This window comes from Callithrix jacchus, chromosome 9 (assembly GCF_049354715.1).
Source record: "Callithrix jacchus isolate 240 chromosome 9, calJac240_pri, whole genome shotgun sequence".
Taxonomy (NCBI): domain Eukaryota; kingdom Metazoa; phylum Chordata; class Mammalia; order Primates; family Cebidae; genus Callithrix; species Callithrix jacchus.
The window spans coordinates 135,625,932-135,740,351 of NC_133510.1; the positions used below are offsets into that span (position 1 = coordinate 135,625,932).

The 114,420-nt window shown below is 62.4% G+C and overlaps 2 protein-coding genes across 21 annotated transcripts; one reads left to right on the forward strand and one right to left on the reverse strand.

The window, feature by feature from the left end:
- Positions 1–17,790: 17,790 nt before the first annotated feature.
- FBRSL1 (fibrosin like 1) lies at positions 17,791–104,933 on the reverse strand. Of its 20 annotated transcripts, none has more exons than XM_035290073.3 (20): positions 104,501–104,933; positions 87,988–88,185; positions 76,334–76,438; positions 74,217–74,252; positions 52,446–52,475; positions 35,209–35,254; positions 32,792–33,119; positions 32,226–32,443; positions 31,674–31,742; positions 31,286–31,503; positions 30,477–30,527; positions 30,181–30,276; positions 28,097–28,165; positions 27,922–27,951; positions 27,712–27,783; positions 25,257–25,389; positions 20,683–20,760; positions 20,385–20,468; positions 19,955–20,159; positions 17,791–18,991 (listed from the first exon to the last, which is right to left on the reverse strand). In XM_035290073.3, the coding sequence occupies exons 1-20, from the start codon at positions 104,789–104,791 to the stop codon at positions 18,232–18,234; spliced, it is 3,117 nt and encodes a 1,038-aa protein (XP_035145964.1). In that variant the 5' UTR covers positions 104,792–104,933; the 3' UTR covers positions 17,791–18,231. The 20 variants fall into 20 exon arrangements, with proteins under 20 accessions (XP_035145964.1, XP_035145963.1, XP_035145961.1 ...); XM_035290072.3 differs by having other exon boundaries at positions 25,257–25,386; positions 30,471–30,527; XM_035290070.3 differs by having other exon boundaries at positions 30,471–30,527.
- Positions 104,934–104,944: 11 nt separating this feature from the next.
- On the forward strand, positions 104,945–109,030 carry LOC144577823 (uncharacterized). The gene is made up of 3 exons (XM_078338170.1): positions 104,945–105,240; positions 105,298–106,184; positions 106,960–109,030. The coding sequence occupies exons 1-3, from the start codon at positions 104,945–104,947 to the stop codon at positions 106,977–106,979; spliced, it is 1,203 nt and encodes a 400-aa protein (XP_078194296.1). The 3' UTR covers positions 106,980–109,030.
- The last annotated feature ends 5,390 nt before the right edge of the window (positions 109,031–114,420 follow it).

A 114,420-nucleotide genomic window follows, 5' to 3' on the forward strand; every position in this document is an offset into this window, starting at 1 on the left:
CAGAAGTCACACCACCAGCAAGGTCCAGTTCCACTCCTGCCGAAATCCCAAATTCCCTGTTTCCCAGGGGACACAGTCCCCGCCCCTTCTCAGAAGGAGCCTCTTGAAGGAGAACCTGAGTGTTGAGGGGGTGCATTCTCTTTAAAATCCAGAATCTGCCACTCAATAGCCACCTGATGAATGAATGAGTGAGAGAATGAAGGAGCCATGGTGAAGGCTGGAGGCAGAGGAGGAGCTGCCCCTGCAGGAGGAGGCTAGGCTGTCCGTGCCAAATTGGTCCCAATCCATTCGTACACCCACCCACCCATCCAAACATCCACTCATCCACCATTCACCCAACCCTCAGCCAATCTAGGCATTCACCTATCCACCAACCCACCCATCCACCCATCCATTCATGCACCTTCCATCCACCCATCCAGCCATCCACCTGTTTACACACCCACCCACCCATCCAAACACCCAGCCACTCATCTACCCACCTGTTTATCCATCTAGCCATTCAGCCACACACCATTCACCCATCCACCCATCCAATAACCCACTCACCCACCCACCCATCCAATAACCCACTCACCCACCCACCCATCCACCCATGTAGCTATTCACCCATTCACCTCCCGCCCACCCACCATCTGTCCTTATTCACTGAGTGTCCACCGGGCACTTGCTGTGTGGCTGTTCTCCATCCTGGAACAGCTGCCCCCTCACAGGCAGCAAATCTGTGTTCTCATGGGGCTTGCATGTGGGTGGGGGTGGCCAGGGAGATGGCAGGTGTGTGGGGGGCTCTGTCAGCTGTGGGAGGGGCAGAAATCTGAGGAGAGCTGATGTCTGGCAAGGGTCCCATCCCCGGCTGCCCAGGTGGGGACCAAAGTCAGAGGCAGATTTTCCTGTCTGGCTGGGCAGCTGGGGCCTAAGAGGGTTGGAGAGGGCCTGATGTGCCCTTTATGCCTCACAGGCTGCCACCCACACCCCCGTCTCCACCTCTCCTGCCTGCGGGGGGTGGGCAGTGAGGAGCCAGGGCCACTGTGGGGTCGAGAGGAAGTCCATGCCGAGCACCGGTCGGCTCCGCCTCTCGGAGGTGGCAGGTTTGCTCATGTGTCTCATCTTTCACCCAGCGATCAATAACATGTAATTGATTTTAAAAGAGCACCACTCTGTTCTGCATACTGGGAACACACTTGGTGAACGCGGGAGGCATCTGCACTGCAGCCTCGGAGGCAGGAGGGAGGAGGGATGGGGAGGAGGGACTCGCAGGAGGCCCTGCCAGGCAGCAGAGGAGATGAGGGGACTGCCAGCATCCTCCTTCCCAGGAGCGTTTTCCTTCTCGGGCAAGAAAGGGAATTCTCCCTGAAGGAGGTGGCGCCTGGGAGGAATCGCAGCCAGAGACCAAGGTATCTGTGAGGTCAGGGAAGGCCCAGGAGCCGCAGGGCCGGGTGCACAGAGTGGAGTCCGCGGAGGGGCAGGTGGGGCCGGGTGCCGGCTGAGGGATCGGGCCCTGCGCTCACGGGGTGCACCAGGACCAGCAGCTAGACTCTGGGAAGGAGATGGGGCGGGAGGTGTGGAGGTGAGCAGCCAGAGGGGAGTATCTTTGGCCCAAGGGGGCCCCAAGTAGCAGCTGGAGCTGCTGTGGGGCCCAGGAGCCCTGGGGGGTGGTGAGGCCAGGGTTCCAGGAGGCGGCCAGGGAACCTGCTGGGTTCCAGGATCTCAGGGCGAGACCCAAGCAGGAGGCCCACCTCACAGAGCCCTTGGGGTGAACAAACAGCGTTTAAAGGCAACAGAACCCTCAGCTTGAGGGTGCCCGGCCCTGGTGTGGAGATGTGACCTTCGAGGCCCAGAAGACAAAGCTTTCCCAGGACCTTGAAAATGTTTTAGACCGAAGAACAAAAACCCTTGCTCCAACATACAAGAAAAGGAAAGTGTGTCTTGGAAGTGGGCGGGTGTTGGCGGGTGTTTAAAACCAGTGTCCCCGTATAGAAGAGGCCTCCAGGTCCTGGCACTTCCTGCCTGCCCAGCCCCCACCCCCGCCCCCACCGACCCCTCTGTGGAACCACTCTGGGTCCCACAGAACAACCTTGCCCTTGAGTTACCGCAGCTGCTGGGTGGAGAGGGTGGGGGTTGGGCTTCCTTCCCCTGAGGGAATGGGTGACTGGGTGCCACTGAACCCTGGGACATCGCCCTGGAGCCAGGGAGGGAGAGCACAGCCTGGGGAGTAGAGGGGACCTGGGGAAGCTCCCAGCCCACCATAGAGGCCAGTGGTGTCACCCAGAGACAGACACTGACTGCGGGAACTGCAGCCGCCGCTCCTGGGGGTCCCGTTCACTGGTATCACCCGTCAGGGCCCAGCAAGGATGCAGAAATCTGCCGTGCCAGTTCCCAGAAAGGGCTGAGGGATCAGGGAGAGCCACAGAGGAGGACCCAGAGCAGCAGGAACCTCCATCCCCTAGCCTTCAGGGGCCGGAGAGGCGGCCACGCAGGGACACACCAGGCCAACAGTGCTGGCGGATGGAGACACTGACCTCTCCGACCTCTCCTCTCCCGACCTCCGACCTCCTGCAGGTGCCACCAGAGCTGAATCTGACCCAGAAGCCAGTGGCCAGTGCCCAGGCACAGCACAGGTGGAGGGCAGCTCCCAGCCAGGGTCAGCCACCTGGGGTGGCTGCAGGTCAGGACATGGACAGGATGAGCCATGTCTCCCATCCAGGGAAAGACACTGGGGTCCATGGGCTCCTCCCTGGTGGGTCGTGAGGGGGCTGTCTCTGTGGGGGACAAAGCTGTGCCACAGGCCCCTGAATCACCCAAGAACTCTGCCATTCTGAGGTTCCAAACAGGGCCACACGCCCTGCCCTGCAGCCCCAGCAACCCCACTCTGCTCCAGCAAGGGGTACATCAGTGACCCAGGAGCACATGGCCACCCCCACCCCCACTGCCACCCCTACACCCACCCCCACCCTCACCCCACCCTCACCCCTACCCCTCACCCCACCCTCACTCCCACTCCACCCCTCCCCACGTCCACCCTCCATTCCCACCCCCCCACCCCCACCCCTCACCCCTCACCCCACCGACATCTCCTTCCCCCACCCCCACCCCACCCACCCCCACTCCCACCACCATCCCCTTCCCCCATCCCACCCCGCCCATCCCCACTCCCACCGCCATCCCCTTCCCCCACCCCACCCCACCCATCCCCACTCCCACCGCCATCCCCTTCCCCCACCCCACCCACCCACCCCTACCCCACCCCACCCCCGTGACTAAAACACCAAAAGCATTGGCAACAAAAGCCTAAATAGACAAATGGGACCTAATCAACCCCCAGAGCATCAGCACAGCAAAAGAAACAGTCATTACAGTGAATCAGCAGCCAACAGAATGGGAAAGAATTCCTGCGGTCTACCCATCCGACAAAGGGCGGGTAGCCAGAATCTACAAAGAACTGAAACAGATCGACAAGAAAAAAGCAAGCCCATTCAAAAGTGGGTGCCGCCACCACCCTATTCCCACAGCCAGGCCCCACCAGGAGTCCTGAGGACCCAGGAAGCCGCAGGGTCCCTTTCCCGGACTCCAGGCAGGAGCCCCGCACCCTCAACCCCCTCTGAGGACCTCCTGCTCCTGGCAGTTCTGCAATGAAAATGCTACCCTGTCACCACCTGGTAAACACCCTCCTTTGTCTCCCTCCCTGGCTTGTGCTAATCAGGGGCCGGTTCAGAGCTGCCAGGAGCAGGAGAGGCAGCTGCAGGAGCTGCAGCCAGTCCAAGATGCCTGCGTGGCCGGAGGACGACTTGGGTTCTGGTCGCCTCAAGAGGGAGGACGACTCGGGTCCCTGCCTCAGGAGGGGTGGCCTGTGGAGCTCCGCCAGGTCCCCCTGGGTGTGTGTGCAGAGGCAGAGGTGACACCAGGAGGTCCTGGGGGACAGGCAGCCCTGTTGTCCCCACCGAGGGCCCTCCCTCAGCTGCCCTGGCCTTGCCTGGGGGCTGCCCCCTGACTGCACCAGCTGGGGTCCTCACTCTCCCACTTCTCCTTGGGTCCAGCCTGTGGGAGTCACTGGCAGGATGGAGGGTGGGTGCTTCCCTGCCCGTGGCTTGGGGCTGTATCCCCTGCAGGAGCTCTGGTCCACTGAGGCCCTGTGTCCCCAGCCTTGGCTCTCCCTGGTTCCCAGAAACTCTATGTCCTCCCCTCTCCCTTCTGGGGTGGGCACACGTGAAGCTGGGGGCCTCCCAAGCCCCTCACTCTGACAGCAATGGCAAGTGGGGGTCTCCAGGACCATTGGCTAGGAGGGGACCCTCGGAGTTCCCTGGAATCTGTGGTTCTTTAGAGCGTGGTTCACTCTGAGGAAAGGGCACTTGGGTTGATGTGAGCCCAGGGAGGAGGCGCCGGGGCAGGGGCCTGGGGTCTTGAAGGGTGGCGCTCTTGCTGTCCCCTGTGGAGCTGCAGACAGCACTGAATCCTCCCGGAATCTCGTGAGACACGGATGCTGCCAGTGGGGGCTGACATGTGTCCTCCTCCAGCTTTCCCTGGGGCTTGAGGCACAGTCATGGCTGATGCGCTGGGGCAAGGCTCCCTCCCCACCCCCCCCACCCCCCCGGACTGTGGCTGCCCCTCCACCATCTCAAGCTGCACCGTGCCGTGTTCCCCACTCCCCACAACAAAGACACTTGCTGGGCTGGACACCGGAGGGCCTAGAGGCCACTTCACGGGTGGGGCATGGCCAGGCCTCTCTCTGATGGGGCCAGCTCTCCACTGGTGACTGGAAGCCGCCGAGGCTCCACGCTGCGTCCTGGTACCTCAACATCCCCAAGGGCACCCGCAACCCTCTCCGCGTCGGCCAGACCCCTTCTCTCCTGGGTCCCACGGCCCCTGTGACCCCACCTTCTCCCACCGGCTCCGGGACACACAGAGGCCCCGTGAAGCCGGCCTGGTGAGGGGTGCCTTGGGTCCAAAAACATTTGTGTCAGAACCTCAATTTTCCTTAATCACCACAGAGGAAGGGCACGGGAGGCAATTCGAGGTCCTGGGCGCAGACGCTCGGTCTCCTCTGTGAAGACGGGTAAAAACAGAGGAAGCCTGACCTTCCCTGAGCAGGAGCTTGTCACAGTCCTGCACACAACCCAGCAGCGGGCGGATGCCTCGGAAAACAGCGTGACGTTCCCCAAAGACTAAACGCAAGATGAACGCGAGGTCCAGGAGCCCACGTCCGGGCGGGTCCCCAAGGGAGTAGAGAGCAGCCGTCAGTGAGACATCTGTCCACCCACGTGTGAGGCAGCGTCACCCACGGGAGCCGTGAGGCAGAGGCAGCCGGGCAGACGCCCTGAGGGTGGGGAGCATCCCTGGGGCTTGAGGAGGGGTTGCCCCGACGCCGGCCGCAGCACGGTGACCCCTGGGGCCCTTCTGTGTGTGACACAAGCTGGGCACAAAGACAGTGGCTGACCGCGTCCACCCTGATGAGGGCCCCGGCAGCCAAACCCTCAGAGGCAGAAAGAAGCTGGGGCAGGCATCGGGCGTCATAGGGCAGGGTTTCCGCTGGGAAGATGGAAGGTTCTGGAAGCAGACGTGGCTCACAGCAGCATGAGCTTCACCACCGAGCTGTGCTCTCCGAACGCTCCCAGCGGTGGATTTCACATCCTGTGTATTGAAGCACTTTTTAAAGATGATGGTGATTTGAAGCAGATGGTGAAGACAGCAGGTGCTCGGGGCCTCACCTGGGAGGACACAGGGGCTGCTTCTCTGCCACAGTGGGGCTTCCAGGACCCAGTGCCAATTGGTGCCCGAGGCCCGGCCCGCACCCAGGGAGGGGTGAACAGACACAGATGGGCTGTTCCTGACAGCAGGCTTAGGTTCTGTGGACAGCAGAGGCAGCTTCGGGACCGGGGACTCCCTCCCCATGTGGCAGGGGTGAGCTGGGAGGCAAGTGGGGCTCCAGGCACGTCTAAGGCAGCCCCCACACAACCCCCAGGGCCCTGACTGGGCCTCACTCCTGCCCGGTCCTGGCCCCTGCAGGACCCTTTCGTCTGCTGCATCTCCCGCAAGCCCCTGATGCCAGCACCGGGAGCTGGGGAAGCTGCCGCCAGCCCCGAGGGAGGCGATGCCCTTTTCTGTTCAGAAGACAAAGCCGGGAATGAGGCAATGGCCTGCAGCCCCAGCGGGGATGACCTGGGGCCACCCCAGACCCCGCCCATCCCACCACCTCCAGCCCTGTGGGCCTGACCCAAGGCTCTGTTCCCCAGGGAGGTCCAGCCACATCCTACCTGAACCCAAGACCCCAAGAACAGTGAGACGCGAGGCCCTTACCAGGCCCAGGTGGCACGTGGCAGAATGACCCCCCGTGGAGACACCAAGGCCCCTCTACCTGGGGAGAAGAGAACACAGGCCCCTGACTGTCCCGGATAGAGGGGCCAGGGAGCCCAAAATCTCCCTCCCCCAACCCCCAAGCACCTTGACAGGTGGGGCCTCTAGCCCTGGGGGTAAGAGGCTGCCCACACAGCTAGGAACCCGGCTTTCCCAGCTAGCTTCAGAGCAGAGCCTGGAGGGGCCACAGACGCCCCCACATTCCCCGCAGGCAAATCAGGAGCAGCGTGCAGCCCCCATCTGTGGCTCCTGGAGAACCAGAAGAAACAGCCACCCCTTCTCGGGCACCACTCAGCTCCACCAAGAATGCCCGGCACCCAGAGGACCCTGGTTTTTGTTAAATGGGCGGGAATGGGACGGTGCAGACGCCAGGGCGGGAATGGGACGGTGCAGACGCCAGGGCGGGAATGGGACGGTGCAGACGCCAGGGCGGGAATGAGACGGTGCAGACTCGGGTCCACTGCCTGCTGCCACTCAGGATGTGCCCTGCCCAGCTCTGGGGCTGACCCCGCCGCGTCTGCCAAACCCCACCATCTGCGGTGGCAGCATCCGGCCTGCTCTCCTGTGCAAGGGGGCCCCACAGAGCAGCTCCCCAGGCCACAGGAGCGCAGGAGGGAAAATCAGCCCACCCGAGGCCCATCCAAGTTCGCCTCCCCATCTTCACTCAGCCCTCCCCCTCCCCTTCCTCCATCCCGTTCTACTTTCTCCTTTCCCCTCCCCCCTCCTTCCCCATCCCCTTCCACTTCCCCCTTCCACCTCTCCCCTCCCACTTCATCCTCCCCATCTTACCTCCCACTTCCCCTCTTCCACCCCCGTCACCTCCCCCCTCTCCATCCCCCTTCCCCCTCATCATCCCTTCTTCCCCCTCCCCCCTCCCATTTCTCACCTCCCACCTTCTCATCAGATGCCCAGGACCCATCATTCACCCCACAGATGCCGGGGACCCATCGTCCACTCCAGAGGCACCCGGGACCCATCGCCCACCCCACAGACACCCGGGACCCATCACCCACGCCACAGGCAGCCACGGCAGTTCTGAGACAGTGCGCTCAGTCAGGGTGTACCCTTCATTCCTGTGGCTCTGACAATGGACCCGCGGTGAAGTGACCGGCAAGGCCTGGCACCCGTCCCACTGATGCCGACGCGTGGCCACGGGCAGGCAGCTCAACCCAGTCGTCGGTCGTGTGGGGGTCGTTGCTCCAGCACAAGCCGCATGTGCACTAAGACGGCCCCAGCACCCCCCAGGGCACGCCTGCACCCCTGTCTGTGAGGGTCGGTGGGACAGTTACTCCCCTGTGGCTGGAGCCTGCACCCCTCCCGTGAGGGAGTCTCTCGACATGGCGTGGTCAGTGGGACGGTTACTCTCTCGGTCAGCCGCAGAGGCTCATAAGGGCCTCCTGAGCTCCCAGAACGGCCCGTGCTGTGAGGCCCTGGGCCAAGAGGGACGCTCAGAGCCTGCGGCTGCTGCAGCCATTTGGCCACGGATGATGTCCACCAGGCGAGGCCACCACAGGGTGAGGCAGGTTTCGTGGGCTTCGGGGACGTGGGTGCAGCAGGGCCAGTCCAGCTCCTTACAGCCCATGAGGCAGTAAGTGCCTTTTTGGCACTGGAGCCAGTTTGAGATTTTTTTCTGCTGCTGTTTGTAACCAAAGCATCTGAACCCCTCAGGCTCCATAGTAGAACCACAGGAGGGGAGTGAGAGAACCTCGGTGCCAGACAGACAGGACCCCCGTGGCCACCGGCCCCTCCCCATCAGCCACGTGCCGGAGGCCCCAGGGAGCCACAGGGAGACCCCATGTCCCCAGTAGAAACATTTGGGTCAGGAGCCAGGCCAGAGGCAGCCTCACAGGTTAAGAAAATACTCTCCACAGCTTGAGTAAAGATGGTTGCAGGGCCCAGAAGACAGCCCAGCCCAGAACCCCATCGGGCTCCATGCCTGGAGGCCAGAGCCCCCGTCGGGGGGTCCCAGCATGGAGCCTAGCACCCTTTGAAACAAGGGGAAACTGGGAAGGGGAGGGGGCGGAAATGGAGCCAGCTGTAAGAAATTGTCCCAATCCCAGATGAAGGTCCCGGGGATGGAGCCTCTCACCTGGCCTCTGCCCAGACATTTGCTTCCAGGAGGGCCGTGCCTCAGGCAGCTGAGACCTGCCAAGTGACAAGCAGCCCCTTGTCCAGAGGCACAGATCAACCGGCCCCAATGGCAGAACAAGTTCTGTGTGTCACGTCGTCACCACCCCAGGACCCCGGTGGAGGACAGTGAGGACAAAAGGGCCTCAGAGGCCCAGGCATGTCCACCCCTGAGAGACGCTGGTCACATCCACCCAGCTTTGTGGCCAGACCTGCCACAGGCCCCACAGTAGGTGAAATTCCTTCTGCATGCAGCGTGGGGAGAGGCAGAACAGGCAGTGAAGCCCACTAGGGCGGAGTGTCCCCGGGGACCCTAGGGAGCAGGCAGGGCCTGGGAGGCTCAGACCCCGGGTCCAGCCAAAACACCAGCACCACACAGTCTAGTGAGTACCAGCCGAGGGGTTCAGACCCTGTGTGCCTCGGTTTCCCCACCTGTGACCTGGGCCATGATAGCACCCCCCTCACAAGCATCCTGGGGGCCAGTGAGCTCAGAACACTGCTCAGAGCACGCCTGCTGCTGACATGTCCCGTCACGGGGTCTGTTGTTTTATGACACACACAGCCCCACCTGGTATGGAGCTCCGTTCTCTGCTGGGCCACCGGCCCTGGGGGTGGCCAGGCCAGTCAGGAGCCCCATGGAGGCCCCTCAATGAGCTCAGCGCAGGCCCGAGCACACCGCGTTCCCTGCCGTTCCCGGCGTCTCCACACAGGCAGCATTGGCCTCGCCCTAACCTGCCCAGCCCCGCTCTGCATCCCACCCTGCGTCCTGAGTCCCTGCTTCTGGTCCTGAGCCCTGCCTGCCCCTCTGGCCCCCTCGCATCTCTGAGCCTGAACCTCCTGCCCAGGGGTCACCGTAACCACCACAAATCCCTCCTGAGACCAAAGGCCAGCAGCCGGGGATGTTTGGGAGGGACTGGGAGCCAGTGGGGGCTCCGGGTGGGAGAGCTGGGGGGCGGGCCCCGGGGGATGGGGGCCTCAGGGCCAGCCCTGACCTGCCCCTCCTGCTGGGTCCTGGACACAGGGTCGCTCTCCCTGGGATTTGGGCGTCGGAGTCAGTGAGGACCTGTGCCCCCAAACCTCTGCGGAGCTGCAGAGCACAGAGAGCCACAGGAGCCCTGTCCACCCTGGTTTTCTGGGCCCTGGAGGGCAAAGGTCAGTTAGATGGAGGGAACTGGGGGCCCCCGCAGGAGTGTGGCCGCAACCCGGCAGCGCTGCCACCTGCCCGTCCGTCTCAGGGAGGGAACCCAGAGCTGCCACCGCCCCGGGTGAGGGCAGAGCATCACCACCTCGAGGCCTCCGTGACCACCACATACCTGCCTCTGCCGGGATCATTGCGCCTCTGGCTGCCTCGCTGGGGTCTGCAGGACAGGGAGCCGAGCAGGGTGGGCCTCGGACGCCTGCATGGTGCAAGGAACAAGGTCCAGCCATGAGTGCAGGAGGCGGGCGCTGGGCTGGGCACAGCCTCCAAGGGGACACCTAAGCGCCAGAGCGCCCCACCCATGCCGGGGTGAGAGGAGAGGACTGGCAGGTAACTGCCAACCAGAGGGGACGCCCACTGTGTGCACGCAGTGTGTGCATGTGGCGGGTTGTATGTTGGGGGCTGGGGAGGCACCCAAAGAGGGCCCGAGCGCAGTGTGGGAAATGGGGATCCCGGGTCAGCACAGCAGCCCGGGGCTGGGTGGGGGCGAGAGGTGCAGCCAGGGCCCCTCCTCACCCTCCCTGATGGGCTCCCTGGAATGAATCTTGCCCCACCGTCCCCAGCTCAGGGTGACAGAGGCCCAGCCCTCCATGTCCCAGCCGCCTTCACAGCCCCTCAGAGGCCACTGAACACAGCCGGTCCTGCAGACCAGGAGCTGGAAATAGAGGCGGAGGCCTGGGGGCCCCGGGAGAATCGGTCCCTCGCCTGGTCTGCCTTCGCCTTTGCCGGCGGCATCCTCCCTGCGAGCACGCCTGTCCAAGTCCCCGTCATCATCAGGACAGGGTCACGTTGGTCTGAAGCCGCTCCACACTGGAGCTCTGTCCCGGGGAGGCTGTGTGGAGGAACAGTGGCTACTGGCCTCCCGGACTGCAGGGCGGACCCCCTGGGGGCTTCAGAGGGGCTGACCCAGGCCTATCTGACCAGTTCAGGGAGCACTTCGGGCTGGGGGTGCAGAACTTTGTACTTTTCAGAGCTGTTGGGTGGTTCTAACATGTAACCAGGGTCTAGAACCTCCCCACACACACACACTCACACAAAGGCCCACGTGCACACACAGGCACACACACAGACACACACACAGGACCACACACATACATAGGCACACACACACATAGGCACACACACACACACAGGCACATACACAATCAAACACAACATGGCCCACACGCACACACAGGCACACACACACAGGACCACACACACACACACACACACAGGCACACACACAGACACACACACAGGACCACACACATACATAGGCACACACACACATAGGCACACACACACACAGGCACATACACAATCAAACACAACATGGCCCACACGCACACACAGGCACACACACACAGGACCACACACACACACACACACAGGCACACACACAGACACACACACAGGACCACACACATACATAGGCACACACACACATAGGCACACACACACACACAGGCACACACACAATCAAACACAACACAGCCCACACCCACACACAGGCACACACACACAGGACCACACACACACACACACACACAGGACCACACACATACATAGGCACACACACACACAGGCACAGGCACACACACAATCAAACAACATGGCCCACATGCACACACAGGCACACACACACAGGCACACACATACACACAGGCACACACACACTCAGGCCCCCACGCCCTACACACAGCCCTACACACAGGCACACACACACACACACACACACTCAGCAAATCAAGTGACTTCCCAGAACAAAGAGCATCCTCTTTAAGATAATTTGCTGCCTGGACAGTGAAGAGCCAGCATTTTCCAAAGGGCAGCTTCATTTAATTACAGACAGAATTAAAGTGCTGCCCCAAGGCCCTCTGTGCTGAGTGGAGGAGGGATGAGGACGCCAGGCTCTGCCCCAGCCGGTGCCCGACTGTGGGAAGCAGGAGGGATGCGGACGCCAGATTCTGCCCTGGCCGGTGCCCGACTGTGGGAAGCAGGAGGGATGAGGACGCCAGGCTCTGCCCCGGCCGGTGCCCGACTGTGGGAAGCAGGAGGGATGAGGACGCCAGGCTCTGCCCCGGCCGGTGCCCGACTGTGGGAAGCAGGAGGGATGAGGACGCCAGGCTCTGCCCCGGCCGGTGCCCGACTGTGGGAAGCAGGAGGGATGCGGACGCCAGGCTCTGCCCCGGCCGGTGCCCGACTGTGGGAAGCAGGAGGGATGAGGACGCCAGGCTCTGCCCCAGCCGGTGCCCGACTGTGGGAAGCAGGAGGGATGCGGACGCCAGATTCTGCCCTGGCCGTGCCAACTGTGGGAAGCAGCCAGCAGCTCAGAGGAACTGCCTCCTCTGACGGGGCTTGGCCAGTCCGCTCCACGGGCCAGGGGAGTCCAGCTGGGGTCACAGGGTCTGGGGGTGTCCGCCAAGAAGGCTGAAGTTGTGGGCAAGGGAGTCTGGGGGTGTGGCCAGAGGGTCTGGGGTTTCCAGCTGGGGAGTCTAGGGTTGTGGCCATGGGTTCTGAGGGTGTCTGGTTGTATCAGTCCAGGGGTGCGTGGGTGTCTGACTGGGGTCTGGGGTGTCAGTGGAATTCTGTGAGGGTCAGCTGGGGCCCTGGGGTGTCATCTGGGGGCCCGGGGTATCTGGCTGGGGGTCTGGGGGTGTTAGCCACTGTGGGCTGTCCTGCAGGGCTACCTGTATGTGTCAGTGGGCATCTGGGGGTGTCAGTGTGGGCCTGGGGTGTCAGTGGGGATCTGGGGTGTCAATGGGGGCCTGGGGTGTCAGTCAGAGCTTGGGGGTATCAGTGGGAATCTTGGGGTGTCAGTGGGAATCTGGGGTTCAGTGGGGGCCTGGGAATGTCAGTGGGGACCTGGGGGTATCAGTGGGGGCCTGGGGGTGTCAGTGGGAATCTGGGGTTCAGTGGGGGCCTGGGAATGTCAGTGGGGACCTGGGGGTATCAGTGGGGGCCTGGAGGTGTCATTGGGGGTCTGGGGGTGTCCATGGGGGCCTGGGGGTGTCTGTGGGGGCTGGGGGTTGTCAGTGGGGGTCTGGGGGTGTCAATGGGGCCTGGGGGTATCTGTGAGGGTCTGCGGAGTCGTGTTAGCCGCTGTGGACCGTCCTGCAGGGCTACCTGGGCTGTTTGAGGACATGGAGCTTCTAGAACCGCAGAAAGCTCGCAGACGACAAGCCAGGCTCCAGCACCAGGACCAGGCTTCTGGCCCAGAGACCACAGCCCTGTGTGTGCCGGGCTCTGAGGGCGCAGCAGAGCATCCTGGCAGTCTTCCTGCCAGTCCTGTGGGGTATCAGGAGGGGCTGCCCACCCACCTGTGCTGCCTCTGGAGGGTAGCCTAGCCCCTGCCCCACCCTGGCCCAGCCCCACTCTCCAGAACTGGCTGTGGTTGGGAGGGGGGTCCAGGGCCGCAGAGCACTGCTACCCTCTAGTGGGCATTTGGGGTCCTGCAGCTCGGAACCTGGCCCCCCGGCCCGCAGGAGTCCCTCTGCCTGCCCCACACACCTAGAGCGCCCCCCGCCAGTGTTCCCACCTCAGCTCCCAGGAAGACCTCAGGGTCTCCCCAACTAAAACGCCCCCCAAGTGCCCTCCCTCCAGCCCAGAGCCCGCCACACCGCCCCAGCTTCCTCCCGTGCTGAGACCTGAGTGGTTTGGGAGGATACAGGTGGGGTTTCTAGACTGTCCCTCAATCCGGGGCTCCTCCCATGACTGAAGCAGGGTGGAGGGTCTGGGTCCTCCGTCCAGGCTGCAGCAGTCCCTCCTCGGTCCAGGCTACAGTGGTCTGTAGGGCTGTTGGCCCCACAGGGTCGTGGGGTGTCCCTTAGGCTGTGCTGAGGTGCAGGATCCAAGAACTAAGGAGACAGCGCACTGAAGAACTGAAGAGCAGCTGGACTGGGGGGGGCTGCGCCACCTGTGAGTGGAGATCAGTGAGAGCCCCCAATGCCCAGAAGCGTCTGTATTTATTAGGTAAAGGGTCCTGAGTGAGGTCATCATCTATAGGCTTAGTAATAGGTCATACATAATCATGTGAGTCACAAGTGAGGGGGCCACCCCATTACGTCACCTGGGCAGAGAGGTGGGCTGTGCACAGTAGGGGGCCGTGCCGTGCGCAGTAGCAGAGGGTCGTGTACAGAAAAGGGGTCCACCCCCATTAGGTCACCGAGGCAAGGAGGTGGGCTGTGTGCAACAGGTGTCAGGCATGACACTTCTTATCTGAGGGCTGGAGACCTAACGGATTTCTAATAGAAGGATACTGTAAGCCAGTGCAGTGGGAGCTGACAGACTTGTGCTCTCCTCTTAAGATATTTATGGGATGATTCTTTGAGCTAGCACAGAAGTGAGAAAAGACTGACAGGGTGAACAGCCGCTGTGACTGGCCACATCAGGGGGGTTCTTCTCCCTCGGTTACTTCCGGGATCTCAGGCCTGAGGCCGACTTGCCACAGGAACTGGATGCAGGTGCTACAGCTCCTCTATCAGGAGGAGAGGCTCTTGCTCCAAGCCTGCCATACAGCGTTGCCCTTTCAGGCAGGGACGCCACCGCCTGGGGCTTTGGTTCTCGTCCTGGTCTGGCTGTTTTCCCATGTGCTGCTTCTGTTCTGTGACTGCTCTGGGCATTCCTCCTACTACAGACTGCTATATGGTTCTATGGAAGGATCGTATAAATCACACTAAATGTGTCGGTACAGCTCTGACCACAAAACCTAGATGATTATATAGAAAGATTATCTAGAACTGAGTGTGAGATGTAAGTACTAAGTATGACTATATAAGCTGGATATATGTGAGCAGTCAGTTACACGTCAGGCACTAATTCTATAAACTACCATGATTATATATGAAAGATTATATAAAGGAAATAGCTGAGTAATAACACTATAAACTCAGATATTCTTCAGGCACTAGTTACACCTGGGTTCTGGACAGTTCTCCTTCCTCAGTGCCCATTGGGGGGGTTACCCAAGGGTGGGGGTGATGCCCATGTCATGGCCAGGGGTGCACCGGGAGCTCTCCCCACCGTCACTCATGGCAGGTGGGCCTGGCACTGACACACTGGAGAGTGGGGGCTGCCACCTCTGCACCTGGTTCCTGCCCTCTCCTGTTCACCCAGGCATAGCCAGGGCAAGACCAATCCCACAGGGACACAAGTCCATGTCCAGCCGGAACTTTCTGGCACAAGGGCATGAAGAAAGAGCACCTTCTATGCAGAGCCCAGTGGACCTGAAGGGGAGAGGGGGCGCTGGGGGGGGAGAGGAGGCATGGGCGGTAGGTGGCGCTGGGGGGAGAGGGGGCACTGGGGGGAGAGAGGAGGCATGGGCGGTAGGTGGCGCTGGGGGGAGAGGGGGCACTGGGGGGAGAGAGGAGGCATGGGCGGTAGGTGGCGCTGGGGGGAGAGGGGGCGCTGGGGGGAGAGAGGAGGCATGGGCGGTAGGTGGCGCTGGGGGGGAGAGGAGGCATGGGCGGTAGGTGGCGCTGGGGGGAGAGGAGGCATGGGCGGTAGGTGGCGCTGGGGGGAGAGGGGCACTGGGGGGAGAGAGGAGGCATGGGCGGTAGGTGGCGCTGGGGGGGGAGAGGAGGCATGGGCGGTAGGTGGCGCTGGGGGGAGAGGAGGCATGGGCGGTAGGTGGCGCTGGGGGGAGAGGGGCCACTGGGGGGAGAGAGGAGGCATGGGCGGTAGGTGGCGCTGGGGGGAGAGGGGGCACTGGGGGGAGAGAGGAGGCATGGGCGGTAGGTGGCGCTGGGGGGAGAGGGGGCACTGGGGGGAGAGAGGAGGCATGGGCGGTAGGTGGCGCTGGGGGGAGAGGAGGCATGGGCGGTAGGTGGCGCTGGGGGGAGAGGGGCCACTGGGGGGAGAGAGGAGGCATGGGCGGTAGGTGGCGCTGGGGGGAGAGGGGCCACTGGGGGGAGAGAGGAGGCATGGGCGGTAGGTGGCGCTGGGGGTAGAGAGGAGGCATGGGCGGTAGGTGGCGCTGGGGGGAGAGGGGGCACTGGGGGGAGAGAGGAGGCATGGGCGGTAGGTGGCGCTGGGGGGAGAGGGGGCACTGGGGGGAGAGAGGAGGCATGGGCGGTAGGTGGCGCTGGGGGGAGAGGGGGACGCTGGGGGGAGAGAGGAGGCATGGGCGGTAGGTGGCGCTGGGGGGGGAGAGGAGGCATGGGCGGTAGGTGGCGCTGGGGGGAGAGGAGGCATGGGCGGTAGGTGGCGCTGGGGGGAGAGGGGGCACTGGGGGGAGAGAGGAGGCATGGGCGGTAGGTGGCGCTGGGGGGGGAGAGGAGGCATGGGCGGTAGGTGGCGCTGGGGGGAGAGGAGGCATGGGCGGTAGGTGGCGCTGGGGGGAGAGGGGCCACTGGGGGGAGAGAGGAGGCATGGGCGGTAGGTGGCGCTGGGGGGAGAGGGGGCACTGGGGGGAGAGAGGAGGCATGGGCGGTAGGTGGCGCTGGGGGGAGAGGGGGCACTGGGGGGAGAGAGGAGGCATGGGCGGTAGGTGGCGCTGGGGGGAGAGGAGGCATGGGCGGTAGGTGGCGCTGGGGGGAGAGGGGCCACTGGGGGGAGAGAGGAGGCATGGGCGGTAGGTGGCGCTGGGGGGAGAGGGGCCACTGGGGGGAGAGAGGAGGCATGGGCGGTAGGTGGCGCTGGGGGGAGAGGGGGCACTGGGGGGAGAGAGGAGGCATGGGCGGTAGGTGGCGCTGGGGGGAGAGGGGGACGCTGGGGGGAGAGAGGAGGCATGGGCGGTAGGTGGCGCTGGGGGGAGAGGGGCCACTGGGGGGAGGGGGACGCTGGGGGGAGAGAGGAGGCATGGGCGGTAGGTGGCGCTGGGGGGAGAGGGTGCACTGGGGGGAGGTGGACGCTGGGGGGGAAGGGGAAAGCTGGGGGGAAAGAGGAAGCACGGGGGAAAGGGGGTGCTGGGAGGAGGTGGCACTGGGGGAAAGAGATGGTGCTGGAGTGGAGAGGGGGCACGGGGAGAGAAGGGGTACTGGGGGAGAGGGGGCATTGGGGGGAGGTGGTGCTGACGGGGGAGAGGGGGCACTGGGGGGAGAGGTTGCATTGGTGGGGAGGGGGTGCTGGGGGAAGAGGTGGCGCTGGGGGGAGGGGCCTCGGCAGATCTGGGGTGGCAGTGGGGCCAGGAAGCCAGGACCTGCTGTGCTTCACTTCCGGGGTGACAGCACCCAACAGCATGGGGCCACCGAGGTGCCTGGCATTCCAAGGCATCCGCAGGAGGAACCTACGGCTGTAGGGGTCAGCCTGGGCGAGCCCAGCCCCCCAACGCCACACAGAACACACGACCACAGTTTCATCCAAATCAAGGCTGTATTTATAGTCACTGATCGACACGGGGACAGAATAAAACAAGCGGGGTCCACTGTGGAAACGTGGCTGAAACAGAACTGAACAAAGCAAGTGGCCTAGAGGCTGACCCGGGGTGCTGGGAACCCCAGCAGGGAACACAGAAGGCCTCGGGGAAGGCAGGACATGGGGGGCTCATGTGGGGAGGGCAAAACCCAAGGGCCTGGGAGGCAGGAACCATGCTGAGGCAACGCCTCAGATGGGAGAACACAACAGCGGTGTTTTTTTTTGGTTTTTTTTTTGTAATCAGCCTTCAGACTCTTGCACTTCTAAAAGTCCACCAGTCTGGTCTACAGATTTTGAGAACACTGCACCATCCACACAAAGGTCCACAGAATCGCCCTTGCGGCTGGAGCCAGCCAGTCCTGAAGCCCACAGCACACGAGCCACCCAGGAGTGCTGCTCTCCTGGCCCAGGGGCCTTGCTGGGGGGACCCAACCCCTCCACGGACCCAGGGGCTGGGAAGTCGCAGGAGGAAGATTCCTCCGCCACCAACAGAGCCACCCGCCTGCCGAGGAGCACTTGCATAGTTGACGGAAAGCTGCTGCCGGTTCGTTTCCGAGAACGTTTACAACTGGCAGCGCCTGGGTTTCTGTGACCCTGTTTGCTAGATAAACAGGCAGAGGGGTTTCTGGAAACCGTTTTTATAAAGTCTATCCAGGTTAAGAATTTAATGACGTCATATATTTCTATCAACAGACTATTTACACGTTTCGTTTGCTTTTTAAAAAAAACAAACCAAAATATCCTCACACTTCTGCATCATAGAATAAGGCAAAACACAAAGGTTTGTACATTATTATTATTTTAATATAGATCTGTAACTTCGGTTCCAAGTACCAAGGGGGCCAGGGCTGGCCTGAGTGGGGCCTCACAGTGCGCTGGACAAAGTGACCGGTTTTTCTCCATAAATAAGACAAAGAAACCCTGGGGATCTGGAGAAGGATCTGAGGCCATCAAACTGCAAATCCCAACCGAAAACGAAGAAGCCAAAGTTTCCTTTTTGGTTCTTTTAAATGTCTAAAGAGCATAAAATTAAGAAAAATACATTAAAAAAATTCCATTAAAAACCCTTCTCATCTGTCGGGGAAAAAGTACAAACACGATTTTTTCTGCCAAGAGGCGAATCCCAAACTCGGAAACCAAAACCTCACCCTCGGAAAGGCCGACCCCGGGAGGGCGGCGGGGCTGGCGGGGGCTGTGCTTGAGTTCTCGGGTAGGGCCCGGGACTACCGCGCCTCCACCTCCGGGGGGTTGCGGGATGGCGAGTAGTCGCGCGCCTCGCCCGGCCCGAGGCCCCCCAGCGGGGTAGTCCGGCTCCGCGGCGGCCCGGGGGGCGTGGGGGGCCCGGCCGTGGTCACCAGTGGGGGCGGTGCGCCGAGCGCGGCGGCGGCAGGTGGGGTCCGCGCCAGGAGCCCGTTGTGCAGCGCGGCGGGCGCGAGGCGTGGGAAGTGCAGGGCGCCCAGCGGGGGCAGCAGCGCGGCGTCCAGGGCGGGGGCGGGGGCGGGGGGCGGCGCCCGCAGGCGATCCGGGCTGAAGTCGTGGGGCTCGCGGTCGCGGTAGGGGCGCTCCGGGGGCTCGAACAGGGCGACAGGGCCCGGAGCGGCGGAAGCGGCGGGGAAGGCCCGGCGGGGCAGCTCCAGGCCGCGGAAGGGCTCGCGCAGCGGCTCCCACGCGAAGCCCGCGCCCAGGCCCAGCTGCAGGGGTGCGGGGTGCAAGGCGCCCCCCGCGGGCTCAGGCGCCTCCTCCTCCCCGCGCTCCTCCTTGACCTTCACGTCGCTGTGGGGCGAGGCGCGCGTGGCCGTCTTGGCGCCGTCCTCCTTGGCGGGCGAGCGGCTCTCCTTGACCCGGGGCTCGGCCTCGCGCTCCGCAGGGACCCCAGCCCGGCACAGCTCGCCCTGGCCGCGGAGCAGGAGGCCGCTGACGGGGTGGCCTGTGGGGGTCGCCGGCGAGGCCCGGCTCAGCAGGCGCGTCTTCTCCAGCCGGTCCCTGGGGCGGCGAGGCGGGACCGGGTCACTCCCGAGACCCACCACCTGGCGGCGGCCCCTCAGCACCCAGGGCTCCCCAGACCCGCGCACCCCTCCCGACCCCGCGCCGGGCAGCTGAGACAGAAACAGGATGAGTGGCCTGCAGCGACCTGGGACCCCCTCGGCCCCTCCCCTGTTCCCCTAAAGGAGGGACCTCCTGCAGAGGCGCTGCAGAACTCCTCCATCACACACTGTGCGTGCGTGGGACCGCAGCTACCTGGAGGTCCCCTGACAGCAGGTGTGGGCTGCCTGTGGGGGGGTCTTTTACCCTCCTCACCCTTCCCCAGGGCCTGGCCTTCACTCCCCACCCCAGGGAGGAGACGCAGGAGCAGAGCTTTGGCTGTGTCTACCAGGCTCAGCACTCAGCTGGACAGGGGGTGGGTGGGGAGAGAGCTGACGAGGTGGGGGAGAGGGAACTGGGGAGGGGAGGAGAACTGGGGGAGAGGGAACTGGGGAGGGGAGGGGAACTGGGGGGGAGAGGGAACTGGGGAGGGGAGGATAATGGAGGGCAGAGGGAACTGGGGAGGGGAGCGTAACTGGGGGAGAGGGAACTGGGGAGGGGAGGGGAACTGGGGGGGAGAGGGAACTGGGGAGGGGAGCGTAACTGGGGGAGAGGGAACTGGGGAGGGGAGGGGAACTGGGGGAGAGGGAACTGGGGAGGGGAGGATAATGGAGGGCAAAGGGAACTGGGGAGGGGAGGATAATGGAGGGCAAAGGGAACTGGGGAGGGGAGGGTAACTGGGGGAGAGGGAACTGGGGAAGAGAGGGGAACTGGGGGAGAGGGAACTGGGGAGGAGAGGGGAACTGGGGGAGAGAGGGGAACTGGGGGGGAGAGGGAACTGGGGAGGGGAGGATAATGGAGGAGAGAGGGAACTGGTGGGGGGAGAAGGAACTGGGGAGGGGAGGGTTACTGAGGGGCACTCACCGTTCCTGCTCCTCCTTGCCGTTGTCCATCTCTCGGTCATGGTTGGTCAGGGCTGACACCCGCTCAGCATCCACAGACTTGGGCCACGGGGGTGGTGCAGGGAAGGAAGGCGGTGCCCGGTGCAGCCGGTTCCAGGCGTCATGGGAGCTGGGCAGGCCATGCACAGAGGAGCCCTCCTTAGGGGCAAAGATGCTGCCGCCGGGAGCTGGGAACAGAGGCCAGGGAGCATGAGGTCAGGTCTGTCCCCTCCCAAGAAGAATCCAGTAGGGGTTTCAGATGGGCTGACACTGAGAAGGGGGTACCCCAAGGAGGCCCAGCCCAGAGAGGAGGGAGGTCAGCCAGGCACTGGGGTTCCTGCAGAGGACACAGGTGTGGGGTAGGGGTGCGGGCATTGGGGGAGGGGGAGGAGGGCACGGGCCAGGTCACTCACCCAGTGCGTGGCTGCCCAGTCCCCCAAAGGCGTGGCTGCTCAGGCTCCCGAGGCCCCCGAAGGTACTTGGTCTGCTGAAAGGGTCTGTGGGGGTAACCGAGGACTCAGGTCTGTGAGGCGTGGGCTGTGGCTTCCACCTGGCTGGGTGGGGCTGCTGCAGAGGCTTTGGGGCTGGTGGGTGCTGCCCACAAGACCCAAGGGGCTCCCCGGGGCTGGGGGCCACCTTTCCTCCCACCTACTTTCCCCACCCCAAGGTCACTGAGGAACCAGCCAGGCTTCGTTGGCATGAGGCACCCACCTGTCAGGGGGCCAGTGGGCAGGAAGCTGCTGGGATGGGCTGAGGGTCCAAATGGGCTGGAGACAGGATGGGTGGCACCTAGGGGTGGCAGCCAGATTTCAGGGGCCAGAAGAGAGCACCAGGGCCTCCCATGTACAGCTCTGCTCACGGGAGAACCCCAATTTCCTCTGTGAACCTCCACCCCCCATTTTCTCACATGCCCTGAGGGGTGAAATGTGTCCAGTCAGTCAGGAGGTGGAATCTACCCCACGATCCGGAGGTTTGACTTGGGGCTGCAGCAGCAGCCATCCTGGGACCTCGAGGGGGGAAGGGAGGGAGGCACTGAGTGCAGTGCAGCCCTCAGAGCAGAGGAGCCCCAACGTGGGCAGAGACAAAGTCCACAGGTAGGATGCACCTGGATCGGACCAATCCTGAAGCTCTTATCCCAGAGTTTTCACCTGGGAGCTGATAAAGGGTCCTCACTTCTTATTGTGGTGCTGGGCCTCAGGCCCAGATGGACATGATTCTGTCTTGGGTGCTGCACATGGGAGCCCCTCGTGGCATTCTTAGGCACTGGCCCAGCCCACAGCGCCATGACGACATTGGCCCTGGCCCCCCAACAACCCTCTGAGACCCCTGGCCCTGGGAGGAGACTCAATGCTGTTGGGTCAGGGACTGCCCTGCACCTGGGGGCGGGCCTCCCTCACTGCACAGGGCAGGTTTCTGGTAAAGACCACGAGGGCGTCATCTCTAGGTTACTGCAGCTCCCTCCCAGCCCTGATCCTGGGGACCCCACAGCGGGGTGCTCACAGCTCCCACGTGGGATGCTGCAGGTTGTCCACAGCTTCTGGTCGCCACTGAGCTCCGGCATGAAAGCTAATGGCACTGATCTAAACTAGCAAAGACCGGCCTGCCCCATGCTATGGAAACAGATGTCGAAGCGGAGCAGGCGGTGGAGGAAATCGAATTGCCTCAAATGCCGGCGCTGTGCGAAGCTCAAGAATTAATGTTCTCAACCTCCGGATCAAGCTAGAAAAGGCCAGGAAAGTGAGCAACACACAGGAGAACACACAGAGAGGGCAGCAGGAACAAAGCTGCCCCTTTAAATACGGGGGAAACTGGCCAGGCGCCGTGGCTCTCGCCTGTAATCCCAGCACTTTGGGAGGCTGAGGTGGATCACCTGAGGTCAGGAGTTTGAGACCAGCCTGGCCAACATAGTGAAACCCCATCTCTACCAAAAATACAAAAATTAGCTGGGCGTTGTGGCGCGTGCCTGTTAATCCCAGCTACTTGGGAGGCTGAGGCAGGAGAATGGCTGGAACCCAGGAGGTGGAGGTTGCGGTGAGCTGAGATCGCACCACCGCACCCCAGCCTGGGTGACAGAGTGATACTCTATCTCAAAAATAAATAAAATAAAATAATGGTGAAACAGACAAACTGCTGGTGAGATTAGTGAAGGGAAAAAGAGAGACAGCACAGCCAAGCAATATTAAGAATGACTCGGCCCGCGGCGTTCCGGCGTGACCCATGAACACCGACAGCTATGGGGCCGGCACAAAATCAACTTCCTAGAAACACTCAGGTTACGAAAACGGACTCAGGAAGAAACAGAGAGCTTGAGGAGTACCATACCCGAGGGGAAGAAAATCAGCACTTTGGACTTGAAATGTGAGCCTGCCAAGCCTTCGAAGCGGTGAGGACGGGATCTCACAAGAGCTCTTCCAGAGAACAGAAGAGCGGAAACTCCTGGACTCACTGAAGAAGGCTAACGCGGCCTCCGTGGCAGTTCGGGAAAGGAAACTCCCTGACAAAGCACTCGGGAGCGACTCCAGCCACCTGGCAAGTTTAGACAGGGAGCAAACAGTCTGCCCCTACACAGGGCTGTCTACACAGGAAGTGGGAAGGCACTGACAGATTTCCTTGCATTGCTAAGAATGTAGCAAGACTGCCAGTCTCAAAATCAAGAGGTGGCACCCACGCGTGCAAAACAGATACGCCCTATTCTCTAGGGACAGCTTCAGCAATGCACTGAAAAATCCCGATCACAGTATTAGTAAAACGAATGGCTCTACTAAGGCCCAAATAAATGAGCTGTGGATGTTCAGGAATAGGGAAGTGATAGAGAGAGACACAAATTCCTGTCAGGTTCACGTATATACCTTTAACTCAATTCCAGCAAAAGCTGGAACCTAACAGGCCGATTTGAAGTTTATACGGAAGAGAAAAAAGAGCACCAAGGAATTATCCTGCCTCCCATCAGACATCAAGACCTGTGCCCACACGCACATGGAGAAAGACGTAGCACTGGAGGACAGAGGAGGCCCCACGTTGCAGGACACCGAGGGACAGCCACCAGGGGTCCAGAGGAGGGCAGGGAGGCAGGGAAGGAGCAGGTATCCTGGGGGCTTGAGCCAGACTGCAGACAGCCAGAAACTGCAGCCTCGACGTCTGCCTTCCGAGAAACCCAGACTAGTGGGATGCCACTACTGTCTACACTAGTGTGTACACGTGGGTGCTGGGGAAGGTTCCGGCAGGACAGGCAGCACAAAGCCCACGTGCACCCGTGTGTGTGTGTGTGCATGCAGCTGACCTTGAACAACACGGGTTTGAACTGTGCGGTCCCACCTGGACATGGATTTTCCCCATCCCTGCTGCCTGCGACAGCAAGACCAGCCCTTCCTCCCCCTCAGCCCCCTCAGTGTGAGGATGAGGATAAATGTCTTTATCCTCTTCCATACAATGGGTGGCAGATCTATTTTCTCTTCTCTATGAGATTTTGTTTTTGAGACAGGGTCTTGCTCTGTTGCTGAGGCTGGAGGGCCCACTGCAACCATCATGGCCCCCTGCAACCTTGGCCTCCTGGGCTCCAGCGAGCCTCCCGCCTCACCTCCTGAGTAGCTGGGACCTTGGGTGAGCACCACCATGCCTGCTCATGCTGCTTTGTGAGGTTCTCTTTTCTCTACTTTACTTTGTTGTAAGAATACAGTCCATGGCCGGGCGCGGTGGCTCACGCCTGTAATCCCAGCACTTTGGGAGGCCGAGGCGGGTGGATCACGAGGTCTAGAGATCGAGACCATCCTGGTCAACATGGTGAAACGCTGTCTCTACTAAAAATACAAAAAATTAGCTGGGCACGGTGGCGCGTGCCTGTAATCCCAGCTACTCAGGAGGCTGAGGCAGGAGAATTGCCTGAACCCAGGAGGCGGAGGTTGCGGTGAGCCGAGATCGCACCATTGCACTCCAGCCTGGGTAACAAGAGCGAAATTCCATCTCAAAAAAAAAAAAGAATACAGTTCATTGTACGTGAAACACACAATTGGTGTCATCAACTGCTTACACCATCAGTAAGGCTTCCTGTCAACAGTAGCCTGAAGTAAGGTTTTGGGGAGTCAAAGTTATACTTGGATTTTCAACTGCGTGGTGGGGAGTGCCCCAGCCTCTGTGCGGTTCAAGTCAACTGCATATGGATGGGCATGCTTCACATGTGCACACCCATGCACGTATGTGTGTAGCCATGCCTGCATGTGGATGCCTCGTGTGTGCACACGTGTGTAGCCATGTCTGCATGTGGATGCTTCACATGCGCACACGTGTGCATATGTAACCATGTCTGCACGTGGATGTGGATGCCTCACGTGTGCACACCTGTGTATGTAGCCATGTCTGCATGTGGATGCTTCACGTGTGCACGTGTGCATATGTAGCCATGTCTGCACGTGGATGTGGATGCCTCACGTGTGTGCACACATGTAACCATGTCTGCACGTGGATGTGGATGCCTCACGCGTGTGCACACATGTAACCATGTCTGCATGTGGATGTGGATGCCTCACGTCTGTGCACACCTGTGTATGTAGCCATGTCTGCACGTGGATGGGGATGCCTCACATGTGCACGTGTGTGTTAGCCATGTCTGCATGTGGATGGGAATACTTCATGGGTGTGCACACACAGGTGTATATGTAGCTGCATCTGTATGTGGATGCTTCATGTGTACACACACGTGTTATGTATGCGGCTGTCAGGTGACACTCATGTCACATGCGCTGCTGGGGGGCTGGGGGACTCTGAAGGGCAGGGAAGCCCTCACTACTCCCCACAGACCCCACCCCAGCCGTGCCACAGAGGACAGCACACGCCAAGTTCTGGGACTCTTCCCAGGAAATCATCACAGTCAGACCAGTCGTGAGACCCCCGGAGCAGCCGTGCACGTGAGAAAGGTGCACTGGGGGGTGGGCCCAGCCATGGGAGCAGCTTCCTGCTGTTCAGCAAGAGGCCAGACTCCTCCTGGGAAAGCTAGGCTGGGAGATGGAAGAGGGCAGCCTGGCGTGGGCCTGGCCCTGCCACCCACTCCTTTGCCTCTGGTGCAGCCAGGGGGGTCAGAACATGGAGCTGCAGAGAGGGGCACCCAGGACCAGCCACCTCAGAGCCACGTGAAGTGGGCTGAAGGCCTGCCGGGACACACTGGGTGGGACATGGTGGCAGGAGCACCAGCCCCATGTACCCATGCACTCTGGGGAGGCTGGTGGCAGAGGTGGGGGGCAAAGGGAGGTTTCTGTCCCCCTCCCCCACTTGGCTCCCGACTCCAGTCTCACCTGTGCTGGGGAAGAGGGGCCGAGCCAGGTCCTGCGGGTAGTGGAACCCAGCAAACACGCCTGGGGCAGGGGGTCTGCCAAACAGGTCCAGCTTTGCACCCACCTCCAGCTTGTGGGGGTCCAGCTGCATCTGCTGGGAAGAAAGGGCATGTCAAGGCTGCCTGCCTGGGACCAGCCTTGACTACAGGGCCCAGGCCTGGGAGTGCCGCAGCCACAGTCCAGAGGGAAACCAGGTGGGATTCATTTCAAGGATGTTTTCTAACTCAGGTTGACCGAAATGTTACACATGATCAGCAAAAAGGGTTAATCTCACACCCTCTCATTAAGTCTCTGAACACATCTCAAGGTGGATGCCGCACTGCCATGGAAAATAACTTCCTTTTTCTGGCCGGGAGCAGCAGCTCACACCTGTAATCCCAGCCCTTTGGGAGGCTGAGGCAGGTAGGTCCTGAGGTCAGGAGTTTGAGACCTGCCTGGCCAAGACGGTGAAACTCCGTCTCTACTAAAAATACAAAAATTAGCTGAGCATGGCAGTGCGCGCCTGTAGTCCCAGCTACTCGGGAGGCTGAGGCAGGAGAATTGCTTGAACCCGGGAGGTGGAGGTTGCGGTGAGCCGATATGACGCCATTGCACTCCAGCCTGGTGACAGAGTCATCGAAAGAGAAAAAAAGCTGAAAAGGCTGAAAAAGCTGAAAAGGCCGAAAAAGCATACTCACACACATACTCACATACATACATACATACATACTCATACATACATACTCATACATAGTCATACATACATACTCATACATACATATACATACATACATACATACTCACATACATACATATACATACATACTCACATACATACTCATACATACTCTCACATATATACATACTTACATACATACATACTCACATACATACATATACATACATACATACTCACTCACATACATGCTCACATACATACATATACATACATACTCATACATACATACTCACATATACTCCCATACATACATAATACATACATACATAGTCACATGCATACTCATACATAATCACATACATGCATGTACATACATACATACACATACATACTCACACACATATACATACCTACATACTCACATACATACATACATGCTCATACATACATACATACATACTCACATACTCACATACCCGAGTTGTTTCAAATATGCTTAAGAGTTTCTCAAGGACAGAATTTGGTTTGAGTTTTCAAACTTAAATTTGTTAAAATTACACAAAACTAAAATGTGTGCCCCTCACTTGCACTGGCCACACGTCAGGAGCCCCGTGGCTACCAGGCTGTGGTCACTGCCCTGGCTGGGACAGCTCTGGCAGCTGTGGGAGGCAGGGCCAGGCTTGGGGGCAGACCAGGGCCACCTGTGCCCTCCTCTGGGAGCAGAGGAGCCCAGAGCCAGGAGGGGCGTGGCCAGGCAAGACCCCATTGTGTCCTGGTGACTCTGCTGCCTGCACCTGTCCTGCCTCTGACCCGCACTCAAGCCAGCCTGGCCCCGGTAGCATACTCTAGCACTGCGGTGCTTTTGCTGACCGTGATGATGCTGGGGTGCTCTGGCCCTATGTGGGGGCAGGATGGAGGGCGAGGCCGACCATGTGTGTCCTCTCCCTGGACCTCTCACAGGATCTGACCTCCGTCGAGGAACAACTACACCCCAAGTTCCCGAGGACACAGCAGGTGTGGTGAGGTCTCCCAGCAGTGCTGCGGGCAGCCCCCCGAAGAGCACCTGAGTCCTCTGCTTCGTCCTCCAGAGGGCCCACCCCGACAGGCAGTTATAAAGATAGAAGAGTTCTCGGTGACATCTGCTAAGGCCTCTCCCAAAAGGCACTGAGGATGTAACGGTTCTTAGGAGTTGCATGCAGAGCTAACGTGAGTCATCACAACAGTGCAAGCCCCACGGGGCTGAGGCCACAGTCCCACTGTCCTGGCCTCCCAAGACCCTCTCCCGCCTGAAGCTCCCAGCCTGGTGGGGCCTTCACCAAGCTGCCCAAGGGGCCACCTCCTTCCTCAGCCTTCCCAGGAGCACAGCAGTTGTGAGCGCCCAGGGTCTACCGGGTCACGGCTAAAGACCCAGGAACACAGCAGGCACTCAACCACTGTAGGGAGGAGGAGGGGGCAGGGCAGAGGACCCTGGTGCGGCATCCCCATGCCCCTGCTCTGCTCCCCGCAGCCCAGCTGGCACCCCTCAATAAGGGAAGGGCCTGCGGCACCTGGGCACCCACACTGCCCTGTGGCCTCACTGACTCGTGCAGAGCAGAGTCCAGTGCCCAGAGGAAGGGCCAGGCATCTGATCACACCCATGCACCCGTGTGAAGACACAGAGCCTCACACCTGGCCTTCTAGGCACCAACCAGGCTGGCGAGGGGTCCACACAGGTCCATACACGTGCTCTACCAGCCCAGGGGTGCCCTCGGGCCTCACCTTCATCTTCTGCTGGTGGCGGTAGATCTGCCAGGCGATCTGCACGTGCACGGCGCACCACCTCCCGGGCTTCTGCAATAGGACGGCACGGTCAGCGGGCACTTGCCACCCCCGCCCACGTCTTCCCAGACTCCTGCCCTCACAGGGCCCCGAGGCCACCCCGGAGCACCAGGGTCCGCCCCTGCCACAGGCCTTCCCGACCGCACTCACCCTGACCACCGCCCGGTACGGGTCAGACACCTGTGGAGACAGGAGAGGAGTGTTAGGTGCAGGCCCCCCGGGAGGCCGAGTCCTGGGGGTACAGGGGACACAGCCCCTCTGCTCTGGCCACCAGTCCACAGGGCTGGGTCAGAGCATGACATCGCCTGGGATGAGGGACACCTACCCCAGGCGCTTTTTGCAAGAGTGTGTGAACTGCACCAGCCCGGCCGGCCAGCTCAATGGGGCTTGAAGTCTGAGGGGAGAAAGAGAAAAGAGAGCTTGTGTGCGTGTGAGGCTGCCCCCATGCTGTCACCCAGGACCACCACACCCTCAGCCCGCCAGCTTCTGCCACGGTGAGAAGGTGCTCCTGCCAGGGAGAATGGGCAACCTTCCCTGGGAAGCCACTTGCTGCCAGGGGTCGAGTAGGGTGAACCCCATCTCCAGCCCAGAAGGAGCTGCTGTGAGCCTGGATGGACTAAGGGGAGATGAGCCACATTTCCCACTAGGGACTCCAGGGAAAGGGAGGTCCCACAGCAAAGACTGGCTGCCACGCCTCGCACCTCTCCTGCTCGGACCGGCTCATCTGCCCCTTCCCTCTGGGCACCGCCTTCCCCAGGAGCAGCTGTGCTGGGGCGCGGCCGGGATGCCCCCTCCCAGACTCAGGGCCTCAGCATCCTGGCTTCCCAGGCTCAGGGTAGTGCCCCTGAGAGTCCCAGTTTGGGGACCCCTGCTTGACACCTGCAGATGAACCACATGCGTCCCGTCTCCATTCATCCTCTCAATTCCTCAACCACGGCAGCCTGGGGGCCCCAGCCCCTCTGGTGTCCAGGGGTGCCTAGTCCTCGGAAGCCCTATCTGCTCATCCATGACATGGGCGTTCCAGGTGAGCCCAGGTGTGTATGCTGGGTTCTTCAGGGCAGCTATGGGCAGTGACTGGGAGGCTGCAGGGTCCTGTGAGGTCAAGGGATTGGCAGGCACTGGGGATGGCCCAGGCCCTGTCTTCAGAACCCAAGGCCCACAGGTGAGGGTGCTTCAGGACTGAGGGCTTGCACCCCTCCATGGGGGGGGTTACAACACAAGGCCGGGAACAATGATGAGGACCACAGGGTTCCTTCTCTCCTGGTGGAGGTGGCACATGACCTCCTGCTGCTCGGGTTCCCTGCAGTGTGGATGGCCCTGTAAGACCTCGGTCCCCTGCGGTGTGGACGGCCCTGTAACATCAGGGTCCCCTGCAGTGTGGATGGCCCTGTAAGGCCCGGGTTTCCTGCGGTGTGGATGGCCCTGTAAGGCCCGGGTTTCCTGCGGTGTGGATGGCCCTGTAAGGCCCGGGTTTCCTGCAGTATGGATGGCCCTGTAAGACCTGGGTCCCCTGCGGTGTGGATGGCCCTGTAAGGCCCGGGTTTCCTACAGTGTGGATGGCCCTGTAAGACCCGGGTCCCCTGCAGTGTGGATGGCCCTGTAAGATCAGGGTCCCCTGCGGTGTGGATGGCCCTGTAACATCAGGGTCCCCTGCGGTGTGGACGGCCCTGTAAGGCCCGGGTTTCCTGCGGTGTGGATGGCCCTGGGTCTCCTGTACATGCGAAGCATAAAAGATCCAGGACCGGCTGGGCACAGTGGCTCACGCCTGTAATCCCAGCACTTTGGGAGACTGATGGAGTCGGATCATGAGGGTCAGGAGATCGAGACCATCCTGGCCAACATGGTGAAACCCCGTCTCTACTAAAAATACAAAAAATTAGCCAGGTGTGGTAGCTCGAGCCTGTGGTCCCAACTACTTGGGAGGCTGAGACGGGAGAATTGTTGGAACCCAGGAGACAGAGATAACAGTGAGCCGAGATCATGCCACTACACTCCAGCCTGGCGACAGAGCAAGACTGTCTCAAAAGAAAAAAAAAAAAAGAAAATCCAAGACCTTTGCAGTCTGGATGTCCCTATAAGAACCAGGTCCCTTGCAGTGTGGACGGCTGGTGAGGCTGCTGTCCACACTGGGGCCTCCTGCCGAGGACTGGTGTCTTCTGCATGGAGATTGAAGCCCCTCGTGGGCAACCACCTCCTGGGGCTGCTCCCAGTCTGGACCCCCTGCCCCTCCCATGGTGGCCACATAGAGAACAGAGCCCCCCACCCCAGCAGGGGCTACTCTTGCCAGTGCTCAGATTACAACGGGTACAGGGAGGGTGGTTGTGGGCAGAGTTTGGTGAGGTTGTCGTGCACTCCCCCAAAATCCCACCCACCTGCTGTGCCCGCCCCACCTGCCAAGGGCAGCGGTACCTTGGGCTGAAAAGCGCCCTGCAGGGACCCAAAGGGGCCGGGGTGTGGGAGCAGGGTGGGCAGTCCCGGGATGGCAGGAGGGAAGGACGGGAAGAACTGTAAGAGAAGGAGAGCAGATGGAGGGGCTGGCCCCATCACCAGGGTGGTGGCCCAGATCCCCAAATCACCCTCTGCCTGTAACCAGGAGGTGGCACCATGCGGCACGGACCAGGCCAGGCCAGGCCAGGAGCAGCCCCACCCTCTGTGGCAGGGCCTGTGTGTACAGCGATGGACCTCTCAGGGACACTCACACTCACGCTGGAATGTCGGAAGTAGGGGCTGTCCAGCTTGGGCGCATACTTGTCAAACTGGAAGGGAAGGAGGGGAGGGTGAGGCCCCACACACGACACCCTCGCTGGGCCCCAGCCCCCGCCCACCTGGCCGGGCTGGGCAGTGACCAGGATGGCATTGTGTTTCCCGAGACGGCGGCCAGCTGTCCCCGGCTCCTCTAGAGCGCCAGCCCTACAGCTCTGAACTCAAGTCTTGGACCAGGGTCCTCCCCCATTCTAAGGGTCCCCTTGCAGGGGATGTGAGCTTGGCCCACCTGCATGGGCTCTGCGTGCGCTCTGCGTGCCCAGCTGAGGCCGGAGGCATGAAGCCTGGGCTGCTGGGTCAGGCTGGGGACACAACAGGTCACTGACAAACTGTCCAGTTTCCAAACGAAACCCAAGAGTGGAGGAGACCTAAGCCCCCAGAAGCTCCCTCCTGAGACCCGCCTCCAGGGCGGGGGATGTGGGAGGCACCCTGACTCCTGGTCCCTGTGCCCCTCAGGCCAGTGTGGGCCTCCAGTGCTGGCACTGGGGACCGAGTACAGGTGTAAGGGTGTCCCATGCACGTGGGCACGGGGTGCCTGCCTAAGCCCAGGACCACAGCCCAGGGTGGGACCTCGTGGCATGGCTTGGGGTGGGAATGCCAGAGGGTGTAATGGGGATCGGACGGACAGAGAGGTGCTGCCGGCCCCTGCCTTCTCCGGGGCTGGTGTGCGTGCGAGCGTGTCTGCGTGTGCCTGCTGCGTGTGCCCGCCCCACACCCACCCCGCCCCCTGCCAGCACGCGGGCCTACGCACCGGCGGGGGTGCGGCGGGCGGCGTCGGGGGCAGCCCCGCGGGGAACGGGGCGAATGTGTGTTGGTGCTGGTGTGTGTGTTGGTGCGTGTGCTCGTGTGTGTGCTGGTGCTGATGGAACTCCGCCCGCAGCAGAGCCCCCGGGCCCAGGGAGGCGCCAGGCCGCTCGGCGCTCTGCACCAGAAACCGCGTGTTCAGCTCTTGCCTGAGCAGCTCGTGATCTACAAGAGAAAAAGAGAGAGAGACAGAGAGGCACGTCGGCCGCGGGCTCCCGGTGGGGCGAGGCGGATAGTCACCTGGCACTCCCGGGGTCGGCAGGCCAAGCCGGGGTGGCCGCTCGCCACGTGCGGGCCCAGGGGTGCAGGTAAGAGAGGAGCCTGTGACCAAGTACCAATCAGAATCCCCGAATGAGGCTGGCAATACATGATTGGCTGGCTGAATGAGACCGACAGGCTGGCATCTAGAGGCAAGAGAGAACACGGTGAGCCCCTCCCCGGGAGCCAGGGTCCAGCCACCCCCAGGCCAGCGTTCTGGTCCCATCCCGGGACACGGGGCTGTCCCCAGCCTGGGCAGGGCTGACTTGGAGCCTGAGGAAGCGCCTGGGGCTGAGAAGGAAGCCTTCGCGGTAGGGGTTCCATTGAGATGGCGCCTGCTTGCCGTGCGCCCCCTCCTCCCCCACCAGAGCCGCCTGGGCACGCACATCTCATCGTGAACTCGCGTCTGTCCGTGTGTGCGCGCACCTGTGTCCTGCCCGTCCCTGCACTCATACGGCCCGTGGACCAGCGGGGACCCCTGGGGAAAAGCCCACTGGTGGGGCCAAAGAGGCGCCCAGGGTTCGCCAAGACCGCAGTAGGTGGAGGGCCAAGCTGTGTGCCCCTCCCCAGTGGCCGCGTCCCCGCATCCCCATCTCTGCCCCGGGCGAGATCGCGGCCGAGACACCTACCGGCCGGGTGTCCTGGGAGGACCAGGCTGCTGGCCGGCAGCGCCGGGGGCGGGGGCAGTGTCGGGGGCGCGGCGAACATGGCCGCGTGGTGCTGGTGCTGCCCCTGGGACCGGAGCGCCAGGTGTGAGGTAGACAGGTGGGGGCCCGGCCCGTGTGGTGACAGCGACACGTGCTTCCCCAGGCCCAGATGGGCGTTGCTGCCCACGCTGCTGCTCCTGCTGCGGGACACGGGGCTCAGTGCCTGCCGGCCCGACCCTACAGAGCCCCCCAACCTAAGGCTTTGCAGGCCCCTTCCCCGTAGGCCCCGCCCCCACGAGGACCCCACCCGAGGCTGCCCACAAGGACTCCACTGGAAACCGTGCTAGCCCCTCCCCCATGGGCCCCGCCCCTCTAGGTCCTGCCTCCCCGCGGCGGTCCCACCTGAGGCCACACAGGCCCCGCCCCACACAGGGGCCCCACCCCAGGCTGCGCAGCCCCTCCCTCGTAGGCCCCGCCTCTCGAGGACCCCACCAGAGGCTGCACAGGTCCCTCCCCCATAGGTCCCGCCTCCCGTGGGGACCCCCCACCTGAAGCTGTGCAGGCCGCTGGCAGCCGCCTGGCCGAGGCCGTGGCCCGCGAAGGCGCCCAGGGACGCAGGCACGTGTGTCGGGAGCGGACCACGGGGCTGCGGGGGCGCGGGCAGCGGCTGCGGGGTGTGGCGGGGAGGGGCGGGGGGCTCCTTCTTCACCAGGGGGCTGGCGCGGGCGCCGGGAGGGGGCCCTGGGCAGGGCGCGGCAGGGGGCGCGGGGCTGGCCGCGGGCAGGAAGCACTCGGCGCTGAGCTCACGGCTGCGCTCCAGGCCAGACACCTTGGGCACCGCCCCGGCCTTGGCCTCCGACTTCTCAAGCGCTGGGGCTGCGGAGACATGGCGGCTGCGTTCAGGTCCGCAGGGCCTCGTCCCTGACCCTCCTGCGGTCCAAAGAGCTCCGGAAGGTGCCCAGGCAACGTCTGGGTTCCTGCTGTGCCCCCACTTATGATGCGGAGTTAGGCACGGAGGCCACACAGCCAGCGGAACCTCACTCGAGGGTCCGGGCCCGCCCAGCAGAGGGAGCTGGCTTTGGAGTCTGGGGAACGGGCAGGCCACCTGCCTGAAGGCTCGTTACTTGCAGGGATCAGTCCCAGGGTGGGCGCTATGACCTCATTTTACAGACAAAACTAAAGTGCATCAAGGACTTGGCATGAGAGAGGAGACAGATTTGAATGCAGGAACCAGAGCCCATGTGCCTTCGCCTCACGTTCATGCCCCGGATGTGCCCCTGCCCAGGGTGTGTCCGCCCCACCCAGCAGCAGCGCTCACAGCGGGTGCCCACCTTTTCTAAATGGAACCCCCTGGTGTTCCTAGAAACCTGGGCAGGGGCTGGGTGGGAGGCTGCCCCCACTGTGACTGCCGTCACCCACAGCGCTCACCCCTGCTCCCTGGCCACCCTTCTGCCTACCTAAGCATGCCCCCCCAACAAGTCCTGTGGGCACTTCTGAGCCCCTGGGGCCTGGCTCCCCCAATGCACGTCCCCAACTCTCCTTTTGAGGCCCCTGTAGGCAGGTCTCAGATCAAGTCCCCAAGAGCAAGGAGCAGGCAGTGTCCACGCCAAGGGGACCCTGTTGCCTGGGGGGTGGGAACTGCCATGACTACGGGTCCCAGTTTTGCAGGAGGAGCAAAGCCAGGTTCCAGGCGCCGCACTTCCCGTTCATGTCCCCAGCAGACCCTACTTCCTTCCTGGGGCCTCAGGATGGTGGAGCCGAGGCCACGGGGACAGCTGCTGCCGTGCCTGCCCACGTGACCATGGGGCCTGGTCTGCTGGGGCCTCAGGGAGCTCCTCCCAGGCAAAAACGGGCAGCAGGAAGCAGCCCCAGCTTCACTATTCATCTGGGGCCAGGCCTTCCACAGCAGCCACCACCTAGCGCCCACAGAGGGGCTGCAGGGAGGACACAGGAGAGAGGGAGCAATGGGCATTGTCTCCCCAGCTTTCCCAGCTCCCCGGCTTAGCCCACCCGACCTCCCTCTCCTGCATCTCCAAGCCAGTCCTGTGCTCAGTCACAGCAGTGATCAGGATGCAGAGAGGCTCGGGCCACGCAGACCTGGACCAGACCCCACATGTGGGGCTTCCTGTGCCTTCTAGCACCTGCAGCCCTCACCGGGACAGCGTCTGTGCAGCAGTGAGCTGGGTATTCAACAGCCCCGAGATACCAGCTGCCTCTTCTGCTGGGGCCCGTCGCACACACGCCCCTTCCGACACCACCCCAGCTGTACCTGCTCTGCTGCGAAGCTCTGATGTGAGCAGGCTTCCATCTTGAAGGTAAAGACCACGCCTGCTACAGGGCAGCAGGGCCCATCCCTGCCAGCACCCACCTATGTGCCAGCAAGGCCTGTCCTGTTCAACCACATTTGGCGGAAGCCACCCCAGCAAAAGGGCAGTTCCAGCTGGACACCCAGGGAGGCAGGAGCTGAGGCCCCAAGGCTCCTGGCTTGGGAATGCCAGGATCCCAGAGCCAGGAGGCCCTAAGAAGATGCTAGGCTCCCCGATCTGGAGAGGATTGCTGGCCTGTGGACGCCCCGCCCCACAACTCAGACATGGGTCTTGAAGGCCTGGCTGGGAAAGACCAAGGAAGTGTCTAAGTCTTGTTTCTCTTCAACTCAGAAGCCACAGTGGTGGGCAGCCCTTCAGTGCCAGCTGCTCCCGAGGGTTGGACCCCACGAGCCTGGGGAGGGGCCTGAGAACATGCATTCCTAATGGTTCCACTCTGGGAACCGCTGCTGTGAGGCAAGCCAAGGCCAGGCCTAAGAGGGCTCAGCAGCTTCCTCTCCTCTCCCCTGCTCCTGGCAATCACAGCACCCTAGTCCTACCCAGCTCTGCACCCGACTTCAGAGGTGCGTCCTGCCACCAAGACCCGGGGCACACCACGTCCCTTCAGAGGCCCAGGAATTGAGCTGAGGAAACGCACTTACCTCTATCGGTTTCTGGGGCAAAGAGCTTCTCGGAGCCCACTGATGCCTGGAGAGAGAGAAAGGGGTCAGAGGCGGTCCGGTCAGGGTGGTCCTCGTCCTCAGGGCCCCTGCACCCGATGCCTACGCACGAGTCTGGGTGTTTCCAGCAGGGCCAGGCGGGATGTGCCCTTCTGGACGCCCCGTGTACGAGGTGAACACGCTTGGTCCTGAGCTCCGTGCATCTCTGAACGTGTGCTCACACTGGCGGCACACAGCCCCTCTCTGCTCAGAGCAGCAGGCTTCATACAGGGGTCTGAGTGAAGATGGGGTTTGGGGGATATCGGGAACCAAGGCTGCTGCTGGCGTGGCCTGGGGGAGCACTGGCATTTGGCACATCTGCCCTCCTCCAGGTGGAACCAGAACCAGGAGATGTGGACCCTGCTGGGCCCCCACCCATCAGGCCAGAGGCAGATGACGGAGAGCCCCAGGACACAATACCCACTTTCAACCAGGGTCCAGCAGAGGCACCCTAGCAAAGGGGAGAACCAGGATACCAACTGGGCTGGAGATGTGGCTCCATAAGGCTACAGGACACTGCGCTATGTGCCCAGGGCCGGCCGAGCTCCAGGCCTGGTGCCAAGTTCCACAGTACGCTGCGTTATGTGCCTGGGGCCAGCCAAGCTCTAGGCCTGGTGTCCTGTGCCCATGGGACACCGTGCTAGGTGCCTGGTGCCCAGTGCTGCTGAGGCAGCTGAGGGTCCCAGGCAGTGTGGGGCACCCTCGGAGGGGCTGAGTGTCCGGACAGTGTGGGGCACCCTCGGAGGGGCTGAGTGTCCGGACAGTGTGGGGCACCCTCGGAGGGGCTGAGTGTCCGGACAGTGTGGGGCACCCTCGGAGGGGCTGAGTGTCCGGACAGTGTGGGGCACCCTCGGAGGGGCTGAGTGTCCGGACAGTGTGGGGCACCCTCAGGGGGGCTGATCACAGCAGCTGCACAGCCCCACTCCTCCGTCTCGTCCAGAGAAACTCACTCAGCACTCGCGGGGTGTGGATGGGCAGTGGCCACATACAGGTGGCCTGGGAGAGAACATGGCCTGTGGCCACTGATGGGGAAGGGCGATGGAGGGGCCCATGCTCTGAAGGACTTCACGGCAGTTTACAGGAATGAGCTTGGTAAGAACGACCTTCAATACTATTTTCCTCCCAGTTCCTTCTTTCTTGTTTCTGTTAGGCAGCTTCACTGAGTTGTGGACTGAACGTTTCTGCCTGCCTGGAATTCACATGTTGAAGTCCTTACCCCCAGGTGACCGCATGAGGAGGTGAAGGGTGATGAGGTCATGAGTGTGGAGCCTCCTGAGTGGATGAACAGGATCAGGGCCTCATAGAGGCCCCAGGGAGCCGCCTCGCCCCTTCCACCGTGTGACCCAGGAAGTCCTCACCGAAGAATGCACCATGCCCTGACCTTGCACCTGTGGCCTCTAGCACCGTGAGCTGTGAATGTCTACTGTGGACGAGGCACCGTCTGGGGTGGGTACTGGGCCAGAGCAACTGCCAGGGACTCAGACTTGAGATATAATTCCCGTACCATACAACTCACCCGCTTGACACAACTCACGGTGTTTAGTACAGTCACAGTGACGCGTCTATCATCACCCCCAAAAGAAACCCTGGGAAACCCCAAATCCCCTTCTGTCTCTACAGAGCTGTCCTTTCTGAACTTCCCCATCAACGGTCGGGCAGCAAGGACCTTCTGCGACTGGCTGCCCTCACAGCGCGGCTTTTGAGCTTTACCCACACTGCACTGTGAGAGGTGCAGGAGGCAACTGCAAAGGGGGATCATGTGGCGTCTGGACATACGTGCCTGTGTTTGGGGGCACACTCAGGTATGTGTATGCGTACTCTTGGTTACGTGTACCTGGGCACACCCTCAGGTACGGGCACACTCGGGCACGTGTACATGGGTGCACTCAGGTATGCGGGCACACGCACTCTTGGGTACGGGTACGTGGGTGTGTGCACTCGGGTATGTGTACATGAGTTGCTATGTGTGCATGGGCGTTTATGTACACGAGTATCACATGCGTGCTTACGTACGTGTACATGTGTCGGCGTCTGTGTTGGTTAAAACTTTGAAAGGGTTGGAGGTCACGTGTCCACCAGGAGACGGCAGTCCCCTCTGGGGATGGTGAGGGTGGGGGACACAGAAGACTTGGTTTAAACTCTGATATTTTAAGTTCTTAACAAAGGAGACTGAATTCTGGTAATGCTTATGTGACTGAAATACAACCATGACAAAGGTAATAAAATAAACAGCGTTGCTGTGATCTGGGAGGGATGGGCCAGGCTTGCCTCAAGGGACCATGGCTGTGAGTGGCCAGAGCGTGGGAACATCTGACTCAGAGGCTGGGTGTCTGGGAGACGGGGGCCCTGTGCTTGTCTGTCCCCCTGATCTGTGACTCTTAGGGTTAAAACAATAAAAAGGGACTTAGGAAGTGGGCTGCTGATAAGCATGCAAGACTCACAGGTCTCTAACCTGCTAAAATCTAGGAGGGCGAGGGCAGAGGCCCTCCAGGGCATGAGCCAGCCTGGAGGGGCACTTGGTGCTGGGAAGAGGCCTGCTGTCCCTACTTCACAGCAAAGGTTTCCTATCACCTCAATCAAAATCCCAAGCAGGTGTCTGGAACACACACATTACTAGGTCCTCCTATGGGGGCTGCTTCCCCTGAATCACAGCCCAGCCAAGGGAGCTGCATGTTGTCCAGGGCGGAGAGGAGCTGGCTCGGGGCCTACTGGGACCTGGTGTGGGGCTGGGGTGAAGCCAGATCCAGCTGCCCAGAGGGCAGGGACACCTGTGCCAGCAACTGGCAGATGGATCAATGGTGAGCGTGACCAGGCAGTGCCCGCCTCAGCCCCACACACAGGAGAAGCTGTCGGCACGCACTCCTCGAGGCTCACAGTCACACCACAAAGAGCCAAGTGACCACTGGCACGGCTCCAGCCACAGCAGCTGGAGGGGTGCTGGGGGCAGAGGACAGCAGCCTGGGGATTTCGGGGCCATGGTGGTGGGTGTGCAGTCATAGTTATGTGTCAGAAAGCAAACTGCACACTTAAAATAGGTGCATTTTACCACAAGTAAATGACAGCACCGGAAACCCATGAAAAGATGGGACACTGATGTCAGGACGGAGGGTGGGAGACCGGAAGAGTGGACTGAGGGGCCCAAAGCCCCCGCCGTGCCGGGGTGGACGGAGATCCACAGGGTGGAGTAAGGAGTCCCAGGCGTGGCCCAGGCCCTTCAGAGCAAGCTCCTGTTTCACTTCCTGCCTCGGAATAATTCCAGACAGACAGCAGACATAAAAGTGAAAAACCATCAGCATATCAGGGGGCCTACCACCTTACCGGAATGGGAAGCCCTTCCTAGTCAAGTGGCAAGAACGTGAACCACAGAGAAGACCAGTGGCTCCACACCTGTAAGATGACAAGAGCCCAGGAGGCCCTGCCACGCCCACACATGCCCAAAAGTGCCTGAGCGGGAGAAAGCTGGGCCTTGGGAGGGGTAGCGGTTTGGCCCGCATGTTCTGCGGCTGAAGGCTGCAGTGCAGCTGGTCCGAAGGGATGCTGGGCTCCTGGCACTGATGCTACACTGCCTGCTCACCCCGTGCGGTTCCTGAGGTGAGTGAGGGGTCTGTCCACCTGCTGAAGGATGGTGGGGGTGGGGTCCTGCAGCCCATCCTCCTGCTGGGTGAAACATCAAGTCTGTGTCCAGTCACCCAGCCACTAGCCTCTAGGGAGTGAGGCAGGACCTGCTTCTGAGAGGAGGGGCTTCTGCTCAGACACAGCTAAGCCATGCAGGGGCCGGGACGCACAGAAGCTTTGAAACTCTGACACCCCAGCACCCCATGCAGGGACCCTCCCAGCCCAGCCTTACAGCTGCCACCCCTGGAATCCTGGCATGTTAGAAAGGAGGACAGGAACCCCTCACCCCCAGGAAGCTGGGGGCTTGGGAGGATGGGGGGTGTGGCTTTCTCCCCTCTGCTTGCCTCGGTATCATCCCCGGAAAGTGTGGCCTCCCTGGAGTCAGCCTCCACCACCCTGCCCCGTTCTGCTGTTGCTGGTTACCCAGGCCTCACAGCGACCGTCCCAGCGTCAGAAACAGGAATGGTGAAGGGGTCCACTCGGGTGGGCAGGGAGGAGTCCAGCCCAGCCTTTGGGTTTGCAGGGAGCACTGGGGTTCCCCAGAAAGGCCTCAGCACCTCTTTGGCCATGCCTACCTCCTGGCAGTACCAGCACCAAGCGCTCCCTGGAGCCAGGCCCCCAAATCTGGGCCCCTCACACAGTGAGGACAGTGATGACGCATGGTATGAACCAGGCACTGAGGGGCCCAGCCTGCCACAACCCCCAAAGCAACCGCCACCCTCCATCCTGTCTGCCAGTGCCCTCCCAGAACCCAGGCCTTCAGGACCCCATTATCAACACCCTGCCTGGGGCTACGGAAGGCTGGGGTCCGGGCTGTGTCCCAGTGCCTTCTCTTGTGTCCCCATGACTGGGGCTGCCTTTAGCGCTCACAAACAATTGTGCAGATTGGCGGGAGCCTCTCGGACACCAAGGCACGCAAGCCACCCATGCCACCCCAGCGTGCCAACACGCTGGCCTCAGCCCTGAGGTCCCCACTTCTATCCAGGGCTCCTCAGCCTGCCATCCCCCTCACCTGGGGCCAGGCCATCCTCCTGGAAGGCCTTCCAGACCCTCGTCTAAGGGGCTGCCCCGGCTATGGCACCCACGCCGGCCTTCTTCTCAGCTGGCATCCCGGGTGTGAGTGGCCTCTTCACCAGGTGGCCCACCTGTTAGCTGCCCCCTCTGCGGTTCAGGGAGCAGGACCCACCATGCTGCCAGGACCCTCCAGGGGCCAGGAAGCAGGCAGGTGTTGAGGCTTCCCAGACGGGCAGAGGGAGAAGCAGCCAGCCTGGCCCGTAATTTGACAGCCAACCCAAAAGGCAGACCCCAAAGCACAGCCCCCAAAGCCGGCCCACGCCTCTGGGGCAACCACAGGTTGGAGGGCTCTTTTGAGGAAGGGTAACCTGGGCTATGCCCTGCCCTGTCTGGAACCCCGCTGCCCTCGCCGCACCTAGAGTGGTGGGTTCTGCTCCACGGCCCAAGCTCGAGCACAGGCTCCCAGGGCCACAAGGGGGCGCCCCAGATACCAGCAAAGCCAAAGGGGCTACAGGGACGTCGGTGGGTCCCTCACGGGGTGGGCGGGCGCGCTGCTGCCACGCAGCACCCACTCTGGTCACGCCACACTGGGTCCTACCCTTAGCAGGCAAGTTTGCTCAGGAAAGTTGCAGATCGGTGACCCAGGGGCTCTCGGCCCTAGCAGATGCCCCAAAGCGCAGCTGGCCCCCACCTCACAGTGAGAATCTGGACACCTGGCCAGGCGCGGCTACGCCCATCCGGGAGGGCTCGGATGGAACAGACCCGGGGGTCTCCGGGGGCCTGGCCCAGGCTCCAGCCCCCTTCCTAGATCAGACACAGGAGCTGCGCCTTCTGGGGGTCGTTCCCAACACGGTCCCCCAGCTCTTGCTCTTCTAGGACAGGGCTTCTGGGCCGTCCGGCTGACCTGAACGGGGTGGCAGCCTCAGGGGCACCAAACCTGCCTTAACTTCCCAGCCACGGTCTCCAGGGGCGTGACCCCAGCGCCAGCAGCCGCATCCGTCTCCTATCCCAGCGCCGAGCCAGCGTGGGTGGGAGGACCCGGGCCGCAGGCTCAGGGTCCCTGCGGAGGGGCACGCGCGAGCCCCGCGAGGAGAACAATTCCGGCCGCGGGTGGAGGTCAGGGAGCGCTTTGTCTGCGAGGACCCGACCCGTGTGCAGCCCCGGCCAGACACGCGGGGCAGCCTAGGCCAACCGCGCCCCGCCCCAGACAAAGAACTCCAACTCGGGGCAGGTGAGCGCGGCGCCGGGAGCCTGGGTGGGGGGGGGGGGGCGATTCCGCATCCGGGCACAGACAAAGGCGCGCGCCCCCCACGACGCTCGGGCCCTGGACCCTCCGCCGCGCCGCGCCCCCGCCCGCCCGCCGCCACGTGCGCCCCCGGGAAGACGCTGTATCCGCTCTCGACTCCGAGACGGGGTGGGCAGAAGGCCCCAGGCAGAAGGCGTCCCGCGTTTCTGGGGGGCGGTTTCTCGCCCACCTCGTGTCCCCCAAAGTCCCGATTCCCCTTCCGGAGCCTGCAGTGCACACTCACCTCGCCGGCGCCCCAGGTCCCGCGCGCCCGGCAGGCGATCGCCCCCCGTCCTGGGGCCGGAGCCGGGCTGCATGGACGCGGGCGTGGAGCGCGGGCCCCGGCCGGTCCCGGAGACCCCCCCTTCCCGCGCGCCCTGCTCAGCCGGAGCTCCGGCCGAGGACGCGCATGCCCGCCGCGCCGGCTCTGCGCGCTCTGGGCGGCGCTGGGTGCGTTTGGGCCCTGGGTGCTGTCGGGGTCGGCGTGAGCCCCGAAGCGGCGGCGGCGGGCGCTGAGCTGGGCGCGCGGGCGGCGGGAGCGCGGCAGGCGGGAGCGGGGGCGGGGCGCGGGCAGGCTCGACTAATCCAGCCCCGAGGCGCGGATCCGCCCGCCGGGCCGCTGGTCCGGGGTCCGAGCGAGCGGTCTCCGATCGCGGCCTCCCGGGCAGGGCGCGCAGCGCTGGCTGCACTGAGCGCTTTGTGGGCGCCGCTCCTCGGAGCCTCACAGCCGCAAGTGACGGACAGCTGCCGCCCCACTCCCAGATGGGGAAACTGAGTCAGAGAGGGCGACGGCGGGGCGCCTGTAATCCCAGCACTTTGGGAGGCCAAGGTGGGTGGATCACCTGAGCCCAGGAGTTCCAGACCAGCCTGGCCAACATAGGAAGACCCCGTCTCTACAAAACAGAAAAAATTAACCGCAGGTGGTGATGCCGCCTGTGGCCCCAGCTACTCGGGAGGCTGAGGTGGGAGGATCAGTTGAGCCTGGGAGGTGGAGGCTGCAGTGAGGCGAGATGGCGCCACTGTACTCTAGCCTGGCTGACAGAGCAAGACCCCGTCTCCAAAAAGAGCGACCTCGTTGCCACTGTGGAGAGCAGGATTTGAAGGGAGGAGGAGCCCCCCCACCACCACCAGCTCCTGCCCAGCCGCTGCAAGCCTGGCCCTCCCTGGGTCTCAGTTTCTACCTCTGTGAAACGGGTGCAAAGTTGCAGTCAGCTCTGACCCTGCTGTAGCTGCAAACAGCTGTGTGGTGTGAGTCCCCCAAGACCACCACCCCGAAGCTACCATGATTTAACACGCAGGTGGCTGGGAGGTGCAGGAAGCACCTGGCTCTCCCTTAGGGTGAGGCGCTTGAATTCGGATCCAGGCCCAACCACAGCTTCACACAAAGCCTGCTTACAGTGCCTCGCCGCGCAGTCACCCAGGTGGGACCTTCCCTCCCAGCCCACTCAGACAGAAAACCAGGACACCAGCAGCGGAACTCAGATCTCAACGGTACTGGGAAGAAAACACCATGAGTAAGGGAGGGAGGGTGCAGTTCTGAATGTGGCAGGAGGTATTTAAGGACGGGTCCCTCTAAGCTGCTGTGTGGCTGGGGACACATGGGGAGGCCAGGGCAAGACAACTCCGGCGTGTTTCAGGACTGAAGCAGGGGCTGGGGCCACGTTTCTGTTTCTGGACTTGAAAGGCCTGGCTGGACAGGGCCCATAGGTGGCCAGGTCTACTCAGTGTGGAGCCTGCGGCCATTCAAACCCCAGGAGCGGCTCCAAGACCAGGCAGGGTAGAGCCCTCTGCAAGCTGGACCAGCACCTTCTGCTCCCAAAGGTGCTGACGGGCGCAGGACGTCTCCAACGGTAGGGAAGGAATCGCCAAAGTCAGCCTCAGCCAGGGAGGCCTCCGGTTCAGTTTGATTTACCAAATACACGTACTCCCTTTAGCAACAAGTCACCTGCAAGTGCTGCCATTTCCTGCCACGAAAACGCACTCACTTGTCTCCATGCTGACACCCCCAGGCTCACTGCATGCCCGGCCACAGCACCCTGAGGCCTGTGCTCTGAGGGCTTGGACATGCCAGCACTCATCTCACTGACGAGGAAACAGACATGCTGTTGGTGTGGCTGGTCTGCGGCTGAGCTGGACTGAACCGGCAGGATGGCCATTAGCTCAGCAGGAACACCTCCTCCAGGAAGGCGGTGGGCTGCTCCTGAGATGGGGACAGGGCCACTTCATTTGATGTGTGGAGCCCTCAGGGAGATGTCAGGGTCAGGGTCAGGCCTGGGGTGCTGGCCTGGCAAAGCCAGCCAGGAGGGGCCGTGAGGACAGAGGCTGTGGAGGGGCCCCACGCCGAGGTCATTTCTGTCCACTGGGGGTCCAGATGGCAAGGCCCACAGAGAGGGAATGGGCAGGGGGCGGGGAGGAGAGAAGACAGACTCAGGCACAACCGGAGCTCAGCCCTTCCTGCGTTCCTGGCCCTGGGGAGGATGCCACCCCACCCCCTCCCCCAGGCCCTGCTCCGGGCCCCTGCACAAGCTGGGCTCCTGCATCTTCAGCCCCGAGAGGTTGTACTGTAATCACCTCCTTCTCTGGGTAAGAGTGCAGGGCAGGGGGGCACAGGAAGCAGGCCAGGGTCCTGCCAAGCTGTGCCCACTCTCCCCACTTACTGGAGACCCCAGGGGGCTGGGAAGTGGGGAGCAGGAAGAAGGAACTGAGGGGCAGCAAGTGGCCAGCTGCGATTGGGCCACGGCCACAGTCCACACGGCTGGCTCCTCTCTTGGAACCTCACCACTTGAACCACAGGAGAAGCCATCTTCCTCCAACAAACAAGGCTTCAACCTCGCTTCCGAGGCCACCTTCAGCACTGACCACCCTCCAGCAGGCTGAGATCCTGGCCTGGATTAATGGGGCCAAAGAGCCAGGCCTGAGCCCCGCCCCGCAGCCCCACATCCTGGTTTGGGGTGAAATGAGACTGAGAACCTGGGGCAGGTCCGGGTTCAACTGTGATTAGCGTGGAAAGTGGCACTGCTGTGAGGGATGCAGTGAGGCTAGAAGGAAGCAGAGTGGGGACGGGCTATGCAAGAAAGAGGCGTGTTCCCTGGAGGCCACACTGATACTAAATGTCAGGCTTCCAGACAGACATAAGCCACTGAGAGGCTTGATGGAGGTGTTCAGAGGCACATTTATCCACAGCCATGGTTCAACAGCCGTTATAACCGCGTCTGTCATCGTTCCCAAGTGGGGGTGCGGGGAGTGTGTCATCACAGGAAGGTGCTGGAGGCCCCAACCATTACCAGGGAGGGCAGGGCACACGGGGTCCTCTCAGCCTCGCTGCCCCAACCACCCTGGGAACCGCCCTGGGGGACACCCAACCTCCATTCTACGGTTAGCCAAGTGCCGGGCCAGGAGGTGACGAGCCCCATTCCCTCAAGGCTGCCACTCTGCGGGCAGTGTGGCCCAGTCACTGTGTGGTTGCAGGTCTGAGGACAGGGAGGGCAGCATGCAGGGCCTGAGAGGAACTCCCATAGCACGAACACTAAGACGTGCCCGGCACACGCAGGCCTCGAGTAAGGGCATGGGGGTGGCTGGGGCCGCGCGTGCTGCTGCCCGACCTGTGCAGGCCACGGCCATATGGAGAGTATGGCTTTGCCATGATATCACTCTGAGGTCCTGTGAGTCCCCATCCAGAATGTGGGGAGCACAGCAAAAGCCAGAACCACCTAGAAATGCTCAGAGCAGCTCAGCATCCCTGGAGGCTGCCAGCCTGGAAATGCAAATTCAGTGTGAATTTTAGCTCCAAGGGGAACGTGAAGAAGGTGCTGGAACTTTGAGAAACAGAGAAACCCAGGGAAAGCCTCTGGGGAGAGAGGACCCCGGGGGCTGGGGGAAGAGCCCAGGGACGTGGTGCCAGAGACCCTGGATGGCAGCGCCTCCCTGAACCCCGAGCCACAACCACTCTTGCAGCTCCCATGCAGGAGTGCCAGTGGGAAGAGGGGCCGATGGAGGCCCCAAGCCCACACCCATCCTGACCCTCAGATGGGGCCTCCCAGCCTACCCTGGCAGACCCTAAATCCCAGAAGTGACGTCATTTTGAGGAGAGGAGACACAAAGACACACACAGAGGAGGGGCCCTGTGAGGACGGACAGAGGCAGAAACAGGAGCGATTCAGCCACCAGCCAGGGATGCTGGGGTCAGCAGGAGCGGGAAGAGGTAGGAAGAATGTTCCTCTGAGGCCTCCAGAGGGGGCGGGATCCCGACAGTGCTACGCCAGCCTTGCGGGTGCAGCCTCCATGCTCATGCCGGGTGGGGATCCCACACCCCGTGCTGCCCGCTGGAGAAAGCTGACTCCTCCAGAGATACATCGTGGCTGCTCTCCCCGGTGCTGTGCACAGCGGGGGTTTAACATTAATTAAATATTGAATCACAGGAGATGCATAGCTCCCCCAGACACATTTAACTCCGCCATGCACAGAGCTGCCCAGGCAGGCGCTGTTATACCCCATTTTACAGGCAAGGAAACCAGGACTCAGAAGGTCTCCTGCGGGGAGACGGTCCCCAGCGGGGGCAGGATGGGGCCAAAGGCCACACAAGCTCGTCTTCAGTGTTTGGTTTTCAGTTTCAAGATACACTTCCAATTGCACATGTTATTTTGCTTTAGGAGACAGAGCCTCCCTTTGTTGCCCCGGCTGGAGTGCCGTGGCGCAATCTCCACTCACTGCAGCCTCCACCTTTCCAGTTGTGATCCTCCCTCCGCAGCCTCCTGAGTGGCTGGGATTACAGGTGTGCACCACCACACCCGGCTAATTTTGTACTTTTTGTAGAGATGGGGTTTCGCCATGTTGGCCAGGCTGGTCTCCTCCTGAGCTCAAGCCATCTGCCCGCCTCAGCCTCCCAAAGTGCTGGGACTACAGGCATGAGCCACCGCACCGGCCCGATTACACATTTTAGAACAGTATTAGGATACATGTTTAACATCAATTAAGTTACATTTATGTGACCATACTCATCAAGACCCACCTTACAAAGCATCGTTTCTGACACCCTGGTCTGTTCAAAATCCACTTGGGGCCGCAGCGAGGGTCTGAACAGGGGACCCATGTCGCTGCTCCCTGGCACCACCCAGGGTCCTCTGCTAACTACTGGGCCCTCCCAAGGCTCTGAGGCCCTTCCCGACACTCCAAGGGTCTGATGTCTGCAGCAGTGTGTGTGGGACCCCCAGGTGCCCCGTGACGGCCGATGGCTCTGAGCCCCTTCTCTGGACTTCTGAGCTTCCAGTGCATCCTAAATCTTCCTCTGCTGTGACAGGGACACCACGGGGCCCTCAGGATGATCCAGGCTCTGTTATTGGAGCCCTGTAAGCAAGGACAGGCTGTGGTGTGGAACAGCTGCCCAGGAACAGCCAAGTGGGGCCTCTCGAGCTGGGAAAGGCGGGAAACAGATTCCCCTGAGGTCAGCACCTTGACTTCAGCCCAGTGAGACCCATCCTGGACCTCCGGCTCCTCAACGACCACCAGCCCGGTGAGACCCATCCTGGACCTCTGGCTCCATGACTTCCACCAGCCCAGTGAGACCCATCCTGGACCTCCGGCTCCATGACTTCCACCACAGCCCGGTGAGACCCATCCTGGACCTCCGGCTCCATGACTTCCACCAGCCTGGTGAGACCCATCCTGGACCTCCGGCTCCATGACTTCCACCAGCCTGGTGAGACCCATCCTTGACCTCCTGCTCCATGACTTCCACCAGCCCGGTGAGACCCATCCTGGACCTCCGGCTCCATGACTTCCACCACAGCCCGGTGAGACCCATCCTGGACCTCCGGCTCCATGACTTCCACCAGCCCGGTGAGACCCATCCTGGATCTCCTGCTCCATGACTTCCACCAGCCCGGTGTGACCCATCCTGGACCTCCTGCTCCACCACAGCCTGGTGAGACCCATCCTGGACCTCCTGCTCCATGACTTCCACCAGCCCGGTGAGACCCATCCTGACCTTGGCTCTAGGACTTCCACCAACCCGGTGAGACCCATCCTGGACCTCCTGCTCCATGATTTCCACCAGCCCGGTGAGACCCATCCTGGACCTCCGGCTCCATGACTTCCACCAGCCTGGTGTGACCCATCCTGGACCTCCGGCTCCATGACTTCCACCAGCCCTGTGAGACCCATCCTGGACCTCCGGCTCCATGACTTCCACCACAGCCCGGTGAGACCCATCCTGGACCTCCGGCTCCATGACTTCCACCAGCCTTGTGAGACCCATCCTGGACCTCCGGCTCCATGACTTCCACCAGCCCGGTGTGACCCCTCCTGGACCTCCAGCTCCTCCACAACCACCAGCCCGGTGAGATTCATCCTGGACCTCCTTCTCCATGACTTCCACCAGCCCAGTGAGACCCATCCTGGACTTCCAGATCCATGACTTCCACCAGCCCGGTGAGATTCATCCTGGACCTCCAGCTCCATGACTTCCACCAGCCCGGTGAGACCCATCCTGGACCTCCTGCTCCATGACTTCCACCAGCCCGGTGAGACCCATCCTGACCTCAGCTCCATGACTTCCACCAGTCCGGTGAGACCCATCCTGGACCTCCTGCTCCATGACTTCCACCAGCCCGGTGTGACCCATCCTGGACCTCCTGCTCCATGACTTCCACCAGCCTGGTGAGACCCATCCTGACCTCGGCTCCATGACTTCCACCAGCCCGGTGAGACCCATCCTGACCTCGGCTCCATGACTTCCACCAGCCTGGTGAGACCCATCCTGGACCTCCTACTCCACCACAACCCGGTGAGACCCATCCTGGACTTCCAGCTCCGTGACTTCCACCAGCCCGGTGAGACCCATCCTGGACCTTCTGCTCCATGACTTCCACCAGCCCGGTGAGACCCATCCTGGACTTCCAGCTCCATGACTTCCACCAACCCGGTGAGACCCATCCTGGACCTCCTGCTCCATGACTTCCACCAGCCCAGTGAGACCCATCCTGACCTCGGCTCCATGACTTCCACCAGCCCGGTGAGACCCATCCTGGACTTCCAGCTCCATGACTTCCACCAGCCCGGTGAGACCCATCCTGGACCTCCAGCTCCATGACTTCCACCAGCCCGGTGAGACCCATCCTGGACCTCCTGCTCCATGACTTCCACCAGCCCGGTGAGACCCATCCTGACCTCCTACTCCACCACACCCGGTGAGACCCATCCTGGACCTCCTGCTCCATGACTTCCACCAGCCCGGTGAGACCCATCCTGGACCTCCTGCTCCATGACTTCCACCAGCCCGGTGAGACCCATCCTGACCTCCTACTCCACCACACCCGGTGAGACCCATCCTGGACTTCCAGCTCCATGACTTCCACCAGCCCGGTGAGACCCATCCTGGACCTCCTGCTCCATGACTTCCACCAGCCTGATGAGGATCGTGCTCAGGGTGGTGGGCAGCTTTCCCCTCTGCCCAGGCCCCACTGTGGCACCACTGTGCAGACAGAACATGAAGACCATGGATGGTGGGCTGCTGGTGGGGTCTGCCCCACATCTAGCTGACCCCATGCCGCCGTCCCTGAGCCCTGCACCTTCCAGGCTGGTGCTCTTGGCCAAGGCCCGGCACCGTGGATGCTTCCTGGTGGGCTCCTGCAGACAGGCCAGACAGCTGTCCTGGAGGCAGCCGCAGTGGCCACTGGCGGCAGGAGGAGCAAGCCCGCCACCACCTGGCGGGACCCAGCAGGCTGCTTAGTGAGCCCCAGGCCATTCTTCACCCCAAGCTTTTCCAATAAAAAAGCAGTTGGACACAAACCACAGACTTGCAAAGGGGCCGTGTGGTCGCTGCTCCCGAGCCCCTCCCACCAGCTGCCAAGGGCCAGGAGGGGCTTTGTGGGGCAGGCAGCCTCCGGGGAAGGGCAGCACTGAACTACACTGTGTGAGGGAGGTTGGTGGGGAGGTGTCAGCCTGTCCATGTGGAGGAGGGCAGTCCCGGTGTCTGCACCTTGAGCACCCTGCAGAGCCCAGGGTGAGTCCCCAAGGGGCGGCTGGCCTGGAGGGAGCTGGCACCCCAAACAGAGCTCAAACCCGAGATGGGCCTGCACCCTCCCCACACCCCGCCCAGGAGGCCCTCCTCCCGTGCCATCCCCACTCCATCCCAGAGGCCCTCATCCTGCACCTTCTGACCCGGAGGCCTTCCTTGGGGTTTACTGCCACCTGCCCAGGCATCCGCTTCCGTGGGTAGGGCTGTGGCCGTTCCCTGCACGTCTGCTGGGTCAGCACCCACAGACCCCACCCAGAACGCTGTCTGTGGCTTCTCCATCTCCCGCCACCAGGAGCAGCCAGGCCACATGAGCCATCAGCTCCCCAGTTCTGAGTGAGGGTCTCCAAGGATCCCTGTGAACATGGGCACTCGGGGGCCTTCTTTCTGCACCCAGTTCACAGACAGGTTCCACACAAGTCTGGGGCTGCTGAGGGACTTGGCACTGCCGGCAGTGAAGTGCCCCACGTTCCTGTCTCAGACACAGGAATCCTGCCATCCAGACCTGCAGGCTCCATCCCTCCTGCCTCCCAGCTGCTCCCTGGCAGGGGTGCCTGGCTCACACAGGGACAGAGGTCTGGGTGCCTCTGCTCTCAGTGGGTAGGGTGGAGGGCTGGGGACAACCAGGGGGCACCAGCTGAGTTCCCACACCTGCTTAAGCCTCTGCGTGCATCTGGATGGGCTCCGCGCAGCCTCTCCTGACCACCTGAACCCAACACCGGTCTCCAAAGACCAGGAGGGACCTGAGGCCTCCTGCCCTCCTGACTCTCCCAAACTCAGGAAGCAAACTTCCGAGCCCAGGGTGTGGGTATTGATGCCACGGAGAAGCAGAGAGGCCTAGACGAAGGCGTCCTGCAGTGCGCTGTCACACATACTCAGAAGGAAATGGAAACTCCCGCCTTGGCCCTGGGCTCCTCCTCTCACTATAGCCTGGGACACACAGCTCAGAGCCCACCCCAGGGTCACACAGAGGACAGGCTGATGGGGCAACAGGAGAGGCCCCCTTGGTCTTCCTGGCCCACCCCACCCCAGGGGGCTTTTTAAAGCACGGCTCCTCTGCCCAGCCCGGGAGCTTCCCCCCAACAGCAGCACACGGGGCAGCAGGCGGGTCCTGCTCACTCTGCCAGCACATGCCCCTCATGCGCCGGTCCTCAGACTTTGCCACGGCCAGAAGGAGCCACTGGGTCTGGCAGAGCTGCCTTCCCCACCCCACCCCACCCCACCAGGCCCCTCTGCTCTCCCGAGTGACCATGGCCTGAAATGCTGCCCAGGACATAGGCTGGCAGCCCCTCTCCCCTGCCCCTGCTGTCCTCCTCAGGCCCCGTGGCCACTATGCCCCAGAGAAGCCCCAGCACTGCCGGCACTGCATGCTGACCTCGTCCTGCCAGGACCTTTGTGTGTACAGCCCTGGTCTGGACCTCGGCCTCCCGGACTCAGAGCTGGTCCTCTCCCCTTGGCTGCTCGGGTGTCTGAGAGACAAACGCCCCAGTGTGCAGACGCCACCTGACCCCGTCCTAGAACCCTCTTTCAGCCTGTGCTCTCCCATGGACCCCTCGTCCTCCAGCTGGGTCGAATTACTGTGGGCACAGCCCACAGGCACTGGTGGGGTCCCAGAGGCTGGCATTGCCCTTGGTTGCTGGATGTGGGGGTGTGCGGTTATGGGGTCAGCTGTCAGCTTCTCTGCCAGCACCACCTCCTCCTCCTGGACCTGCCCTCATCTCTGCAAAGCAGGTGGTGAGAGCAGAGGGAGCCCCCAGCAGCCCCCAGGTTCCCGAATCCCCTCCTTCCTGCCTCTTTTGGAGCAGCCCTTGGCTGAGGAGAGTGTCTTCCCCGAAAACTGCTTTTAAATGAAAGAAGGTGGGAGGTGGGGTGAGTGCTGGGCTGTTTCCCAGGTGCCCTCATTTCATTGCTGAGATCAGGATGAATGTCACTCCTGTGAAATGCTGGCCCTGTCAGAGTTGGGCGCAGGAGCTGCGGGCTGGGGCTGAGGACGAATCAAGGCCACGTGGGGTCCAGGTGAGGCCACTCCTGTGGGCTTAGTGACCTTCCCCGGACAGGCGAGGAGAGGCACATCAAGCAGGGACACTGGCTGGAAGCAGCTCAGGAAGCCAGATCCCAGACAGCTGAGCCCAGCACTGCGGCCCACACGGTGCCTTCACCAGGTCCCAGGCCATGGCCACCAAATGAGCCGGCACAGCCCGGCCTCTAGCTTCCACGTGACTTCCTGGAGCATCACAACCAAACGGCCCAGCTCCTCCTCCTCCAGCCACTGCCACTCTGGCTCCAACATCTGGACCCCCACCAGGCCCTCAGCTGTGAGACCCCACAGCCCAGACAGCTCCTGCCGGGACATGGGCCACCAGGGTGCCCCCAACCCCTGCACAGATCCCCGTGGAGCCGTTCCATTCCCCTGGGCCTGGAAGCCTGCCCCAGGGCAGAGAATCATTGCACACACATGGTTCAACTTGGGCCTCTGCAGGGCCGTCCCCGAGGCTGGGATGTCCATTCCCCGACACATCTGGCAGGGCCCTCACCCCAATCCAGGTGCCCCCAGGGACCCTTGGCAGTCACAAGAGACAGTGAAGTAGGTGGTCACGGGCCAGGGCCTTATGTCGCCTGCCCAGCCTCCTCACCCTCCCCGGCCTGGGCTCCTTGGCCACAGCAGGTGATGGCTTTGGGACAAGTGGGAGGGCCTGGACCCAGAGCTGCCTGGGACAGAAGAGCCCTATGGAGGCTGCTTCTAGGCTCTGAGAGGACACGGCTTGGGGCTGCTCCAGGCTTCCTTCCCTGCTCAGGCTGCAGAAATCTGCACTAGTGGGGGCTTCACTGCTCCTGAATGCTGAGGGGGCCTGTGGCAGAGTAATGGGCTGGGCATCTACCTCATGGTTCTGGGGGCTACCGGGTTAAGGGTGGGGGCTAGACTCTGCCCACATTCCCTTAGGGCGGATGGGGCCAGTCTCGGGGCACAGGCCCAGCTGCCCTCTGCTCCCCAGGAGCTGGAGTGCCCAACCCCACAGCGGCCCTGCCCAGGGCACCTCCCAGCTGGGGCAGCACTGACGACCTGGGCCTGCGTCCCACCAGCGATGGTACCAGCCCCAGCCCTGGGCAGGCTCTTCCACAGCCGGGATAGGCTGGTGCCCCACACCTGGGAAGCCCGTGCACCTCACCAGGCGGGAGAATCCCGCCAGTGCCTGGTCTCCAGGGCCCACCTAGCAGAGCCAAGGTCAGCAGGGGAGGGCAGGATGCTGGGCTTACCTTGTCATCCGGGCCGCTCTCGCTGTCACACTGCAAGGACAGAGAGAGAGAAGTGAGTCAGGGCCCCACACCCACCAGTGTCACCTGCCCAGGGCACAATGGCAGCCAGGCTGCAGGGGCATGGGAGGGGCAGCCCTGGCTGCTGTGGGAGAGGGAGGTGCCAGCAGGTCCAGGTGGCCAGGATGGTTAGAAGGAAACTGGGCCTGGGCCTGGTGCTGCACCAGGTGGCGGGGGATGCACAGAGGGTCACTGGCAGGCCGACTCCCCAGCAGCAGGGGCAAGACCGGCCCTGTAGCCCAAGAGGAGGCCTCACTGGCCAGACCCTCAGAGCAGACATGGGGTCCCAGGGCAACCACGAAGACCCACACTGAAGGCCAGCCAGAGCCTTCCCTGCACCAGGAAGGAGGCCATCCTTCCACCCAGGACAGCCCCGTTGTCCCCTGTGACCCTGAGGGGATCGATGGCGCCACATGGGCTGGGAGACCTGGGACCCCCAGTGCCTCATGGTGGGTGGAGCCTGGGAGCCCCTGGGGTCAGAACAGCCTGGGGGCTGGCAGCACAGGGAGGGCCGTAGCCGCTCAGGGTTAGACACATGAGGCCAGCACCCTTGGTCAGCTCAGCTGGTTAGGGTGGGGACGTGACAATCCCAAAAACAGACTCCTGTTTTCCACGTTCAGTAAGCACAGCTTTTACTGAGGACACAAAGCTACGGGAACCACTGCAATCTCCCCTAAGAAAATAAAAAAGGGAAAAAATCCCTTCCTGGCAACTGCAAGTATGATGCATTCACAGCGAGTGAATGGCACGGCGGGAAATATCCGCCCAGTGCACAGGAGGGTGAGCTCCAGTCGGACGCGCGTGCGGTCGTCTCCTGCGTGGACCCGCTCAAATGTATGGCCACCACCATGCCCGGCGCAGCTGCAGTTTTCAGTGACAGCGCTCCTGGCACAGTGCCAAACACTCTGCAGCCAGAAAATGCCACTCCCCAAGAGTGGGAGTCACACTCCAGGTCCTGGCCTGGGACCCCTGGGGGAGCCGGGCAGCTGAGGTGGGCCCCTGGGGGGCGGTCCTGAGGCTGACAGGCTCCCCCAGGCTGTCTGTCCCAGCTGCGTGCTGCTCTGGTAGGCCAGGCGGAGACTCCCAGGGTTGGCATCCTTTCCCACACAGGAGGAAGGTGGGAGCCTCTTCTTGCTGCACAGCCATGGCTAAGCACTTTCTGAAGGTCCCCCCAGTCTGGCCTTTAGGGTGACAGGCAGAGGAGAAGAGCCTTGGCCCCGCCCACACCCACCCAGCCAAGCCCACCACACAGGCATTGAGGATTCTCCATCAGAAGTGGGCCCACCCCGCCCCGGAGGCCAAAGGAGTGAAGCTCACCAAGGGCTGGGCCACAAGACCCCAACATGCAGACCAGCCTTGCTGGCAGTCCTGAGCCCCTGGAGGCCTCCATCTCCCTGCTGTGATATGGGAGGGCCTTGGTGTTTAGAGAGAAAGTATGGAACAGAACTGCCTAGGCTCAGCCAGGAGCAAAGGAAGCAAAGACCAGGATGTGGGGCAGGGGAGGGCCCAGACTAAGCACACAGGTGCCTGCAGGGAACGCAGAGGTGGGGAGGAACACGCCAGGACTGAGGGGACCACCAGGGCTGGAAGACGGCAAGGCAGGAGCTGTGACTGAGCTGAGGGTGCCCTCTGCGCACAGGGAGCCTGGCAGGGCAGAGCAGGGCGCACCCTGGAGGCAGCACAGGAGGCAGCCCTGCCAGCACCCAGAGGCCAGTCTGACCTCATCGTGGGACTTCTGGGGACCCCTGGTAAGGCCTCTTCCTGCTTTGCACTGCAGGGCCCTCAAGTTGGAAACTGCAATCCCACCGGACTATCAGCGCATTGGCCAATCAGGCCTCGAGAGTGGCTTGTCACATGGGGCCACCTGGGAGCACCTGACCAGCTCAGCCTCTGCTGCTGTCCCTGCACCCAGATCCCTGCTTGAGCCTAGGTTGGCCCCAAGATCGACGGGCCAAAGCCAGCAGCTCCCAAAGCCCGGACCTGGTTACACATCTCCCCCCAGCTTTCATGTCTTTGGCTGGACCCAGCCAGGCAGATGGCACAGATGAAGGTGTAATGTACCCAACAGCAAGGAGGCAGTGCGGGGTGCTGTCCAGCGAGAGGGTGCTGTCCAGCGAGAGGGTGCTGCATGGATCCTGTGATTAACCACACAGCACAGCACTGTCAGCCAGGCACAGGCAGGGGCGTGAATGAATTCACGCTATTAAGTCCTACTGAATTAATGTTTAACTGCAGTGGAGTCGGCACTGAATGAGGCAATTAATCAGGGTGAGGAGGAAGAGAGACACATCTGCCCCTCGGGAGCTACCTGAGTGAGGCAACCTTCACAGGGCTGGGTCTGGGGCTGGGCTCGATGGCCAGGGAATGTCACCCTGGTGTGGGTATGGGATAGTCAGTGATGCCCAGGAGCAAGGACAGACCCCAGGCCCCAAAGGGACACTCTGGGCATGGCCAGGAGGAAGACCAGGCCCCAAAGGGACACTCTGGGCACAGCCAGGAGGAAGACCAGGCCCCAAAGGGACACGCTGGGCACGGCCAGGAGGAAGACCAGGCCCCAAAGGGACACGCTGGGCACGGCCAGGAGGAAGATCAGGCCCCAAAGGGACACGCTGGGCACGGCCAGGAGGAAGACCAAGCCCCAAAGGGACACTCTGGGCACGGCCAGGAGGAAGACCAGGCCCCAAAGGGACACTGGGCACGGCCAGGAGGAAGACCAGGCCCCAAAGGGACACTGGGCATGGCCAGGAGGACGATCAGGCCCCAAAGGGACAAGCCGGGCACGGCCAGGAGGAAGACCAAGCTCCAAAGAAGGCTATTCCGTGCTGCACTGCACCTACACTGGGCAGGTCCCTTGGCCTCTCTGCGTCTTCGTTCATGCTTCTGTAAACAGGAATAACTTCCAGGGTTGCCACTGACAGCTCATGGGATTACTGTGTGGCTTTAAGAAGCGAGTGTGTGCAAAGCACTAAAGCGATGCTTGATGCAGTCAGTGTATTATACACATACGATGGTGTCACCACCCTCATCACCACCACCACTACCACAACTACCATATTATCACCGCTACCACCACCATCCTCATCGTCACGCTCAACGGCACCATCATCACAGCCATCTTCACCGTCACCATGATCACCATCAGTCCACCCCCACATCACCCTCACCGTCACCATGATCACCATCAGTCCACCACATCATCCTCACCATCACCATGATCACCATCAGTCCACCACATCATCCTCACCGTCACCATGATCACCATCAGTCCACCACATCACCCTCACCGTCACCATGATCACTATCAGTCCATCACCACATCATCCGCACCGTCACCATGATCACCATCAGTCCACCACCACATCACCCTCACCATCACCATGATCACCATCAGTCCACCACCACATCACCCTCACCGTCACCATGATCACCATCAGTCCATCACCACATCACCCTCACCGTCACCATGATCACCATCAGTCCACCACCACATCACCCTCACCGTCACCATGATCACCATCAGTCCACCACCACATCACCCTCACCGTCACCATGATCACCATCAGTCCACCACCACATCACCCTCACCGTCACCATGATCACCATCAGTCCACCACCACATCACCCTCACCGTCACCATCACGCCACCTTCAACTTCACCACCATTATCATCACCATCATGAATGTCTGCCCGGAAAGCCCAGAATGAGCAGACACCGTCTACCCTGGAGTAGGGAGTCTTAGAGGTGTCTCCCTGGAGTAGGTGGCCTCCTCGCCTGGGAGTTTTAGAGGTGTCTCTTAGCCCTGGAAGTGCCCACTCTTGTCTGTGACCGACAGCCAAGGCTGGAAAGGTGAGCCTTCCTGCAGCCCCAGTGAGACCCTGACATGTCTTCCCTCTGCCTGTCCTGAGCTCCAGTGGCAGCCAGGGGGCAGCACCCCTGGTATTTCGGTCTGCTGGCCTATGGCCACTCTGAGTCTGTCTGGCCCAGAGCCCAATACTGGCCCGACAGACCACCTCTCAGCGCCTGTCCTCTCCACCCATGCCCTCAGTAAGCCCACAAGGTCACACCAGGTGCGGGGGTTAGGCCTCATGGAGGCTCAGGACCCCAGACCACTTAACCTGAATGCCTGGGGTATGGAGTGACAGCCAGACGACTCCAACGACAGGGCATGGGAGGAGGTCCTGCCCCAAACCACTGGGCTCGGTTCCTCCCTCCCGAAGTACCCCAGCCCGCACTCCTAAGGAGTGGGGTAGCTAGATGGAGGAAACTGCCAGGGCTTCCAGACCACTGAGCAGCCAGAGTCAGAAGCCAGATGTGAGCCAGGGCTCCCCACCGCAAGCCCACAGCTCAGCTCCCCCAGGCCCTGGGCAGCTCTGTCTGTCTCAGGCTGCCCCACCTCCATCCCAGGCCGAGTGTGAGTGCCATGATGGGCCTTGGGAGCACACGCTCTGTCTCTTCATCTTCACCACCTCGCCGTCACGTCACCATGATCACCGTCTCTGTGCACCTCGGTTTCTTCCTCCGTGACAGCGGGTTCCCTGACCACCCCAGGGTCACTGTGTGTTGCTGTGTTCACAGATGTGGCTGTGCAGTGGGGACGCCTCCCACCTCCAGGCTCCATCAGCGGCCTTCCCGGACCCTCATCCATGGGCGAACGATGGCCTCAAGACAGCTTTTAAAGCCACAAGCCAGGAGGGGAGCACCTGGGCTTGCTTTGGCCTAATTTATTTATTGTTTATTTATTTATTTTGAGACAGAGTCTTGCCATCACCAGGCTGGAGTGCAGTGGAACAATCTCATCTCACTGCAGCCTCCACCTCCCAGGTTCAAGTGATTCTCCTGCCTCAGCCTCCCAAGTAGCTAGGATTATAGGTATGTACCACCAAGCCCAGCTCATTTTTTTGTATTTTTAGTAGAGACCGGATTTCACCATGTTGGCCAGGCTGGTCTTGAATTCCTGACCTCAGGTGATCCTCCCACCTCTGCCTCCCAAAGTACTGGGATTACAGGTGTGAGCCACTGCACCCAGCCCTTTATTTTTAAAAAATTGGCCGCCAACATTTAAACACCTGGAGACGTCTCAGGAACACCCATGGTAGCCTCCTGCTGAGAACAGGAAACTCATCCCCACGTGGCAGCTGCCTACTGGCTCAGGCCATTTGCCTCAGTTCTGGGCCCTGGCCCTGAGGCCTGTCACATGCTGGGCACAGCCCAGAGCTAACGTGCACCCTGGAGACTGGTCTGGGCCTGATCCTGGCTCCACTGTTTCCAGGGACACCGTGCGCAGCGGTCACTTCACTTCTCTGAGCCTCAGTTTCCTCATCTGCAGAGACAGCAGTGCCTTCATGTGGCTTCTGAGTTGGAGGAGGCCACGTGCGTGGCGTGCGTGAGACGGCAGCTGCTGGTGGCCGGGTTCCCTATGTGGGAGCTGCCATCAGTATCATCTTCACTGTCAGCACCACTACCACCTACCCCCTCGCCCCCATCCCTCAGAGGCATCTGAACCCACCCCTCAGCCAGGCATGTGCCCTGCCAGCTGGCAGTGCACTCTTCCTCCCTGAGGTGCCCGGGGGAGCTTGGTCCCCATCACCCAGGCCTCCTCGTACCCGTTCCAGATCCTGGGTGGCTTTGGGCTGGGGTGGGGGCAGCCTGTCAGCCCCACACATGGGCAGGTGGAGGGGGGGGCGGAGAGACACTAATCAGCACGGCTATTACGCAGCAAAGGACACACACCTTCCCTTCTCAGCGCGAGCATTAATTACAGCTTTGCTGCACTCAGGGGCCGCCTGCTCCCACTGCTCAAACAAAGGCATAAAAATTCATGAGCAGGGCCCCTGCATTGAGGTCACCGCTCTCATCTGCTCCCTCAGCATCTGGGCCCCAACCAGGCAGGGTCGGGGGTGGCAGGAGACAGAGGGGCCAAGGGGCTGTCCTGGGGAGGGTCTGGGCTCAACACTGGAGGAAGGTGCTAGAAACACTACCAGCCTCTGCTTCTACCTCCCCAGCTTCCCACCGAGGTGGGAGGGTGGAGAGGGCAGAGGCAGGGCTAGTGAGGGCTGGATTTCCCCGCCCCAAGTAACCACATGAGCTGCAGAGCTGCCCAGGAAGGTTCCCGAGCAGAACTACCTGGAGTCAGGGCCGCCTCCTTGACAGCAGAAAAAACACCCTGACAACATGGGCGCTGAAGAAGCTCGAATGGTGGCAGGGCGTGGGCTGGATGCTGTGGAAAGGCCCGGCCTGAGCATCGGGTGAGGGGAAGCCCCACCCTGGCGGAACGCATGTGGCCTGAGTGGGTTGTGTCCTGCATGGGCCCTGCTGTGCCTTGTGTGAATGCCCAGGCGGGAGCAGCTCTGGCAGGCGCACATTTGCTGGGCAGGGTTCCCGAGGCTGAGTCTACATGTGCACACTTGCTGTAGCATGTCCCTGGGGTGCCTGTTCCTGGCCCTCCCTGTGCCATCTGGGCCCTCTGTGGCTTCTACCCTCAGGGTCCTGCCACATGGTGCCTAAGGACCTGCCATGGAGCCACGTGCCGCCAGGGGGAAAAAGGCCACCGGTGCTGGGCCCCTGGCCTCCCTTTGCCCTCGGGGGGCAGAGAGCAGCTCAGAGCCTCCATCTCCCCAATGCTCGGGCAGTACAGTGAGCAGCTCTGGAAGGGATGGGGCACTGCAGGCCCCGTGCCCCGCCGTGCCGGACCCCATCTTCCCAGATGGCAGTGCCAAGAGGCCTGCCTTCATGTGGGCTGCACGCTCAGCGGGATACAGAATGCATTCCAATCAAGCAATGTGGCTGAAGAGCAAGGGCTCATGTGGCACCAGAGACCCCGAAGGCTGAGAGCAGCTGGGGAAGTTTCGAGCTGAGCTTCACACTGTGGGGAATGTCTCGTGACTGGAAAGGTCACTCTCATCCTGCTAATCCACGCACTCCACGGTGAGGGCTCAGCCCAGGCCCCACCTCTCTTCCCCTCCATGGGCAGAACCCAGCTGCCTGGGGGAGGCAGGTGGAAGCCATATGTGCCCTCACCCCATGCAGCCAGTCACTTGGGGGGGGTGACCCCTGGGGGACTGCTAGCCCCCTGTGGGCAGGGGGTTAGGAGTGTGGGTGCTAGAACCGCAGGGCCCATGGGTTTGTACCTGACATGCCCTGGGGGTAGGGGTGTGGTGGGAGTCTGCGCCCCCAGGGTCGCAGCAGTATCAGCCCATCTCACAGGGTTGGAAGTAGAGGTTCAGATGGAAAGGACTTTCTTCGGCCACGTGGGCACTCAGCAGGGTTCTGGAGCTGAGCCCGGGACTCAGAGCTGGGGATCTGAGCTTGTGGGGCCAGGAACCCTCCTGACACTGGGTGAAGCAGGTGCAGTGGCCGGTGTGCTTGCCCTGAGCCTGGTTCCAGGGGCTGATGTAGTGAGCCCAGAGCAGGCTCCACATACACCACAGACAGCTGATAGGGGCAGGGTGTGGTGTGCGGGTCAGAACGTGTGGAGCCCACTGAGAGGGGATGTCTGGTCTCCGTTCTGACAGGGCTGGGTGCGGGAGATGGTGTGGGCTGGGCTCTGCTGCTGCACCAGGCAGGATGGAGGTGTGCCAGGGGCCAGGGCGGGCGGGTGAGTGGGGCGAGCTCTAGCACTCTCAGGGGATCCAAAGGTAATGGGGCCCGAGGCTGGGGGGGTGGCCGGCACCTGGTGGGAGGAGCCTGGGTCAACTGAGGGCTGGGGAACAGGACTGGGTGGGCACATAGGCCTGGGGGGCAGGACTGGGTGGGTGGCAGCTGGGGTCACGACTGCGTAGGTAAAGAAATAGGGCTGGCAGGCAGGACTGTGGGCAGAGGCTGGCAGCAGGACTGGGTGGACAGGGGCTGGGCTGGGGGCAGGACTGGGTGGGCAGGGGCTGCAGGGCAGAAATGTAAGCAGGGACTAGGGGATAGGACTGGGTGGGAGGGCCTGGGGGGGCAGGATGGGGTGGGCAGGGGCTGGGCTGGGGGCAGGACTGGGTGGGCAGGGGCTGCAGGGCAGGAATGTAAGCAGGGACTAGGGGATAGGACTGGGTGGGAGGGCCTGGGGGGGCAGGATGGGGTGGGCAGGGGCTGGGCTGGGGGCAGGACTGGGTGGGCAGGGGCTGCAGGGCAGGAATGTAAGCAGGGACTAGGGGATAGGACTGGGTGGGAGGGCCTGGGGGGGCAGGATGGGGTGGGCAGGGGCTGGGCTGGGGGCAGGACTGAGTGAGTGGGGGCGGGGGCAGGGCTGTGGGCTAGACTGGGTGTGCGGAGGCTGGGCTGGGGGCAGGACTGGGTGGGGGGGATGGGGGCTGCGGGCAGGACTGCATGGCTGGGGGCGGGGGCTGGGGGCAGGACTGAGTGGGTGGGGGCTGGGGGCAGGACTGGGTGGGTGGGGGCTGGGCTGGGGGCAGGACTGAGTGGTTGCGGGAGGGGACTGGGGGGCAGGACGGGGTGGGAGGGGGCTGGGCTGCTGCCTCCTAGCCCACCCAATGCTCAGCTCCTCCCTCCCTGACCTTGGTCCGAGAGGAGATGATCCCCGCCCACCCCCAGGCCTTTCTTTCTGGAGACTAGAAGAGTAGGTGCCCAAGAGGAGCTGCCGTGGAGCCTGAGGGGAGGGGAGTTTGGTGTGTGGGATGCAGCACATGCCAGGGTCACTCACATGCTGCCACGGACCCACCTGCTGCCTGATGGGGAACCTGAGGCTCAAATGCATGGGAGCCCACCAGGCACAGCCAGAGGGTGGCTGGGTGGGTTCGGAATCCTGAGTCCAGGCTCTGGAAGCTGTGGCAGAAGCCCTGGAGGCCACGCTTGCCCTCTAGTCAGGGCCCCACTGCACTGAGGCCCAGCCTCGCCCTACAGGGCCTCGCCCACCTTCCTCTTGCTGTCCTGGGAGGGGAGGCACCCTTGTTCCTGGTTAACTACTCGAGATCATCGTGGCGGGTCCTGAAAAGTCCATGATTGTTTACTCAGCAAATTCAGTTTTTATAAGCATTTAGACTTCAAAGTGCAACAAAGCACTAATTACCCAATTAATCAGCAATTAACAAGTAATTAGGTCACTGCAACCAAAGCCACGGCCTCTAGGAGCTGCAGGTGAGGCCCTGAGCAGACGCTGAGCTGGAGCCAGACTCGCCCTCACACCCTCGCGCCCTCCCGCGGTGCCGAGACCCCGCCACCCCCCCATGGAGCTGAGACCCCACAACCCTTCCCATGGCACTGAGGCCCCGCTGCCCCTTGAGCCGTGTGCCACGCCTGCATGGGTGCTTCCCAGTGGGGGTTGAAGCCCTCAGGAGAGGCGATGCCATACAGCAGCCCTGTGGCCGTCACTGCCAGGGAAAGCTCTGGGCTCGGTGGCGCCCGATGGAGGCCCCAACTCTGCAGCCCCTGACCTCCAGGCCAGGCCTCTGAAGACAGCTCAGCGGCGGACGGCAGGCTTCCCGGGGCTGGGGATGGGAAAGGGGAGCCCGGTGCGGCCCCCACCACTGCCTCCGGCCTCGGGACCTAATGAGCTTTCTGAACCTTTCCTGAGAGCTGCTGAGAGAGCCCAACTGAGGGACCTGGAAAGCCCCCTGTTGGCAAGAATGTGGGACTGGATCCCTGGTCAGGAGGAGGGGCAGCTGGAAAACGTCCCTCCTAGGCCCCTTCATCTCAGGGTCTCCCAAACTCACCCCTCCCAGGCCTCTGGGTCACGGGGCCTCAGCCCAGCACCCAAACACTCTGACCAGTGATGGGGTGAGGCTGTTGCCCCAACGCTCTTCCCCAGCCCCAGCCAACCTGGCTCCTCCCAGCACTCAGGGCTCACAGCCTGGCTCACCCCCCATACTCAGAGCTCTGTGGCTGAGTCCCCCCGCAGCCCCCAGCTCAGCACTCAGGGCTCTGCGGCCCCTCCCTGGAGCTCTCCGTGCGGCGGGGGCCCCCGTGTCTGCACACGCGCGTAGCCAGCTCCTGCTCAGGGCCCTGACCCCACCCATCAGCTGCCTGTTTGCTCTCCACGGTCTCATCTGCTGAGAACACGGATCCTGTTCCCAAGGGCACACAGGGTCTACTTAGCCTGAGATGTGGCAGCCAAACGCGTGGGCGGCCTGGGCTCCCAAGTCCGCACGGCCCGCAGCCCCAGGCTGGGGTTGGAGGGGACAAACCTGTCCTCATGGGGTTCCCAACTGTCACAATTGGGGCACTAGGTGCAGGGAGCAGTCCCCAGGGGAGCACTGCCATGCCCCAGTGCAATTCCAGAATGTTCCCTTGGACATTTGCAGAACTAGAAACCTGCTTAGCACCACCTGCGACTTGAACCTAAATGTTCTAAAATGCAAGAAATCACCTTTAATTTCCTCAAATCTCAAATAGCAGGAAACATCGGGACCGGCATTTTCACCGCAGCGCCCAGGGACGCCAGTCGGGGAGCACCCACCTCAGACAACCTCGCCCTCCTCAGCCTCCTCGCCCTCCTCAGCCTCCTCAGCCTCCTCGCCCTCCTCAGCCTCCTCACCCTCCTCGCCCTCCTCAGCCTCCTCGCCCTCCTCAGCCTCCTCAGCCTCCTCGCCCTCCTCAGCCTCCTCAGCCTCCTCACCCTCCTCAGCCTCCTCGCCCTCCTCAGCCTCCTCACCCTCCTCACCCTCCTCAGCCTCCTCGCCCTCCTCAGCCTCCTCAGCCTCCTCGCCCTCCTCAGCCTCCTCAGCCTCCTCACCCTCCTCAGCCTCCTCGCCCTCCTCAGCCTCCTCAGCCTCCTCAGCCTCCTCAGCCTCCTCAGCCTCCTCGCCCTCCTCAGCCTCCTCAGCCTCCTCGCCCTCCTCAGCCTCCTCACCCTCCTCACCCTCCTCAGCCTCCTCGCCCTCCTCAGCCTCCTCAGCCTCCTCGCCCTCCTCAGCCTCCTCAGCCTCCTCACCCTCCTCAGCCTCCTCAGCCTCCTCGCCCTCCTCAGCCTCCTCACCCTCCTCGCCCTCCTCAGCCTCCTCGCCCTCCTCAGCCTCCTCAGCCTCCTCGCCCTCCTCAGCCTCCTCAGCCTCCTCACCCTCCTCAGCCTCCTCAGCCTCCTCGCCCTCCTCAGCCTCCTCACCCTCCTCAGCCTCCTCACCCTCCTCAGCCTCCTCGCCCTCCTCAGCCTCCTCAGCCTCCTCGCCCTCCTCAGCCTCCTCAGCCTCCTCACCCTCCTCACCCTCCTCAGCCTCCTCACCCTCCTCAGCCTCCTCGCCCTCCTCAGCCTCCTCACCCTCCTCAGCCTCCTCGCCCTCCTCAGCCTCCTCGCCCTCCTCAGCCTCCTCGCCCTCCTCAGCCTCCTCGCCCTCCTCAGCCTCCTCAGCCTCCTCGCCCTCCTCAGCCTCCTCAGCCTCCTCGCCCTCCTCAGCCTCCTCACCCTCCTCAGCCTCCTCAGCCTCCTCAGCCTCCTCGCCCTCCTCAGCCTCCTCGCCCTCCTCAGCCTCCTCGCCCTCCTCAGCCTCCTCAGCCTCCTCGCCCTCCTCAGCCTCCTCAGCCTCCTCACCCTCCTCAGCCTCCTCAGCCTCCTCGCCCTCCTCAGCCTCCTCAGCCTCCTCGCCCTCCTCAGCCTCCTCGCCCTCCTCAGCCTCCTCGCCCTCCTCAGCCTCCTCAGCCTCCTCAGCCTCCTCACCCTCCTCAGCCTCCTCAGCCTCCTCGCCCTCCTCAGCCTCCTCAGCCTCCTCGCCCTCCTCAGCCTCCTCGCCCTCCTCAGCCTCCTCACCCTCCTCAGCCTCCTCGCCCTCCTCAGCCTCCTCACCCTCCTCAGCCTCCTCAGCCTCCTCGCCCTCCTCAGCCTCCTCAGCCTCCTCGCCCTCCTCAGCCTCCTCAGCCTCCTCGCCCTCCTCAGCCTCCTCGCCCTCCTCAGCCTCCTCGCCCTCCTCAGCCTCCTCACCCTCCTCAGCCTCCTCAGCCTCCTCGCCCTCCTCAGCCTCCTCGCCCTCCTCAGCCTCCTCGCCCTCCTCAGCCTCCTCACCCTCCTCAGCCTCCTCGCCCTCCTCAGCCTCCTCAGCCTCCTCACCCTCCTCAGCCTCCTCAGCCTCCTCGCCCTCCTCAGCCTCCTCAGCCTCCTCGCCCTCCTCAGCCTCCTCGCCCTCCTCAGCCTCCTCGCCCTCCTCAGCCTACTCAGCCTCCTCGCCCTACTCAGCCTCCTCGCCCTCCTCAGCCTCCTCGCCCTCCTCAGCCTCCTCGCCCTCCTCAGCCTCCTCAGCCTCCTCGCCCTCCTCAGCCTCCTCGCCCTCCTCGCCCTCCTCAGCCTCCTCGCCCTCCTCAGCCTCCTCAGCCTCCTCGCCCTCCTCAGCCTCCTCGCCCTCCTCAGCCTCCTCAGCCTCCTCGCCCTCCTCAGCCTCCTCGCCCTCCTCAGCCTCCTCGCCCTCCTCAGCCTCCTCAGCCTCCTCAGCCTCCTCAGCCTCCTCAGCCTCCTCGCCCTCCTCAGCCTCCTCAGCCTCCTCGCCCTCCTCAGCCTCCTCGCCCTCCTCAGCCTCCTCAGCCTCCTCAGCCTCCTCGCCCTCCTCAGCCTCCTCAGCCTCCTCGCCCTCCTCAGCCTCCTCGCCCTCCTCAGCCTCCTCAGCCTCCTCGCCCTCCTCAGCCTCCTCAGCCTCCTCGCCCTCCTCAGCCTCCTCAGCCTCCTCGCCCTCCTCAGCCTCCTCAGCTCCTCAGCCTCCTCGCCCTCCTCAGCCTCCTCAGCCTCCTCGCCCTCCTCAGCCTCCTCAGCTCCTCAGCCTCCTCAGCCTCCTCGCCCTCCTCAGCCTCCTCAGCCTCCTCGCCCTCCTCAGCCTCCTCGCCCTCCTCAGCCTCCTCAGCCTCCTCAGCCTCCTCGCCCTCCTCAGCCTCCTCAGCCTCCTCGCCCTCCTCAGCCTCCTCGCCCTCCTCGCCCTCCTCAGCCTCCTCGCCCTCCTCGCCCTCCTCGCCCTCCTCAGCCTCCTCGCCCTCCTCGCCCTCCTCGCCCTCCTCAGCCTCCTCGCCCTCCTCAGCCTCCTCAGCCTCCTCGCCCTCCTCAGCCTCCTCAGCCTCCTCGCCCTCCTCGCCCTCCTCGCCCTCCTCGCCCTCCTCGCCCTCCTCAGCCTCCTCGCCCTCCTCAGCCTCCTCAGCCTCCTCAGCCTCCTCGCCCTCCTCGCCCTCCTCGCCCTCCTCGCCCTCCTCGCCCTCCTCGCCCTCCTCGCCCTCCTCAGCCTCCTCGCCCTCCTCAGCCTCCTCGCCCTCCTCAGCCTCCTCAGCCTCCTCAGCCTCCTCAGCCTCCTCAGCCTCCTCGCCCTCCTCAGCCTCCTCGCCCTCCTCAGCCTCCTCGCCCTCCTCAGCCTCCTCGCCCTCCTCAGCCTCCTCAGCCTCCTCGCCCTCCTCAGCCTCCTCAGCCTCCTCGCCCTCCTCGCCCTCCTCAGCCTCCTCAGCCTCCTCGCCCTCCTCAGCCTCCTCGCCCGCCTCAGCTGCTTCAGTTGCTCTGGGCTCAGCCCAATTCTCACACCGGCGGGAACCACCTCACTCAGAACAGCTTTCCATTTCCCCCCGAGGGCACCTCTTCCCATCATCTACGTGTCCTGGCCACAGGCTCCAGTAGCTTCACACCCACAGCAGAGGGCACCCGTCACACAACAGGCAGCCACGGGCGCATCCCTAACCCTCACATCCTGTCAAGCGTGGCCACCTGGGGCCCCGAGCTCTAACCTTCCAGCTGTCTCCACACAGCAAGGAGTTCCTGGTGACAAGAGCCGGCCACCAGCCTCTTCCTCCACACCCCACCCCACGCCAGCCTGCAGATCCCCGAGAGCCCCAGCCTCACCGGCGTCACTGCCACCATTACCACAGGCACAGGCACAGCCCAGTCATATACTTGCACACAAAGGCACCGTTACATACACATGTGCACAGCCACACGCATGTTTATGTGTGCATGTACACTGAGCCATGCATGCACACGCAGTTATACATGCATGTGTGCACACAGCAACACACATCACATACACGCACGCAGTCACGGACACACGTGCACTCACCCATAGTCATGTGCACATGTGCACTCACCATCATGTACATACATACACTCACACCATCACACACATGTGCACACACCATGACACATATGCACTCACCATTATGACACGTGCACTCACCATCACATACTCACATACACTCACACCATCACATACACCATCATCGACACACGTGCACAGTCATGGATAGATATGCACTCACCCACAGCCATGTACACTTGTGCACTCATGATCATGTACACACATGCACTCACACCATCATGTACACATGTGCACACCAACAGACACGTGCACTCATGTACATACGTGCATACACCATCACCTACACACGTGCAGTCATGAACACATGCCCACTGACCAGGTACACACATGCACTCACACCATCACATACATGTGCAGTCATGCACACGTGCACTGATCATGTACACACATGCACTCACACCATCATGCACACACGTGCATAGAGTCAACACACGCACTCACCATCATGGACACACATGCACTCACCATCATGGATGCACATGTACTGTTATGTACACACATGCACTCACACCATAATGTACACACGTGTTGCACTTACCCATAATCATGTACACATGCACTCACATTGTCATGGACATGTGCACAGACACACATGCACTCACCATCATGGACACACATGCACAGTCATGTACACGTGCACTCACATTATCATGGACATGCACGCACAAACACAAGAGTCCTAACCCCTGGCCCTTCAAGCCTCCCCTCTGGGTCTCTGCTCAGCTGCCTCTCTGGGGGGTCCTGCACCCCCTGGGCCTAGAGTGCCTGGGGCACCCCCAGCCCAGCCTAACTTCCCTGTGTATCTACTAGCTACATTTCGCTCCTGTTCCTCATCTGCCCGGGAGAGCTGAGGTCTGGCAGCCAGTGCCCACACACCTGTGGATCAGCTCCGCGGCCTCTTCACACTCAACCCAGCACCTCGGGAACCCCGCACGCCCAGGGCCAGGCTACAGCCCTGTCCCGCCTCAGAGGCCTCTTCAGACCTATGGATCAGCTCCGAGGCCTCTTCACACCCGAACAAGCACCTCGGGAACCCCGCACGCCCAGGGCCAGGCTGCAGCCCCGTTCTGCCTCAGAGACCCTATGGGGTTTCCTTCTGTCTCTGCCGCTGAGTCACTGCATCGGATGGCATGTGGATCTCACATCGACTCTCCTTTCTCTCAACAGTGTCCCTCCCAGCACAGCCATGGCTGGGGCCAGAATAATTAATGAGCCTGTGTCAGGGAATGAATGAAGGGTGCCCCCCGCACCCCGGCCCCAAGCACATGGCTGGCCTTTCCCAGAGCCAACGGTATTAATACATTCTCATGTCGTCGGGCTCAAAGTGCTAACTGCCTCATGAATTATTTATCGACACAAAAAGTCTTAACCAGAAAGAGTGTTAACATTAATTCCTGACCCCGGTGTCACAGTGGTCTGGCCTATTCCACATAACTGGATTTCAGCTCGACAGGCGGCATGGGCTCCAGCCTAGTCCTCTCCACGGGCTGCACGCCACCACCTTCGCCCTGGGCACGCCACCCACGCTGCCCTCCTTGGTCAGGCACCTCCCTGCATGTGGGGCTGTCTTCCCTGGTGGTGGCTGCAGCCCGTGGGGTAGAGGGGCCGTCCTGGTCAGCGCTGGAGGGAGCTGTGGGCAGGGCGAGATGTGGCACAATGACCTCCCCAGGCCAGGGCCCAACCCCTCCCCTGGAACCTTGGCTGGGCTGGGGGGCTTGGACCTGCAGGATGTGCTGGCAATGGTGCTTGCCAGCCTGGCTAAGGCTCCAGGAGAGCCAGCCAGTTGCCAGGACATCAGGCCACCCATGCCCAGCAGCCCAGGCATGTGAGAGAAGCTACCCTGAACCCTCCGCCCAGCCCAGCCACCAGCCACAGTCCCCAGGAGACCCCAGTGAGCGCCGTGCAGCACAGAGGAGCCACCGGCTGTGTCCTGCTCAATTCTGACCCACAAAACAGGAGATAACAGAGGGTGTGCCCGCTACAGGGAGTGAGCCCTCTGTGGGCACATGTGGGGCAGGGAGGCGGCGGGGGTGGAAAGGGCAGACAGAGCGGGGACCAAATCCATCGACCCCGTCTGGACCCCACCCTGGCAGAGGATGTGACACATGCAGCTGATGTCTGGGTCTCAGCTTCTGCACTTGCAGACGGGGCCCGGCCCTTGGCTTCCACACCTGCAGACAGGCCAGGCCTCTTCATGGACGTCGCTTGTTGGCAATTAAATACCGCAGGTGGAAAAATCAGGTGACTTAAGTGCCATGGAGATGAAGGTATCCTCACTCAAATACTCCCTTCATGTGAAACCTGACAGCGCAAGTGACACGTGACATCCGGCCCCTCCCCGGAGCCCACACATGCCAGGCCCCAAGTGGGGGTGGATGGTAGGATAGCCACCTCCCAGGACTCAGAGCCCCTGCTGCCCTGTGCTGACCTTCTGGGCTGCTGGAATGAGCCTGCCCCTCTCAGCACCGAGGCAGGGGGTCCAGCCCCTCTGTCACTTAGCCTGGGGTACACAGCCTCCTGCCCCCCATGGCCCAGAGCCCCCGCACCCCTCCCTGCTCACCCCTGCACGTCTTCATGGCCCAGCTCCCCCACCCCTCCCTGCTCCCTCACACAGGGGTTCCTGCCCGCCTCAGGCCCTGAACACACAGGCTTTCCCCTGCCCAGACGCCCTCGTCTGGCCCCTTCTGAGATGCTGCCCCAACTCGGGGCCCCGTTTTCCTTCCGACCTGGCAGGGGCTGCTCTCTGCAGTCAAGGCTGTTTACGGAACATTTCTCTCCCCCCTTGGAATGGCAGCTCCCTGAGGGCAGGGCTCCTGTGTGACATGCTCCTCAGGCTCCCCGGCCTGGCATAGAGCCCAGCCCAGAATCAACCTGTGCTGAGGCGACTGCCCTTGGGCGCATGATCGCTATGGTGTGGATGGACGGATGGGCAGGTGGACCCTGGGGACAGGCGGTGGGTAAGTGCATGGACACAGGTGCTTAAAGATGGACGAACAGGTGGGTGGATGGGCCCAGGCCGTGGCCACCACAGGCAAGGACACAACCCAGCCCCCACCCCCGCTGTCCCGACATGGCAGCTGTGTCCCCAGCAGTGGGGACTCTCCTGTGCTCAGTGGTTGGGAGGAGACCGCCACTCTTTGACTCCAGGGAGAGGCTGATGGCGTTTATTGCTTTTGTACAAATTATGGCTGCCAATGAGAGGCCCAAGGAGCCGCGTAATGGATGTCATAAACCTGCCTGGTAAAGACAGTACTGGTATTGGCCCTGGCACAGAAGGGTGTGGCAGGATCCTGGCGGCTGGTGGGCATACACAGTGCCCACCTGGCTGGGTCTCTGCCCCCTCCTCCTGCCCACGTCCTGGCCTGCCTGCCCGGGCCTGCTCCCAAGCATGCAGGCAGGCTCCCTCCTCAGGGGCCTTGGGGCCTCTCACCTGCCCCTCTGTTCAAACCTGTGCCTGATTCGGCCAGCCCGGCGCCTCATCCTGCCCACCTCCCAGCCTCCCTGTCCAGGGTCTGCCCCTGCCGCCAACCTGGCCCCGCCTCCTGCCCTCCTGAGTTGAGCTTAACACCCTGAAGGGAGCAGCGACCCCCAGCTTCCGATCTTCCTCCCCCATGCGCCCACCCCAGCTGTGGCCACGCTCAGCACACACCGGCTAGAAAGGAGGTGAGGGTGGATTTCTGTACAGCTCAGTGTGTGCAGGGCGGGCGTCAGCAGGGTCAGGAAGGGCCTGGGGGGCTGTGGCCAAGTTGGCACTACTGGGGGCAGAGGGCATGTGGGCATCACCACACTGGCAGCTCTTCTCAGAGGGACAAGGGGCTGGTGGCCACATGGAAGACAATACTGGGCAGGCAGAGCCATGTGATGAGGGAGGCTGAGGCTCTCAGCTCCCGGTCACTGAGGTGGGCACCCACTGGTGGCCCATTGGCCTCTCTGGGCCTATGTCCCCGTCCAGAGAATGGGATGATCTGGTAACTAAATGCTGCCATACAGGGTGAGATGGGTCCCTGAGGCCTGGCCCAACCATAGGCTGTGGCCACAACCCTGTCACTCGCCCGTCCCCTCACCCCAGGCCCTGCACCACCACCCCTGCTGGTGACGGGGCCTTCCAGAACACTCTGCATGGGTGCAGGAGGGCGGGCCAGGGTACTATGCCAGCAGGAGTAGCTCCAAGCCCAGCAAGCCCTGGTGTATCCTCATCCGTCTAATGAGCTCCCCAGCCACCTGCCAAGCTGGAGTCAGTCGCCACATCTGTCTTACAGCGATGAGGTGGCCGAGAAGGCCACACCACACACTCAGGACAGAAGCTGCTGAGGATGAGGAAGGGCTGGGGCTTTGCTGGCCACCAACGTGGGCAAAATTAAACCACTCTAAGGACGGTTCATAGAATCAGACGGGTGATGAATGCCCGTGCTGCTCAGCAACACAGGAGGCTGCTGGCCTGGCTGTGGCTGCTCCTGAGGCCACAGTCACAGACATGCAGGCAGCAAGGGGTGCACACATGCAAACATGCAATGCCGCGTGGCCACAGGCAGCGAGCATGCAGGGTGTCCTGAGAAGCCTGCAGCACACACAGAAACACAGGTCTCTCTCACACACACACAAACACACACACACACACACACACGTGGGTGCACATACACAGAAGCCCAGGGAGGCACATGTGGCCCTGCTCGACAAGGCAACACATAGACCCACGCAGCCCACAAGGAGTGCCGCAGACACAAGCTGCACACAGGACAGGCACAGATCCGCCTACACGCTCACGCACACTGTGTACACACATGCACACACACATGCACACATGCTCACATGCACACAAACACATGGACACAAATGCACACACATGCAGACACAAGCACACGCACAAACGTGCGCATACATACACGTGCACCCACATGCATACACACAAGCACACACACCCACATGCACACATGCATGCACGTGCACGCACACACGAACACATGCATACACACAAGAACACACCTACATGCACACACACGTGCACCCACACACATGCACATGCACACATGCACATACACACATGCACATACACAGGCACACACAGCAGCCCCACCCTAGGGAGCACCTGGGAAATCTGAGGGCTGTAGGGAAGTGCTGAACCCCAACCAGTGGGTCCCAGACGCCAGCGTGATCCAGACCCTCACCCAGGGCCCTCTTGCTCCCGGTCCCTGCCCTGTGCCTGGGCATGCACCCCCAGGCCAGTTCTGGGTCCTACACCCCTGGGGGTGTCTGACCTCAACCTGCCTCCAGCATGGGCACGTGTTGTGGGAAGAGCACTTCCGAAGAGGCCGGGCGTCTCCCTGCTGCCTGCCTGGAGCCTGGGCTCTCCCCTGCAGCCCCCCACACGCCAGACACAGGTGGCCCCCAGGGCTGACAGCATGGGAGATCGAGGGCCCCGCTGGACCAGGGCCCTGCTCACACACTGGCACAGGCAGGGCCCATCTGCACGTGCCAGTGTCTGAAACAGGCTTGTGTGCCAGGTTCCAGCGCACACACAGGACCATCTGCAGGCCTCGGGGTCCTCCTGGCTCCTGTGGCTTGGAGGGGACCCCATCCCCCATGCAGCAGGCCAGCCCCGCCCCCTGGCCACCGCCATCTGCCACTTCAGCGGTGGGGGTTGAGCTGCAAGCAGCTGACAAGGTAATGATGGCCTTTCTCAGAAAACATTGAGAGAGCCTTAGGGAGAAGACTTGAATAACAAGTGGAGACTCAGAAGCAGAAGGGCGCCTCGGGGATCAGGGTAGAGACACCCAGGTGTCCTAGGGGCCACAGACCCGCTGGGGTGGCCACAGGAGTTTGACACGCGCACACCTCACCCAAAACGGGGGGCAGAGCCCACTCTCCAGCGCATAAGACCCAGCCCCCATTCTGATCCACAGTGAGCTGGCACTCAGAGATGCCACGAACACCCTCAGTCTGGCACCTACGGCGGCCACAGCCCTCCTCTGCCCATGGAGTCTGCATGGGGGGGATGGGCTCACGGCACCCCGACTTGGTCAGGTGCCTCCCAGTGGCCGGGGCCAGGTGGCCTCAGCCCTTTTCCACACTCGAACCCGGAGCACACACTGCAGGAGCCGGGCTGTCAGAATGTGGCTGATGACCTGCCCAGGACACCACAGGGAGAAGGGCAGGGAACATCATCATAATCACAACGACAGCTGTGAGGACACCCACAGCCCCTCTGAGGGGCTGCCCCCACGCACAGACGACAAAGCAAGGCTGCCCAAGGCCCCGTGCTGCACAGGAGGAAGGAAAGCCCTCAGGAAGAGGCCCCTTGGGCAGCAGCTGCTCCAGGAACCCTTGCCCCGAAGAGAGCTCCAGCCAACCCAGGTCAACAGCTCATGGACTCTGGGCCAAACCAGGTGAGAGGCCAAAGGCAGAATCCACAGTGGCAGAGCCGAGCCCAGGGTAGCAGAGCTGAGCCCGGGGTGGCAGAGCCCAGGGTGGCAGAGCTGAGCCCAGGGTGGCAGAGCAGAGCCCTGGGCTTTAGACAGACCCTCAGGCAAGAGGGCAGCCTCAGGGGAGCTGGGGTGGGGTGTGGAGGGCCCAGCTGAGCCCCTGCTGTGTGACCCAGCCACGTGGCCGGTTCCTGCCCTGGACGCCCAAGGGTCCAGGGATCATGGGGTCCACTCCCAGCCTGTGGCCACACCACACATGTGGCTCCCTTGCCGCCTCCTGTTCTGCCACCAGCAGAAGCCATGGAACGGAGGGCGTGGGGGGCTGTCCCGCTGGGCCTGGCCACACCAGGTCACTAATGGGCTAATTACATGCCCTGTAAAGCTGCCGTGGTTTAGTAAGTGAGTCTCTCCAGCCCTGGGTCATGCAGGGGCTGCAGGGATGACGTGGGCGGAGTCCGCCCCCCACCCCCAAACGAGCTGAGCAGGCCATCAATCTGCAGAAATGGCTCTTATGGAGCTCTGGGTTTTATGATGTTATTAAAGTCCTCCTGATACTTAAAGGGAAATAAAATCAAGTCGTGAGGAGGGGCAGGGCTGCTCCCCAGGGAAAAGTGGTGCCGGGGGCCAGGGAGATAGGGCTGGGCCTCCAAGTCCAAGGCAGGGGTGGTGCCAGCCTCCCAGTCCAGGCACACCTGCAAGGAGCCCTCTACCATGCCACACGCACCCACAAGGAGGCAGGCGCACCCAGGCTCTTCCCCCACCCCTGCACAAACAAGTCTCGCAGGCGGCACGCGGGTCTCCCTGCTGGCCACGGGATACCAGCTCCCTGGGCATTGCCCTGCAGTGCCCGGCCTGGGCCCAGGCCTCTCTGTCCAGGGTGAGGCATGTGCCAGTCAGGGCGTTGGAGGCGGCTGCTCACACATGGGAACCTCCCATGCGAAATGTCCCAGGCCCCCAACAGGACCCCAGGCAGAAGCCTGGCCCTGGCCCCGCGGATCCCGGCACCTGCAGCCTTGGCTGGGGTCTGTGCAGGCTCATTCGGAGGCTCCACAGCCACAGGGCCAGCCTGTTCCCCCGGGCAGCATGTCAGCCTGGGGGGCCCCGGCAGACCGTGAGGACGCTCCCCCAAATCTTGGCTCCAGAACTTGTTCACCCACCACCGGCCCCATGGTGGTTGAGGCCAGAACCAGTCTGGGGCTCCAGAGGGAAGTGGGCATGGGACAAGGCGAGCCAGGCTGCGGAGCCTCGGACAGGTGAGATGGGGGCCCCAGGGGGACAAAGATGGTGGGGGGGTGCTGGGGGACTTACGGAGTAGCCTCTCCCCGAGACCGCCTGCGCAGAGCTCTGCAGAAGGAAGGAAGGACAGTCAGTGACACTGTGGCTCTGATCCCAACTCCTGGGGACGCACCTGGCCACCTGCTCTGCAACCCACAACCCAGCTGAGCACTTGTCCCAAGTGGGGACAGGTCGATGCCCAGACCCAAGACCACCAGTGAGACATCCTCCCAGGCAGGGGCCGCCAGGGCTGAGGCCTTGGGGAGGACAGAGCTGGGCGTCGTGGTGGGGTCCTCCCTAGGAGCTGCCGTCCTCCTGGCCCAGCCAGTGTGAGGCTCCCCTGCTCTGGGGTCCAAACCCAAGGAGGCACCCATGGAGACACCCTTGGCCAGTTCCTTGCCCCCATGAGGGAAGGCACTGCCAGAAACGCTTCTCAGAGGAGGCAGGAAAACCTAGGGGAGGCCAGCCCGGGGCCCCAGCTTCTGCTGACCTCCCTCTGTGCCCACCATCAGCCCGGGGCCCCAGCTTCTGCTGACCTCCCTCTGTGCCCACCATCAGCCTCTGTGCCCATCAGAGGGTCTGCAATTGCAGGACTTCAGGGAGGGCGTCCTAGCTGGTCAGGGAAGGCTTTCTGGAGGAGGTACCAGATGGACCCCTCCAAGAAGCGTTCACCACAGGGGCCTGACCTGACGGGGAGCAGGGATGGCAGCTGGGGGCCCCTCAGACATCAGGGCACGCTCTGGTCTGAAGGGCTGCTGGAGGACCCCCGATAACCCTTGGTGGGGCTCCCTCTGGTTCGAGTAGGTATTGTGAGGCCTTCAGGACAGAGCTGTGGGTCACATCAGCTACACACCAGGGTCTCCCTCAGCAGGAGTGTGGGGAAGAAGGCTCAGAGCTGCTGTAGTGGGTGGGGCGGCTCACTAAGGACTTGGGTACTTGGTACGGCTGGGGCACACAGAGAGGGTCCAGAGCAGTCTGGGGAGTGGGGGGCAGATGTAAAGATCCAACACCCCCTCTGAGGGGCAGGGGCAGAGGAGGAAAATGGGGCCACTCCCCTGAATGGATCCACGACCCCCGCTGCAGTCAGAGAGGACATCCCCTCCGCTTCCCCAGACGGACCTCCCGGGGCCAGGTCAACTCCAGAGGCCCCAGGGTATCAGAGGACAGAGCCCAAGGCCCTGGGTCCTGATGGGCCCACCCGCCAGCTCCTGGCTACCAGAGGGTGGGGGCCTTCGTGCCCTGAGTTTCAGCCTCAGCCCAGCTGCAGTTTTGTGCTAAGAATGTGACCTCGTTCACCCAGGGCTGGCAATCAGAGGATGAGCTGGGGCAGCGGCAGCCCAGATAATTCTCGGCCTATTTCCTATCTCGTGGCGACAAGCCAGGAAGCTGAGCAGTGAGGCCTCCACTTAAATGATACTGAGACGCCTTGGGTTCCGTTCAGGCCCGCAAGAAAGCCGCCCACTGCCCCTCACCTGCAGGAGCTGGGGAAGGGGTGCCAATGGCCTCCTCCCAGCCGGGTGGGCTACTCCGCCTTCACCACAGCCGCAGCCCGACGCCCCCACGGCCACACTTCAGGGGACAGCCCCGTTACTAGCCAAATCCTGTCTGTGAGCCCACATGTGGGGGGGGCGGTCCCAGACCCCCTGGGGACCTGGCGCCCAGGGGCCTCTCTCAGGGACACGGAAGGTGTGTCTTCTTGACCCTGGTCAGCGTGTGCCCCGCCTGGCACAGGCACACCGATAGCCAGGCCGGGATGCTCGGCCCAGACCCGCTCGGGGTGAGAGAAGCGCCTTCCACTGACGTGGAACAAACCCCAGCTCCTGCCACCCACCACACTCCGCCCGTCTCCTGTCCCGGCCCACGCGGTGGGTGGGTGTCCCCAGCAGCAGGACAGGGGAGTCATTGCAGCCCAGGCGACCCCAGTGGCAGCCCCAGGGCTCTTACTCCAGGCTCAGCCGCCAACCTCCCCCCTCCACCCCGAGGGCAGCTCATCGTGTTCCTCTTTTAAATAAATCCCTCCTAATGGGGAAAGTCCTAATGAGTAAAAGATCCTGCTTTAATGAAGGCAAAATGCTAACGGCTAAAACACAGCCTTCACAGGAAATCGGGGCCCTGACCAGGGGCTTCTGGACAGGCGGCTGGGTACTCACATCGCTGAGTGGGTCTCGGGAGCTGCTCCACCGGGAGCTGGTGGCTTCGAGGACGCTGTCATCATCACTGTCCCGGTCGCCCCCTTTGGACACGGTGACCTTCATCTGGGACAGAGAGAGACACCGTCTCAGGCAAACCCCCACCTCACCACATCCACATTGAGGCCCCTGGGCTACAGCTACAGGCCCGTTCCTGGCAAGCAGCCCTGAGACCCGACGGCCACTTGGCGCTCTGGGACGTGACGCACTGCGGAGGGTGAGCCGGGTCCCAGTCTGGGGGCGGGGGCAGTGGCAGGGCAGAGCACTGCAGAGCCAGGAAAGCCACCCAGGATGCGGATGACCCGCCCAGGAAGCACCCCCGTTCGGACCCCCCCTTCTGCAAGTCGCTGACTCTGAAGACATCCTGGGGGTGCTGGGGACCACGGGCAGGGCCTCCGCCACACCCTGGCCTCTTCTCAGCCCTAATGGCCAGGCAGCTCCCTGGCTGGGTAGCACCACCACCCCATCCGGCTGCACAGGGCCTGAGGCCTCCAGGCTGAGCCTCGGTGCCACCCCCTGCCTCTGGCTGTGCCCACACCACCTCCTTTGGGTGGCACCATTCCAGGGCAAGCAACGAGGTGGGTGGTGGGACCTGCCCATCCCTGGCTGTGTGAACCGTGGGCCACTGGTCGGCCTCCCCATGCCTTGGTTTGTTCACCTGCAGAGGAAGTGGCCACATTCACTGCCCCCCACCACCACCTCTGATGCCAGCCAGCACAGGCGCTGCTGCGTGCCAGGGTCCGGCCCCGGCGCTTTGCACGCACTCACACACATTTGCTCACACGGCAGCCATGAGTAGAAACTATTTTCCTTCACGTTTCACAGATGAGAAACCAGACCCAGAGCCCTGCATGTTTCATTTTTTTACTTGGAAATAAATTCAAACCTGCACAAAGCTGAGGGAGGTGAGAGGCAGAGGTCCCGCTGACCAGCCCGCAGCAGGGATGCCCTGCACAGCTGCTTCCAGCCTCCTGTGGAGGCCCCACCGTCTCCCTCTCTGGCCACCTTGATCTGGAACAATTCTGCACCTTGTGGCGACTTGCCCCAACACACCTGGGCCCCCAGACCTTGCATCCCGGGGCCCCGGGTGAGCCCTTCACACTGAGTCATCCAAGTCAGAGAACGCCCAGCCCCAGGAACGTGTCCAAGTCAGGAGCGTCCCCCGAAAGCACCCCGGCCCTGGGGTGCTCGTTGGACTGGCTGGTGTGGCTGAGCACAGCCATGAGCCTGGAGTCAGCCAGGCCCACCCCTCGCACCCCCGATGCCACAGGCCTCCCGGTCCTGTGCCCCCTTCCCTCTGTGGCTGATGGTGCACACGACAAGGCAGACGGTGCTGGTGATGATGAAGAGATGTCACCCAGGCCCCTGGGGTCAAATGCATGCGGCCCATGAGGTCAGTCCAGCCTCAAGGAGCAGAAGCGAACACCAGAGGAGGAGGAGGAGGAGGCCCCGGCAGGGCAGGGTGGCAGCCCCCAGGGAGTCTGGGCCTTACCGTGCGGGAGCCAGTGGCAGGACGGTGGGCTAGCGGCCAGCTCAGTGGTGCAGTGGCCCTCACAGGCCCTGGCCAGGATGCCCGGCTCCTCCCAGCAGTGTGGCCTCAGGCACATGACTGACCCCGCCCCCCCCACCTCAGTTTCCGCATCTGTAAATGGCCCCTCCTCGCAATGAGGTTCCTGTGGGCTGGGCCGGGGGCCGGCACCTTCCAGGCCACCAGGTGTCACTGTTGTCACCGGCTGGACTCTCGCCACCCCTCCTTCCTCAGCCCCAGACCTGGCACTGTGGTCTCAGCCTGGCCGCTATGCCCACTGGGTCCCACACCTGCTGCCCTGCTGGGGCGGTTGAGGGTTCTGTCCACCCCCAAAAGGAGCGGAGGTTCTCCATCCTGATCCGGATTCTCCACACAGGGTCCGTCCCCCAGAGCCTCTCAGGAATGAATTTCCAGGCCCACTCCAGGAACCGTGTGTTACCGGCCACCTGGGGAGTCCGACCATTGGGAATGGCCCCATAAGCCCTGCACACGCTGCCAGGGGCAGCACCAGCAGTGACAAAAAGGCAGCCACAGGGCCGCCGAGTACAGTGGTGCGGGAAGCTCACTGCCCAAGGACGCCCAGCCGATGAGAGGAGACGCGGCTGAGATACACCCACACAGCTGAGCCGCGAAAAGCAGGGTGCCTCTCTGCCCTTCTCACAAAAGCTACCTGCGGTAAGGGCTGGGTGCAAAGGGAACACCTCACCCCCATGCCACAGAGGGACTCTGCGGGGTGCTCTGCGTGTGCCCCTCCCAAACGCAGAGGTCCTGTGGGGTGGCCAGGCAGGCCATGGGGCAGGGTCTCTCCTCCTTCCTTGGGTGGCCAGTTTTAGCTCTGAAAGCCTGTCTTGAAAAAGCATGCAGAACTGGCTCCTGGACACAACCCACTGTGCACCCGGGCAAGACCCCAGACAGCGAGGCGGTTGCTCTCAGCCCTGCACTTCACAGCGGCTTCTCAGTGCTGCCCGCCGGCCAAGCCAGGGGCTGGGGAGGCCACATGTCCACTCCCAGCAGGAGCTCGGGGACAAGATCACAGTCCCTGGACTCCCAAGCCCACGTCCGGGGCCAGAGGGTGCCCCCATTTCCAGGGTGGGTGGGAGCTACCATGGGGTAGAAAGTCTCCTAAATGCTGAGGCAGGAGACTGAAGCCTCAGCTAGTTTCTGTTTAATAAACAACAGAGAGAGAAGAATCTAGTCAGGAATGAGGGTCCTGCATGATTAGATCACAGTCTTATTGAGTATCCAGCCTTGACTAAAGCGTTCTTGTGCTTTATGCATAATTATCTATGAACTTCAGGTTGCTGTGGTCAGGGATTGACAAGGGACACTATGAAATGTGACCACGAGGAAGAGCATTGATACCCGCCGAGCATCACGACCGGTGGTGCCCAGCAGAGGCAACCTGCTGAACGCAAGCCCAGCAGCACCGCTGGAGGGCATCTCAAAGCTCTGCGGCAGCGCCAGTGCTGGGGAAGCACCCGAGACTCAGCCTTGGAAGGGCACCTCCCCCGTCCTTGGGTGAGCTGGAGAACACTCCACTCCACTCCAGCAGCTTGAGGAAGGACTGAGCCTAGTCGGCCCGACGCAGCTGCCCGAGGGCTTCACTGTGTGCGTGGTGCTGTGCTGTGTTGGGTGCGATGTGTCTGCTTTCCCTCCTTACTTCTGCACCTGGTTCTTCTTTTGAAGACAGTAAGAAGCAGCATAATGCTTGAAGCCTTTGCGTCTACTCGGCAGGTGCACCAAGTGCTGAGGCGTCACTGCCCCTGCTTCGGATACTTGCAAGCCTGGGGCCCCTTGTTCACGAATTTCAAACGTAAGCTGTTTGAAATTCACCCTACTTACTCTGCCCCCGTTTTGTACCTAATAAAAGTCAGTGTCCAGGCACTCGGGGCCACTACCGGTCTCTCTGTGAACTGGTGGCAGTGGACCCCTGGGCCCAAACTCTTTTCCTCCCCATCTCGCCGTGCTGCATCTTTATTTCCACAGGCTCTCATCTTCGCACCCGTAGAGAACACCCTCTAGACCCAGCAGGGCTGGACCCTGCACTACCGCACCTGTGCCCACCGGGCCCTGTGGTTGGTCCACCCATCTGTCCACCCATCCAACCAATGCTTATGAAGGCCCCACGAGCTGGGCACCGTTCTGAGCAGTGAGCAGAGCAGACCCAAGCCCCTGCCCTTCCGGGGTGACAAAGGAGCAGCCGTTCCCCGTGCACACAGAACACAACTCCTGCCAGGCAGCAGGTGCTGGGGGAAGGAGCGCACGCCAGAATGTAGCAGCACGATCTCAGCTCACTGCAACCTCCGCCTCCAGGGTTCGAGCAATTGTTGTGCCTCGGCCTCCCAAGTAGCTGGGATTAGAGGAATGCACCACCATGCTCAGCCAATTCTGTGTATTTTTAGTAGAGACAGGGTTTTACCATGTTGGTCAGGCTGGTCTTGAACTCCTGACCTCAAGTGATCCGCCCATCTTGGTGTCCCAAAGTGCTGGATTACAGGTGAGGCACCTCGCCCGGCCTGCCCCCTTCACTTCTGTATTTCTGCTCTTGTCTGTATCCGGCCTTCCTTCTTGTTTTTGTTTGGTTGCTGTCCGTTTGTTTCTTCAGGTAAAGCCTCAAGGTTTTAAGCCTTTCTCTTTCTCTAACAAGTATTCAGGCTGGTTTTCCTCCCATCATGCTTTACCTGCATCCCAGCAATTCTGACCTAGGATTCCCTATTTTCTAATGAAATTCAGTTCAGAGGGAGATTTAGGAGCTGGGTGTGCTGGGTGGGAGGGGAGGAGAATGACTGTCAACTTCTAGCTCAGTCACCTGGGTGGACGCTAGGTTCACCCACCGAAATGGGGCAAAGACAGAAGCTGCGCGTCTGGTCTGTCCACGCCAAGTGAGAGGGGCATCCTGGGTCCCAGCCGAACACTCTGAGCTGAGGCTGTGCTTGTGGAGGACAAGGAGACAGCAGACACCGGGAACAGCACGGGCATGGGACAAGAACACACAAAGGGCATCCTGTTCCGCCCTCCCGTCAGCCCTGTGGTCACTGGGCACGTAAGCCAACAGTCTGAACTCAGAAGTGCACCTGCAGCTTTCCTAGACTCACTACAAAAAATAAAATGAAAAATATCTGATAGTTTCTATATTGATTACATTGTTGAGATACTATTTTCGAAGTACATGCACTGAATTTCATTAAGATGAATTTTACTTATTTCTTCCTACTTCTTAAATATGCGGCTCACAGAATATTCCTACTGAACAGCGCTGGCCTAGGAGAGTCCAGGGCCCTGCCCACCCCTGCTGGATAGGAAGCCACACTCTACCGGGTCCCAGGGTGTCTATCCCCAGGGAGCCCTGCAGGGCATGTGCCAGCCCTAGGAGACGCTTCCTGCTGAACCCTCACACGCAGGCAGACCCTGTGGATCAGCATGGAAACCACTCTCCCTCAGGCTCCCCACAGCCTGGCCACCTGCTAAGGATGCCCCTACCACTGCAGCTTCTGACTGGAGGAGGACAGCCAGTGGCCTCTGCCCAGTCAATGCCAGTCCAGCTCACTCTGGCACTGCAGAACTGGGCCACCTGGAAAGATGTCAGGGCAGCCGGAGATCATGGGTCACGCCACAGCCCTGCTGAGATTCCTCCGAGGCCCCAGGCCTCCCCCTGGACTTCTGGGCAGACCTGGGTCTCCCCTGGCACCTGCGGGTGGTCCTACCTCCGCCTCCCAGCCTCCACTCGTCCAGGTGCCTCCCATTCGCCCCTCCCTTGTGCCCTTTTCGTCTCTGCCACAGTGGCCCAACGTGCTGTCACAGCCTGTCTCCCTACACACGGCTGAGCCGAGCCCTGTCGCTGGAACAGAGATGGAGCTCATTGTCCTCAGTGCCCAGACAAGAGTCTGGAACAAGCAAACGGGAAGGCCCGGAGGGCAGGGCCTCCGGGTGGGACCATGGCTATTCACCTGAAGTGAGGGGCCCAGCCAGAGTCAGGGCCTTGGAGGCAGCTGGGCTGACAGAGGCACACACACCACTCGTGGATGCTGGACTGGCTGCTGAGGCCACCCATGCTCACGCTCACGCCCCTCCCCGGGGAAGACACCCACACTACTGCCCTCCCCCCTCCCCCCTCCCCGGGGGCTGCTTATAGACTTGGCCAGACCTGGGAGACCCTCTAGGGCTCTTCAGAGCTCCAGGGCCCTCGTGGGGTTGGCCCTGCTGCCACAGTCTCAGTGTCGTCCCTCTCCCAGGAATCCACCCCGACACCCGCTCCTCTACCCCTAACAACCAACCATCCGCTGCCTTCATCTGCCACAGCTCAGCAGGAACAGGCCTGGCCTCGTCCAGAAGACTCACGCCCTCCCACAGCCCGTTTTGCAGACAGGAGGGGGCCAGCCTGCCTGTGCCAGCAACAGCAAGGTGGGCAGAGGATCACACAGAAGTGACCCGAGGGCTGATGGTCACTAGGTCACTATGCCCCAGCCCCAGTCTCCAGAAGGGCCCCCAGCCAGCAACAGGGTCTCTGTGGTCAGGCAGTGGGCAGCCTCCCCCAGATCCCCACTGTCACCCCCCAAAGACTCGCTCCCTCCTCGACCTTCAGGCTGGCCTGTACCCGCCCTCCCTACAGCAGCAAGACCCAAGCCCACCTTCCTGGGCAGGCTCGGATCCACTGAGCACCACTCCTCCAGAGACAAGGGAAGGAGCGTGCCCCACCCAGACCTCAGGCTCTGATCTGCTGCCTGTGAGGGGGGCCAAATCGCACTTGCAGGGCCCCACAGGCCCGCAGCGGTGTCCTCTGGTCAGTGAAGTGAGTCATAAATACTAGAGCTGACCACCAAATTTCCACATTGCCGAATCCAGAAAAACCAGGATTTCCAGCTCTTCAGAAACATCCAAGATCTGGCCACACAGAATCTGCACTTCCCAGGGCAAGGCCTGGCAGCAGCAGCCCCAACAGGGTGTGGGCCCCAGGACACAAGGCACATGTCCACCCCACAGGGTCCTAGCACCTCTACCCTCCCCACAGTGGCCCCCACCAGGCCATGCAGACACTGGGTTCCAGCGGAGGCTACAGGGTCACAGCCAGGCCTTGTGAAGCCCCTCTGGGTCCTGAGCGTTTCTTCCGCTGGTGTCCTGTGCACCCTCAGCTGCTGGCCACGTGGACCCAGGCTGCAGTATCCCCCCTCCTCAGGCCTCCCCGCCAGCCTGGCCTTCCCCATTAAGGAGCAGCCACTGCTCAGCTCAGAGGCTCCAGCACCAGACAGCTCCTCCCCACTCCCTCAGGCTGTTGAGGTCTGTCCCGGACACAGCTCTGTACTCACAGGGCCCCCTCGGTGAGCCCAGTTCGGGGGAGGAGGGGGCTGAATGTGGAAGGAGGCAGGAGCTTATTTACATCATTACCACCCCACGCATGACACCCGAGATGTCTGAAGGCAATTCCGTCAGGTGCTACAGCCCGGACTCGGCTGCTCGGTGCCCCGGCCTCCCATGAGCAGAACACAAGCACGTGACAGCCATGCAGAGAACTCTGGGCTGATCCACGCTCCCTCACGGGTTCCCAGGCCACACACAGGATGCTGAGCTGACCCACACTCCCTCACGGGTCCCCACAGAAAACCCTGGGCTGACCCACACTCCTCACAGGTCCCCAGGACATGCAGAGAACCCTGGGTTGATCCATGCTCTCACGGGTCCCCAGGCCACACAGAAAACCCTGGGCTGATCCACGCTCCCTCACGGGTTCCCAGGCCACACACAGGATGCTGAGCTGACCCACACTCCCTCACGGGTCCCCACAGAAAACCCTGGGCTGACCCACACTCCTCACAGGACCCCAGGCCACACAGAAAACCCTGGGCTGACCCACACTCCCTCACAGGACCCCAGGCCACACAGAAAACCCTGGGCTGACCCACACTCCCTCACAGGACCCCAGGCCACACAGAAAACCCTGGGCTGACCCATGCTCCCTCACAGGTCCCCAGGCCACACAGAAAACCCTGGGCTGACCCACACTCCCTCACAGGACCCCAGGCCACACAGAAAACCCTGGGCTGAACCACACTCCTCACAGGACCCCAGGCCACACAGAAAACCCTGGGCTGAACCACACTCCCTCACGGGTCCCCAGGCCACACAGAAAACCCTGGGCTGAACCACACTCCTCACAAGTCCCCAGGCAATGCAGAGAAGAACCCTGGGCTAACCCACACTCCCTCATGGGTCCCAAGGCTGTGCAGAGGACGCTGGGCTGAACCACGAAGACTCACAGGTCCCCAGGCCACACAGAAGATGCTGGGCTGACCCAGGCTTCCTCATGGGTCCCCAGGGTGCCTATCCCGAGGGTGGGTGCCCCCCAGGCATGAGCCGAGAGGGGGATCTTGACTACTGCCTCACTGGCCCACACAGTAGCCTTGTGTGGGGGGATCTGGAGGCCAGGACCCCCCATGCTGAGCACAGGCAGGCCCCTCCATCCAGGCCTCAGACAGGCAGGCAGGAAGCTCAGGAACAGATGCCCAGGTCTCCCCTCTGTTGGGTCAGAGCGCAACAAACCCTGGCGGAGCCTAGCACAAACCCCATCTGCAGAATAAATCACGTAAGACACACACTCATCTGTTTAAATTACCAACGCTGATACTGTTGTAAAAATAGTGGCACGGCACTTTTTATTTTCTTTCATCATAAAAATAAACCCTGCGCTTCTGGGATGGAGGCCCTCGGTGAGCACCGGAGGAAGGGGCCTGGCTGGGCGGGGAGTGAAGGGGCCTAGGGACCAGAGCAGATGCTGCACCAGAGCCTGGCCGGGACCCGGGAGGGCCTGTGGGGGACGCGTCCTCATGAGCAAGTGTGGGGGGCTAGAGATCAGCAGCTGCCTGCTGGAAGCCAGGGACACCCACCCACCTTCCTGACACCTGCAGCTGCCCAGCTGGGCGTGACCAGACCTTCAGGACCAGGGCCTCCCGTCACTTAGCACAGGGGTCCATGGGGCCGAGGCTGCTCTCTGGAGGGCCCCTGGCTGCAGCTGCCCAGCTCCCCTGTGGACTGGAGAAAGTCAGAGCCCCTCCAAACACCCCTTTCCTTTTGGGCCAGTGGCGTTCCTCGGACTCCAGAAGACTCAAGCGGGGCTGCCTCGAGACCAAGGCCAGGGGATGGCAGCCCGATCACAGGTGGGGGCTGCGGAAGGGCAGGTATAGGCCAGGAATAACCACGTAGTGTGAGGTCTGCTGACTGCACATAGGTCGACAGCCGGACAGGACGCTGCAGGGGACTCTGGGAAGCCGAGAGAAGGCGCTGCCTCCCCTGTGGGCTCCCCCTCGCCTGGAGACCCCTCGAGCACCCCTTCAGTGTGCGCCCACGGGGGTAGGGAAGGCAGAGTCCTGAGAGGTGGGGGTGGGAGCCTCCGGGCCCCCTGCAGCTTCTGACCCATCAGATGGGCCCATGTGGCCCCTGCAGCTTGGGGACCCTGGAGGTGGACACCAGTACCACCTGACTGCCGGGGGAGGGGCTGGACACCTTCAGCATTCACCACCAGGAATCTGCCTGAGGGTGGGAACTGCGCCTTGGCCGACGGGGTGCTGCCCATGAAGAGCCTGCAGCCAGCACTCCAGAGATCATCCCGCCCAGCACGCCACTCACGCTTGCACCCACTCCTGCATGCACGCACAGCACGCACACACCACGCTCACGCTCCACACAGTGGCACACCCGGGACACGCGTGCAGGCAAGGACAGCACTGGTGTGTAGAGGCACAGAAAGACATTGAGGGGCCCCAGCAAGCTCCCGCCCTTGGGGGCTGTGTTCTCCCAGGGCACACACCACAGGCAGCACACGCGGGTGGGGGCTCTGTGACACCAGTGGGGGGGACATGGTGGGGCGGCAGGAAGACGCCGGGTTCCTCTCTCCTCCTGGTGTGGCGGGCCTCGGCCTGATCACAGCACTTCAGGGCTCCCACCTCCGGCTGAGCCTCAATTTCCAACGGCAAACAGCCCGGCCCTGTCTGAAGGCCTAGGGCTAGTCCAGCAAAGCATCTCTGGCCCGAAGGGCAAGGCGGCCTTGGCCCCAGGGGCCCTGCCAGGGTGGAGCTCACACTGGGGTGGCCAGGAAAATGCATCCAGGGAGGAGCCCACAGGCATCAGGCTCCAGGGCTCACGGATGGGGCCTGACGGGCCACCCCAGGGGCACAGGATCGGGTCCACCGTGACCTCAGGGGCCGGCAGGGATGGCCCAGGGCCAGGAGTGAGAGCCGGGGCTGCCGGGCTGGCACCAGATCCAAGAGGGAGCGCCGAGGCTGGCACAGGGGCCCCAGGAGAGGCCGGCAGGGTGGGCCTGGCTGCCCCAGGAGTGGAGGGCGGTCAGGAATTGGGAGCAGCGGCTGGGGCTTGCAGGGCTTGCTGGGGCCCATGAGCGGCCGCGGGGGCTGGCAGGGCTGCTCTGGGCCCATTAGCGGCCGCTTGGGTGGGCAGGGCTGCTCCAGGCCCATGAGCGGCTGTTTCTGCTGCCTCGGCCGTCTGGGGCCCAGGAGGGAAGGCGTGAGTGGGCCGGGCTGCTCTGGGGCTTCCACTAACCGCTGGGGCTGCCTGAGGCGTGGCAGTAACCGCCGTGGGCGGCTGGGCTGGCCCAGCAGGGACCTTCTGGGCTGGCCATACTGACATGGCACTAGGAAGGCCCGCCGGGGGCAGCAGCACTGTCCCGGTAGGAAGCCGGAGGGCCGGCGGCGAGGTCGGAGGGTGAGGAGTGGCCTCGGGGGCTGGTACCGCTGGCACTGGGCTAGCAGGGACCGAAGGCGCCGGCAGCGGTGCCTTGGGGCCAGGAGGAACCGCAGGCGCCGGCAGTAGAGGCAGGGGACCAGGAGGGATCGTGGGGCCAGCAGGGAACGCAGGCGCCGGCGGTGGTGGCACGGTACCAGCAGGGAACGCAGGTGCCGGCAGCACTGCCTGGGGCCTGGCAGTGCCCAATGCGGCCGGCAGGGCTGAGCCAGGCAGGACCGCTGGGGCTGGCAGAGCTGATCTGGGGCTGGAAGGAGCCGCTGGGGCCGGCAGGGCTGCCCAGGGCCCAGAAGTGACCGCCGGGTCTGGCCAGGCTGTTTCGGGCCCAGAAGTGACCGCTGGGGCCAGCTGCGCTGACCCAGGAGTGGCCGCTGGGAGGGCTGGCAGGGCTGCCCGGGGTCCGGGAGTGCCGACAGGGCTGGGAGGGACCCCTGGGGCTGGCTGGGCTGGCTGGGCTGGAGCTGTTGCTGGCGCTGGGCCGGGCTGTTCTGGTCCCAGTGGCTGGCTGGGAGCGGCCCCCCTTCTGGGGAGCACACCTGCATGGAAGAAAGAGCACGTGTCCACCTGGGCAGGTGTGCCCACGTAACCCCCGTCCAGCCCAGGCCCAGGAGGCATGCTGCCCTTCTCCAGCAGCCCTATTCCCAAGGGGGCCGAGGGGAGCCTAGGACACCACGCCGAGCCCACCCCGGAAGGAAGGCGCACACCAGCGGACCCCTGCGGAGGAAGCAGCTGCAGGCTGAGCCACACCCAGGACAGAGCCCCATGTGGTAGGGAGGCCCCAGGCCAGCACCCATCTGCTCTGACAGTCCCTCCTGGGCAGGAAGGCCCCCGGGCAGGGCAGGTAGGGCCCTGTTCCCAGCTGGGCCACGCACCTGACCACTGACCACAGTCATGTGCCTGCGGCCACCGCCGGAACCAAGCATTCCCCTCCCCATGCCACACGCGTTAGCGGATGGCGCTACGTGTGGGCAGAACAGCCTCAGCAATGAGTCTGGAACCCTCCTGAGAGACACACTGGACACCTGTAGTCGGCGGAGCCTGACGGACACGGCAGGGAAACGGGGCCGGCCTACCAGCTTGGCGCCCCAGCCCGGCACACGCGCCTCGCTGCCCCCAAACAGGCACCTCTCCCGCTGTGGCCCTGGGCCAGTCACGGCCCCTCAGGGGCCCAGCCGGCTCCTGCCTCTGCTCGGGCCCAGCCCCGTCCACATGTCCCAAGCCCCAAGCCTGACAACAATGGGGCGCTGCCAGGCAGGCCCAGGGGCTACGTGGGGGTGTCCAGGTGCTGGCGTGGCCCCGGGGCGGTGAGCACTGACCCAACTCGAAGCTCCCTGCTCACCTGCTTGGAGGCCTGCAGCAGCACCTTCCTGGCTCCGTCGCAGGTGGGCTCCAGGTCCTGCCCAGGGCTGCCGGCCTCCAGGGGCCGCCTGTTCTCACTGGGCTCCGCAGCAGGGCACTTTTCCGACTCCCGGGGCTTCTTGACCAGGCGACGTTCCCACTTCTCCTTCCGCTCATGCGGCTTCAGGGCCATATCCTTCTGCAGGGAAGCAGGGAGATGGCGGTTAATTGGCCGGACCCCAGGACCCTGTGCCCAGGACAGCACCTGGACAGCACCCCACCTGAGCGGCTCTCAGGGGACGGAGCCTCTGGCCTGGGGAGAGGCACCTCAGAGGGGAAGGAAGACAAACAGGTGAGATGGCTGCTGTGGGTCAGAGGATGGGAGAGTTTCTCAGGACCCAGCCAGCAAAGGACCAGGCAAAAAGCTCAGCCCAGCAGAGTCTCCAGCAAGCTCCACAGAAGGCTGGCCTGGAGCTACCCAGGACTGTGCCTCTGAGGCCCGCTGAGATCAGGGCTGCCTTTCAACACTGAGTGTGCCCTATAGCAGGGGCCAGGGACCACAGAAGCCTCTCCAGGTGACACCCACACCCCACAAGAAGTGCTCCTAGAGGCAACACCCCAGGGGAAATGCTCCCCCAGGGGCTCCCCACGGGAAATGTTCCCCCAGGAGACTCCCCACGGGAAATGCTCCCCCAGGGACTCCCCACAGGAAATGCTCCCCCAGGAGACTCCCCACGGGAAATGCTGCCCCAGGAGACTCCCCACGGGAAATGCTGCCCCAGGAGACTCCCCACGGGAAATGCTGCCCCAGGAGACTCCCCACGGGAAATGCTCCCCCAGGGGCTCCCCACGGGAAATGCTCCCCCAGGAGACTCCCCACGGGAAATGCTGCCCCAGGAGACTCCCCACGGGAAATGCTCCCCCAGGAGACTCCCCACGGGAAATGCTCCCCCAGGAGACTCCCCACGGGAAATGCTGCCCCAGGAGACTCCCCACGGGAAATGCTGCCCCAGGAGACTCCCCACGGGAAATGCTGCCCCAGGAGACTCCCCACGGGAAATGCTCCCCCAGGGGACTCCCCACGGGAAATGCTCCCCCAGGGGACTCCCCACGGGAAATGCTCCCCCAGGGGCTCCCCACGGGAAATGCTCCCCCAGGGGACTCCCCACGGGAAATGCTCCCCCAGGGGACTCCCCAAGGGAAATGCTCCCCCAAGAGACTCCCCAGGGGGGAGATTCCCCACAGGAAATGCTCCCCCAGGAGATTCTCCACAGAAAATGCTGCCCCAGGAGACACCCCACAGGAAATACTTCCCCAGGAGACTCCACAAAGGAAATGCTGAACCAGGAGACACCCCACGGGAAATGCTCCCACAGGAAACTCCACACAGGAAATGGTGAACCAGGAGACACCCCACAGGATATGCTGCTCCAGAAGACTCCCCACAGGAAATGCTCCCCCAGGAGACACCCCACAGGAAATGCTGAACCAGGAGACTCCCCACGGGAAATGCTGAACCAGGAGACTCCCCACGGGAAATGCTGAACCAGGAGACACCCCACAGGATATGCTGCTCCAGAAGACTCCCCACAGGAAATGCTCCCCCAGGAGACACCCCACAGGAAATGCTGAACCAGGAGACTCCCCACGGGAAATGCTGAACCAGGAGACTCCCCACGGGAAACGCTCCCCCAGGAGACTCCCCTCGGGAAATGCTGAACCAGGCAACGCTGTATTCCAGAGGGCCTGAGGGGATCCAACCAGTGCTCCAGGATAGGCCTGTGGATTTGGGCCAGAGATGCTTCCTCGTGCTCACCTTTGGGCTATCAGACCCTGGGGACACCCCCAGGCCCCCCGTAAACCTGCTGGCCTCCCCTGGTTCCCCAGTCAGCCCCTCATCCCATCTCGACTCCTTCAGAGCACCAGACTGCCTATCCTTCAGGCAGCCCCCAGGACATTCCAGGCCCCTGCCTTGTCGGTGGGCATCAGGCAGCCCCAGGTTCTGGGGTCCCTACCTCTGCACTCAATAAACCAGTAACAAGCACATTCTGCATGCTGGCTTGGCTCCTAGCACCAGGGCTGGCACAGACAGATATAGCACATCAAGTTTAGGGTCCAGAGGAGCCAGCTGGCTAGACGGAAGTGTCCACGAAAGGACAGAATCCTATCGGGGAGGGCGCAGCTGTGAGGAAAACAGCAGCAGCAAAGCTCAGGGACAGGACCCACGTCAGAGCTGCTGGCAAGGACCAGAGGAAGCCACTAGGGAGGACCTGCACCAGCACAGGGCCACGGGTGTCCCTGGGGAGGAGTATCTGCCCCCGAGTAGAGACACAGGCATCCCTGGAGAGGATGACTCGCCCCCATGTAGGGCCACAGGCGTCCTGGGGGAGGAGGACCCGCCCCAATGTAGAGACGCAGGCATCCCTAGGGAGAATGACGTACCCCCGAATAGGACCAAGGGTGTCCCTGGGGAGGAGGACCTGCCCCAACATAGAGATACAGGCATCCATGGAGAGAATGAGCTACTCCTGCATAGGACCACGGGTGTCCACAGCGAGGATGACCCACCCCCACGCAGAGATATACGCGTCTCTGTGGCAGGAGGACCCACCACTGCGTAAGGCCACTGGTGTCCCTGGGGAGGAGGACCTTGACAGAGGACAGTGACAAGGGCCATGGTGGTGCGAGCCACCCCCTCCCCAGCCATGCCCTCCCCTGCTGGGTACCCTCTCCGTGACCCAACTGCCATCCCCACCAGTCAGAGCTGGAGGCCCTGAGGGGCCCAGCAGCGTTCCCCCACCCTGCCCACAAAGTCCCGTCCTGGTGCTCCAGCTCTTTGCCGTTTCCAGCTCCAGGCAGCCTCCTGGGCTGAGCCAAGGCCTCCTTGCCTTCCTGAGGGCCAGCTCCCCCCATGTGCTCTGTGCAGAGCCCCCACTCAAGGCCCAGGGTCCTGCTGCAAGCAGCCTGTTCCGGCACAAGCCCGAGAGCCCAAGGCCACCAGAGCTCCTGCTCGTCCATCCGGGGTCTCTCAGGGTCTCCTGTCCCAGGCGCTGTGCACCCAATTTGCTAAAGTCATAGAAACAGTTCCCAGTCCTGCTGGGCTCTGAGGGTCTGAGCCTGGACGAATCAAAGGCTGCGACTGGGAGAACAGCTGTTTGCAGCACTGGGTCCAAAGTAGGAACAAACCCAGGCATCACCTCTCACAGCAACTACGAAACGTGCAAGCGCAGTGTGCCACGTGAGGCCACAGAGCTGGAATCTGTCTTACGTGGGGGGAGGGTAGAGGGGATGGGTGGAGGGCAGATCTGAGGCGCCATACAGGCAACCTCAGTGCCAGGCACTTTGCTAAGAGGTGGGTCAGGCCCCGCTTATCTCTCCCTTATTTATTTATTTATTTATTTATTTTGAGATAGGTCTCACTGTGGCTCCCGGGCTGGAGTGCAATGGCATAATCTTGGCTCACCGCAACCTCCACCTCCCAGGTCCAAGCAATTTTCCTGCCTCAGACTCCCGAGTAACTGGGATTACAGGCACACACTACCACACCCAGCTAATTGTATTTTTAGTAGAGATTGGGTTTCAGCACGTTGGCCAGGCTGGTCTCGAACTCCTGACCTCAGGTGATACACCCACCTCGACCTCCCAAGTGCTGGGATTACAGGCGTGAGCCACCACGCCCAGCCTGGACCCTGCACATCTGATCCACACACACAGGACCCCATGAGTTGGTCAGAGACCACCCCAGTGTCAAATGACACACAGAAACCGAGAGGCCTTGAAAGGCTCCAGGAGCTGTGTCCCCAGCACCACCCATCACCCAGCTCAGCCCATGGGCACCAGCCAGGGCCTCCTCGGGCCAGCGCCCCAACTGCAGGAAGCCTGCTGGGCTGAGGCAGTGAAGGCCTTGAACCCCTCAACGGGTCTTCGGTGCACTCCTGGGTCAGCACATGTGGCACCAAGCCTGCACACTCGGGGCCCCTCCCTGAAGGCGCCTCTACCCCGCAGCGGCGCCCCCACCCCCAGCAGTGGCCAGACCCACAGACCTCCCTGCTCCCCTCCCGGGAGGACCACCAGGGCTGGGAGCAGGTTGCTGTGACCTGGCTGGTTAGACAGATTTTCCTGAGTCATGTTTATGTGCCTGCTTTTGGCTCTCAGTGTCATGACTACGCAGCAACAAGAAGGTTTCTAACTGCACTACAGAACACCAGCCTCGGAGAGAGAAAGTGACTCCACCTCAGCACGCAGAGCCCTGCTGCCCCAGCCCCTGCAGCCAGGGGCCGCCTCCTGCTCCTGGGACCACACCTGGGGCCTCTCCTCTCCTTGTCCCCAGGCAGGAGGCTCTGGAGAACCGCTCACCCGAGACCTCACCCCTGGCAGGCCCCTCTGCCCACTTCCCGCCCTGATTGATGACCACATGCCCTGGGCAAAGCCAGGCCTGGAGTCTGCCCCAGGGGGGTTTCTGGGACAGGACAAAAGCCGCCCTCCTTCGAGCGAAGAGGCCGTGGGAGCCCCTGGGGTCTTCTGGGATGAGCCAGAAGCCGCTCTCCATTAGGGGGTAAAGGCTGTGGGGGCCCCCCCAAGGGTCTTGTGGGATGGGATAGAAGCCACTCTCCATCGAGGGAGGAGGCTGTGGGGGCTGCAGCTGCTCGGCTCCCAGAACCTTGCTGGCTCCACCTTCATTAGGACTGTCTCTGTCATTCCAAGAGCTCAGGCCCAAACCCCAGAGCCTCTGCCTCTCAACCACGTCCAATCTGGGTGTGAACCCCACAGCTGTCCCTGCAGAGCACCTGAGGGCCCAGCACCGGGCTGGGACGGCTGCCTCCCATACCTGGGGCCCACAGTGGCCTGTGCTCTGACATCCCCTCTGCTGTGGGTTAAAAGCTGAAGAGAAGCCGGTGCATGAGACCCTACAGGCAGCCGCACTGATGGTCCTGTGTGGGGACTGTATCTATTTGCCCCTACAGCTGAGAAGGTGGGAAGGGGCTTCTCCCACCATGATCCGTCTCCTCCTTGGCTCACACCCACCTGATGAGCGACAGCCCCCATGTCTCCCCCTTAGTCCAGGGCATCCCACGTCCAATGTCACCTTGGCCAGTTTTTTCTCATGGGGGCCCCACATCATGCACCTGAGTGACGGCCCTGGAAAGCCATGCTGACACCTCACTTGTTCCAGAGGCCTCCAGACCCTGCCTGGCTGCCCCCATGGCCACCAGGCAGGATGTGGTCCCACAGGCTTTTGGGATGTGGTCCTGCACTGACCAGGAGCCGGGCTGCCCCTGCAGGGTCCCCACCTACACGATGGCTGCCACCACCTCTCAGTGCCGGCTGAGATTGCCGAGCACCCAGTGACAGCTCCTGACTGTGCTCTAGAGGCAGGGAGGCAGGGTCAGGGCCCCGGGGGGTGGGGTGGGAGGCAAGGCAGTGTGAAGCCCGGCTTGGGCTTGGCCGTTCCTGCCCCACCCCATCCCGGGGAACTGTGGAGGCTGTGGCCTGGCCCTGCGAGGGTGGGGAAAAGCTACCTGGAGACAAGTTGGAGACCCAGGCCATTGGTGACGGTGCCAGAGAGAACAGCAGTGCTGCTCAGGAAGAAGCGGTGCCAGGACGAGCGTGAATGCAGGGGGCGAGGCAGGTGGACAGCAGGAGGTGGGGACAGGAGAAGGCAGGCGGGAACAGCAGGGTCCTGCACGCCGAGCCCCTCAGGGCCCTGCTGCGTGGCCAATGCTGCTGGGACAAGGAGTCCACTGCTGAGCTACTCTCTCCAGAGGCCCCTGTCCCCGCCTCTCCTCTCACTGGCCCCTGCACAGAGATGAGCCAGAGTCTCTTTGCCCACGGCAGCCCCTCTCGCTCCTGTCCAAGGCCTTGGGCCCCAAGCGGAAGGCAGGCTTGGGCCTCATTTCCTTGCCCCACTCCAGCCAGTGTGAATGCACAACGACAGGGAGGACGCCCAGCGCACCAATCACCAGGTCTGGGCTTTGTTACCCACATTGGCCTCGAAGGCTCCCGGCCCTAGGAGCCCCTCCCCAGTCACCCACTCCAGCTGACAGCTGCCACGGGCAATCCCACGCAGCGCCTGCGAAACACAGAGCCTCTTCTGCAGCCATGGGGAAGGCGGCCCCAGGAGGCTCCACACCAGCCAGGTGTCACTAAAGACACACGCCTAGGGCGCAAGGACCAGTCGGCCTCGACCCACTTCTGACCTTGGGACCTCAGGGAGGAGAGTCACAAGGGAACCAAGGTAGCCCTACCCAGTCCAGCCCAGTTCACATTGGAGGGCCTGGTCCACATCAGGGTCCCTCCTCCCTGGGCTCCTTCCCCGCCCAGCTCCCGGCCACATGGTCCCTGGGTAGAGGCACACAGCCATGCTGGCCACAGGACGGGGTGCAGGGCAGGCAAGGGGGGCATGGGATAAGGGTCTGGCCAAGGACACCCAGAGACACGCTGGGGTATGAGCGGCAGCACTGGGGCCGGGGCCGGGGCTAGGGAGGACACTGCGGCAGGAGGCTAGCCAGGCGGTGGGCTTGCAGCAGGGCCAAGGCTCCCTGTGAGGGCATGAAAAGGCTGTCTGGGTGGACAGAGGGGCCAGGACTCCCCGGAGGCTGGTCTGGATGCACAGCAGGGGACACAGAACGGGGAGCAGAGAGGCCGGCCCCATGGGCCCAGGCCAGAGGGGGGAACCCCAGCCCCCAGCCTGTGCCTGAGTTCTGACCCTGCTGAGCCATTTGCCAGGAGTGTAGACGTAAGAAGAGCCTGCATGGCTCTGTGCTTCAGGTTCCTCCTCCGTACCATGGGGACAGCAAAGCACCCACAGGTGCCAATAGAAGAGCGGACACAACCCACTGAAGTCACGCCTGGGCCTGGAGCCACACACAAAGCCCTGGAGCTGAGCCCAGGCCTGGCGCAGGGGCACCTCGGCCCTTTCTGTCCCTGTCCTGGCCACTAAGCAGAAAGGCTCGGGGGTGAGGCTGGGCTCCTGGAGGCAGCCGCCAGAGGGCTGTGACTGAGCCTGGGACACACTCGCTGCTCTGCTTCCTACAGCTTCCCAGCCAGGACCAAGTTCTCCAGAGGGAGTGCAGCTGCCACAGACTAGGCAGGTGCTCCTCTGGCCTCAGTGGGGCAGGGTCACAGCGAGCAGCTCCCAGCCCCAGACACTTGATGGCATCCTGCAGAGTCCAGAGGGCAGTGCCTGCCCCTCCTGAGCGAGACACCATGGATTCCGGCCAGGGGGTCCCAGGCGCATGCACATGGTACACACATAGGCTGGGAAGATGGGCATGGAGACTGCAGCGGGCCCAGCAGCCCACCCAGCCTCCTCCCTGATGCCAGCCCTATCCGCCCTTGCCCCACAGGCCAGCTTTCTGCAGAAACCAGATCAACACAGCTCTGCTACGCCAACAGAGCTGGGGCTCAGCGGCCGTTCCCCTCCTCACCCTCCTCAGGGCGCCTGCTGTCCTTCACAGGCTCGTGGAACCAAGTGTTCCATATTTGCCCTGAGTCCCCAAGGCACCTGATCTCACGGAGTTCAGGCCCTGCTCAGCACCCCACCCCCCAGCCCTACAGCCCCCAGCCATAGCCCCCACCCGTCTCCAGACAGACCCCAAGCCGGCACCCCAAACCCATAACACCTGCTCCACGTGGTCTTCCTGATGGGCTCTCAGGAACCGCCATGCCACCGTGCTGTTCCACTCAGAGCTACACTCTTCCGCAGAAGCCCTCCTGGCCTCCTCCATGACCCCTCACCTCCGACGACAGCCCTTTTACTGTCACAACGCTCGATGGCAACACGGCCCGTGGGTGCATCCTGGGGGCCGGCCCGGGGCCTGGTACACAGCCAGTGCTCGATAAATACTTGTAGAAGCTCAGAGCCTTTCCCTGCTGGCCAGCGGCACACCCGGCTTCTCCCAGGGGCCTGGCACCACCCCTGCCCAGCCAGCCCCAGAGAGGTGTGGCTGCTAAGGCCCCATGGGGGTCTAAACACGCAGGTTCCTAGAGGCCTCACAGAGTGCTGTCCCAAGGGACAGCAAAGGTGGCAGGTACCCTCAGTCATGTACGCAGGCAGGAGGACCCAGCCTACCAGGGTGGGGCAGAGGAAGCCCCGTGAGCCGCGGGGAACATGGGCAGGTGGCCATGGAGCCTGGCTAGGGTCACCAGACTCTCTGCCCAGCCCTTACTGGGGTGAGCACCTCAGCCAAGCCTCCGTTTCCAGCTATGCAAGGCGGCCGCAGCTGTGCCTCCAGCTGTCTCAGCACATGGGGACACCAGCACCTGATGGTTCTTCAGCCTCCACCTCCCTCCTCCAGAACAGCCCACCCAGCTCTGCAAGGCCCACCAGGGAGGGGAATCCAGGGCCACCCTGCTGACCAAGATGAGGGGCCCTGTGGAGTAGCACCTCCAGTGGCCCTGGCACCTCCCACAGCTCACAGGGGACCTGGATGCTCCGGGCTGTAGAGGAGACCCCAGACTTCCACAAGCCACATCCCCACATGGGCGCGGTGGGGGCAGCCCATCCTCCCCCTTCCCCTGGAGGGTCTGTGGAAGGAGGAGAGCGGAGGGCTAGGGACCAAGAAGGGTGGGCAGTGACAGATCCACTCTGCTGTGGCCCTCGACAGCCTGCAAGCTCTGGAGCGGGGACCTCCAGAGATTAGCAAAAACGTGTTTGACAGGTAGGTAGGTACTGTGGCACCTCTGTGAGGGTGGCTGGGGGCCTGTGGGGGGGCCTGGGGCGGGGGTCCTATGGGTAGGAGTCATGCAGGTGGCCGCTGTGTCGCCTGTGTGAAGGTGGCTGTGGAGCCTGTGTGAGGGTGGCTGGGATCCTATAGGATCCCCACTGGAACATTCCGACTGCCGTCACATGGCAACACAGCCCCAGCCCCATGTCCCCTGTACAGGCTGTACTGTGAGGCTTGACAGATCTGTGCGGCCGGCTCTTCCCCCATGCTACCTCCCCAGGTTCCCAAAGAAACAGTAGGCACCCTCCCTGAGGCCCTGCAGGCCAGCTCGCCCCAGGGTACAGGCCAGGCTCAGTGACGGCCTCCTCAGTCGCTGCCACACAACCACCTCAGATGTCACATGCTCCTGGGGTGGGGCCGGGGAGGATATCAGGCTCGAGGGGTCTCTGGGGGAGGCACAGGAGTGGCACGAACAAGCACATCACACACCACAAGCCCTGGCCCTCCCTCAGGGACCCAGGGGCTGCCTACATGCTGGCCTTTGTTTAGGGACAAATGACTTTGTAATGGGCCACAGAGGGGGAGTCAGGGCCTGATCCTGGGCCACTGAAAAGGGTGAGATTCCCCAGGCCAGGGCTGCCTCAGCAGGTGGGAGGTACCCTCGGAGTCCCGAGGGCCAGGGCCTGGATTCTAGCCTGGGGCCACCCACTGAACTCACCTTGGCAAGAGGAGGAGGCCTGGGGGTGCTGAAGGGTGCTCAGGCTGGGGGCTGCTGAAATAATACAGGGGCTGAGACCAGAGGAGATCCTGGCACCATCTGGGTAGAGGGGCATGGAGGGGGATCCTGGAGGGAGGGGTGGCCTGGAACTTCTGGGGACTCGGGTAGGCTGGGCTCATCCTGCAGCTGCCTCTGACTCAGGGCAGCCGGGCTGGGTCTGCCCCAGGACCTTGGCTCAGCTCCATGGTCCTCCTCCTCAGAGGCCCTCCTGACCTGGCCAGACCACCCCGGGCCACTCTCCTCCAGCCTCCACTTGTAGCCACGGCCCCTCCCTCATGACCCGTGTCCCCACCCCAAACCAAGCTGACTGTGGTCTCTAACTGGTCACCAGTAAATGGGCTGGAGTGCTGGGACCTGAGTGTTCTGTCCAGGTGCTGAGAAAGTGGGTAATTCCCATCCCGTTTTGATGTTACAGAAAAAGATGGAGAAGTTCCCAACCAAAAAGCAGCAGAACCAGAAGAAAAATGACCAAACTTTACCAGAAAGACAGCGGCAAAAACCCCAACCGTTGGCAAAGCAACCTGAAACGAAGGTTCCAGCAACACGGCCAAGCCAGGCCCGCTTCTGGAGTGCAGGACAGCAGGAACGCCAGGAAGGAAACGCAGGGCGGCGGCACGCGCTGGGCGAGAGGGCTGCCCTGCCTGACGCTGACCAGAAACGCGCCCCGCACAGCACAGCGCATCTGTGTGAAACCCCACGCCCACCAGAGTGTGGGGAAACGGGAGAGGAGGGAGGGACACAGATGTCCACAAGCAGCACCACCCATCCTCACGCTCCAGACGTGATCACAGTGCAGTGGAGCGCGGGAACAGTGCCACCACACAGCAGCGCGGAAGCAGCCACGCCACCGCCACGTGCAGATGCCAGGAGCGCCAATGGGAACCCCGCATCCACTGGAAACAAAGTGGCAGGTAGAGGCATCAGATGGGAAGATGGAGATGGCTTTCTCAGACACACAGCACCCAGCCAGGACACACAGCAAAACGAGGCTTCCGGAGGTACAAAACACAGCAGGGTAAACAAGCAACACGGCCCTGTGGCAGGAATAGACCCTCACAACCATCAGGATCCTTAACCTGCCACCCACAGACAGCAAGGCCAGTTCCAGGGATTTCTCCTTCTCTACAGAAGCAACCACAGGAAGGCAGGAGGGGGAATCCCTGTGCTTGGACATGGGGAGTCGTCTGCAGACAGACCTCCCGTGAGGACAGCTGGGGCACAAGAGCCTAGAAGGAACGAGAGGGTGGGGCCAGGCTGCAGGGGTCTGGCTCCCTGCCACAGGACTTCGCAGTGAGTCACAGGGACCCCTGGGGAAACCCCTCCAGGCAGAGGACCAGCCAGCACCAAGGCCACAGCTCAAAGTGCAGACAGGTGACATAGCCACAGCAAGGACAGTAAGGCCTTGGAAACCTGAGCCCAGAAGCGACAGCCCCAGGCAGCCGAGAGAGGGACAGGATGGGGAAGAGGGCGGGTGCCGGTCCTGCTGTGACAGTCCCAACCCCAAGGCCAGGAAACCACCATGCAGGGCAGGGGCTGTGCAGGGCAGCCCCACAGGCAGAGGACGGAATCCCAAGGCCAGCAAAATACCGGGCAGGGCAGGGGTCGTGTGGGGCAGCCCCACAGGCAGAGGACGAGACACCAAGGCCAGCAAACCACCAGGCAGGGCAGGGCAGGGCAGGGCAGAGGCTGTGCAGGGCAGCCCCACAGGCAGAGGAAGGGACCCCGATGCCAGCAAACCACCAGGCAGGGCAGGGCAGGGGCCGTGCGGGGCAGCCCCACAAGCAGAGGACAGGACACCGAGGCCAGCAAACCACCAGGCAGGGCAGGGCAGGGGCCGTGCGGGGCAGCCCCACAGGCAGAGGACGGGACACCGAGGCCAGCAAACCACCAGGCAGGGCAGGGCAGAGGCTGTGCAGGGCAGCCCCACAGGCAGAGAACGAGACACCAAGGCCAGCAAACCACCAGGCAGGGCAGGGCAGGGCAGAGGCTGTGCAGGGCAGCCCCACAGGCAGAGGAAGGGACCCCAATGCCAGCAAACCACCAGGCAGGGCAGGGCAGGGGCCGTGCGGGGCAGCCCCACAGGCAGAGGACGGGACACCGAGGCCAGCAAACCACCAGGCAGGGCAGGGCAGGGCAGGGCAGAGGCTGTGTGGGGCAGCCCCACAGGTAAAGGATGAAACCCCGAGGCCAGAAACCACCGGGCAGGGCAGGGCAGGGGCCGTGCGGGGCAGCCCCACAGGTGGAGGATACAGAGCCCTTCCCAGTGCCAAAGTGGCCCGGCTGCAGACCCCGCCCCAGCCACAGCACAGGGCAGGGCCCCAGGAGCTGCTGGCTCCAGACAGGGCCTGCACAGGTGGGCGGGCACCCACACGAACTGGGAGGGGCCAGTGACTGCTTTCACAGCTTCTGCATCCACAGCTCCCTGCCCACCATTGTGGGACCCTCTAGGAGGAATGAGCATCCTGCAGCTTCCAGGCAGCCCCACACTGTCACAGGGTGGGCTCTGGCTCAGCTCCACACCCCAGCCCCATGACTGGGTAAAGCACTTCCCCTCTCTGGGCCTCAGTTTCCCCACCTGGAGACCCGGAAGCAGCCACAAGGAGTTCTCTGGGCTGAAGTCTCCCCTCTCCCTGGCTCTTTTCACTGCGCCCAAATGTCTGTGGTCTCAGTCCCTGTCCCCATCTGTCTGAGAGATGGGCCAGGCATAGACAGTCCACGGCACAAACTCAGCCCCCACTGGCACCACCAAGAGTGTGGCCTCAGTGGCCCCCGGAGGTCCAAGTGACATTGTCGGGCCCTACACACAGTGCTCGGCGGGCAGGACCCACCCCACATGGCCAGGTCACACTTGCAGCCCAGGGTCCTTGCTCCTGGAACCTGGCCATGCTGTGAAGCCCACCAGGCCCACTAGGGGCTCACAGAGAGACCACCCGGCTCAGCCTCCAGCATGCAGTGCAGGGCAGCTCCCCACACCCTCCCATTCCCCACTGAGGGCCGTGTCCAAAACCCTGTACCCTCCCCTTGGCCAAGGCCCACCAGCATTCTGGGCCATTTCCACAGGGGTCACAGCTCGCCCCTGGACAGCCCTGGGAGGCTGGGGTCCACACAACACCAGTAGCCTGGGGTTCCTTCAGCACAACCCTCTGCAGGACAGGTGAAGCTGGGTTTGCGTGCACGTCCTGTGCTTTATGCTGAGCAGAGAATGTGGAAGCACAGGCGTTAGAGGAGGCTGCTGGCCACCGAACCGGGATGCGGGGTGCTTTCCTTCCGCCTGTATTCCCAGAACACACATGGACCTTCTGAGGGGCCCGTGTGCCAGTCAGGGCACAGCTCAAGCTTCAGCACACACCTCATGACGCTTGAGGTGTGAACCAGGTGAAAGTGATTTGCTGTTTGAAAATGCAAATTAACCAAAAATTACAGACACCAAACCAGGATGGTGGTGTCTGCCTGGAGCTGGTGGCCGATGTGCTCCCGGGTACCCTGCCACCTCCCTGCGGCCCAGGCTACAGCACCGTGGCCAGCATTGCTGGGGGTCATGAGGTCAGCATGTGGGAGGGGTGGTACAGCCCACTGGGCTGAGCAGGCCTGGCCTATCTCCTGGGATACATAGGGACCGGCACAACCTGTTCTGTGGCCTGAGGTCAGATAAGGATGGCCTGTGCTATCTGGGAAGATGAGGTCTGACATGGCCCTGGACAGGCCTCTCAGTCCTCAGCCTTCTTGGGAGGACCCCAGGCAGAGAACAGCAGCACAGACCAGAAGGTGTGGCCACAGCACTGGCCCAAGGGCAGAAGGCTTTCCGTGTCTTCTCATCAGTACAACCAGGGGACAGAGCCGTCACAGGAAACAAGAGGGACAGCAAGAGCCACATTCCCAATCACCCAGCGTCCCCAGGCAGAGCAAGAGCAGGGGAGAGGCCAGCGGGGTTTCCTCAGGTCCCCTGTTCCCACAAACCACTGCCCCTGGCTAGAGATCAGAAAGTCAAGAGGGCTGGCTCAGATTGGCCACGCCGCCCGCCCACCCCAGCACACCTGGTCCAGAACCCCTTTGCGGGTCCTCAGCCCTGCCACAGGGCTCCCGTCTCCATCTGCGGTTAATCATTGATGCTGTCTCCACGGCTGCAGGCACACCCTGAGCCAGGCCAACCCCTGAGCCTCCTCAGCCAATAACCACCACCGCCAACATTTAGAGAGTGCCTGCTGTGCTCACAGCACACACACACACAGGACAAGCAGGGACTCCTCTTCCCCACAGGAACACATACAGATGTGCAGGTGCAGGGGGCCCATCCTGGGCACAGGAGAGCCTGGGTGTCCCACCCAGGGCACAGAAAGGGGGTGGGGACCTGCCTGGTGCACAGAGAGGTACAGAGACCTGCCCTGGGCAATGGGTGAGGTGGGCCTGCCAGGGCACAGAGGGTGAAAAAGGCCTGTTGGGACGGGTGGGCAGGGTGGCCTGCCTGGGGCAGAAGGGCTCTGAGTGGGGGGCCTGCCCCAGGGGATGGGGTCCAGCACACGTGGGGTCTTGGGGGGCTTGCTCAGACACCCTTAGGACCAGGTAACAGGACTCCAGCAGGCAGCTAGACCTCCCTGGCAAGTCTACACCTGTGTTTGGCTGTTTACACCACTGCAGTGTCCTGAGGGCATGAGCCAGCCTTGGGGGTTACAGGGGCTTCCTCTAACTCCCAAGTGTCCCATCCTCCAGCATCCCAGAGTAGGAAGAAGCCCCAAGACTCGGGTGGGGGCGGAGGGACTGTGGGCAAAGGCGCAGAGTCGAGGGCAGGCTGTGGCTCTGGCTGGGTCCTGGTGGCCACATCTCCCTCAGTGTCCCGTGTGGGAGGCCTTGCAGGGCAGCACCCGCTCACTCAAGGCGGGACAGGCATGACCACCAGTGCTCCTTACTGTGCCTCATCGTCCCCATCTGCGGAATGGGGGCATCCGGCCCTCCTGAGGGGTCATTGAGGGGTAAACCAGAATACTACCAGGTGGATGAACACTCACTCAATCAGTCACTACTATTAGATTATAAATCACCTGAACTTTGGGGAAAAACCAGCACACTTGAGCAAAAAATACGGCCAACCAAGAAACTTGCCGGGGACAATCATGAGGGTGCGTCTTGTGCAGAAGCCCCGTACTTTCCCAGGCAAGTTCCGCAGGGCAAAGGAAGGTACATGAAACCCCCTGGGGACCGCACAGAAGCAGGCTCGTCTCACTGTGACTGGAGGGCCGGCTGGTCTGAGCTGAAGTTCCCAAAACCCACGGAACCACTGCCTGCAGGCTGGGGGCCATGGCCCTGCTGGTGGAGGTGGACAGCCAGTCAGAGCCACCGCAGGCAAAGCCCATGGGTCCAGACAGGCTTGGATCAGCACATGCTGTGACCCAGGCCCAAGACGTGGCTGTCCTGAACATCGTCCCTCTCTTCACTCACTCACTCACACCTGACAGACGTGTCTGGAGCACTTTCTACACCCCGAGCTCTTCCCAGCACCGGACCCTGCAGGAGACTCACAGGATAGTGCCTGCTGTGCTCCAGTTTACAAATTCTTGTGAGAAAGACGAAAATGGAGAGCAAAGACACCCTAAAACCGCTTCAAAGAGTGGGATGACAGGAAGGAGGGTGACTGGCACCGACGGGGTGGGAGTGAGGGGCACCACTTCAGGGGGGTTGGAGGTGACATTTTTGCTGGGACACTAAGGCACCAAACAGCAACAAAGCAGAGAACGACAGGCTGCTAGGGCTGACCCGCTCGGAGCAGCGACAAGGCTGCTAGGGACCCAGGAGGCGCCAGTGAGGTGGTGACAGCTGGGGAAGGTGGGCATCGTCAGGGGTCTCACAGCTGCGGTGCAGGAGCCAGGCGAACGGCCTGGCTTGCACCCGGCTTGAGGTAAGTGCTAAGGAAACGCGCAGTCCCTGTCATTATCCCCTGGGGCCATCCTGTCCCAGCACAGAGCAAAGGCGTGCCAGCCCTGGAGCCATCCCATGTGCACAGCAGAGGATGGCCAGGCTGCATGGCAAGCCCAGCCACCATCCCCATGTCCTGGGCCCACGGCAGCCCCAGTTCTGTCCATGCACTCCAGACCCACAGCGGTGCACCTGTTCTGAGGCCGCAGCCCTAACCCGAGGCTCTCACAGCAGCGCCCAGAGCGTAGACTTGCTTCAAGGACCTGCAGTAGGCATCTCCCCTCTGCCCAAAGCTCAGCTTCTCAGACTGGGGGATCCCAGGCCATGGGCTCCCAAGCCTCAGGAAAAGTGAGAGGGGCCGGAAATAGAGTGATCCTTGGGAGTCAAGGTTCAGCAGATGAGGGTCCCCCAAAGTAACTGCTGCAGGGGCACACCTCGCCGGGGGTCTCTGCCCTGTGGAGGGCGCCTGGCTGGCACTCCTGCCCAAACCATTCCCGGGGAGAAAGTGCCTGCCCCAACTCTCCGACAGCATTTAATTTCCTTCTCTGTTCAGCTGGGTTCAGGCAAGAGGGGCGGTATTTGCTCAGCAAATATTGTCTGTCAGCCAGACAAGCAATATTTTTTTGCCAACCCATTAACCATGCGGCAGGCAGCGGTCACCAACAGGGGTCTTGGGATTAACCCTCCTTCTCCCCTTCTGAGCAGAGCCCTCGAGTAGACGGAGAAAGGGCTGGCCCGCCGAGTATCCATTTTATCGCCACCTCCCTAAGATCCAGCAGTGCCCAGCTCCCTAGCACGTCCTGAACCAAACAGAGCGATATTCTGGCAACAGAAACAACTGATAAAAGGCCGGCGGTGCTTCCAGACAGCCCCCGATTTCCAAGCGTGGATTTTTCTGCCCCTGCAGCTCAAATCGTCCCTAAACCCACCCGACGCTGCTGGGCCTTCCGGACGCGACGGTCTGGGCGCGCGGGGGGCACCCAGGGTCCCTAGCACAGGGCCCGAGTGGCCCGGGCTTCCTCAGGGGTGCCCAGGAGCGGGCGGCCCCTCCAGGAAGCCGTGGGCGGTCGCACGTCCAGGAGTCCCGGGACCCCCCCCCCCGGCGAGTCACTCCGGGCCGCGTCCTCGCCCCAACGCTGGCGAAGCCGTGCCCGCCCACCTACCTCCAGGGCCTCCAGGGTGCTGAAGCTGGCGATGGCGAACCCGTCGATGACCTCCTCCTCCTGCGAGCTGGACTCGCGGCGGCGGCGGCGCGGGGGGCGCGCGGCGCGGGGCGCGGGGGCGGTGCCTCGGGGGGGCGCGCCGCGGAGGCCCGCGTTCTCCTTGCCGGGGCTGGGCTCGGGCTCGTCGCCCGACGACGGGCTCTGGGCGCGGGCGTCGCGGGAGGCCTCCCGACGCCGGCCACGGTCCCTCTGGGCGCGCGAGCGCCGGCTCGGGCGGACCTTGGCCTCCATGGCAGTGCGTGCGCCCCGTCGGGCCGGTGACCTTGACGCCCCGCGCCTGGCTCGCGGCGGCTGGGCTCCCTTGGCTATGCGGCGCCGCCGGGCTGAGTATGCGCCGCGCGGGCTCGGGCCCTGGGCGGCGGCGGGCGGCGGGCCGGGCCGGGCATGCCGGGCGCAGGGGGCGGCTCAGCCCCGGGCCCGGCGCGGCCTGGGAACCCCGGCGCTGGCGGCTGGGAGCATCGGCGGGGGCGGGCCCGGCGCTCAGCGGCCCTCGGCCGCCCCCCCGGGGGCGTGCCCCATGCGCGCGGCGCGGTGATCGGGCCGGGCAAGCGGGGCGGGCGGCGGGTGGCGGGCGGGCGGGCGGCCGGGCTTCTGGGCACCGGGCTCGTGAGGCGGCGGTGGCGGCGCCCCGAACAGATAACAACTGACGCACTTCCGCCCGGCTGCGCTCGCCAGAGGAAGTGAGCTCCGCCGCGGGCGCCCGCGCGCCCCGCCCCGACCCCGCCCCTTTCGCACAGGCCCCGCCCCCACACCGCCCCGCTCGTGTGGGCCCCGCCCCCGTCGGCCGCCTTCGCTCCTTCAGGCCCCGCCCGGCCCGCAGGTGCCCGCCCTTCGGCCCCCACCCCCCCCACCCCGGCCGCGCCCCGCCCCGGCCCCCCGATTCCCCCCCTGCAGGCCCCTCGTGCCCCTTCGCGGGCGCCTGCGGGCGGCGCTGTCCACGTGGGAGGCGAGGGCAGCGCCGCCCTCCTCTGCGGGGCGGGGGTCCCGGGCTTCCGAGGAGGACGAGCGGGCTCGGGTCCTGCGGAACCGAAGTCCCACCCTCGGCCAGCGAGGACGCGCCGGGGAAGGGGCGCGGTGGGGCCGGGGTGTCCTTGGCCAGGCGGTGCCCGCGCCCCCTCCCCGGGCCACGTGCCCCCAGGTCCCACGAGAGGGCGGCTCCTGCCACTGAGACCCCGGGAACGCGCCCAGCGGGGCGGGGCGGCTGCCTGGCCCGGAGCGCAGCGCGGAGGGCGGCGCAGCCGGAAGCGGACGGGGGCGGCTGCGGTTGCAGCCAGGCGCGGGGCGGGCTTCCTCCTTCCCCCCAGGAGAGGCCGAGCTCTGAGGGACCGCCCGGTGGGGCTTCCTGAGGCCCGGGGCCCCACGCGCGTGGGCATGGAGGTCACCGATTCGTGCAGCGCGGGTTCGCCACCGCCTCCTGCGTCCGGGCGATTGGTGATGCCGCCGTGGCTGAGACCGAAGACCCTCTTAGGAGTGGGAGAGACCCTGGACACAGGGCCAACTGGCGTAGCAGCGAACAGGACACTGAATGGGGAGGTGCCCCGGAGAGCGGGCACTGGGTGGTCCGGAGGGCCTCCCCGAGGAGTGGCGACGCCGGGCCCCACGCAGTCCTGGGACCCTGCTTCAGGTTGGGGCCACAGCCTGCACAGGCCCTGGGGGAGAGTCGTGCTTTGCTGGAGGGCGGAGGGGAGGGTGCAGGAGACAGTGGTGGGCGCCTGCCCTGGGCTGCCCTTAGCGGGTCGAGTTCCCGCCGTCTCTCTGCGGGGTCCACATTACCCTGCTTCTAGGGGAGCCCGCTGGCGGCCTCCAGTGCAGGACAGGAAAGGTGTGGTCGGGGCACCAGGGGCTGCTGGCTGGGCTGAGGCCGTTGGGTGGGGGGACTTCCTGCTTGCTCAGCCTCCTCCCGTACACTGGTTCTCCCTTTCGGGAGAAGCCTCCCCTTTGGGGGCAAGCGGGGGCAGGGACCCTTCCCCCTCTTCCCATTCCGGGTTTTGTTACCAAGCTTTCACCAGTTAAGCCGCACTTTCACCCTCTAGCATCCTCCCTTTGCATTTTTAAATGCCTCATTAGGAAGACAAATGGAGCCGGAGCAGTTCTCAATGCAGCCTGCTCCCGAATTCCCCTCCAAGGACTGAAGGCCAGGAACTGTGGGCGAGGGTCACAGGGCTGGCATTTCAGGCCCCTTCCTGAGCAACCTGGGAGCCCTCACCAGCTCCCAACGCCCTCAGAGGCTGCCCCACCCCAGGCTGGGCCCCAGAGGTCAGTCAGACTGCAGGAGATATGCCGTGGGCATCCCCCCCACTCCAAGAACAATTGCTTGGGAAGGTCCGAGTTTCTGCTTTTGAAGTTTGTTTTTCTTTTCTTTTCTTTCTTTCTTTCCTTTTTTTTTTTTTTTGAGACAGGGTCTCACTGTGTCATCTAGACTGGAGTTCAGCAGCACAATCTTGGCTCATTGCAACCTCCACCTTCCGGGTTCAAGCAATTTTCATGCCTCAGCCTCCCGAGTACCTGGGACTACAGGCCCGTGCCACCACACCTGGCTAATTTTTTGTATTTTTAATAGAGTGGGTTTCACCACGTTGGCCAGGCTGGTCTCAAACTCCTGACCTCAGGTGATCCACCCGCCTCAGCCTCCCAACGTGCTGAGATTACCGGTGTGAGCCACTTCACCCAGCCTGAAGTTTCCGTCTATGGGAATACGCTTTCTTCATCTGGTCTCAGAAGACGCTCAGATGTGGGACCCCAGTGAAGGGCAGGGGCTGCTTATTTCTGGTCTCCCACCAGGTTTCCCTGTCTGTCCTGGAGGAGGCGACCCTGGTGTCTTCTCTCCTTTGATCCATTTCCAGGTGGCCAACCAGGAACCAGCCGCCGTCTCGAGTTCTGGGCCTTTGGGAACCTTCTCTTCCAGGAGAAGCAGCTGGGCTGATGTGCTGGATGGGAAGCCCTTGGGAGGGAGGCCGGCAGAGGGGGTGGTTCCTGACAGATGCATATTTGCCGGCCTGCGGACCCGGCTGTGTGTCTCCAGCAGCACGCATCATAGTGACCACACACCCCGCCCAGGGCTCTGAACCTCCCTGGGGCTTGCCAGGGCCCTGGCAGAGCGTGCGCTGCACTGACTTCTCCATGCAGTGCAGGGCAGACCTGCTGGATGGTTTGGTTATTCGGTTCCTGTGCCCACTCAGCTGCCCTCCCCTGCCCCAGGGAGGATGGGGTGCTTTGGAAGGTGGAGACCTCGGGGGCCAGGAGACCCCAGGCCAGCGGCCTACAGAGCTCAGAAGTGGAGGGACAGTGGCCGCCAGCCACAGGAGGCTCTAGCCCATGCAGTGTGGCCAGTGCAGCTGCGGAACTGGATTGTATATGTGATGTACAGACTTTAATCTAGAATGTAATAGCCCCATGGGGCGGGGGGCTTCCACACTGGACAGGGAGGTTCTAGAGCTGGCTCAGCGGGCCCCGGCCTCAGCGCTGCCACCCACTTGATACCTCGGGCAAATGATTAACCATCTGTGTGCTTCAGGTGTCTGTCTATAAAGTGGGGGTGCACTGGGACAAGGTGTCCTGCTTCAGGGGGTCTGAAGGCCCCTGGGCCAGTGTGAGTGAGCCAGTGGAGGCCTGGGACCCGAGGCAGGAGGGATGTGTGAATACAGGAGGCTCAGTCCACCCCAGGGTTCCCCATCCCTCACATCTAAGGTTCTCTGAGGCTACGGGTCTGGGACTGCACTTGGGAACCATGGATGGTTTAAGCATGGGTTTAAGTGCACCATAGGGCCATAGGTGAGTGCCAGGCAGGCCCCTGCCACACCATCACCCATCAAGGCCTCCAGCCTCCTCACCACCCTCCCTCCCCCAGCTCTTGCCAGCAAAGCCCCTTCTCTCTGCCTCTGCTGGAGGCCCACACACAGCTCCAGCCCGGCCCTTGGGGCACCCCAGGTCCTTTTCCTGCTCACATCACACACCTTGGCACTCATCCTTCCCGTCACCCAGGAAGAAGGGGGTTCACCCTCCACACACAGGGGCCAGCAGGCAGGGGGTCTGCAGAGCACAGCCACGTGTCCCACCCCAGCCTGCCAGGAAGCACAGGCTGACTGTGGTACATCTATAGCCCAGAGCCTCACCCAGCCACGGCCACAGCCCCCAGCCCAGGCCTCACCCAGCCAAGGCCTCAACTGTCCATGGCCACGGCCCCCAGCCCAGACCCTCACCCCAGCCACGGCAGCCCCCAGCCCAGGCCCTCGTCCATCCATGGCCCCTGCTCCCTGGCAGAACAACGTCTGGCAGAGCCCCCAGTGGTGCTATGAGTATCGGTGGGCTCTGGGATGGCGCGTCAGCTCCTCTGCCTTAGCCACTGGTCTTTGCTTCAGAGAGTCCTTCACTGCGCTCTGTAAGGCTCTGTGCAAAGTTAATTGACATGAACTTGTATTCAAAATTCAGTTTGCTCTGAGAGATCCAAACCTATAAATCAGCTAAGCCATTTTTTCTTTGAGGTTCAAACTTGCTTGTGGGGCGACCGCCAGAAAGTAGGTTCCATTTCTCACAGCCCCCAGCTCCAACGTCCCATCTATGAGCCAGCTGTCGGCTCCAGCCCTTGGCATCTGCCCTCTTCCCTCCCATAATGGCACCTCAGTGTATTTTGGATACGTAGCCTGCTCTCTTGGGTGCTGTCTGGTGAGACAGCGGGTCCCAAGGCCCCACATTTCCCTAGAAAAGGAACAAAGGAATGTCACTCAGCTCCTGCTTCGAGAATGCTGTGTAACACCCGCCCTGGCTCTCAGTGACAGTGCCTTGCTCAGAGGGCTGCAGGCTGACAAGAGGCCTTTCCTTCATTCCGACTTTGGTCCGGCCCGGCTGTAATCCACGGGTCTTTCTGTGGGATGCGGGTGTTCGTTCTCCCTCCATGGCTCAGGAGGCCAAGCAGAACCACACAAGACTAGCAGAAGCCTGTGCGCGAGCCTCATATTGTGTCTGCCAGGAAGTCTTGAGGCCAGGACCAGCCTCCGTGGGCAGAGGAGCCCCTCCTGCTTGTCACGCAGGTGACCCAGGTGACACCAATCAGGTGGCCTCTTCCTAGAATTGCACTTAGAATGTTCCTTGAACCAAGCATCAAGGCAATTGAGAATTTGGGGTTCCCATTGTGCCCCCTTCCAGTCCTCCCTGCTCCTGAAGATGTGCTATTGCCTGGTTCTGAGCCTGCTGCCACCCCTCGGGCCGCCCACTCCCTGTTCACCCACCCTGTTCCTGTGGGGGCTTGAGACCTGCAGCCCCTGCCCCAGCAACCCTCCCTCTCCCCCAAGCCCTAACTCAACGCCACTCCTTCCTGAGGCAGATGGGCAACTTTTCGCGAGGTGGGCCCTGCTGAGCAGTAGGGAATTTCTTAGAATTCCTGGTTGGGCGCGGTGGCTGACGCCTGTAATCCCAGCACTTGGGGAGGCCGAGGCAGGTGGATCACGAGGTCAAGAGATCGAGACCATCCTGGTCAACATGGTGAAACCCCGTCTCTACTAAAAATACAAAAAATTAGCTGGGCATGGTGGCGCGTGCCTATAATCCCAGCTACTCGGGAGGCTGAGGCAGGAGAATTGCCTGAACCCAGGAGGCGGAGGTTGCGGTGAGCCGAGATCGTGCCATTGCACTCCAGCCTGGTAACGAGCGAAACTCCTTCTCAAAAAAAAAAAGAATTCCCCTCTCCAGACAGCTCTGGGTTAGAGCTGACCACAGAAAACCAGCAGGCAGGTTGGAAGCAGGAGTGGAACACAGAGGGCAGAGGGGGCCACACGGAGCGACCTGCCAGGTTTCACTCCTGCCGCCCAGCACCCCGGGCCTGTAGCACCACCTGCCACTGCCCCCCCAGGCTGGTCAGGAGCGCAGAGTCTCCCTGAGGAAGTCGGTTCCACAGGACGTGGGTCACCACCATCTCCGTGAGTTCCCACACATCTGGCTCTCCCCATGGGCACACCCACCTTTTCCCCCCCCTCCCCGAGTCCTGCCTCACACCCTTCCTGGCTCTCCTCCGAGCACTTCAGCTGGTCACACCCCATGTGCAGTGTGAGTGTGTGCACAGCTCGCTCGAGCCTCACACCAGAAAGGGATGTCGCAGGTGGGGAGGAGGGTCCCTGTGCCAGGCCCTGGCCCCTGAGTCTGCTCCTTGGGGTGGGGCACCTGGCCTGGTGTGGGGTCAGGCTGTGGGAGGGAGGAGAGGCCCGGGACAAGCAGCTGGGATCAGCTCGGGCTCTTTGCCTCCAAGGAGGCAGAAATGCAAACCCAGACATGCCCCCCCTCCCCGGCTTCAGGCAGGGCTGGATTCGGCGACTGGGGTTTAAGTGGCGAGTTAAAGGGTCCAAGGTTGACAGGAGAGTTTTATGATCGCTCTGACCCTGGGCCTCTGATCTGAGTGGGCTCATCTCAGGCGGCTGAGCCAGGGGCTGGGGCTGTGACGCTGTGACTGGCAGGCCTGGGTCTACCCAGACCGCAGAGACTGAGAAGGCAGAGGCAGGTGCTAACACTAATGGGAACGGATACTGTAAGGGGTCAGGTCCCCACCCAGGCCCACCTGCCTCACTGGGCCAGCACGGGGGCTCCAGCCTGCACCCCCACCTGCCCACCTTTCCCGAAGGAGTCCCGGCCACCCTGCACAGGTCTCGACCCGGTGTCCCGGCCACCCTACAGGGGTCTCTGGGACCCGGGGAGCTCTCTGGGTGCCTTTCTCCTACTGGTGCTGCACTGTTGGTCCCTGGGCCCGGGTTCCCACCTCCCATGCCCAGGAGGTCGCAGTTATGTTCTGGTTGTGTCCCGATTGCATCCCAGTTGTGTCCCATTTGTGTCCCGGTTGTGTCTCAATTGTGTCCTGGTTACATCCAGGTTGTGTCCTGGTTGTGTCCCAGTTATGTCCTGGTTACGTCCTGGTTTTGTCCCAGTTATGTCCAGGTTGTGTCCTGGTTACATCCTGGTTTTGTCCAGTTGTGTCTGGCACATCTGTCAGTCATTGCAGTGTCCCAGGGACAGCAAAGCTCAATGGCTGTGGCCGTAGGTGCTCTCATCCCTTCAGCTCTGTGAGTCAGCTGCAGGGCTCCCGTCCACCCAGGGGAGGAGTTGTGCCCAGCTGGAGTGACTGTGTTTCCCATGTGAGACCGGGGGATGGGTGCTGCCTATAAGGCGTAAGGCACCACCTCCGGGGCATCTGTGGAAGGTGCCCGTCTGTGATAGACAGAGGGACACATAAAGACGTCGCCCGTCTGTCATCCTGCCCACTCGCCCCGCTCCTGGATTTGAAAGCTGCCCTGTGAGCATGTGCTCCCTGGAGTCGTGGCAGCCTTCTTGCACTCATGAGGCAGTGAGCTTGAGGAGGAAGAGCCAATGTGCTAAAACAGTGGGGCAGGAAGAAAAGACAACAGAACCAGGAAAGGGCTGCGGGGACCAGGGGCCTCCAGACATCTCGTCTGTGAAGTAGCTTGTCGGTATCGCCTGAGCGGCTCTTAGCTGGATGTTCTGATACCTGCATCCTGATATCTACATCCCATCATTGTTGACTTGGCCTCTGGTGCAATCTCACAGCACCAGTTTGGGAAACCATGTCTGTATTCAGGCCGAGAGGCGTTTAACATGGGGGTCAGTCACACAAACATGGGAAGGGCCATGTGGCTGTCCTGGACGTGAGGGCCTGAGGCTGTGGGTGCCAGCAGGAGGGATGAGGAGTGCTGGATGGGTGCTGGATGAGGAGCTCCTGGGACCTGCGGAGCGTGTGTGCAGGAGACTGTAGCGTGCATCGAGGTAGAGACAGTCTGCCCTCAGTGTGGCTGGGTCCCGGAGAGAACAGAACCGGAAAAGGGGGATGTGTCTCTCCCTGCGGCCGCTGGATGCACACACGCCTCCTCTCCTGCCCTTGGACAAGAACTCCAGGCGCCCAAGCCTTTGGGCTCCAGGACCTGTGCCGGCAGCCCCCAGGTCTCAAGGCCGTGGCCTGGGGCTGGGGTGCACCATCAGCCTCCCTGGTTCTGATGCCTTCTGACCGTGGACTGAGCCACGCTCCTGGCCTCCAGAGTCCTCCAGCCTGCAGACAGCTGTGGGACTCCCAGCCTCCCTCATCCAGTACGCAGCTGTGGGACTCCCAGCCTCCCTCATCCAGTACCCAGCTGTGGGACTCCCAGCCTCCCTCATCCAGTACCCAACTGTGGGACTCCCAGCCTCCCTCATCCAGTACCCAGCTGTGGGACTCCCAGCCTCCCTCATCCAGTACCCAGCTGTGGGACTCCCAGCCTCCCTCATCCAGTACCCAGCTGTGGGACTCCCAGCCTCCATCATCCAGTACCCAGCTGTGGGACTCCCAGCCTCCATCATCCAGTACCCCTAACGGACCCCGCTCGCATCTCCCGCTGTATCCGCATAGCTCTGTCTCTCTGGAGATCCCTGACTCAGATGCGTTGGAGGTGAAGGAAGTGAGTGAGGAGGCTGTGTGATGGGTTACGTTGAGTCCTCAGTATCGTTTGCTGAAGTCCTCATTAATGATGAGCTTGCTTTCTCCCCTCCCCTTCCTCCCGACCCAACGTGTTCCCCTCCCCCCTCCTCTTCCCCTCCCCTCCCCTCCTGTGGAATAACATTCCTGTGTGTGTGTGTGTGTGCGCGCGCGCGTGCATACGCGTGCATGGCCTGTGTGTGCGTATCCATGTGTGTGCATGGCCTGTGTGTGCACGCGTGTGTGTGTTTCTCACATATTTTCATCCATGCATCTGCTGAGGCACACGTGGGTTGATCCCGTGTCCTGGCTGCTGGGATAGTGCCGTGATGGACACGAGGGTGTGCTCACCTCTTCCATGCGCTAATTTCAACCCAGTGGATGAACACCCAGCAGTGGGATTTCTGGATCTCCTCCAGGTCATCGCCGGCAACAGCCCCCTCTCCTCCAGGTCCCCGCCGGCAACAGCCCCCTCTCCTCCAGGTCCCCGCCGGCAACAGCCCCCTCTCCTCCAGGTCCCCGCCGGCAACAGCCCCCTCTCCTCCAGGTCCCCGCCGGCAACAGCCCCCTCTCCTCCAGGTCATCGCCGGCAACAGCCCCCTCTCCTCCAGGTCATCGCCGGCAACAGCCCCCTCTCCTCCAGGTCCCCGCCGGCAACAGCGCCCTCTCCTCCAGGTCCCCGCCGGCAACAGCGCCCTCTCCTCCAGGTCATCGCCGGCAACAGCGCCCTCTCCTCCAGGTCATCGCCGGCAACAGCCCCCTGTCCTCCAGGTCATCGCCGGCAACAGCGCCCTCTCCTCCAGGTCATCGCCGGCAACAGCCCCCTCTCCTCCAGGTCCCCGCCGGCAACAGCCCCCTCTCCTCCAGGTCCCCACTGGCAACAGCCCCCTGTCCTCCAGGTCCCCGCCAACACTCGCTCTCTTTTTGCGTTCTGGTGACAGTCACCCTAACGGTGCCCGCTGGTCTGTCTTTTTGCGTTCTGGTGACAGTCACCCTAACGGTGCCCGCTGGTCTGTCTTTTGCGTTCTGATGAGTCACCCTAACGGTGCCCGCTGGTCTCTCTTTTGCGTTCTGGTGACAGTCACCCTAACGGTGCCCGCTGGTCTCTCTTTTGCGTTCTGGTGACAGTCACCCTAACGGTGCCCGCTGGTCTCTCTTTTGCGTTCTGGTGACAGTCACCCTAACGGTGCCCGCTGGTCTGTCTTTTGCGTTCTGGTGACAGTCACCCTAACGGTGCCCGCTGGTCTCTCTTTTGCGTTCTGGTGACAGTCACCCTAACGGTGCCCGCTGGTCTCTCTTTTGCGTTCTGGTGACAGTCACCCTAACGGTGCCCGCTGGTCTCTTTCGCTTTCTGGTGACAGTCACCCTAACGGTGCCCGCTGGTCTGTCTTTTGCGTTCTGATGAGTCACCCTAACG

Coding starts and splice junctions, on each gene's coding strand:
- LOC144577823 (XM_078338170.1), top strand. CDS start 104,945: ATGCCGGGCGCAGGGGGCGGCTCAGCCCCGGGCCCGGCGCGGCCTGGG. Junction 105,241..105,297: donor GGCTGCGCTCGCCAGAGGAA/GTGAGCTCCGCC, acceptor CCTTTCGCACAG/GCCCCGCCCCCACACCGCCC. Junction 106,185..106,959: donor GTCCTGGGACCCTGCTTCAG/GTTGGGGCCACA, acceptor TTTTTGAGACAG/GGTCTCACTGTGTCATCTAG.
- FBRSL1 (XM_035290070.3), bottom strand. CDS start 104,791: ATGGAGGCCAAGGTCCGCCCGAGCCGGCGCTCGCGCGCCCAGAGGGAC. Junction 74,253..76,333: donor CCCGAGACCCACTCAGCGAT/GTGAGTACCCAG, acceptor TTCCTTCTGCAG/AGCTCTGCGCAGGCGGTCTC. Junction 32,444..32,791: donor AGCGGCCTGCACAGCTTCAG/GTGGGGGGTCCC, acceptor CGTGTCCCGCAG/CAGGAGCAGCAGCGTGGGCA.